The 144179-nt window shown below is 40.3% G+C and overlaps 3 protein-coding genes across 4 annotated transcripts; all 3 read right to left on the bottom strand.

The window, feature by feature from the left end:
* Window positions 1-64424: 64424 nt before the first annotated feature.
* FBXO5 (F-box protein 5) lies at window positions 64425-68577 on the bottom strand (the record flags this gene model as incomplete). The annotated part of the gene is made up of 4 exons (XM_084262309.1): window positions 64425-65051; window positions 66362-66523; window positions 67465-67555; window positions 67856-68577. The coding sequence occupies 4 exons, from the start codon at window positions 68575-68577 to the stop codon at window positions 64800-64802; spliced, it is 1227 nt and encodes a 408-aa protein (XP_084118435.1). The 3' UTR covers window positions 64425-64799.
* Window positions 68578-76072: 7495 nt separating this feature from the next.
* MTRF1L (mitochondrial translation release factor 1 like) lies at window positions 76073-90118 on the bottom strand (the record flags this gene model as incomplete). The annotated part of the gene is made up of 7 exons (XM_084261007.1): window positions 76073-76522; window positions 77014-77150; window positions 78933-79050; window positions 79982-80145; window positions 85750-85933; window positions 87114-87193; window positions 89821-90118. The coding sequence occupies 7 exons, from the start codon at window positions 90116-90118 to the stop codon at window positions 76307-76309; spliced, it is 1197 nt and encodes a 398-aa protein (XP_084117133.1). The 3' UTR covers window positions 76073-76306.
* Window positions 90119-96741: 6623 nt separating this feature from the next.
* Window positions 96742-124889, bottom strand: RGS17 (regulator of G protein signaling 17; the record flags this gene model as incomplete). 2 transcript variants are annotated; one of them, XM_084261928.1, is made up of 4 exons in its annotated part: window positions 96742-96930; window positions 100178-100412; window positions 102077-102166; window positions 124771-124889. In XM_084261928.1, the coding sequence occupies 4 exons, from the start codon at window positions 124887-124889 to the stop codon at window positions 96742-96744; spliced, it is 633 nt and encodes a 210-aa protein (XP_084118054.1). The 2 variants fall into 2 exon arrangements, with proteins under 2 accessions (XP_084118054.1, XP_084118055.1); XM_084261929.1 differs by having other exon boundaries at window positions 102077-102154.
* Between the last annotated feature and the right edge of the window lie 19290 nt (window positions 124890-144179).

The raw sequence follows: 144179 nt of genomic DNA, 5'->3' as shown, positions 1-144179 counted from the left end.
GGCTTCTTAAAAAGAAATAAATCACTTTTGAAGCTTTGTTCTTTTTTCTTTGAGAAAACAGAAAATCCCCAAAACTAACATCTAGATTTGAAGGTACTTGGTTTCTTATTACGTTATACTACCCGTTATATTAATTAATTTGTCATCGCTGATGGACATAAGAGGATAAGAACTCAGAAAAGATGCTGAAAAGTAATTGCTTGCAAATATGCTGCCCATATTGAAGAGTACAGATACCACAGCTGCTTCCCTCACTCTCCTTTTGTGCAATTTCAGAATGAGTTGACTAAAGGACATGAGGTAAATGTAGGATATAAACTGCAACTCATTTTGGTGAAACACAAGGGCTACAATTTGAAATATCAGCTGGTAAGGGAGACCGGCTGTTGGTGAAGAATAATCACCAAGCTCTAACTCTACCTTCTAACTCATTAAGTGACTCAACAGCTATGAATACTAAGTACAGGTTGACGTCTTATAGTAAATCCCTTTAACAACAGTAGGATTTATATCCAAAAATAAGACATCAGTTTATTAGCTTTTCTAAAGTATGTTTTACTATCTGCACAATTTTATACAGGAGGAATTAAGTTGTTTAAGACCAGTATCTTCAAATACACATTAGCATCCAGTTGGTAACAGCCACTGACAGGCACATAGAAGTTGCAATTTTATTTCTCACAAAGGTCTAGATCTGCACTTCCGAACACACTTCTCAGGTGCCTGAGTGGGGATGGTAGCAGCCCCTCTGAGCTCTGTGCTTTGCTGTCTATGTGGGAATGGAGAGAGGCGTCTTCCAGCGCTTCCTCTCACAGATTCTGTTCTGCTTGGCTCTCTAAGGTATATCTTGTTGCACCAGGCTCAGAGTTGCTGTACAGTGAAACACTTTTTAAAGACCAAGGTTACTCTTTCTTCCCAATACCTTGATTCCTCTGGAACACTTACCAGTATTTGCAGTTCAACATATTGTAATTTCCTAGGACACTTGGAAGTTTGTTGTGGGTATTTTTTCACACAATTAATGATGCTTTATCACCAGAATAAACTGATGTATTATATGTGTGACTGCAACAGAATGGGTCTTTACACTCTCTGAACCTGGAACTTCAGGGGTGCATTAAAAGGAGTGTGGCCAGCAGGTCAAAGGAGGTGATCCTTCCCATCTACTCTGCCCTGGTCAGACCCCACCTGGAGTATTGTGTCCAGTTCTGGGCTCCCTGGTATAAAAAAAGACAGAGATCTCCTGGAGAGAGTCCAGAGAAAGGCTACGAAGATGATTAAGGGCCTGGAGCATCTCCCCTACTAGGAACGGCTGAATGAACTGGGGCTGTTCAGCCTTGAGAAAAGAAGACTAAGAGGGGATAACATTAATAACATCTTATTAATGTTTACAATTATCTTAAGAGGGGGGAACAGGGGGAAATGGACAGCCTTTTTTAAGTGTCTGTGGAGACAGGACAAGGAGCAATGGCCACAAGTCGGAGCACAGGATGTTCCACACCAATATGCAGAAGAAGTGAAGGTGACAGAGCACTGGGACAGGCTGCCCAGGGAGGTTGTGGAGTCTCCTTCTCTGGAGATATCCAAGACCTGTCTGGACACCTATCTGTGCAATATGAGCTAGGGAGCTGCTTTGGCAGGGGGGTTGGACCTGATGATCTCTCAAGGTCCCTTCCAACCCCTACAATTCTATGAATCTGTGAACTCTGACAAAGTTTGTGAGACTATAGGCATGCAGATCAAAATGCACCCAATGGGACAATAGTGGTGCTTTTAAAAATATACGTATATATGTGTTTGTGTGCGTGCGTGCATGCACTACTTTATAGATGACTTTTTCAAATGAAAGAATTTGCTATTCACCAGTTTCTTGTTATATCAAATACTAGAAAATAAATAATTTCATTATATTCTTTTCCTTCTGGTATCACATACTTTTTTCAGCCAAACTGAAACTCTTCCTTAGTAATTTCTCCAGCTCAGGGGAGCTAAATATACCAGTGGAGAGGGGATCTGGGACACCTTTGAATTTACCCTCCTCCGTCCTTGGACCTGTGAATCCCAGAGAGCAGAAATCAGCTTACCCAGCCCAAGCCTAAGCCTTAGTGTGTCTGTGGGTAGGACTGCCCCTGCCCACCCTGAACCTGGCTGTATTTCCTTTGTTCCTCAACTAGGATAGCCTATTTTCCCCACAGAGGAGGCAAGAGATAAAATAGGTTTTAAATGCTCCACTTCAAAGATGAAGAGGCAATTTCTTGGAAAGCAGAAAGGTGGCCTGGGCAAGGGATAAGTGGGCTTGGCTGCACTGGACCATGACACTTCCTTTTTTTGGAATTAAAAATTGTCTGACATATGTTATATTTATCTAAAAGTCTGTAACAAATGATGCAGGTAAATCCCTTCAGTTAATTATTTATTTATACAGCTTCTCAATAACTGTTGCGTAAAGTCCTGGGGTAAAAATCTCTAGGTCATCATTTCAGGACCTAAGCATGTGTTTTCCTGAAACAGTAAATCTTAAATATATAAGTAGGGAATTTCCCCAGGTGAAGATGGTTGTAGATAACATTTTGAATGCTTTTGGGAATCAGTGATAACATGCCTATGAATAAATTTACTTTTAAAATTAAACAGACAAATATATTTTGCTTCTCAGCCTTTTGGCCTTTTGGATCAGTTTACTTTAAAATCTTTCCAGCCCTGGAGGTTTTTGGCCCTGCCTGTGGCAGAGGGGGGTGGAACTCTATGATCCTACAATGAACCCAGACCATTCTATGATTCTATGATTACTAAGTCAATGTCTAGGAACTGTGACTACAGCAGTGATTAATGTTTTTTTGCCATTTTGAGGTTATTTAAACAGACAGTTAATACATTGCCCCCAAAATCTTAATGAACTTCTCAGCATTCAGTTTTCATTTCATAATTATTTATGGGTTTTGAGGAAAAGAAAATCCTGAAATATATAAAGATGTATCTCAGCTGTAAAATCATGCTTGCTAGTTCAAGTTATCTCTAGAGAAAATTAAAGATCGTCATGGTGAATTCTTCACGAATACAACACAGCATTTTTGCATTAATTTCCCTTACCCATTCTCCCTGTTGTCTTACTGGCTCAATGTTATTTAGTCTTTGCAAAAAAATAAGTTTCCACAGATAAGAGTGACAAAGATATCAAGCTCTATCATACACCTTAAGCAGATTGAATTATTTTTTATCTGACAGATTGAATTATTTTTAATCTGACATTAACCTTTGTAGTATGCAGTAACTCTACAGCATTATTATTTGGGTAGTTTTGAAATTCATTCTCCTATAGAGGATGCCAGGTAAGTGTCACCCAGCTCCACACATGGAAAGAGTTAGAAGAACCAGCCTGGGTTAAAGGCTGAGTCCGGAAAATGGTGTTCTTTGCAGGGTTTAATTTTCTTTTGACAGTGGCAGGCTGACTTTTGTAGGTTGATCATGTATTGGTCAAAAAATCCTTGCCAGGCAATTTTTTTGCTGATCCAAATATGTACACATAATATTTCTGCCACATGACATGAGCAGCAAAGGCCATGGTTAACCAGTGGAGTTCATGCCCAAAGGCCGAGAAACATTGCCAGCTTCCTTGCACGCTTTCAATAAAGTTCCTTCCCGCCTGCCAGTACTGAGATGCTTTATTACACTTTTTCAGGAACCAGGTGGAAAAACCTGGAGAGAGACCAGTATCTCACAATAATATATTGGAATAAGAGAAATTAGACCTTAGACATCTATTCCAGCCCCATGCTCTGAAGCAGCATCATACCTCCACAGGAGTTTATAACTAACATGGTGTTTCATAACAACTTTGACAGAAGTAGCTAATTCAGAGTGTGTGACAATTAAGTATCCACACATGCCTTGTTGTCCGTGTCAGGATTTCCATTAAATCCTTAGAAAATCTGTGCTGGAAGTTTGTATGGAAAGACCATTTGTATCTTGCCAGAGACTCATCAGTTAACCCACAGGGCTTTTAGGTTTCCCGTTGAATTAATTCAGCTTTGCCACTACCCTGTTTTCATTAGGCATCTGTTTGAGGAACTGCCTGAAAGCTCAAGGTCAGCCATCCACAAGGTCCTAGGTCAGAAACTCCCATGCTGGGGGCTGGCTTCTGTCTCTCGGGGAAATAGTCGATCTACATTGTCTTGAATTGGTGTTTCATTTGGGCGATTTCACAAGTGTAAGAAGAACCTCTCTAGGTAAATGGCTCTTGTATCCAAGCTTGCTCCACAGTGGTTCCTTCCCTTAGTCACCCACAAGCTTTTCCCAGACTACCAGCTAAACAGCACATATACACAGGGAAGGCGAAGCCACTTCACCATGTCTGTCTAATACACCTGAATGCTTAAGATTTATGCAGGTGACATACAGGATATTCAGAAAAAGGTTACGTATTCTTTTTGTACAAAAATAAGAAACCTCTAGGCCTATTCAGAGCATGAAATCTCTATGCTTTCAGAGCATGCAGAGACTTCTGTACACAGAGCAGAACATAATTTATTTCTATAATTTTTGCCCTAACTTCTCCACAGCTCAAACCTTGACTGTTTCCTATATGGTAGCTCCATAGAGGCCACCTTGATAATATCTCTTATTCACCTCTACCTTGACAGGCAGAGAAATACAGATGCAGGCGAAACTATACTCCAGAACAGGTTCTTCAGTTTCTAGCTTCTGCAGTCAGCACACCAGTTTCTCCACAGGTATCATGAAGAAATCAAAGCTAAATGCAAGTAATAAGAGTTTGAAAAAAATCAATTAAGTTTGTTTCCTTTACGCGCAATAAATGTTAGCTTACGATCTTTTTTTTTCCTGTCATCACCCCAATGCTTTCCAACCCAGTCCTTGAGTTTCACTTGATTGTTCATTCTTTGCAGCCTTTTTCCAAGACTGTAGGTGCAGAGGTAGAACACTGCAAGACAAATGTAGTGGTAGAATGTTGGTCTGTGGGAAATAGGTTGTGAGCAAGGTAGGGCTCTGAAATGCTACAGAAAAAATATCAGGGAAATGTATGTAATCACACAGTACATATGATTTATAAAATCAATGAATAGAATTAGCAGCTGAAAGGGACAATTAAAATCAACATTGCAGTCAATTTAATTATTTTAGGTCAAGGTTTTAAGCTTTCTTTATCAAATTGCAAATTTGTATAATAAAAAAGGGGTTTTCTTAAGAAGTCACAACTCTCCATCTCCAAACATTTGCAGGCTTTAAATTACCAGTGTTCAAACCTGCCTCCCCAGCTATTTCATAGAAAACAGTACAGAAGAAGGGAAAAAATAGGATGCTTTATTTTTTTTTAAATCAGAAAGAAAAAAAAAAAGCCAGGATGCCAGTAGGTTCAGGAGCCTGTCCCAGGGGAAGAGAGTAGAGGCAGCGCATTATACAACAGTACGCTTGTGCAGCACATGTCCGCAGTGCCTCCCTGCAGAGCACGGAGAAATTATAGACATCGATGCTAATAGACAGGGGGCCTGTGCTTGCGTGAGGTGGCACTTGTTACAGCTGTTACACAGGTTCTTCGACTGCCCACCACCTCCTACCCTCTCGGCACACCGCCTCCAGGAACCAGTTCACATCCCTCTGTGCAGCTCTGCCATCATTAAGTCCAGCATGCTACCGGAGGAGTGAAGTATGCGGCTTAATGTCTGTGGCACTTCAGATGAGGGTGGGTACATAACCTCAACACAAAGACCACAAGCAGAAATTAAGGCAAAAGAAGAGAAATAATAAAATAGCTTCTTTACTCAAGAAAAATCCAATTCTGCCCAGTTCCGAAAAACATACGTTTATGTTTCTAGTGCAATACCTCTTTTAACTTGCTGCTCCAAATAAATGTCTTAACACTATATATAGAAAATTGGCGTACAACTGATCCACAAAAAGTTCTCCTCTTTTCTAACTTCACTGCAGTATTTTTCCTCACACATTCCTTTCACCAAAGATATTCCCTTTTCCAAATATCTGAGTTCACTGACTGTAATTTAAATATCTCCAATCCTCATTAATTTGCAGTGGGGAAATTAGGCCAGATCTGTATTCCTACTAATGTAAAAAAATTGCCTCTAGGAAAATCAAAAGAATTTTAATGACATTTCTTTACGTAAATAAAACAGTCATGCAGTTCTTTTTTTCCTGTTCTATTTTCATTGTGCTGGTTAAGGAGTGGGAATATACCCATATAATCGAGCATGTTTTATATAATATGCTAATTCATAAGTGGTGGCTCATCAGCAGCGATGTGAACTTTGAGAACTCTGCAAAGAGTGCAATGAGGACAGATTTTTTTTTTCCTGTGGGCTTCCAGTGCACTCCCCAAAGAATTGTGTTTCACAAGCTTTTGCAGGGACAAAGTGCTGCCTCAGCCACACAAGGCTGGTCTTCTTGCCTGTGCAGGCAGGAATAGGTCTAATAATCTTGTGGAGCTCTTTTAATTTCACATTTATAGTTCCACAACACATGTATATTTGCTTACAATGTTTTCATAATACCTTCTTTTTTTTCTGGTAAAACCAGAAAAGAGAAAAAATATTTCATTTTTTTAAGGAAAAAGCACACTTTAAACCCAAACTGAATATGAGGGGAAGGGGAGTTTTGTGCTGAAGACTCACCAGTTTAAGCTCAGAACTCAGTAAACTGCAGAATTACTAAGTAGCCCGAAGTCTCAAGTCTTCATTTGTCAAAAGTGTACAGGTGTCATTGTAAGAGAGTATACAATGGCAAATAGCATTTAGGCAACTGCATTCTGCCCCAGTCATTCAGTTCAAAGGAGAGGAGATATGATGCATCTCACACTAAGCTGGATGGATGGTGGCCTGCTGGATCTCTCTACACTCCGCCAACTACAGTTGCTGGGTTTGCATAGAATATAAGAGGAATTTGGGCACATACAGACGTCATCTTGTATAAAACTTTGATTGATGTACCTTGATTCTGAGGTTTTCCAGCTCTTTTTGATGTGCTAAATCAGACAACGTGGCTCCTTCTGCTCCGTTTTCCCTATCTATTTATGAAGACAGTAAGGACTACTGCAAAACAGTGTTGTAGTGTTCAATTATTATTTGAACTTCTCTCTGGCAAGTAATTTGGGTAAAACTCATTTTACCCTCTGCAAAATCATTATTCACTGGAGGAATTCCCCTCAATCTCCTACCCTCTAAATTAATGTCTCAGTTGATGAGGAAAGGATGGGATCTCCTTTCTGGGAACTAAGCATACCACTTTCCCCATGGTGTCCACACTTCCCTATACAAAGATTTTAAATTTAGTGAAATATTTTTTTTTTTTCTATTCAGCTTTTAAATATCTTTACTACTGCAATGGGATTCTTTTTTTTTTGTACTGAAATACTTCAACTTCCCTTTCGCAATTTTGTTTTAAAATGATTTTCACATCTTTTCTGTTTCACTGAATTCCTAATAATGAGAACCTTTTCATCTTCACAAACATTAGCCTTCCCTAGTTGCTTATCAATACAAATAATAGGAGGGAAAATTTATGGTTGTATGAGTTATCCTAGAAAGAAATATGCCCTAGGATTTATGACCAAGACAGAAAAACATCATAATACTGTGTTGCCTGTGTCGGTATCTTGCTAGAAAATTAATATGCCACAGTTGAGGTAATTACAGCATCTGTGTGTGATCTATCAAGACACAGTGATTATAAAAAGCTGCTGTCTGGAAAATTCCCATCTTCTTATTCCTCCTCCGGTTTGATTCCTAGTAGAAAGCTAAATAATTTAAACAACTGAAAATAACTTTTTTTTTTCTTCTTTTCAGCAAAGTACTATGTCAAGCTAGATGATAGGTAGTCATCCCTCCAGATTAATCAAATTGCAGTGATCTCCAGGATGCCAGGATTTCATTTTCTTTGACTGGTGGATTCCAACTATCAAGAGATTCACCACTGCAGACTATGCACTTGCAAACAAAACAAAAAAGGATGAAAGCTAAAAATAATTCAAAATATCTGTTCCTAAACAGATGTTTGAAAATCTAAAACCTTTAAACCCTGCTTTTACATCATGCTGTCCACGTTTTTTATAGTGTCATAGCCAGACTCTGACATGTCGGCTTGCTGTAATGTTTGTTTAGCATGTACTGTATTCTGGCCAAAGCACAGCAGTTTGACTCTGCTGGGGAGAAATATCCAAACACAATACTTCAGCACACTCTAAAAGTTTATGCTGGCCACATGGAACACTCTCCTCTTGTTAAAGCTGGACTATTGTGTCAGAGACAATCCAACATCAAAAAACATGGGATACCCTCTACTTTGTATAAGTATTGTATAAGGGTGTCTAAAGGTCGTGAAAACCCGTAATTCAAATTTGGGAAACATATTTGTTCACCTTTCTTGCTGTTATTTGCTCTCTGCTTTGAAGCTCTTAGAAGTTAAAGTGTTTCCCAGGGCAATCAATCCTTGCAGTCACTTAAGCTGAACAGCTGGAAAACCCAAGACACCCGTGTCAGTGAGCACCCGCATTCTCATTCTCAAGTGTAATGAGAAAAATCCTGCTGCACACGCACACACACACAGTTTTAATATTCACTCCATCAGCTTAACTTTTGTTCCTCATCTTCAGTTTTAGATTCCAATCTGACACTAATGATAACACAAGTTTATCAAAACTTCAGATGTTGTTGAACTACAGTTTCTGGCTGATGATAAATGGACAAATCTTCAGCCCCATGGCTCACACACGGACATATACACATGGGTGTTTAAGGCTGAACTTTTTAAATCCATTCCCACCTAAACTAATGATAAGATGTGGAAAAATTCTGCACCTAAGGAATTTGAAACAGTTACAAGCAAACAGGAGGAAGAGACTTGCATTACAACAGCAGAAAAAGGCACCTCAACTTTACTCACCGCAGACATCTCAACTGGAGTGAAGCAACAGGCAGTTTATCTTAATATAAAATATGCAAATGTGTAAGGAGTATAAATTTCTTCTTACCATATTATGAAAAGCATCCTACCCCCTCTATTTCTGTATTGAATGCAGTGCTCTTGGGGAGCATCAGGCGATTTGTAAATCCCAAATGGTGTTAGGCATGGAGTAGGTGCCGCAGTGCTCAACTTCAGCAAGACAGCAATGCTTCAAGCAAGAAAGAACAACAGGCTTTTCAGCATTTATATATATTTAGAACTTAAAACTTACGCACTACAGCATGCCCAAGGCCTGAAGTTCTGTTAAGTCTACTATTCTGCACTGTTAACAGCACTAATTATCTCAGCATTTGCTTAAATTCTTTTAATTTATCTCTTTAAAACTGATGTTAGGTGATACAAACAACAGCATATTAATACAAAATTGCATTTGGTGCTTAATCTAGAATCTGGCAACTACAGAAGGGTCGACAATTCCCTTCACTCCCCACCCCCATTTCTTTAAGTAGAATTAACATGTTGAAGTCCTTTATCATCAGTCAGCCATAAATTCATCCTCCATACAGTTTTTCAGACTAAATGGCTGACCTAATTATTGTGCTATGGTCAGAGAGCAACAGAGACACACAAAGCAATGTGTTTAAAAGGTTTTATAGACAAAACAGACCCAATGAGATGGTGATTTTGCATTATAAATACTACGAGGTTGTCTGTGCTGCACATGCATTTGTCTCTCAATTATTTTTCAATGGTCTTGGGAATATGGAGAGGTCCCAGTTAACTGGAAGCTGGCAAACATCCCAATTTTCAAGAAGGGTAAGAGGAAAGACCCTGATCAACTACAGGCCTGCCAGTCTCACCTCAGTACCTGATAAAATTATGGACAAAATCATATTGGGAGCTATTGAAAAAAGAAAGACATTTTACTGGAAGTTACTGTCCTAAAGGACAACACAGTCATTGGTCACAGCCAGCAAAGGTTCAGAAGAGGAAGGTCCTGTCTCTCCAATCTCATTTCCTTTTATGACAAAGTCACCCAGCTGTTTGACCAATGGGGAACAAGTTTGTGTTACTTGTTTGGCTTTCAGTAAGGCTTCAACACTGTGTCTCACAATATCTTACTGTACAAAATTTCCAACAACTAGGCAAAGCTGTAATGTGTTTGGTAGGCAATTGGTTGATGGGTCAGGCCCAGAGCGTGATAATAAACGGGGTTACATCTGGCTGGCAGCCAGTCACTTGTAGGGTTCCCCAGGGTTCCATTTTAGGTCCAGTTATTTTTAACATTTTCACAATGAAGCTGGACTCACAACTAGAGTGTGTCAAGTAAATTTGCAGATGACACCAAAGTGGTAGGAGCTGATGGTGGAGAAACCTTGCAGAGACCTGGACAGATTAGAAAGCTGGGCAAGCAACAGCATGAAGTTTAACAAGGACAAATGCTGGATCCTGGACCTGGGAAGGGACAACCCTGGCTGCACATACAGACTGGGGGATCAGACACTGGAGGCCAGCCATGCTGAGAGGGATTTGGTGGTCTTGGTTGACAGCAAGTTAAACATGAGCCAGCAGTCTGCCCAGGCAGCCAGGAGGGCCAACTGCATCCTGGGGTGCATCAAGCTCAGCATTGCCAGCTGGTCCACGGAGGGGATTGTCCCACTCTGCACTGCACTGGCGCAGCCTCACCTTGAGTTCTGTGTGCAGTTTTGGGTGCCACAGTACAAGAGGGAAGTGTCCAATGGAGGGCAATGAGGAAGGTGAAGTGTCTGGAGCGGAAGACTTATGAGGAGAGGCTGAAGTCCCTTGGTTTGTTCAGCGTGGAGAAAAGGATGCTGAGGGCAGATGTCATCATGGTCTTGTGGCTTCTTTATGAGGGGGAGCAAAGGGACAAGCGCTGATCACCTCTCTTTAGTGACCAGTGATAGAATCCGTGGGAACAGCATGAAGCTGAGACATAGGAGGTTTAGGTTGGCTATTAGGAAAAAGTTCTTTACTGAGGGGGTTATCAGGCACTAGAGCAGGCTCCCCAAGGAAGTGGTCACAGCACTCAGCTTGACTCAGTTCAAGAAGCATCTGGATGATGCACTGAGTCACATGCTCTGACCTGGCTGTAGAGCCAGGAGTTGGATTTGATGATCCTTGTGGGCCCGTCCCAACTCAGGATATTGTATGATTCTGTGATTCTATGCTGAGAGGAAAAAAAATCTGGGGGCTTCTTTGATGGTTGGACATCAAAGTCAAACTGAGTATAGGGAAGAAAATAACATCTACCTAAGGCAACTCATGATGGTAAGCCATGAAGCAAACATTATGTGCAGTTCTCTGTATCAGCCCACTCAAAAATATGAGCAAAGTTGCTTACTGAGTTGCAAAATAATATGTAGACTCACTATTACTATTCACTGTGCAAAATTACGTGTATTTTGTCTCATAACTTTTTCTATACAACAGAAAACTTCAGAAGTATTTATTATACAGGTGTGGGCTAGATGCCTTGTTTATCAATAAATATTACAAATATTTAAAAATAAGGACTGTAGTCCTTAGAGCAAAGTTGTGTAGTTATTTGAAGACAGTGTTGTACCTACAATTTTCACAAGGTGCAAAACCTACTTTTTAAAATAAATTTTGATGTGAACGAAAGGAAATAACCACATGATGGCAGCAGAATACACGACATGAGGAAGGGCCTAGTGCCCCTTCTCATGACCTATTAGGAGAATTTGGGGTAAGCCAGGGTGTTACCTTCAACCATAGTTTGTAGAGAGTGTTCTCTCCTTGCTTAGTTTGAAACAGGAGCAGCACCAAGAGGAAACCTGTAACCATGAGTGCACATTAAGAAAACACATTATTTGGTGTAGTAGTTCATCAATGATGTAGTCGTAGTTCATCAAGGACCAACAGATGCGAGAAGCAGTTTACAAGCAAGAAATATGATCTTCTAAACACTTTGGTACACATCTGGTTGTAAAGGCTAATGAACCAAATGTTGTTTTGTTGTGAAAGGCATGAGAGCCACATCTCAGTGTTCCCAACTTCTTATTGGTCCATCAAATAACAAATTCACATCATATGGTGTTGCATAACTAGGGTTACATACATTACTAATGCGTACCCAAAGACTGCTAAAACAATGACTCTGAAAAAGACAGGGTTTTTTAATTAAGGGATAGAAGAGACATTTAGATTTCTGGCTTCTTCCAGATGGGCATTTGGAAAGAAATATCTCAAATGCTATCATAAATGGATACATCTTATTCTATCATTGTTTGTTGTTATATCTTTTGTCTTCTGTATATTCTCAGTAGTCTTAACTTTATTCCTTGTCCATCTCCCACTATATTAGCCAGCATGTTTAATTTCTCCAGTATTTCACTTCTGCAGACCCATCCTTTTGGTGATAAGGAATGATAGTTGGATAATTCATACCTGTTATCCTCATAACAAGATGTATCAGTCTGCCAACACACATTTGGATGTTAACAAACTCTTTTCCTGGATAGGGATAGACTCAGTGAGATATGGGGTATCTGAAGTGTTTTCTCTCTGTCCTTGCCAGTATTCTCATCCTGTGCCCTCTGCACTCCCTTACCTCCAGCTGACCTCACCTCTCATCTAACCTTGGGTGGCCAGGAGCTTTTCTCCAGTAACTTAAGTCATTGGCGGAGGCTACCACACCAGGTGGCACTGGGATTCTTATTTTCTTCCCACTTCATATCTCCAAGATCTGAGCAACTCTGACATCTAATAATCTTATCTGATATCACCTCCAAATATAAATTGCAGCACCCCTTCATGTTATTCACCAGCCTCTTTGGGAGTTGCACAAGTTGTACGTTATCATTCAGTTCTCAAGATGGACTTGGGACATGGCAATTCCAAACAACCAGAAAGAGAGAATTCTTTATACAATGAGCAAGCAAGGTGGCAAACTCTTTCCCATGAAATGCTTCAGAGTCTAAAAGCTTGTACAGGTTAAATATACAACTGGCCAAATTGGTGGACTACAACAACTACCAAGACTATGAAATGTGAAGGCATCCCCTGAATTGCAGGTCACTAGAGAGGAGACAGTCTGAAGAATAATCACTGTATGGTTACCCTGGTCTTATGATGAAGTTCTTATTAGCCAGTATTGGAAAAAGGATAGTGGACTATGTGGACCTTTGGTTTAACTTTTCATGGGCATTCTTATTTTCTTATAGTCATATAATACTAAGGGATTATTTTTCCTTGGAAACCCAACTTTTGAAACTTCTGTTTGTTTGTTTCTTTAACTTAAATTGTGATGATTGGGAAAAAAACCTTTTAAAGGAGTCAGAAACCTAGAGGAGATGAGAAAATGTAAAATTTAGTGGGTTTTGTCTCTGGTTTTTTAGTAAATCTCATAATTGGCAGTGAAATTTTGAAATGAGAATCACTGGTATAGGACTGAGGCTTAAGTGAGGAAGCAGGACAAAAGAATTAAAACCAGTCTAAAATTGGTTAAATTTTTATGTTTAAAAAGATATGAATCAACACACCAGCTTTAATCTCTTATTTGAAAACATAATGGCAAAGGGCATAAACAACACCCTGGTCTTATCTCATACACATATTGCTTTTTCATGCAGGATCATGTGACTAAAAGTCCCACCTACCTCACCAGCTTTGAATGTCCTCCTCCCTATCAAAATGTGTTTTAAGGATTATCTTTGGAGACATGGGATTTCAGACAAAGAATGTAGTGTGTGTTCAGGCAGGAGGGCACAGGGGTTAAAGAATCGTGTAAGACAATGTAAAAAACAATTGTTGACATAATACCTTCCGTACAGAATAAATCTGAAATAATTTCCTAAGGTACTAATCCAGTGAGGGATTTAGGCAGCTCATTCCCACCCATCTACTCACTTCCTTCACCTGTTAGGATGGAGTGGAACAATTGGAAGAGAGAACATGAGAAAACTCATGAGTTGAGACAAAGACAGTTTAATAAGTAAAGCAAAAACCGTGCACACAAGCACAGAAAAACCAGGAATTGACTCCCTACTGCCCACGGGCAGGCAGGTGTTCAGCCATCCCCAGAGGAGCAGGGCTCGATCACACATAATGGTGACTTGGGAAGACAAATGCCATCAGTTCAAACTTCCACCTTCACCGCCTCCTTCTTACCCCAGCTTATATGCTGAGCATGACGTCATATGGCATGGAATATGTCTTTGGTCACTTGGGGTCAGCTGCCCTGGCCGTGTACCCTCCCATGTTGTTGTGCACACCCAGCCTCCTCACTGCTGGGGTGTAGTGAGAAGCAGAAAAGCCCTTGGCTCTGTGTAAGCACTGCTCAGCAGTAATTAAAACATCCCTGTGTTAGCAACACTGCTTTGGTCACAAATCCAAAGCATAGCCCCATCCTAGCTGCTGTGGAGAAATATAATTCTATCCAAATCTAACCCAGTACAGGGGGAAATCCCTGTCATTCTTAAGAGTGGTGTTTTTTTCTCTTTTTCTTTTATTCTGTAGAGATAGGTTTTCAGCAGTATGGTGTTCATAAGATGGAGCTGGTGTTTTGTTTTGTCTGATCGTTTTGTCTCTTCTTCCTCTAAAGTAAGTATATGGATGTTTCAGGAGTTTTATTAACTGGCTACAACAGTTCCAACAGAGTGAAAGCCCCATAGATTCAAATGCTTCTTGGGTCTCCTGAATTGCACTGAAAATGTTCCAAAATGTTACATCAAGTCTGGATGATATAGAGATGACTTATTGATATAGCATAACCCAATGTCTAAGAAACTATCTAAGGTGAAAACACTAGGCTAATATCTATTTTATATATATACATACATAAATAGATATATATAAAAGTGTTATATATGATATAAATTTTGCTGCTAGGTAGAGCAGTCAATTAATTTCTTCATGGAAGACAAATAAATTTGTAACATCAATATATGCAAGCAACACGCACATAGATTTCCATTAGAAAAATAAGTTAGCTATTAAGTTCAACTCTAGTCTGTTTTGAATACAGCGGATATTGTCTCAATACCTGAATATTTTCTTTTAATGAGGGACATTTTTGTTAAGAGGAAGATTATGAATATATCCAATGCAGTAGAGTTCAGCTTGCTAATGCTTACAGTTTTCAAATGGTCTGTTCATATGTCTAAGTAGATAATTAATAAAAGATGAATAGCACAGTATCAAAAGACATCTGTGTTAGCTGCAGAAATATAATGAAGGCAATTTAGTAAGTTTCAGAACAAAACCCACAAATATTTTCTCAGTTCAAAAGACCCAACTGAATCTTCAATAAGAATCTTCTTAGCTCACTGCAGTTGTTTGCACATATGGTACTTTCCACCCACAAACTTCTTAAAATGCTCCTTAGGGACATGGATTGTACTACAGGTGTATTTTTAAATGTCGTCTTAAAAATAGGATAACTAACTCATCAGTCAGCTAGAACAGTGAACAAAAGGGTCTTTAGTTCATGGAATGATCTAATCTTTAAGTGTCCTATTTGGCAAGGGCAAGTAGAACTCTATGGTTGTGAAAACATGCAAGTACTTTATAAAGTCAAGGAAAAGTGATCAGTAGCAGGGGTTGTCTGTGGTCATGGTGCTGCAAACTAGCAATGGACAATTTTGACAAGAGGCCCATTTATGTTTCTGTAAAACTCAGTGGAAGAAAAATCATCTCTTATCATACAATTGCCTGGGTCAAGCCTAGTGTTTGACTAGAGATCCATTGATTTCAGATTTTTATTAAGTCTCTGATCTTTACCTGTTTTTTCAGCACTTGAAAAACTTGCAGCAGCAACATGTCTGTACAGAACAGCCTACCGGCTATATTGCAACTTTTGTCTTCAAATCAGTTCAGAAAATTGAAAAAGAGAGGAAAAGTTTCAAACAAAATAATTTTAGGTAGCAATCAGCACTTGAAGACTGTATTAATTAGCTTAAAATATTTGTGTAAGAGTATAAGATAGTGTGTGTTGTAAAGAATGTCTTTTGGGAATTAGTTCATGCTGAATCATAACAAAAAAAGCATAGAACTACACTATGAAATTAAGAGGTAGAATATTCAAACCCTATAATAGTGAATACTTTCTCAAGATACCAATAATTGGACTGCACGACTTATTGCCAAAGGAAGCACTGAAGGAAAAAAATAATAGGGAGAAGGAAAAAAGAAATTGTACATTTACACAGAGGGGAAAAATTCCAGAGTTATAAATGTTATTGCTAAAAATATATTCTGGAAGAGATATTAAAACATGCTTCAGGGCTCTAACCAATGTCTCACTAATAAATAACATGATGTTAACTTAATGTATGTGGGCTGCTTATTCTTCAAAAATATCTAGAATAGCCCCGTATTAAAAACTATAGATTAAGAGGACTTTAAGTTTTAATAAGCAAGACAGTTGTCAAATAACCAAATGTAAGAACTGTTTGGAAACTGGTTCATTGTTTCATAGTGACAGTTTTCCATAGGTGACATTTTGATATAGATTTCTTCTAGCGACAAGGAGAGGAGAGGAATATAACAATCTGTGGGAGATAGTCCAAGGTTAATCAAATTCTGGCTTTATTTATACATTTGGGGGTGGGGGTCTTGGGACTGGGTGGATGCCTTTTATAGCAATAGCTTGAGAGGGTCTGACTCACGTTGTTGTTATGAGTCACAATAACACTGGCAAGGACTACTAATTAGTTAACTATATTAATTTCATACAAAAGCAATAGAAAAATGATCAAATACATTCATGAAAATAGCATAAGCATACAAATAATACTTTAATGCAAATGTGTTAGCCTATACAATCAAATAGCATAAACTGGTTTCAAACAATTAGTCTCAGGCTGCTGTTCGCAATGAACTCAATCTGCTTGATGGGTCCTGATTTGGAGCTATTTAAGATGGTAAATTTCCTTTTGGGTGTGAGTAGTTCAGTGGTTTTCTGCAAATGCTTCTGAAATAAAATAGTTTGCTTTTCCAAGTACTTTTCTGTCATTGTTTTGCCTTTTCATTTAAAAAATAACATAAAAATTTAACTATTTGCTCTGATTTTGTGAATAATTCAGAGAACTAGATATAACAGGGAGTCCAGTATAAGTTTTAATAAGATGTAACATGATGAATACATTTTCATTAGCTGGAGGTGAATTTAGAAACTCCTTAAAGAACATGCAGTTACGCAAAAGTATCTGCAGTGCCAGCAAATTATTCCTGCATAATCAGAGAAAGTTGGAATCATACTCAACCCACCTGCTTTCAGTCTTCAGGACTGCTAAAATGGCACCACAATCCCCAGCTCCCTGAGCTTATAATTTACTTTCTCATAAGTTTGTAGCTCAGTAGTCTTTAAAACAGTGGCTAGAACATGATATTTAAACAGGTTTTATTATATGAAGACAAATATATATTACAGAAAGAAAGCTGGAACAATCTTGGATTCAGATTCCCATTTTACTGACTATTAAAGAGCAAATAATATTAATTTAATCTTCGTTCATGTTAACTACTTTTCAGCCTCGTGGAAGTTCTATTCAAATCAGTGGAATACCTAGCTGATCACAAAAAAAAAAATCAATGTTAATTGCACAGATAATGCTTAAAATATGGTTGGAAAGAACCTTAGAATAGTGAGCGAGGCACTTATGAAGTAAATGAGGAATTAACAAAGGTAATAAATATACTTTATTTTCCAATATAGCGATAAAAGGATTGTCAAGCAGAATTTCTTAATTAGACTCGTATTAGCCCTCCAGGCCAAAATATTTGAAACTGGAGGTGGGCTGAGAAGGCATCTAACTAGATCACCTCTATAGCCTCAGGTTAATATGTTTGGCTTTAATTTATCCACTTATTTAAAATAAAAAGTTGATCTTTCCTGACATGAGAAAAAAAAAAGTAGCACAATGAAAATATTTAAAGTGTCTCTTTCTTTCAAAATGAAAAGTCTTCTACTATCATCTATGCAATTAAATTCTCAAAATTACCTTCAATTCAATTCAATTTCTGCTATTTTGAGCCTTTTGAAATTCCCTGCAGAGGGGAATGTCTGCAGAGACCTCAAAATATATTTAACAAAAGAGGTCCTTTCTGGTCCAAAACAAGCAAGTTGTTTGGTAGCTTCCAATAGCTAGCTACCGCATTTAGTCAGCTAGATGGCTGGTCTATACAGTAGAGCCTATATTAGATCATGCCATGACACTATACATTATGCACACATCTACATGGAGATACTAGCAGGTAGACATAATCAACCATCTGGAGAAAGGAAGGGGTGGCAAGGTAAGGAAAGGGAAGGCAAAGGAAAACAGTCAACTGATAGTTATGTATTTGAAATACAAATATAAAAATTTTATGAAGTTTTCAGAATAAGGATAGAATGTCAAATTGTTTGAACCAAAGTTATAAAATTACAGTATTTTAATGTGATAATTTGGATTAGAAATGTGCAAACTCAGAACTTTGTAACAACACCATAATTTCTATCCTTACTGTATCATGAATATCAATGATTGTGGAAGCAGAACCTCAGAGTTGATTTGCAGAAGCTCAGAAAGGTTTCCTACACAAGACTATCAATATTTTGTGAGAACACATGCAGACAAAATGCTTCATCTCCAGCTTTTTTTCCTTTATATTATTTTCAGTCATCAAAAGACTAAGTAGAAATTGTATCATATTGCTAGGTTAATCAACCACAGAATCATAGAATAATCTGGGTTGGAGGTAACCTCAAAGCCTATCTGGTTCCAGCCCCCTGCTGTAGGCAGTGACACTCTCCACCAGACCAGGTTGCCCGAAGCCCCATCCAGCGTGGCCTTGAACACTGACAGGGAGGGGGAAGCCACAGCTTCTCGGGGCAGCCTGTGCCAGGGCCTGACCACCCTCATGGGGAAGAATTTCTTCCTAACATGTGATCTAAATCTGTACTCACTCAGTTTAAACCCATCACCCCTTGTCTTATCACTACACTCCCTGATAAAGAGGCCCTCTCCAGCTTCCCTGTAGGCTCCCTTTAGGTACTGAAAGGCTGTAGTAGTGTCTCACTAGACCCTTTCCTTCTCCAGACTGAACAGCCCCAACTCTCGCAGCCTGTCTTCATAGGAGATGTGCTTCAGCCATCTGATCATCTCTGTGGAAACACTCTGATCTATAGAAAGTGACATAGAATTCCACTAAAGATGCAAGTAACTTTTGTGATGTACCTTCTTGGAGCTGTTTCAAAACTTTTACACTGCAGTTAACAAACCTGAGTGTTCTTTTTTTTTTTTCGTAAGCTGCAGTGCCAGTAAAGCCATTAAACTGGGAATCTAGGTTCCTCCCCTAGTCTTTACTTTCTTCCTTCACTCCAATATCCTGTTATCTTACTTCAACTGGAATAAAGGATATTACCCTTAAGTCTCTACAGTGTTCTTAGAGTTCCTCTACCTGTTCATGCTCTATCTTTGCCTTTTTACAGACAGGCTCAATTTTCTGTGCCCTAGCATTTTTCAGCTGCAACCCTCCCTGAAACTTTTCCCCTTTTCATCCATGGCCTTCCTGAACTACCCGCTCCCTCCTGAGTTCTCCATCCATACTTGGTCTGCCAAAAGGGCAGCAGAAAAGATTGCTGTGGTGGGGGTGACTGGCTGTCTCATGTGAGTTTCTGTTTGGCTTTAGATCCCCTTTTTCTCTACAGCTAGACAGTCAGACAGAAGGGATGAACTTGAGTTACAGCAATCTCCTTTCACAAAAGTAAAAATAATTGAATGGCTTTGAGATACCTAGACATTGTCAACTATCACTGAAATGACCAAAAATGTATTTAAAAGTTACTGAGGAAAGAGAGGGGCTGATTGCCAATGAAACAATGCGTTCACAGAAAGCTGATTTCCTTAGGAAGCCAGGCCAGAAATGGTGAGTAAATGAGAACAGTATCTGGCCATCTGAATTCAGGACGTTCCACCACTGACTAATTCAAAGCTGTGGGAAGAGATTTGAAGGGTTACTGATCCCCAGGCTATAGATTTGCTGCTTTCTGCAAGGCAATTAGAACAGCTACCAGGAAGAGTAAAACTTTCATGCTCAGACATGAAACAGAGATTTGCTAAAAATTGAGTAATGCCATATCCTTTTAGTATTAGAGACAGATGACAAGCTTCTGGCTTCACTGCTTAAAATCTTGCCAAAGAACATGCTTGCTGTCTACAGAACTGGTACATTTTGTGCACAATTTAAAAAGAAACAACAAACAAAATCCTTTTTACATCTGCCCCATGGGCTAATATGCCAGACATCCACAAAATCATTCATATGACTACATATCTGTTGGACATTGTACACTGTTTTGCCGCAGTCTCAGCACACGGCAGTGCTGTGATGCAGATCCGCTTTCGCTCTTCTCAGCTGGAGGCAGGACTACCATTCACTCTGTCCAGCAACTTATTGAGCACCCAACATAGTGTCTTCCAAGATTTATAGCAGAAAAAGACAAATATACAAGGGTTGCCAAGTGAATGAAATAGATAAAAAAATAGGAAAAATATAAGAGAGAAAATCACAAGTGAGGAAAAAACATTACTATTTCCTGTAAAAACATTTAATCCAATGCAAAGTTTTGACAAATGGTTTAGCAATCTGCTGCTAGCAAAAGTAGCATGACATGCAGATGTGACTTTCTGAAATGAGAAAACTGGATTTTTCAATGAAACAGACACCTCATATCTAAATGATTACAATTTTACATTTAGACCTACTCCTTAAAAAGCATCTCAGGAAGGATTGAGCAGCCCAAGGATGAGGACTGGATTAGCTAAACCATTGTTGCAGCTCCTTACTGACAACAACAGCAGAGAAGTTTTTCAGTGCACACTAGTGCACTGTGTGTTGCTATGGAAAAGTAGTGCCTGGAGAAACCAGAACTGAAAGTTCAAACCAGCACTTCATGTGTTGAACTATCACTACGGTCGCAGCTTATTTTATGTAAATTATTTTATGTAATTATTGCCAACCAATTTTCAACAGCCACAAGACTCAAGGAAGGGGACCCATTTTAGGAAGAATCATAAAGGTTTTTCTACAAATTAAATTATGTCAGGATGTAGCTAGTTAAAATAAAAGATTCACTCTTGTTATGTCCCGTAAAAAAGATGCAATAAATCTTGATAATTTTTTTTTTCCATGTAAGAACAGTATGTGTTTCCATATTTAGACATATCATATCAAAAACCTGTGAACCAGCCTGCTGACATGAACACTCTCAATGCAGTTATGGTCATACAGACTAACAGGGGTTGTACTTTTGAGGTCACCCTGAAACCACTGGTGATAAAAAGTGATGCTATTTCTGAACTTAGTAGTAATTAACATACACATATGCACACACATTAAAAAACAAAACAAAACAAAACAAAAAAAACAAACCGAAACCCCCTCCATATGTTCTATACATATGTTTTTTCATGGATATAGATTGTGAAGGTTTTGGTGTATTTTATGATAGGATACATTGTGGAAGAACCCACCCAGCATCCACAAGCAGCAGGGAAATTTTGGTCCATCAGTTAAACACCATCCATTAAGGTTCCAAATACTGGAATAAACGTCTCTTTCTTTATCAAATATTTTAGGATCCCTGGAAAACCATAGCTTTGATGGTGAGGATGATATCCCAAAGTCTGGGGCATAAAAGATTTTTGGACACCTTAAAATTGTCTCACCTCGTGACTTCTCCAAATTCAAACAGAAGTGAGGCCTTTGTACACCCTAAGCAGCAAGATACTTGCTCCCATTGAGAAACAGAACTAATTTTAATTTAGCCCTTGTTTTGCCCAAGTTAACATTCTTATTTAAATAAGATTCTTTCCATGGAAAATCTTGTTTCATGTATCTGCCTCTGTTTAATGATAGGAGATATGCTGTGTATTCAGCTAACAAAATGAAGTATTGTGCAAATTAACATCAAGGAAGTTCTCAAGTGAATTAGAGGGTGGACTGCATAATGAGAATCTGAGATCAAGGGCCTGAGCTGTAATGGTTCTCTTCTGAGGGCATATTTATGCTGCATCTGTGCAAAGCAGTACAGAATGTTATGCTAGAATAAATGGCTGTGATGCAGGAGAGAATCCTCACTGAGGAATCAGAGGACATTTTACCTATAATAGAAGCCTACAGCTGCATGAAATAATGCTCCACGGAGAGACGGAAGAACAGGGCTGGACATGCACCAGAAAATAGGGGCTGCACATAGAAACTGGTCAGCTAGACTTCTCAGGAGAGATCACATTAGGTAACAATCAGATATACAGGAGGTTTTTTAAGTGCCTCTCATTGCAAAGAACAGCTACAAAAAAAAAAAGCTCTGCAGTCGCTGTCCTCTATACACCAATGCAAATACTTCCAAAGAAGAATGTATATAGCAAAGCAGACTGTTGCTTATTTTATCTCCTTTTAGTATGTCAGCATATAAAGTAGGCAGATTAAAAGTTTTCTTATGTCCCATTCTGAGATTCTGCCACAAGCGTAACTATTTCCGTGGGTTAGACAGCTCTCCTCAGCTACCACCGCAGCAGATTAACATTTCTGCAGGGGCAGCACAGATTTACCAACCTCCACAGGTAGCTCAAGGGTTTCACTCTCATTTCTTATGATGTATTCGCTTTAGTTTTTGTGACCTCAAATTTTAACACTAAGGCAGCTTCCCGGGTGCCCATACCAACATCCAGTTTTTGTCAATGAACTCATTATGATCCTTTTTCTTTTGCAAAAATATAGTTTTATTTGGACTTGTGTGCATGAACAATCAAACTTCGAATAGAAAAACTCAATGATATCAAAAGAAAGCATTTTCTGTGAGCTGAAAGGACATCTTTCAAGAAGCATCCCATTGGCAGGTTACGCTTGTTTGTTTGTTAAAGGGCTTTTTATCATTTGCAAAGAAGATAATTTGCCAAGTCTGTGGCAGCTCTCCTCACTAAGGTCAGCAAAACCCATTCTTCTGCAACTTTATCAGGACCTGAAACCTCAAAAAGCTATTTCTAAGAAACTACAAGAAGGTGAGAATCAGCAGGTGAAAACTCATACCAGAGAGGAAAGCAAGTCCATCAAGAACACACCTGAACAGAATAGTAGCACTTGGCCATGAGTTGAGTGGCACAGCAGGCACCAGAGTTGAGACTGGAAGGTGCAGATGGAACAGACCCTGAGGTGACAGGGACCAGGACCTGGGACACATTAGGGCATGAGGTGAGGGGAGGACAACAGAGAGGAACCAGCCTCATGGCAGCTGGCTGAGACCCACTTTGGCTGTAACAGGGCACAAGGAAGCCAGCTTCTCTGCTTATTGCTCATCTCATTACACCCCTGGGAGGCATATTTTCCCACATCCATGTCTTACTAGTTTATGGACATCCTTCTGCTTTCTACTTTGTAATAAAAGTGTCACAGAACATTTATGAAATAGAGACTCTCGTTGTTTACAGACCTTGAGCACAGAGCTTCTCACATGCGTAAACGTATTCATTCCTATCCTCTTCCTCAACAAGAAACAGGCGCTGAATCATTCTCATCCAAATGTCACTGAACTTCTCCTGGTCTAGGCTGCTGGCAGTTCAGGTCTCAGAGCCAGTGTCTAGGGACACACAGCGCTAATAAATTTGATAGAAATAACATTGCCACATGATTGACGCAGGCAGTGACAGCAGGTATCAGATTTATGGTCCATATGACTGCTTAGCACAAGCTCAAATCCTCAAAAGCTAAATACTGTCAGATTAAAGAATGAAATCCTATGCTTTCCACTGTTTTTATTGTCATTTCTGTTAAGTGTGTATTTTCTTTTTTAAAACAATTTATTGGTGGGCCTAAATAACACATACAATGTCCTGCTGAGAGATTCTATCTGCCTACCTCCACTGATAAAGTGGAGAAAACCATGGGAGATGTGGACATTTCCGTTGTAGCTGCAATACGTTGCCAATTTTATTTTGGGTATAATGGTGGAGACTTAAACTTTGGTGACCAACAAACTGTCAGGGCTTCTGGGTACTACACAACACAATGAGTCCTGGGACTCTATATAAAGATAAAGACTTCTCTAAGCTGCAGAAAATTCCTTTGATATGGTGTTAGAATAAACCTGTCTGTTGGGAGCCAGCAGTGGCTGTCACATTTTTTCTACAACGCCCTTAATCAGAAAATGGCTGAAACATTATTGATCAACCCAAACCAGCCCGGTTACATGTAGTGTGAAGCTGAAGACTTCCAGTACTTTACCAGTTATTCTTACTAATTCATGTTTTCAGGTTTGTCAGTTTACACACCCATCGTCTTCTATAAACCACTGTAAGTTACCCGAAAATCCCAATAATGGCCAGGAAGATCGTTCATATCATTCACTAGACTGTTGAATGCCTGATTAGTATTTAAGGATGAACCTGTGAAAAGTCTGTCTTTAGCATCCCTACTTGTCATAATAACCCATAGTGTATGAAAGCACCATTAGGTTTTAGGGGAGGGCAACTGAACTAATTCCATAGATCAGAGCAAAACCTGAAAATATTGTGAATAAAATCTCAGCTGTGCATGTTTAAGCAGCCTGGTCTGGTGCTCCTCATGATAGTACTTGGACAGGCTTTTTAAGGAATGTTGTCCAAGCCAGCATCCAGGATGACACTTGCATAACTTCAAGGGAATGAACAATCCCAGTGATTACTAGGCAGCCAACCACAAGCTCTATGTAAGAGAAGTCCGAAGTGCTTTGATAAATTGGGCCAAACTTCAGAGGTTTAACAGCAGCATCTGTAGGGTTTGACATGCTGCGTTGACCAAATATTGCTTTGAACATCTGCTGTTAAAATATTTTTTTTTTTCTGGATTGTAAGATACAACCTTCTGGGGATACAACCTTCTGTTAGTTCTGCATTCAAACGGTGGTGGGGAGTAGGCAATGCGGGGCTAGCTGACTAGTGCGAGTAGCTGGTGATGGTCCCTCCTTGTCCCTGGTAAATCTACATCTAGGACTTCCTATTCTGTAACTGGCTTTGAATCCTGCGCAGTAATAACATATTCAAATAAAGAGGATACTTCCCATATTGTTTAAGAGAAATCTATCCATTTGATATATTTTATTTCTCTACAGTATGACATTTCTACATGACATTTACCTACAGTATATATTTGTTTATCTATAGTATGGACGTCTATACTTGAGCTTCTATCCTGGGCTTCTTTGACAATCATTGGAAAAATCCATGCATTTTGCAGGTATCTTAAGCAGATTTTTTTAGAACAAATAGGTTCCCTGAAAAGGTATTGCTTCCCAATGACTGTAAAGGGATATTCAAGTGAATATGTCAGACACAGATGTCTGCATTTTGGATATCTAATGTTAAGGCAAAAGACCACTTGGTATGCATCAGATTCTTGTCTGCAAAATTGCTGCTTCACATATTACAACATATTTTTAACTGTTTGATCTTTTAAGCTTAGTGTTCTGCATTTCTCTTTACTGAATTGCATCCAATTTCTTTAAATTATTTCCCTAATTTGTCAAGGTCCTCTTAAGTCTGTCCTCATATATGTTTACAGACCCTCACAGCTTGATGTCATTGGAAATTTAATAAGCACACTACCCTATTTAATCTTTGACTACCTACTCTATGATTCAAGTCACTAATGAGAACATTGACGAGAACCGGCCACAAAACTGATGTCTGCAGAACACTACTCAGTATGTAATGCTAACCAACAAAGAACCATTAATAGCTACTAAACATGGTTTCCTAACCATTTGCGTATCTGCCTGATAATAATTTCATGAAGACCTCACTTCCCCATTTTGTTATGAAAATGTCACACGAAACAGTTAAAAAACAGTAGTGAGATAAAGTTAAAACAACAATGCTATTCTCCATACTCAGTACTTCTTAGCAACAGAGAAGTAAATTCAGAGGGTGTGATACATTCTTCACAAAGTTATGTTGTTATTCATCCTCTTGCTGTTTTTTGGGTATTTACAAAAATATGTTTATTATTGCAGAAACTGAAGTTAAGATAACCGGTCCATAATTTCCAGTGTCTCCCCTTCTCCTCTTAAAAGATAAACTTTATATTTACCCTCTTTCCCTTGGGGGCTTGCTCTGGACTGAGCAGCACTAGCTGCCTGAGTAGCTTTTCCAGGCCTCTTTCTTATGGAAATAGACACTGAGGAGATAAAGAGAAAATAAATTTCTGTCTATCTGCCCTGATGTGGTGTTATACAGCATGAAAATAAGAAGTAATAATGTCAGCTCTGCCTAAAGATTACTAGATGGGAGGATATCCTCCTAGATTGGAGCATAGTTTTTATTAGCTCTGGAAAATTTAAAGAAATTCATTTACTCCTGTAGTCTCTACCTGGTTCTCTTTTGCTCTCCGAGTTCTTTCCACTTTAACAACAGTCTCAGTTTTACTGCACAAAACCACATATTGGTTATGTAAAGGCATGTTTTCCATTTTATAATGCCTATTAAGCTCCTGGTCATCAGTCGTTTAAAAGAAATGTATTTATTTATACAATGGGATTGATTTGAATTCATCCTGGAAAGGCAGCATAAACTCAATGAAAATTCACACTAAGTAACTGTACAGAAAGGTATAAAAAGTCCACAGTGACTATTTATCAACCAAAATAAACTGAACTGAGGCAATTATCTTTACAAATGAAACAAGTTTTGTAATTTAGGGTATTTATAATACAGTTATCTCTTTACTAATCTGGGAATAGTGGTATCTTATCAACTGCAATGGAAAGATTTCTACTCTACTCTCTGAAGAATCCTTTATAATACTGGATGTTATTTGCAAAAATTCTGTATGTGATAAATACTTATAAAGTAATCTGAAATAGCTGCTTATAGAATGTTTTCCAAAAGTTTTCAGAAAGTATCAGACACCATGAGGGTAGGGGTGTGCTCAAATACTGGAACTGCTCAGGGAGGCTGTGGGTTCTCTGTCTTTAGAGAAGTCCAGACTGGACATACAGGAGTCTAGACTGGACCCAGCTGAACAAAGCCGTGAGCAACCTGCTCTCACTGGAACTGATTTGAGCTACTCAAAGTCAGTTGAGAAATAAAGACCATATTTTAAGCTGTGAGATTGACTAGCCTAAATTAGATTTGCTGCCATCTCTTGATTTCTGAATAGTATTGCAAAGGTATGACTTTTGTCAAGAAAGGACTGACCTCCATAAACAAAACCGAATAACATTCTAAGGATTATTTTGTTTTGCAGATTTTTTCCCATTAATTTCCTTTTATCTCATAGTAAAAATAGCATTGTGTTCTGAAATAATTGTCTTATACTTTTGATTTCTGATTTTTTATAATCAATTGAAAGTATTTTCCATTTACTTTTCTGTTTACTTTTCCATATGAATTGTTATTGAACATTGTAATTTCTAGAAGTATTGTCACTACCCTTTGCAAGAAACATTGCATGAATGTTGAATCATATTTCCTGAACATAATGAAAAAACAAGCTATCATTTAAGTAATATTACATTTGAAGAAGAGAGGAAATTGTACAGGAATAACAGGAAATTCTGCACTGAATTTTTAAACCTCCAAATAATTTCCCGTACCACTTGGAATCTACCTCATAATAAATGAAGTCACATCTTATTACTCATCACTAAAAACTCTACAGGGCTACTTTTGCTTCTTTTCATGACAGTCTACTTTTTCCCTTTTTTTTCCCCCACTTTTTTCCTTTGGTAACACTATTTGTACTCGTGGGAAAAATATTTTGACATTCATGTCAAAAAATGAATATGGAACACTCTGACAGATCTCTCTAGGAAGATCAGAGAAGCTCCATTACACAAAGAAAACAGAGATAAGACAAAGACCACAGTTTCTGAGTGGAGGGAAAGAGAAGATAGGTGCTAATTACTCTGCAATTTCCTATGCTACACTTCATTTTGTATCTGAAAAGTAAAGATATGTACTGATCCACATAATTTCTTAAATCAATTGGAAGTTTTTTTCAAGATCTCATTACTTTAATGAGCATGCAATTTCATTCACAGCCCCGTCTACCTAATAAAGGGCAAGAGGATGATTAATTATCTTCTGTCTAGAAGATAGATCATATTAAGTGACAAAATTCTGTGATTTTTTACCTTTCATGTAGGAGTTCACATGTGAGGGATGATTTGCCTTGTCAGGTCAGCTTACAGGATTCTCCTTTACTAACTGCTGTTTCGACCTTGCTGGCAACTAATTTTGTTCTTTTTTATGTGCCTGTGCCCATTAAATTTTGAAAGCAGCTATTGCCTCACCTGGCACAAGCAGTGTCTGGATTAGAGAAAGCTATTCCATAAAGTTTGGGGAAATCAGGTAGTACCTGCAGTGACTCACAAAGCTGCATAGGAAGTAAATTGGTTCATCTTGTGTTATTTATATTGTGGAGTTTATTATGCTTTATGACATCCTGCTCAGTCTTCAGGATATAGTCAAGATACTGACCAGGGTATGTAGAAACTAAAGAGTCACAGAACAGTTTGGGTTGGAAGGGACCTCAAAGCCCATCTAATTCCAACCCCACCCTGCCATGGGCAGGGACACCTTCCACTCGACCAGTTTTCCTAAAGCCTTATCCAACCTGGCCTTGAACACTTCCACCATCAACAATAAGTGTCAGAATAGGCACTGCAGACGTTCGGTAGCTGGGAAACCCGACTGAGATCAGCTGTTCACATGGGCCGTTTTTCTGCCTCGGTTCTGAAAGGCAGACAGGCAGACCACACACAGGAGGGTTTCCAAGAGAACAGCGTGGAGGTACACGCACAGCAGATGTGACTCAACGTGTCTGTTGCCAGAGAGGTGCCGTTTAGTTCTGACTATGAAATCAATTCCTTCTATTAGCAGCCTTGCCAGAATGCTGGCTGCCCTCTCATGAAGATAAATGCTTCCACCAGTTCGGCTGTTCCTGTAGGCAGCATGAAATGACCGTGTACATGGGAGTATCAAAGACAACAAGCAGAAAAGTGCTGGCCAGTTTCAGTGTGACCAGCATTGCCTTGGTTATGGCCAAATAAACAGAACGAAAGAGACAGTTGGGTGTAACAAAGTACAGTTTGTCTGTGTGTCTTGCCAGAGGCAATTCCCAAATGCCCATCTGCAAGAAAGATTCAAGCAACTTCTACCAGCTCTTTTCAAAGCACTTCTAACCAAGATGGGGCTCTGTCATGGAGCAAATATCCATTTATAATAGTCAGAAACCAAACACTCAGTTGCTAAGATCATTTTGCCCTGACCAGCAACATCTGTTTTAACAAGCAAATTTTCCTTTTAAAATATGAAAAAAGGAATGCAAGTATCTGGTCTTTGAAAATGCAATACTGTCTTTCAAAATCAGTCATTAGAGGAAGTATTAACTGAATAATCTAACTCACTAACATATTTAAATTTTTTTTATATAGATCCATTTGTAGTAAAAAGATTAAAAATATAATTGATTAGATAAATTAGATTTGCAGGTTTGGCTCAGAGAATGAGTTCTGTGAAAATATAACAGGCATTTAGTATTTAGTTACCTCAGATAGACTGTGGACATACACAGAGAAAGTATTTCTGTCATGTGACATTGGATATCACTGCTTGCTGAATATCCAGTTGCTGTTCAAGATTGACCCGGAACAGACAGCTGATACAGCTGACTGATTTCCCCACTCAAATTAAGTGTTGCAGATTCATGACGGAGCCACATGAGATCTGCACATGGAAATAAAAGTCAATTCAACAAATTTGCACAGTAAGTTTCTCTTTTGCAATAGAAGATATTTTAGCATCCTTTGTTGCTGCGCAATGGAAATTTTATGTAGATTTACAGTCTGGGCTTGTCCAGGTTCTGCTCTGAACAGGACCTTATATCACATATGTCAATTCATTTTTTCAATTGATTCTTTTTCATGCAGAATTGCAAAATCATAGCAATTATCTACCTCAATTTCTCTGTCATCCGTGTGGAACAGCTTGGTAGTACTAATAAAAGATCTGGAAAACAGAGTGGAAATGACTGCTGAGAGGTTTCCTCCTCTGTTTCCTGTTTCAGGAAAGGATAAACAACAACTAAAGCAAGAGTTTATTTCCTGTGGTGGGCCAAAACAAGGGAAAAAAAGGAAACAACTACAATGACAGAACCAAACAAACATTGCCCTAGCCAAATTAATGTAATTCATAATAAATTAGTTTAATATAGCTTGATTTTAAATGTATCATTTCCCACTGACTAATTAAAGTGTGGTCCAGCTGGTGGCCTGCAGTTTGGATCCATTCTGTGAATTTTTTTCCGCCAAACTCAGGAAAACAAATTTTAGGAGCATATAGCGTGCAAACAACATGAGCTGCTATTACAACCACTTCCTTTTAGAAAGCAGAAAATGAGTGTACAAACACCACCGTGCCAGCACAACAATGGCCAGCATGGAGTAGAAGCTGTCAGCAAAACAAGATCAGGTTCTAGTGGTTACCAAAGTTGAACTATTTGGAGATACAGGATTACTGTGTGAGGTACCATTCAGAAAGGTGGATCAGATGAGTGCTTTATATTTTATTTCAAGCCAGTAGTAAAGTTGGTATGCTCCATAACAGGTATCATGTCTGGTAAAATCCTTCTCTGAGGTTTTTGGAAATAAAATATGAAAAAGGAGTATCCATAGAATCATAGAATGGTCTGTGCTGGAATGGTCTGGGTATATCAGATCCATATAACCTGGTTTCAGCTGGCATTGAGTTAATTTTCTTCCTAGCAGCTGGTACAGAGCTGTGGTTTGGATTTAAGATGAGAATCATGTTGATAGCACACTGACATTGCAGTTGCTGCCAAGCAGTGTTTACAATTAAGTAAGCCAAGGACATTTCAGCTTCCCAGCCCCTGGCAGCAAGGAGGCTTGAGCCTTCTGCAGAGGTGCACAAGAGGCTGGGAGGGGGCACAGACAGGGCAACAGGGATATTCCGTACCTTATGATGTCATGGTCAGGATGTGAGCTGAGGGGAGTTGGCTGGGGAGGGCTGTGGCTGAGGTCTGTGGGTGATGAGCAATTGTGCTGTGCATTGCTTGTTTTCTTGTTCTTTTATTATTATTATTGTTATTGTTATTGTTATTCTCTTCCTTTCTGTCCTAGTAAACTGTTTTTATCTTAACCCACAAGTTTTACTTTTTCTTCAATTTTGTCCCCCATCCCACTGCAAGGGATTGAGGGGGGAGAGAGCAAACAGCTGTGAGGTTGTTTTAGCTATCTGCTGGGTTAAACCACACCACCACTGTTAAAATTTCTGATTCTTAACCTTCCATTTTTGGCACCAGTAGAAGAGTTCTATGCTTGCCCAGAACACATAGTATATGCAAAGTCCTTAGTAGTAACGTTTATACTTGCTTGGTACAGGAATATATATGAATATGTACTTGTACCCTTGTGTTAATGTCCAGAGTCTCTGATTTACTCGTATCGACTTCAACACAACCATGCATGCAAAAAAAGGCTTGACAGGTGAAGATCTCCATACGCATGACTGGAGAGTGAGGACAACCTGCCATATACTGTTCCATGTGGAAAAACAACCCAAGGCAGACACAGTATTATTTCATCCCTAACAAGCTTTAAATCCAATTGTACTTTAAAGTCTTAACCAGTCAATAATCTGCTAGTCTGGCTCCACAAACCTTAACTTCAGAGCCTGGTGCTGAACATGAACCTTAAGTTCTTCAACACTCCATGTTTACTGTCTGTCTTCATATTTGATTTCTGTAGTGCAGAAAAATCTGAAAGACTTCAAACATTGCAGAGACAATGCTAAAATGTGCACAGAAATAGATGAGGGTAACTGGGCTTCACAATTAACGTTCCACCAGAGAGAATTAAAGTGAACATTCAGGACACGTCAATTCTAAATGCAATTCCATGAGAACTTCTGTGGTTTGTTGTCTGAATTTTTTTGAATCTGTCACTTGGTAGAAGTTGCAAGCATCAAATAAAGTCAATTAACTTAAAGACCCCTGTAATAAGGCACAATGAAAAATTTCTGAGAAGCACCTGCTGAAGCTGAAGAAATAAAAATAAATAATAATAAATAATAATAAATAAGCCTTTGTCAGAAGCATGTGAAAAGAAGAGCTGATCAGGGTCAGTAATCAAAATGCAAAAGGAAGACTACGAGGACAACAGCAGAAAAGCTGTATGGATCTTTGGGTGGTGGTCAGTGGCTCTATGTCCAGGTGGAGGCCAGGAACCAGCAGTGTCCCCCAGTGGTCTGTCTCGGGACTGGTGGTGCTCTTTAACATCTTTACCAGTGACATTGATGGTGGAATTGATTACAGTCTCAGCAAGTTTGTGGACACCACCAACCTGCGTGGTATGGTTGACACAATAGAAGGAAAGGAAGCCATCCTTGACAGGCTTGAAATGTGGGCCCAAGAGAACCTAAGGAAGTTCAACACTGCAAAGTGTAAGGACTTGCACTTGAGATGGAGGTATCCCAGACATACACAAAGACTAGAAGAGCTCCTTGAGAGCAGCCCTGCTGAGAAGGACCTAGGGGTATAAGTGACTGTGCTTGAGCAGGGGTTTGGACTGGACAGTCTACAGAGGTCCCTTCTCACTACATTCATCCTGTGATTCTTTGTAAAAGAAGACAATTAATAAGCAAAGCTCATTTCAAAGAAAATTATTATGGAAACTGTTATGATCTCTGGCAATTTAAGTGTTTAATGAGACAACAGTATTTGACAATTGTGTGAAAATGTCAGAGCAAAGATGAAAGGTTAGTGTGTGGAAGACACAAGCCTCAATTAATAGCTAAAATCCTGAGATTTTTTTAGTCAAGCTGTAATACCCTAGAGGGCAAATCCAGACCTGTATATAAAAAACAAATCACTACAAGCCATACCCAGCATTTAACACTTTGGTGGGGCAGAATCTGTGCCTGATGGGCTGCTAGTAGACTGGGAGAAAGGAAAATGGAGAACTAGCTGATCTACTACAAAGTAGTTTAAAAAGACATTTTATATGATCAGCCTGAATAGAAAAGGCACAGCTTTTTAATGAGCTATTATTTTAAAATCCATTTTATAGAAGACAGAAACCATTATGCCTGATATCTCACATGCTCAAAAATCAGTTTCAAACAGCGGGCCTCTGTTTCACATCTTATAATTACTAAGACTCCGGCTCACGCTTTTGGCATTTTCTTCCAACAGTCAACACTACCATACAACAGGACCCCAAGCTCAGAAAAAGGTTGATAAAGAAGCATTCCCTGCAGCAAGATCTGGCACTGATATCCCTCCTTCCTTACATGTGGTCCTTCTGCAAATACCCTGCCCTATGGGATCTAATGTATTGAGGTGCTGAAAACCAGCAATTCTATGAGAGCAATTAAACCTCAGTAAAAATTCATCTCCACCGTCACACACCATATTCTCCATTGGAGAAACTCAGATCTTCTGACCTGATCCTTGTCTGAGGAACTACCGTTTGCTGACAGCAGTAACTGATGTACCTGTGTGGGCTGCAGAAACTTCTTCCTGCCAAGAAGCTAATAGTGGGTGGAAGACAAAAGTGAAAACAAGCTACAGCTATTCATAATTCTTAACACAGGAATTTCAAAATCAGCGATATCTATAAAGGATTCTGTATTTATTTAGTATGTCAGAAATCTATACTTACCAACCTTGCCTTTTACATATGAAATGTTTGGGTTTGGGTTTTTGGGTTTTTTTTAGACAATAAATATGCTTTTTTTAATAGTTTACTCTTTGCCTGAGACCTCAAAATCTTCCTTCTTCTCCTCTCCTCTCATACCTACTGTCTCTACTAAAATAGTCATTACCACTGGCCGTGTGCTGATAGTTCTGCAGTCCGGGAGCAGCATTTCCATTGGTTGTGCACCTGTTACTCCATTTTCTTCACTTGGTTTGTTAAATTGTCACTTAATTACAGTGGAATTCAAAACAAACACAGGCTGGAGCTAACTCTTGTGCATTCCCGGTCTGGCACACCACCTCTGAAGAGCAAATTGGCGAGTTAAAGTGATGTCAGTCAGTGAGGATGGTAGGTAAGACATCAAGATATTACCAAGACGATGGCTGAAAAAACTGATACAACAACATTTTGTTCTTATGCAGCTGTTCTGCCCAGCAGATCTCAAGAAATTTGAAATGACTGATTTTCTTTTGAAAAGACTAAACCAAAGCACGGAAAAGGACAACAGCTTGCATAAGGGCTGGGTGCAGGGGAGGGATAAGAATCCTGGTATTACTGCTACTGTCTCAGAAAAATAAACTTTTTATTTTTTCTTAGCTCAGAGGTACAAAAATAACTATACAGCTCCAGAAGAATAAGCAACAGAGCTATTCCTTAGTAGACTCACCTTCAGCTTGATAAAAAGTATGTTTTAGTCTCTCCACAACATATATGTACCTTCTCTGATTCAAAAATCACGTGTCTTCTTAAGAGAACATTCTGGTTTTCTGTATCAACAGAAGAGAGTCGATTAAAGCCTGTGTCTACAACATAAACAATGTACAGTAAATCATCTTAAAGCTAAATGATATTAAAATGGATTGATCCAATGAAGGACGACTGAATGTAGACAAAAAATGATGAAATTTAGAGAATAGGATTTGATTGTTATGTTGCAAAGAGGATTGGGTTCACAGGCCAAATAGAAAAGATCACTCTTGTCTGAATAATAAGGTGGGATTTGAGGAGAGACAGGGACTGATTTGAAAACCACCAGTTACATACAACAGAGGTCAACTGTGAATGATGACTGAAAATTCATGTAGATCATTGCAGCTTGTTGGCCGTTTTGATTTGAAGCCTCAGAGGCAAGAAGAAACAGAGGGAACGGGACAAAGACTAAGTGTATTTGAATTGCTTTAACATAAATGGAAGATTAAAAACAGAAAAAATTTAAACAAATGGGAAGAAACATCATTGTAATTTAACTAATCCATTATATGTAATAGAAGATAAGACAAATGTAAATTATTCATAGGGAGCCACATCCATTGGCTTAGATTTCTTTTTCCCAAAAAATATTAATGAATACATCTTTTACATATTTAAAATGTTTATTTAATGAAAACGAACCATGTGACACATTAGCAAATGATTATTCAAATATAGCAGCACTTTATGATGCAGGAAAAAGGCGGAATCTTAATAGCTGCTTTCATTTATATTTTATGTGCAAAAACCTCAGCATAAAAAAAATTGTAAGAACCCGATTTTAACTAAATCAAAGTTATTCAAAGAAATGCTGCTTTCTCATTATTTGAAAACTTACTCTTTTATGCTAAGAAAGGATTTTCTCTAGGTGAGAGCAAATCAGAACACACAGCTGCCCTGTCACGTTATTCTGGGTTCGCTCTTTGGCATTGGGAGGGTTTTTTCTGGCAATTTCACCTCAGCTTCTGTTGATTATTAGCAAAACTGCATGAGATTTCTTCCTGTGAAAATCCAAACTTCTCTCCTGGTATTTGTCTAAATACAGAGCTTCTGCTCCCACTGTGACTCACAGATGGGCACAGCCCCAGACCTTTACAGTGCAACCTTTTCACAGCGCCCTACAGGGACTTGCACAGAGAAGAGCCAGGTGAGCCAAAGTGTGGCCTTAAAAAAAAAGTGTGGTCTAAAAAAAAAAAAAAGGAAAATGTGTGAAGAAAGTTAGCCCATAACTTCTCCAACCAGAACTGACATCATTACTGAAACTCTTTCCGCTCCTTATGCCACAACTCAAAGCTGTTCTAGCTCATGAAAAGTTTCCGATTCTGACCCCAAATGAAATAATTATGAAGGAAGATCAGTGAAAGAGAGCCCTCCTTCCTGGTTTTGCCTGTCTCTAATGAAATTATTTATTTTATATAATTTTTTAATGAAATAAATACATTAGTAAATACATGTAGATGAAAGAATTGTAGAGGGAAAGTTTACTATACTACGACTGCTCATGCATTTAGACCGCAATGTCCTCGTGATGCAGAGATTGTGTACTTTGAATGGCACATTGCAGGTTACTATGGACACTTATAGGGTTTAAAACAGAATAGTGACCCTCACTGCTTTCACTGGTGTCTTACTAGGTGACAACATTTTTCTAAATTAACAAATATTCATGCAAGATATGTCCTCCCTATTTTGTCTGAAGGATGTTTATGTGAAGAGATAAGCTTAAAACATGGCATGTGATCAGGGTCAGGCCCATACTCTGAAAACAGGAAAGGGGCAGGTGTCTCTCAGACACACACTACACATAACACAACAGCAGACTGGAGGTCTTTTATTTGTTGGTGCTCACGACAAAGCAGCAGAGCTGAATCTATTTCCCATGCACTCACTGGGCTGCATTATCCATGGATCCCATTTAAAGTGGAACTAATAATTTTGAAGTAACTGCGTGTCGAATTCAGTGACATGCACCCAGGGATGTGATTTGCAAGAAGCATCAAAGATACCAGTAGTTCATGGCTCAAAAATAGCTGGTCTTTTTAGACCTTCAATGGCCAAAAATCCTGACGTCACCGAGTGAAAAGAAATAAGGTACGAAAGCAGCTACATATAGAAATAACATTTATGCTTGACTAGAGGCAGTGGGGACGTAATAAAAGTGGTTAGCTGATGAGAGACCCTACAGGAGTTTTGCAGAAAAACAGGAAAACAGCATTAAACTGACATTTATTCAACAAGCCACCAACCAAAAGTGCTTGGGGCACCCCCTACACTGAAGCAAAATGCCAGAGCTGTATAATGATTAGACTTTGATGGATCCCACTGACGTCCCAAAGGATGTTCTGTTTCTATTTTTTATTTCTTTCATCTGATCTTCACCCATAATTTGACAAACTATTTTTAAGTGTCTATTTTCCTTGTGATTTATATATTCCAGGCTCACCAAATTAATTCAATACCTCACCTGATCACTGATCACACTTACCTCTTAACTGTTAAAATGGCACCGTAATCTGAAGCCTGTCCCATTTAGAAGTAGTGACAAAATCTGATCATTTTAAAAGTAGGGACAAACTTACTCCTGCATTTGAGATCCCCCCGATTGTGTCCTCCTAAAGTCAGGTTCTACCACTATTTTCTTCTACTCTCTGCATTAAGATCCAGAGACTGAAATAGGAAGGCATTAAAAGAAGGGAACTGTGAAAGGTTTATGCAGAATTCTTCAGAATTATTTTATGGGCACCAAGAGACAGGCAGTTGGCTGCTGTAAATCAGTAAATGACCCCCTCAGTCAGGAAAGCTCACCCCATTACTCGGAGTGTGATCTAAGCTCTGTCCAGATGAAGCTACAGTATGTTATTGAGACTCACCTATACCAAAGCTCTTGTGTCTCCAACCTCCAGGGAAGCACAAGTAGGAAAGTTTTCTGCAGGACCAGATAAAATGTGGCAGTATTTGACTTTTTAGCTCCTCCTGTTGCCTCTGCTGCCTATTGCTCCCTACAACTACCTGAAAGGAGGTTGTAGCCAAGTGTGCTTTAGCATCTTCTCCCAAGTAACAAGTGATAAGACAAGAAGAAATGACCTCAAGTTACAACAGGGAAGGTTTAGATTGGATATTAGGAAAAATTTCTTCACTGAAATGGTTATCAATGACTGGAACAGGCTGCCCAGGTAAGTAGTTGAGTTGCCATCTCTGGCGGTATTTTAAACACACATAGATGTGGTGCTTAGGTACATGGTTTAGTGGTTGGACTTGACAGTGTTAGGTTAATGCTTGGATTTGATGATCTTAAAGGTCTTTTCCAACCTAAATAATTCTCTTTTTTCTGTGGATGGTGAACAAGTAGCTATTTATTTAATTGGAAGACTATTTTCATTAAATTCCTCACTCGTTGTCTATAGACAGATCAACAACAGAATAGGCAAATTATCTTTTATGTACACTGAAGAGAGCCAGGTTAAACCTAGTAAATTGGGGGTGATCTACTTAGCATTCACACAGGTCTTGTGTTTCAGCCTGCTGCTCCCTGACTGCTCTATGACTTAGAACACTTCCAGAACTAACAGTTTTAAACAAAATATCACTCATTCCCAGTTAAATCATAGCCAAGGCATAGACTCTGACCACAACATTACTACCTAAGGAAAAAGGATGGTCTCTCAGACAACTCAGTCCCAGCACAAGAGAAATTATTGCTGTAAGAAGTTTGAAGGGGACTCAGAAGTTAATCTCAGAGAATATTCCTCAAAAGCAGACAGGCAAAGAGCACGTACGTCAAATGTATATGATCTTTGCTTCAATGCTCTCAAAACCACCACAAAGTTCTTTAGTGGGACAGGGGACTGGATGAGAAAATCTTTTGTGCAGTAAACATTTTTTCTATATCAAAAATGGGACCAGCTGAAGAGAAAAAATAATCTGGAAAATGCCATTTATGAGGAAAGATTTTAAAATATTTACTGTTGGCTAAAATAAATAAAGAAATAAGTTGTTTGGGTGGGGGGGTTTGCTCTTAATAGCATAAATAGTGGGCTTAAATTGTACCAGAAGATATTTAACCTGCTAATAGAACAGGTAGTCTATGGGAACTGCAGCATCTCCATTCATTTCAAGGATTAGAAAACCAAACATCTGTCAGAAGCAGTTTAAATACAGGTGAATCCGTTTTGGGGACATGGAAATAAACAAGGTGAGTTTCTGTAGCCTGATTTTTTTTATGAATTCATGCTGCAAAAAGCCATTGTCCTGAATTCTCAGGAGCAAAATTAGCTTATGGGAACCCTAAGTAAACACAGAGGTATAACCAGTGACTTACACAGGTTTATCAACATTAAAAAGGAGACCAAATCAACAAGTAGGGTTAATCTGTCTGTGCATGCACTCGCAGCAGGATTCAGCTGCTCAGATATACTAACTTAGTGCCTTTTCAGCCACTCCAAGGTACCCCATTTGCTGCAGCACAGCAGCATCTCTGCCGCACATGGCAGTCTCTCCCATGGACCTGCCAGCCCCACATGCGTCTGGGACAAGGACAGGATTTCATGGGGAACACAGAAGCCACCTCTAAGGGAGGTCTGAGCTCTCGTTGCACTCAACAGTGCCCTGGGCAATGCAGTGAGGGTCTGTGGGGGAGAGCCAGCACAGCCCCATGTGGTTACCCCCAGAGAGAAAGGTGGTACCATTTGTCATGGCCCGTTTATGTCCTCTCATTCATCCAGCCACTGCAGGAGAAGGACACAGTACTCCTCAGAGACCCAAGTGAGATGTCTGGGCCTCACAGACTAAACTCATGCTTACATCCAAGCAAATTAATTGAGCTTCCAGCTTGTAATAGAAGACTGAAACTATAAAACGCTGCCCGATACCTCTTGCTGTACAAATCTTTGAAAATCATGTTATTGCAACTTCCTCTGAAACCATGAAATAAATTATACTTCATAAAATGACCGCCTGTGTTTTAAAACAATTTGGATATGATTCTCCCAACTCCTGTGGCACTGCCATCTTAACTTTTTAGCGGCTTTAATTTCCATTCTGATATTTTTGTTTGCACAACAGATCCTTAGGAAATATTTGGTTGAAAAACATGTTTTAAAACTATAAAGTATGCTGGAGCAAACATACAAAGTGCAAAGAAAAAAAAATTAAACTGTGTTTTCTGTAGGAAACTAGATATTGGTATTCAGACTCCTGTCTGCTAGTCAGTCAGGGGGAAAAGGAGGAAAGATGAGAGGGGAATAGTCTGAGACAAATATATGAAAACTTCTCTTTACTCTTTGTTACAATAACATTTGAACATACAGGTCACTACCTACTAAGGTTAACATAGATTTAACCCTCTAACATTAAATATTAAAGTTTTGTCTTACTCTTGCATTTTAAAACACAATTTAAAAATCTATTTGTTCCCAGAAGTTAGCCACAAAGACTGGAATTTTTTTTAAATAAAGTTATTTTTATTAATTAACCAGAAAAATCTTCAATATAATACCTTTTGGATTCCTCTAATTTCTGAATAAGAGCAGAGATAATTCTCACTGAGCTCCCACTGGCCTCTTTAGGAACTTTTTATTATGGTATTACTGATTAACAAGAAAAAACAAAACTATGTTCAGAGGGAGGGGGTGTGATAGTAATCACTTGATCCTGAATGACCAAAAAAAAGTTAAACAAAGAATTAGTTAAATTTTCCATAAAAGAACAAATCTGCAGGTGGAGGTCTGTGTCTATACATATTTTTACTTTTTTATCAGTCAGCAGAAACAACTCCTACATCTCTAAGTGGTATGAAGTGGCAAGTGAAAGTATAAAGTCAAAAAAGAAATTGCAGCTCCTACATTTAGTTTTTCTTATCTCCTTTTTCAAATGTTTCCCAGTATTTCCTGAAACTATCCTGAATACTTGAGAATTTAAAATTTAACGAGGATCCAATCATGAGACTACATAACTAAAGTTATTCCTCTTCTATTCCACAGATTTGTTAGATCTCTGAAAGTTGAAAATATGATGACATCTCCTACAAATATGGGAGAAAGCTTAGACACCTGGAAACAAGGACATGCCACAGAATTATGTGGGTTAGAAGGCACCTCCCCATCTCATCTGTTATAGTATCACAGAATGGTTTGGGTTGGAAGGAATGACCTACAGACCATCAAGTTCCAACCATCCTGCCATGGGCAGGACACCTCTCACTAGACCAGGCTGCTCAAGGTCCCATCCAAACTGACCCTGAACATTTCCAAGGAGGGTGCAGACACCACCTCCCTGGGCAACCTGTGCCGGTGTTTCACCACCCTCATAGTGAAGAATAATGAAGAATCTTCCTAAAATCCAATCTAAATTTAGCCCCTTCTAATTTAAAACCATTCCCCCTCATCCTATCACTACATGTCCTTCCAAAAAGTCCCTTCCCAGCTTTCTTGCAGGACCCCTGCAGGTACTGGAAGGTGGCTATAAGGTCTCACTCAAGCCTTCTCTTCTCCAGACTGAACAAGCCCAACTGTCTCAGCCTGTCTTCATAGGAGAGGTGCTCCAGCCCTCCAATTATCTTTGTGGCTCTGAGGTGCTCCAGCCCTCCAATTATCTTTGTGGCTCTCCTCTGGACCCATTCCAACAGTTCCATGTCCTTCTTATGTTGAGGACTCCAGAAGTGGACACAGCACTTCAGGTAGGATCTCACAAGAGCGAAGTAGAGGGGCAGAATCACCTCCCTTGACCTTCTGGCAATGCTCCTTTTGATGCAGCCCATGATATGATTTGCCTTCTGGGCTGCGAGCACGCGTTGTCAGCTCATATCAAGTTTCTCATCCACCATCATGCCCAAATCCTTCTCTGCAGAGCTGCTCTCTATCACTTCATCTCCCAGCCTGTATTGGTGATGAGGATTACCCTGACCCAGGTGCAGGACCTTGCATCTAGTCCAACTTCTTGCTCAAAGCAGGTCCACTGAAAGCAGGTTCAATCCAACATGTCTGGATAAAGGACATCTATTTGAAAATGTTCAAGACTTACAGTCATTCTACAAAAATATACCTCTTTAGAGTAAAGTGTTTATGAATAGCAAAGCAAGAACATATTTTAAATAGAAAGTAAAAAGTGATTTATTTCTTTCAAGAGATTAATTTTGTGCTGGAATGATCCAATGCACTCTGTACAAGGAACATGAAGGCAACAAGCACAGGAAATAATAATTGAAGATTAAAGCCCTTGTTACCTTGGGCGGGTTAGAATGCACTTGTGCAAGTTCCAGTAATATAATCATAATTACACTGCATAAAGGTGTGAGAGCTGAAGTACCATTATATAGTTCTCATTGTTGTTTCAAATGATGGGTAATAGGCAGTTATCTTGTTTTAGCATCCTGTTCGAAGATTAAAGCTTAGATAATAAGAAATAGCTCTTGGTTTCTTCCTAGCATATGCTGGTGAAACACAATAAAGCTTTAATTACCAGAGAAATGTTCAGAAACTATATTGATGAGCACGGTACAGAGAGATTAATAAACTGGATGATTTGGTAAATTTCAGCTCCCAAACCTCAGCAAAGTGTAGGCATGAAGGAACAAAGATGAATTTTCTAAGGGGAGTTCACAGTATCATAACATAATTCATGAATAATGAATTATGTAACAATATATTAGTGAATAATACACCCATCAGAGAATAGAATTTACACCTCAGTATAGCATTAGAGAGTTGCATTGTTGTGGAGTCAGTGTTGACTTCTACAATAGAAAGCAAGACATTTAACGGGGGTTTCTCCTGCCTTTCTCTCTCTCTCTTTTTTTTTTTTTTTTTTTTTCTTTTTTTACAATAGCCCATTTCTTATCTGTAACTGTAGATGATGCTCAGATTTGGAGATTTGGGTATGCATATTCCATAGTCTTAGTAGTTGGTTACCAAGGGGCTGTTAGCATAATAAGGTCCATAAGAACCACATAAAGTTCAACAAGACCAAGTGCAAGGTCCTGCACATGGGTGGGTGACAATCCCAAGCACAACTACTGGCTGGGCACAGAATGGATTGACAGCAGCCCTGAGGAGAAGGATTTGAGAGTGTTGCAAAGCTCAGCTTGACCCGGCAGTGCACGCTTGCAGCCCAGAAGCCAACTGTGTCCTGGGCTGCATCAATAGCAGTGTGACCAGCAGGTCCACTGAGGCAATTCTGCCACTCTACTTTGCTTTTGTGAGACCACACTTGGAACACTGTGGCCAGCTCTGGCGTCCACGGTGCAATACAGACATAGAACTGTTAGAGCAAGTCCAGAGGAGTGTCCCAAAGTTGATCAGAGGGCTCGAGCACCTCTCCTATGAAAACAGGCTACAAGAGTTGGGCTTGTTCAGCCTGGAGAAAGCTCTGAGGAGACCATTCTGCAGCCTTTGAGTACCTAAAAAAGGCCTACAGGAAAGCTGAAGAGGGAGTGTTTGTCAGGAAGTATAGTGATAGGACAAGAGGTGATGGGTTTAAGCTGAAGGCTTCAAAGGAGGGTAGATTTAGATTCAATATTAGGAAGAAATTTTCCCCTGTGAGGGCAGTAAGGCACTGGCATAGGTTGCCTAGAGAAGCTGTGGCTGCTCCCTCTCTGGCAGTGCTCAAGGCCAGGTTGGATAGGGCTTTGACAGGTCTAGTGACAGGTGTCCCTACCCTGTCAAGGAACTTGGAACTAGATGGTATTTGAAGTCTCTTCCAACCCAACCGAGTCTGTGATTCTATAATGCTACAATTCCATTTTGGGCTCCACAGTACAACAAAGACATCAGCAAGCTGAAGAGGGTTTAGTGGTGGGCCATCAGGATGGTCAGGGACTGGAGTACTCATCCTGTGATGAGGACCCATTAACAGCTCTTCAGCACCTCTGGGAACATCAGTAAGGAGATGGAACCAGGCTCTTCACTGCAGGGCATACCAGAAGGATGAGATACAATGGGCAGAGATAAGCTTGAGCACACACACCTCTCAGTATCCCCTTCCAGGCTTATTTATCCTGTGATCCTACATGATTCCAGAAAAGGAGCCAGAGTAAAAAGGTCACAGTTTACAGGAGTTAATAACCTTTTGCTGTTGCCAAAGCAGCAAAATCATCCTGGGATGTATAAAGTGAAGCTGCAGCCTTGGAAGACTCTTGCAAAAAAGAAGGGAATAATCTGCCCTTTGCTTCAGTCCTGAGTAGGAATGGTCTTAAATTGTAGCAATACATTCAACTGCCATGTGTTCCTCCTTTCAAATAATATTTCTTAGCTATTCTCTATTCTGGATTACATATAAGGCCTCATTTACAGACTTCTGTCTCTTTATTTGTGCTGTCTTTCCATTATTTTCTGTCCTGTTTGTTTCTCCAAACTTTTGAGCTAATAAACCCAACAATACTAAAAGCTTTTATTTTACTCTAAAACACTGGAGGTGTAATAAGTGGTGGGTGAAGAGAAAAAGGAGTCTGAAACAGAGGGGAATTCAAGCTTCGATTTTTCATGGCAAGGAAAATTGTGCTGTTGTACCTTGGCACTGACAGAATATGCTTTAAATAATTTTTTAAAATGCTTGGAAAATTAGTTATGTCAAGATAGATATTTCTGTTACATTTAAAATAATATCCAAAAATGGGGAGGAAGAAAATTACCTGTGGATTGTCAGAAGAACTGTTCTCTCTTGCAAAGTCAAGCATAAGCACTGAAGGTCCAAGCTGAGGATTACAGCCACTGAAGTAAATAATGCACTTCAACAGGTTTAATCTCAGAAATGCTGATTTTATCATGTCTGGTATAAAGTCAGTCTTTATTGGATTCTAGAAGAGCAGAGACATTTAGTAGGTGCTTTTACTAGCCTAATTAACTTTCAAGATCATTCTCAAGCCAGATCTGTATTTCCAGATAGCAGAAGAGCCAGAATGCCCGTAGAGAAAAGCCTACTTTTACTAAATGGGCACTCTATGGAAATGAGGGAGGTTTGTCCTTTTATATTGCTTACCCTTCACTTCAAAATTTGCTGGGCACCACTCTTAGAGATACTTTTCTGTTCTTGACAAAATTCTTAAAATGGTTATCAACCGCTTTGCAACCTTTAGTTAAAACTAAAAGGTGACTGAAGCTTGAGAGTATAATTAATCAATGTCTTTTTTTCAGTCATCTGAAAGAAAAAAGGAAGAGAGTTAAGTGATTTTTCAGCAATGAAAGTTTGTGAAGACATTCCAACAAGTATCTCTACAAAGACTTCTTCAAAATTAGGAATCCATATTTACTATAACTCTGATCAGTAACAGTGAGGAACAGTGTGGATAATCTTATAAATTTCTGTTTTTTCTAAGGTTAGAATGCAGAAAGATTCAGCTGTAAATGCAGCAAAAATATTCATTGAACCTTGGATATCTAACACTTTCGGCAGAGGTGCAGAGATAATGTCATCTGAGTTGTGTATTAGCCTTAGAGAGGAAAAAATGTAAACCAGCAACAAAAGCCTCTGGAAATATTTGTACAGTTGCATATGAAACTGGGACCAAGAAAGACAAAGTACATGTGCATTTCATAAGGCAGAAGGGATAGAAAAACTAAAATAATTTTCAACAATTACTCTTTTGAATCTATCACTATAATGTCTTTTTAAAACCATTTTCTACATGGAGTCCCTGTTCTGCAAAAATTATGTATATATTTCTATATGTCAAGTATATGTAGACTCCATATAATTCCACTAACATTCTTCAGAAAAAGAATCATCATTTTTTAGTGAAGGACACACTGTATCAAGAGAGAAAAAATGATGTACCTTTTAATGGGATCAGTATTTTAGTCCTTATAGAGAAAAATCTGACTAAAGTCAGATTCCTTCTCCTTCATGATAAAAAAAGATTTTAAAAACCCAAAACAAAACAATTCTCTGTCACATGTGCAAGAATGGAAATCTTTCAGGTAAGCCTCAAGTCAAACCCTCAGCAGCCAGTCAGGTTTAATTCAGCCTTTATTTAGACAGGCACACCATGCCTGCGTGTCTAAAACCAGAATAAACCCCCAGATTTCTGTGCAACACAGAATCTTCTGTATCAGGTCTGCCCAGGATGGAAATCAGAGTCAGATGGAAAACAGACCCATTTCTTTCAGATATCCCCCACCCGAGTATTACCTGAAGAGAAATTATTCACTTGTGCCTTACGAGACTTTTTCCTTCCTTTCTTCACCCAGACCTGCCAGTTCCCACCACTCTGCCCGCATCAGGAAGGGGATGTGACTCTGCTCAGGATTGAGGGAAACTGCTCCCAGTCCTTTTCTGACTCCTTTGAATGTCCCAAGCTTTACTGGTCAATATCACAGCCCATTCCAGCTGTTCCCCTGGAAGCATGACCACACGCTCTCCTAAAGAAAATCTGAAGGCAGAGCTGGTGGGCAGAGGAAAGGCATCGCTGAGGTCCCAGCTAGGTGAGCCATTGGTAAACCAAGGCTGGTACCGCCACCGATATCACAGAGAAAACTAGCTTCCTCCTGCAGGGAGGCAGATACCATGCAGTAGAGGAAGCCCTCACACCATGAGGAGAGTCTCTTCATTATTCATTTGTATTTTCTGCTAGGTAGTTAAGCAACAGTTAATCACTATCTGACAAATGCTCACAGGGTCAGCTTTAACAGCTAATTTCTGTGTGTTTCTGGCTGTTGTATTTGCTGGTGTCAACAGGAAGAAAGCAAAGATTCTTACCAGGTTTAGGTACCTACTCTAGTGTAGATGAATTTGAGACTCTAAAAGCTTTTGGGTTTTGCTTCTTAACTCTGAGATTTTGTTGAGTTTCTGTCTAATCTTCTGCCCCGCAAATCAGAATACTTATATTTTCAAAGGGCCAAGAATGTCACCATAGATACCATGAGCTGTTATTTAAAAAAATACCAGTTCAGATGGAAAAAAAAAATATTGGTGTATGCTATATGATGCAAGTCCTAAATTCCCATTCACTTCTTCTTAAGGAATAGAAGAAAAATAGAATTTCTGGGGTTTTTTCTAATTGTTCTAAGTTGTGGTGAATAAAAATCACACAACGGCATCTGAATATTTTCTTTAATTCTAATTCGTAATTAATCCCTTTATGCTTCCTACATTGTCATCTGTCTCAACAACATTAAATTCTAATTTGTTGACATCTGGTCCAGTTCAAATCAAATCAAAGACGTTTGACATTGCAGAGCTGTACTCAACAAGCTTTCAGACAAACAGCAGAGGCTGGATGGCATTTTTCAAGCACTGCAGTAGAACACCCTCAACCTCAGTATGTATATATATGCACACTGAGAAATATTGTGAGAATCATCAGAAGAGAAAGAATCAAGAAATAAAAAGGGATGTCTGGTTCTTTCCACTTTTAGGCAACTGTAAACTAGAATAATTCCACTGAAGACAGCAGAATCGTGCTGGATAGAAAAACAGAGAAAATAGGTTTTCTTACTTTGAACAGAAGTTGATTGGTTTAAAATATTTGGATGAGTGTTCATTATTATTCACACACACATCATTCTAGTTCCCTGGTAATACTGTTATAAATAAGCTTTCCCTAAACTTCATCTTCTTCTACACAAAATCTATCTACCTGAAATCTTGGCCTGTGTAATAGATTAAACCTTCCTCAGGAAATCTGAAGCAGAATCAGTAAAGCAATGCAAAACCAGGAAGATAGGAAGTAGGAAACGATCTCATTCTTGCAGACTGTCTGCTTCTATTTTCTTATTAAAAATCTAAAATAGGTTGATTGAGTAATTTTTAAGACTTTCAGACATTAAAATGATTTTGCTAGAGCTGGTGGGCATGGAGAAAAACCCTTCTCCACAATCAGAAGTTAGTTTGTCCAATGCATATTGATGGAAGCTTTGCATGTAAATCTACAGAGCCTTTATGTAATAATGTTTTAGGCCCCAGAAGGGCAAGACAAACATGAAGGAAATGGATGTATAATGACCAAAGACAAGGGTAGGACTTCAGCATTCCTGTGTTACAATTCTTGGCTCTGAAAACAATTCAAAGTGAGTTGTTGGCTAGTTATAAATTCTTGCTTCTGATTCTTCACTTATGAAATGTAAACAGACTATAAGTTTGTGAGAGTTAGCTCACAGTGCTTCAAAACTCCAACAGTTAATACAAACTCAGGGTGTATGCATCAAAGAATGTAACAAGAAAGGTAATTACACAGGCAAGGTCTGGAACTGCAAGATTTAGGTGACATCAATGATTTCATTCCTTCCAGCATGGAGCTCCTGAGGAAAAATGTCTGTTGTGATTTTGGTAATGCAACCATCCCCTCATGAGTCTTCAGTCCCTTTTAGGCTATTTATGTCTATGTCAACCAGAACACCATCCAGAATAACTGGTCCCTTGTTGTATTCCCTGCGCTAGGTCTTGCAAGGGAGTCAAGCACTGCAAGCTTTCTCCATAAAAATATGGAGGTGTAATAGGGAACATCCAATGCTGTGGTTAAACCCATTCTCTCAGATAATACTGTCTTCATAAAATAGAATTTCACATGAAGTTTGAGCTGAACTGTCTTCATCCCCAAACTTATCAGCAGTCCACTCTGAGAGATCCTTTTCATTTTAGGAGTTTTTGCCAGTCCACAACACACAAAATGTTTGTTTGGTGGGGGGAAGTGTTTGGTTTCTTTTTAATTGAAGAATCCTGTGCCAAATTATTAGCTCAGGAAATGTAAAGATCTCCCTGAGATGGAACAATGATAACACATCTGTCTAGTGTTAAATACCATCAACAGAAATACTCGGATCCTCACAAAAGCCAGCACTGCTTATCAACATGCTGTAGAAAGTATGAACACAGACCATCTTAAGTTGGACATGACTGGGTGATTGAAACCAAACCATCGGTCCTTTCAGCAATATGTGTTTCACCATCAAAAAACAACTCAGAACGTTAATGATTTTCCTCCAGAACTCCAAAATGTGTTGTATGCTTCAGAAAGACCCAGCTTCAGCCCAAAGGATCACACAATCTAAGCAGTGCTTGGTCTAACCAGTGACCAACACCTGCAGCAGCAGCAAAGCCAGGGGTCAGGGTAGGTAAGGAGGATGGGGACAGAAATGAGATGATGGGTACCTACAACAGAAAGTTAGCAATGTTAGGTGTAACATTGAGTTGACACATAACTACTCCAGAAAAAAAAACAACCAAACCAACTAAGGATGGAAAATTTGATCAAACCAAAAAGATTTGGGAAGAGTGGATAAGAGCACTGCACAAGAGCCACTGTTGTTCCAAGGTGCCGTGCGCTCAAGCCGTACTGCAGCCCTGTATATCCCAGGCTTGCTAAAGTGCAGCTGATACGCACTGGCCTTGCTTTCTAAAACCAAAATCAACAAATAAAAAGTGGTAACACATATGTACCAAGCAAGAAGCACTTTGTGTGAATGCCCTGATGATGGCAAGCCATGCAAGATGGTTTCACAGGCGCTGAGCAACCACAAGCACCCATTGGCAGAAGGTCTGTGTCAGGAACAGGGCCTCTCTTCAGTCTATTTTTCGCTATAAAAGAGTGTAGATATGATTCAATATCATGCACCTCCCCACTCGCTACCTGTCGGAGAAAGGAGATCATACGGTACTCCCCCACCTTCCTCTCCACCTCCAAGTGTTTTCAAAGAGTTGCCTGTCATGTTTTAAAGCAGACCTCACCTTATGGGGAATAACAGCATCTAATAAAATGCTACAGCACCAAATCTTACTGCTGGCTACTGAGACCTCTGCTGTTTGCCTGTGGTGGAGAGGTGAGCAACTTGTCCAACTCACCAGCTGCTGGGCCGTGGGTAAAGGGATAGCAGCCATTTCCTACAAATGCTCCAGGCAAGACCCTGGTACTGAAGGTGGTGTCCTATAGAAATGCCCCCACTGCCTCTGCTCCTCTAGTCACCAGCTGGAGTTACTGCCATGAGAAGAAAAGAGGAATTAAATAAGTAGGCAGTCCGGACAGCCTGTGTTTTTTCCCCGGTCTCCATGCTTCTATTTTGGGTAGAATGGGCAAATCCGCTGCTTCTCCAGCTGTGCAGCTCCCTGGAACAGTGAGGAAGAAGATGGCAGGAAGCACAGCAGCCAGCTGCAGCCTCCTGAGAAATCCTCTCTGAGTCACCACACCATCACACTACATCATTATCATCATTTAGCATGCATGATGACCAACACCTTCCACAAACAGCTAACAAATGGCTATTACTTCTATTTTAGCCTTTCCCTCTTCTTTTTATTGGGTTTGATTTCTCCTGCCAGCACTTCACAAGCACCTTGAAGAGCAGCATTCAAAGTCTCTTCTCCCAGGCTCTCAGTTACAGATATTAAATGGAATTTAATTTCAGACAGTAGCCTGAAATTCATCGGCACCAGCCCCATACTCAAGCTGAGGGATGTCTTTCTGGTCTGGCTTGCTCCAGAAACAAGTCTACACGGTGGAGTACATGGATGTGCAGGACAACCTTTGTCCCTCCTTCCTATTTGCTCTCCCATGGTGACCCAGTGACAGAGGCTTGGTGTGCAGGGGGCACTGCTGGGTAGATTGCTAGGACTAGGTGCATTTCTTGAATAACCGCTCCTTCAAGGAGAGGCGGGAGAGCCAGGCAGGAGTATCCTGGAGTCGAAATTCATTTTACAGGTCACCAGCATGGCTGTGCTGCTCTAGAAAATTTGTTCTCCTTGTAGAAGCAGACATGCCAGCTGTTAACAGCACAATGGTTGCAAAAAATACTCTGCAGGGGAACACCAACTCTAAATACAGTGTTATTAAGGGAGCAACTCATAAAAACCTTCCCCTGATATGATGACAATTCCTTGTTGAATTATTCACAAAGCAATAACATCTCAGTGTATTTTAAGAATATTACATGTGTCCACCTACCTCTCTTCTCTGCTTGAAAAAGGCCTGCCATTTTCAATAATATTCTCAGTATTTTAGCATCATCAATTAAATGAAATAATCAGTGGTTTTCTCTGAAAGAGAATTTAAAAGACAGAATCTAAGTATAATTTATTGTCATGTAGCCACAATTCTATTGTATGATTAACACTACGATGGACTCAATTTAACGTGACTATAATGGACCTAAATATACACCTGCTGGGTTTTAAAGTTGACAGCCATATCAAGAAACATAACGTGACCTGGCATTTACATCTTTGCAGTGCACACATTGGAGCTAATTCACCTCTCACTCAATGATGAAATACTGCTATGTTCACTGCAGTTATTCCAAAATTATGCTGGTATAAATCACTGGAAAAACAGCCTGCAAAATCCTTCCATGTAATAGAAATTAACTAGACAAAATTTGAACTGGATTCTCGTCTGCCATGAATCATGTAGATGTTTTGATTTACCACAGCTGAAAAATCTATACCACCAAACAAATTGCTGGCTTCATCTGAGAGGTAAATCCTGGGGAAGCCTCAGCTCAATCTATCTGCTGCTTTCACACACAGGGTCTGTGTATTACCAGGCAAAATCTGTAGTTGCTTAGTACTGCAATTTATGCTGGGGCATTGGTAATGCATGGAGAGACATACTTTCAGCTCTTAGCCCTTTCTTCTCCCTCCTTGCAGCAAGGATTGCAGATAAGATTTCTTTCCACTTTCTTGACATCTCTAACCACTTCTAGAATGTCATTGTTTCAATAAAGATAATGCTCTAAAAGCTCAACTGATGGTCATACAGCAGCGTATCTGGTCCACTCTGGCTGACCCTATACAAGGACATTACAAGTTACCTGAGAAGGGTCCTGGACACTGGGACAGTTTGTCTTGTAGCGTTAGAGCCATGCCATTAGGCTGTACCAACTAACTTATTCCCAGACAGTTCCTGGCTACTATTCAAAAATCATCACAGGATTGAGATTATCACCAGTTGGTCATGTGCATATAGACAGCCTCTTTTGGAGTCTCAGGGGGTTTATCAGCACAGACAGGACCTGTTCCATAATCAGAATTCAACTCCTCAACAGTTCAATCACTATAAATTTTGCAAGATGCTTTTATTTCACCATCTTAAACACAACTTATAACTCTGTGTAAGCTCTTAGTGCATTCTATTGCAAAGCAGAAGAATTTACACTAAACTCCACTGACTGGGTGAGCTTTAAGCTGAGGCGCATCGTTTGCAGGAAAACCAGGACTAAGACTGATTCCAGGACTGGTGCCATACTCAGCAGATGCCAAATATCTTCTTAAATCTCTGTAACATACTCATACATTTGACTTTAAAAGCCAAACTGCATTATGAATACCTTGTAGCATAATATATAGAATCATAGAATGGCATGGGTTAGAAGGGACCCCAAGGATCATAGAGTTCCAACCACCCTGAAACAGGCAGGGCCACCAACCTCCAGGCTTGGATCTACACAAGGTTGCCCAGGGCCCCATCCAACCTGGCCTTGAACACCTCCAGGGACGAGGGGATCCACCACCCCTCTGGGCAGCCTGTTCCAGCACCTCACCACTCTCTCTGTAAAAATCTTCTCAATAATATCCAATTTAAACCTTCCTTCCTTTAGTTTTAATCCATTCCCCCTTGTCCTGCCATTGTCTGCCCTTTTAAAAAGTTGAATCCTCTCCTGTTTGTATGCTCCCTTCAGGGACTGGAAGGCTGCAATGAGGTCCCCCCGCAGCCTTCTTTTCTCCAGGATGAACAAGCCCAGCCCCCCAGTCTGTCTTCGTAGGGGAGCTGCTCCAGCCCCCTAATCATCTTTGTGGCTCCTCTGAACCCTCTCCAACAGTTCTACATCTTTCTTGTATTGGGGGCCCCAGATTTGGACACAGTACTCCCGATGGGGCCTCACGAGGGCAGAGTAGAGAGGGACAATCACCTCCCTGTCCCTGCTGGCCACCCCTCTCCTCATGGAGCCCAGGATACCATTGGCCTTGCGAGCTGCAAGAGCACACTGCTGGCTCATGTTATGTTTCTCATCCACCAAAATCCCCACATCCTTCTCAGCAGGTCTACTCTCAAGGAGCTCTTCTCCCAGCTTGCATCTATGTCTGGGATTCTTCCGGCCCAAGTGCAACACCTTACACTTGGCAGTGTTGAATCTCATTAGGTTCACCCGGGCCCACCTTTCCAGCCTGTCAAGATCCCTCTGGATGGGAATATATATGTGTGTGTGTGTGTGTATATGTGTATATATATATATATATATGTATCTGTTATGATGACTGTTATTTCATGACAAATTAAGCACATACTCAGTTAATAGTTAAGAGCATGGCTGTGTTACAAAAAGCTTGAAAAGTATCTATTTTTTAGGTAAAGGGATAAGTATGCACATGTAGTCTGTGTCTGCAATTAATAACATAGCAATGCCATCATGGACAACCACATCAATAGATTAAACCACCCCCAAACTCATTGTAATTCAACACTGTAGGAGGAGAAGGTCATGGCTATATTCAGGGGTTAAAATTAAGGGGAAGATTCATTAACTTTGAATCCAGCTCATCATGCCTGCAAGACTACACACTGGGCAATGGTTTTACATTCTTATTAAGGCAGGAAGCACAAGAAACTGCAATATTTTTGAAAATAACTTCAGTGCAGTAATATTGAAAACTAAATAGTATTGGCTATAAAGCAAGGTATTAATTCAAGACATTAATATATATTTTAAAAGCACTCATATATACATCAATAAATAGAAAAATTCAATTCTATTTTCTTGTATCTCAACTGTGATATCTTTCTCAAGTGACTTTTGTAAATTAATTGTAATCAACAATGTGGAAGCACTCTGATGGAATTTAGTTGAAATCTCTCTATATAGCAAATATCTAATGGCAAGTAAAATTCTTTGGTACTTACTGTATTTCATGATCTTTTTTTCTCTTTCCTCTGCAGAGGAACCTCTAGATGCGGTATTGGTATTGTTGTTGGCATCAGAAAAAGAGTCAGGGTTACTGAGATTAGATCTGATTTTGTATGCACTTACAGAAGTGCAAAGAAAAGAACATAGAATTAAAGGTAACTGAAAGTTGGATGGCTAAATCAATGATAACAAATTTGAAATCAGGCCAAGTTTAGAGCTGAAGATGTGGGATGGCACTGATGACATGAACTCTAACGCTTTTTACAGCAAACCTGTAAAAGGAAAGTAAAAGCTGTAGCATCACTGAGATAGTTTAAAAGTTTCTGTAAGGCTGTATCAGTGAGAGTTTCTACAAGGAGGATCTACAGAGGCATCCAAGCTCGCCTTGAGCACTGCCAGGCATGGCTTCCCCGGGCAACCTGTTCCAGGGCCTCACTGCCCTCACAAGGAAGAATTTCTTCCTAATATCTAATTAAATCTACCCTCCTTCAGCCTAAACCCATCACCTCTTGTCCTATCACTACGGGCCCTGATAAAAAAGTCCTATCCGGCTTCCCTGTAGGCCCTCTTCAGGTATTGGAAGGTAGCAATAAGGTCTCCCTGGAACCTTCTCATCTCCAAGCAGAACAAGCCCAATTCTTTCAGTGTGTCTTCATAGGAGAGGTGCTCCAGCCCTCTGATCAACTTTGGGACACTCCCCTGGACTTGCTCCAACAGCTCCATGTCTGTTTTGTGCTGGGGACCCCAGAACTGCCACAGTATTCCAGGTGGGGTCTCAACAGAGCAGAGTAGGGTGGCAGAATCACCTCCCTCGACCTACTGGTCATACTGCTATTGATGAAGCCCGTGATATGATTGGCCTTCTGGGCTGCAAGTGCGCACTGCTGGCTCATGCTGAGCTCTACACCAATGAATACTCCCAAGTCCTTCTCTTCAGGGCTGCTCTCAATCCAGTCTGTGCCTGGCCTGTAGTTGTGCTTGGGATTGCCTCCCACCCATGTGCAGGACCTTGCACTTGGCCTTGCTGAACTTCATGTGGTTCTCACGGGTCCACCTCTCCAGCTTGTCAGGGTCCCTCTTGATGGCATCCTTTCCCTCCAGTGTGTCAACCCCACCACACAGCTTGGTATGTAATTTTTTCTCCATTTCATCATCTTTTCTGCACTATCTGGGGTGCAGAAAGATTTGCTAAAACTTTTCTGTGCTCTTGAAAAGTAGTCTTTTTTCTTTGTAGCTGTTCCCCAGTGGTCATTGAGTAAGAGGACCTTCTGAGAGGTCGAGTGTGCTGACTCAGAGTCTTAGCTTGAAAGGAAGTGAAATATTCTTGAAACTATTTAAATCTGTCATCAGTATCGCAGGAATAAGGTGATGGAAATCAAAAATTATTAAGCAGAAGACTTCATTAAAATTGCACAATATTATAAATCAACAAATTTTAAATTACACAGAGCACATAAAGGAGAAAAGGAAGTCTAATTAAAAGCATGTTCCCCACTCCCTGAACTGAAATCTGTGGTTTCTCAGATCTACCAAATGATATATTTTATGGTCCTTTCACTTTGCTTCAATTTTAACATAAAAAAATATAAAGCTACAGACTACTTCTCCTCTGAACTCAAAAGGAACTGATGTTAACTTAAGTTTAAAGCAAAAATGATGGTGATGTTTTTTTCGTCTTCATCAGAGTTAACATTTGTTACCTGCAAAACGCCCCCAGACTAGAAGAACATTGAAAATAAAATCAGAGAAGTGCATTTCTTTGCAGCAGCTGCTATGGCAATAGAGCAGCAACTCTAAACCAAATTCACAGGCAGGACATACAGTGTCGCTGAGCGTGCTGCGTTTGCCAGCAGATGAAATCCATTTTTCAGTAACACAAATGCTAGCTTAATTTACAAGGATTTATGGATCCATTTCTTGCCCATAGGCTGTGTATCACAGCCCTGTATTGAGCTCCTTTCATGCCCTTGAGGGAAAACTTCAGGAGAAGCCTTTTGGATCGTGTTTCCTGTGGTGTGAATTTTTAAAATGATGGGCTGGCTTTGAACAAGCCTTGAGAACTGTAACCAGAACACATGCTGGCTTCCTTTATTTTCTAGTCCTGTAAACTTTTACTGCCAGGTAAACTGCTTACTACCAGCAAGCTGAGGTATTTGTGGTGGCCTAAAAGGAAACCCTCAGCTTTCACTGATACACCATTTTAAAATATGAATATTCTAAGCAGCTACTTTTTGTCTTACTGAACCAAACATTTCCCCAATTATTGCAAGCTACATAATAAATAATAACTCCATATTTCACCAGTAGCACTAGAAACTCAGGTTACCAATCTGAAAGCCAAGTCAGATTATTTCAGTTTGTAGGCTTTTTACTAGAAACAAAGACATGATGTTGATATTTCATTTTTCATTCTTTCACCATTTTCTGGCCACTAGCTTATCCAGACATGCTTTCAGCATAGCTTCTGTTCAACTCTAAACAAAATGGAAGACGGATTGAACACAAAGCTGGCATAATGTTTCCCCTCTCCCTTTCTCCGAAGGGGTCTGAGGTAAAGTGAAAAGCAAGAAAAAAGGCTAAAATCGCTTTCACAAATGAAACTTATCAAATAAAACCTTATATTTGTAGCTATTCCTCATGTTTCTCATGCATTTTAAAAGTTAGCAACACGCATGTTTTTGAACATTATGTTAATAAGGTTATAGATTAAAAATATGTTTTAATAAATTATCTTAAAATATTGGAAACAAAGCAAACCCGAGTCTGTACAAATTCCTATGACAATAGTTTACATAGAGTAAAAAATCTAATAGTTTAGTTCTAATATATTTTGTATTAAAATTGACTATATTATCTGTGGATAAGTACAATGGTTGCACATACATAAAATCCTAGGATAAAGTCTTTAATCTTACTCCCTGAAAAAAAATTTAGCTGGTTTATAATGAAAAATTTCTGTGAATATGGCAATGAAAATATCTAGAAATGTTTTTCAACTTTACAACTTTATTTAATAATGAGTTGATTTCTCTGGAAAAAAATAAATCTGTTAGTTTCAAATCAAAGAAACAGAAATAAAGTAATATTGCTGATGCCTTTTTCTTCCCAGTTTATAATACTTGTAAACTAATACTAAATTTTATATTTACTTTATTAAGGCATGTAGAAAAGGAAAATCTGTAGTTACGCTCAAGTATCGTCTCCACAATTAACATTTTTTACCCTTTGGAAGCCCAACCCACAGGTCAAGTCACAGGTGTTACTTCCATTGATTTTCTTTTTGTCACTTTGAGTGATAACCATTTCTGCCATTAACCATCAGCTGTGCTACAATTTTATCCTGGTTTTGTACAGAAGCCTAAACTTATTTTTTCATCAGCTACATAAAGAATGATTATGGGATGTAGACTTAGGAGGGCTGTACAAATGTACACTGCTCACCCGTAGTAAGAAGTTGCTTCAAAGAAAGAAAAAACCAACAGTCAAACAGGGTATTTGCTGCCTCTGGTCTTCACTTGGTCATACTCACCTGAAGCGTTTGCTGAGACTGGTTTTATCATTTCAGACATATATATATACATGTTTATTTAAAGAGAAAAATCAATGTAAGTAACCAGATTAAACCAGTAATCTTTAAGTAGACAAGCTCTCACATTCCTAAAATATTCATTGCTTATTTAAGCACCAACTATCATAAAATACAAAGCGTTTCTTTATTTACCACTTCATTTGCTGTGAGAAGCAATGCAAATAGAAGGCATAGTCCCAGAATTTGGAGTAGCAAAGACCAGGCTGTATTTGCAACTGAACCACTGCATAACTATGGATCAAGCATTTCATATCCCTGTTGCTGTTCCTTTAAAATAGAGTAACAGCATTCGTCTCACTTGTGATGTTCTTCACAACTTGCAGGTAAGAAAATGTCACATGATTTAGGCATTGCCACGTCCTTTTCTATGCCTGGTTTACATTCCAGTAATCCCAGATGATTCTGAAAACAGTTTCCAAAGAATCTTGTGTTGGTCATGGATTTGTTGTGCTTAGTGTGAGCACTCAGGAGGAAAATGTTTCATGAAGATGCAACTATCACCTTCAAGAAATGATCATCAAGTCTCCCAATACTCTTTTTCTCATGACATGCATTGGCAAAAGTCTGCAGGTCAAAGAGCTACATCTCTGGGAAATCAAGTTGCTCTTAGTGCAGGAGTTGCCATTAGCTTGCCCTACAAGTGGCTGCTTTTTGGTAATGTTATTGTTGCTTAGTACATTGCAACAGTTTCTTTTTCTTTTACTATTTCCAGAGGGAGAAGCACATGTGCTCTGATGTCTTAAAACATGCTCAGCTGGTATTGGTCTGATTTTGGTCATCAGAATTTAAGAACTTGATAGAGGGAAAAATAATTACAGGTATTTAATTTGTTTCTGTGTCAATATGTATGGACAAGAAATCTGAAAACATTTAAATCATATTCAGGATTTTCATGTAAACATAAAACAACATACCAGCTTACTGTCTACTCCAGAAACTTTGTGAAAACTTTTTATAGTGAGAATACAGCTGTTCTGTATAAACAGTTACGGTCCTGTTCTTGACTGAAACTCCACAGGAAGAGAACCTTTCCTCTGTTGTGCGGTGCAAGAAAAAAGCCTTCATCTTGTCAAGCAAGCCACCTTCCAGGGTATAATCTGTTTACAAGAGTTCTGGGAACACTGAAGAATGTTATGAGTACTGACAAGAAAATCAGTGCTGTGGGTATTAACTCACTGGGTGTATAAATAGAAATACTGAAAAGCGCACTCCTGGTCTACCTCAGGGTTAGCTCACAGTAGAGCGGTGGGACTGCGCCAGTGGCCTAGGCCACTAAGACATCTCGGTTTATGTATGTTGCCTTTGTATATTGTGTGCAAACACGGAGCATATAAGTGCTATTTAATAGCGGTGAGGAGGTCAGAACAAATTCAAACTGCTTCTGAGGAAAACTCTTTCGGAAATGTAGAGAGTGAGACTGGAAGCCCTGCAGTATTCTGGCTGATTTACTCACGTATGACACCCTACATGGTTTTTTTTACCCTGCTTCAGTGGGCTTTTCCTATTATAATTTAACTTCACGATGCACCTTAATGACTGACAGGCACATGGGACAGCACACAAACTCTCTGGATTTCTTACTGGCACACATTTTTTTACCAAGGAGTTCATAAGTAAGTGCTTTGCAGAGAGTAAATGTATTATTGTGCTGCCTGTTGCGAGTGTTTTAAGGCAACACAGAGCTTTTTAATTTAAAAACATTATGTGTATTTTTACAAGCAGCTGGTGTTTAAAGTATGTTTGTAAGCAAATTGCAATTGATGTTTTCTCTACTAATTTGGTATCCAGGGAGAATCTTGAAAATTAGATCTACATATGACTAATGAAAATCTGCGGTACGATGTAATTAACTGAGCCGAGGTAGACCCTCATAAAACGACACTAAACGTAAGAGGTGAGTCTCAGAGGTCCTGTGTCACCGTGTTCGCAGGATGACTCATGCATGAGCCAGCCGCCAGTGAAGCCCCTGGAAGGAGCCTGCACCGTTTTCGAAAGGGTCGCTGCGCTCTCTGGTGGGCGCACGGGCAGAAAACAGGACTGTGGGGAGCGGGCCACCCGTGAGAGGCCACCATAGATGTGCCTGCCCTAAGTGCCCCGTGAGAAGCTGTAGCTCCCATGCATTAGCCCTGGAAGAGCTATACCTCCTCTAGAAACATGTGGGAGCATCTTCTGCGCCCGGTCCTCCTGCTGAGGACCGCCTGAACTTTGTATGCCCACAGCAAATACTTTCTGTCAGATCCAACTCAGACCTTCACAATGCTCTTGGTGTGGTCTGAGGAAGCCAGAGTAACTAGGTCATTTAAAGCAACACCAGCATTCACCCTTGCTATCCTGCTTTGGCTATAGAGTATCATCAAATGTCCAAAACGCCTTTGCTTTTCAGCAAACACGCTTGCAACATTCCATGTTAGCTACTGAAAGGCCTTTGATTGCCCCCCCTGTCTTCCCCCTCCCCAGCCTTACTGCCACCCCACAGTCCTTCCTCTGTTCCCCACCATGCCCCAGCTCCAGCATCAGTCATCCTGCTCCCACTTGTGGACACAGCTGCACCAGCTGCAGCAGCATTTCTGCCACCTCCCAAAAGTTAGCCCAGCATTTAGGAGATGAAAAATAGGGCAGAGGAGGGGCAGGGTTCTCCCCCAGCAGCAAACCAAAATCTACAGAGCAGTCAGTCAACATGGGGAATTGCCTTCTTTTGCCCCTTAATTTCTGAAAATAACTCCTAAACCCTTGGCTTTTTTGAATGCTGCACTGAGGTACCATGAGGACAGTTCTGAATGCAAAAGAACAATTCTTAAAGAACAAACCCTCAGCTGCTGAACCATCTCAGTGACCACTACAAGAATGTTCATTCCTTCATTTGAACCTTGCAACCATTTGCACATGTCGCAGCAGGCTCAAGTGTATCCTTCCTGCTTTCAATTTGTGCTAGGAATATCAGGACTATGTTTTTCCCTCTCTCCCTGGACTCACCTGGACTCCGTCAGAAGAGAAACCACTCCAATAAGGTAAAAGTAAAAAGGAGTGGACCTGATAGAAAACATTGCACATCCTCAGGTAGACTCATATTCCAGCAGTTGTCCACTTCCATATCTTGACATCCTCTATTCCAAAGTTTAAATGCATTTGAAGGTGAATCTTTTCTATCACAGCAAGCGTGCTCCAAAGTCAAGCATCCATCACAGTACTTAACTGGTCCATCCTTGCACTCAGGTAATAGCACTTCAGCTCAAGACTCCAGCTCTTCCTGATGACAGACACCGTATGAGAAGTTATCTTACATATTCATGCCTTGCATTTTAAGTGCTATGCAAGTTGACACCATTACCTTCTGCTGGAAGACACGTCCAGGTCACGCCACAGCCATCGCACAGCTGAGATGTTCGCTGAACCTCAGTCAGTCAGGAACACGACGCCCAATCCCATCTGTTCACTGTTTGCTCCAGTCCCACGCTGAGGGCTTGATGGGCTTGCACCCAGTGCTTTGGAGTGGTGCCTTTGCTGTCCCCTTGTCACTGCAGGAGCACAAGACGAGCAAAATAAATGTTACATTTTTAGGGCACCTAATGTCTCCTTGAAGAAGGTATGTGCTTTCAGCAGCAGGAAAAAGTTTTATGAAAAGTACCTGTATTTTTTTTTAATCTTTAAATTTAGCAAATACCTATGTATCCTACAAAAATGTGTTTGAAACAAATGTTAAAATCGGTAACCAAATTCAAGGTTTGGGTTTTGTTCTTTCAGTCGCAGCTTTAATGTGATTATCTGTGACTGTAGTAACTTGATGGATAGCTACAGTCAGCAGAGTTGGAGGAAATACACTCTCGGTGAAGGAAGCAAGAAGAAACTCAATGAGTCCAGCTTCATGCAGTGTTTCAAGAGCACCATCTTGTGGTTTTCCTTTTCCAGGACAAATTTTATTTTTAAATCTCTACACTACACTATAATTTCCTTAAAAGGGTTGTCAGCCCTCAGCCTTGGGAGTAGGTATTTTGGGAAGTGGGAAGGAAATTCTTGTTACAGTCTTAAACCAGATCCCTTTCTTTAAAAAAAACTCGGAGTCGGGGCGGGCTCTGTCTTTTTACCATAAAGTATTCTGAGCTTGTTTCACAGTGATCGCTGCAAGAACTTTGACTTTTAAACTTTTTTTTGCCACACAAAACATTCAAAATGCTAAAAAGTTGCTTCTTTGTGGTGGAGCCTTTGGCTTGAGACAGCAGAGCTGACACATACCACATCTTTGCCACGCATTAGAAAGCAGCCTGTGAGGTGAACAGCCAGGCTGTGTGCTGTTCTAAGGCACCAGCAGTTGCAGAGTTGAAGAAGGGTCTTTTTACTTTTTTGGTTTTTCCATGTGCCACAGTCCTCAAAGCACAAAGGCTGCTAGTGGAGGATAAATTACACTGCTAAGTGCATACACACTCATCCTTGTTTTTACAGGTGATTATATCATCAAATTAATCATTACCTGACACTTATCTCCAGCTTCTTTGGTTGCTGTGATGGGACAGCTGAGCTTGCCTTTAATGCTTTGTAGAAAGATGTAAGCATCCTCAGCAGCTCCTTGTGTTTTTCGGGACAGCATCATACAGGCAAGAGAGTAGAGCTGCAAAATATGGATATTTAGGATTTATTTCTGAAAGTCCTAAACCCAGCCTGCCTCTCAGCTAGGGTCTGGATGAAGGCAAGGAAAATTCTGGCTCCAGAGCTCTTCAGGCCTGGGGACACAGCTGCTGGCCACAGCAATTTACAGAGCAGAGAACATCCCGCCCTTCCTCAACTTGCAGAGCCATGCCCAGAGATAAGCAACTGCCTGAGAATCTGCACTCTGTTACACCAGCCAGGCAGAGAGTCTCTCAGCCTGCGGGTATTTATCACCCTCCATAGATCTGACAGGCATCTGTGATGTGGGTAAGAAGCTTATCACATTCCTGCAATGCTACTGGGGCTGCCGGTTGTTGAGTCTGAAAGTGGTTTTGACAGCACAGCCGCAGTAGTTGGGGGTTACTCGCCTCCACATGGCAAGTGCTATGCTCTTGCTCTGAGTACGGCGCTCACACTGCTTACACATCAAAGGCAGGTTCACGATAGGCTCAGCACAGACGTGAACAGCAACCTGCACCTACTACCTTGCTCCCACCTCTGGCACACAAAGTTGCTCTCCCCAGCATGGGTTGGGCACCTGCCTGTACTAACATACAAATGCTTTGTGCTCTCTCAGGAGCTGCTTTCTCACTCAGTGGTAGATGCCAGCACTGGCTGGGTAGGGGGGATTCATTGCCCACTGTTTTTCCCTGCAGCACATCATTCAGTGGAGTAATTGCTCGGGACACCAACAGTCATGAGGCTTTCAGTAAGATCCACAGTTCTTGTACAGGTTTGGGTGCCCAGCACTGTCAGCCAAGGTTTCAACTGTTGGGCAAGATTACCGTAAAGGGAGAAATAGTTGTGTGGCCACCACAGATCCCTGTGCCTCTCTCTAGAAATTTTGCAGAAGAAAACTGCAAACATTGGTAACAGGTCAAGGTCCTTAAGGAGCTGTCACCCACCTGGTGAAGACTGCAATCTCAAACATCTATTCTGATTGTTAACACCCACCAAAGCTGGTAGGCAAGGGTCTAAGGATCAGGGTAAGACAGGAAGGGTTGGGCAAGAGGATAGGAACAGGAACGACATTTTGTAGTAGGCTCATTGCAGCTCAGCCAAAGGGTCATTGCAAGTCAAGAAATCTGACCTTTCCAACATGGTTTCAGGCAGAAGGTAGATGCCACTTATCACTCAGCAGTTAAAGAAAAATGTCTTTCTTTTTATTTGCTGGTCTCCAATTGCAACTGAAGCCACACAGTCCTATTTTTCCTCTTTATCTGGAAGTAACAATGAACTTTCCTCAAAATTCTATGTAAGTAAGCAATGTGCTTAAACAGATGAATTTTCACAGGCTAGAAAAGCTATTCTTCACTCATTCTGTGCAGATTGTTAGGCCTACTAGATAGTGGATACAGGTCTCCTTAGTAAGCTCAAAACTTGAGAAGATATATCTGTTAAATTCATAACATCCACATTCAGCTCCAAGAGACACAAAAATTTGAATCCAGGATGTATCATACTCTGCAACACCATCCTGTGGGTGGATGCTTGTGCCACACTTCACAATGTGTATGAAAGGACCATTCTGTCTGGGTGACATGAACATATCCATGCTCTTTAGGAATTTCAGTAAGCCAATGAAAATTTGATTAAAAACTTTTGCTTGTATTTCTTACCTATCTGTGGCTCGACCTACAGCCTACTGACAGTCTCACTGTGGTTGCACGCATATCCCGCTCCTGATCATTGCCTTTTCCACATCTCTCACAAACAATACCGGAGACACCAACATGCAGTAGTCCAGGGCTGTTACATGCTACACAAACACCATTCTTCTGGAATGCAGTACAGGACTGGTTGGTGATATGGTCTAAATACCAGAATGGGGCAGAATGGGATGGAAGACTTCAACCTTTCAGTCTCAGATCTCAACCATACCAATCAGTGGACTTAAATAGACAGAAGATTGATGGAATCAAAGGTCTGGATATAACACAATCAGCCTTTTGTTTTAAATCTCTGGTTTAGGTTAGAGTAAGCTTGCCACACAAAAAACAGAACACTGAGGATCCTGCTCTTCTCTTCAGAAATGGAGAATTAACAAGTGCAGGGAAAGTTGACACACAGCATGCAACTGCTGCATCAGTTCAAGGAACAGGACTTGCAACACCACCTTCCCTGCCTGGAAACCACTTTCTAACAGGAAAAAATCCCACCCAAACCCCAGACTTATCCAGGAAATGATCAATGCTTTTCTTGAGAGCTTGCCTTTCTCTGCTGTGGAATCACAAAGACTTTACTGATAAGCAAGCCAGTTCTGCTACAGCAGCATAAATTCAGCCAATAAGGGTTTTTTCTATCTAATGCCTGATTCAGAAATTGTCAGCAACTACCTTGAAGAGCCTTTAGGTAAGTGTCAGGAATGCAGCATGAGAATGGATTCAGTACGTCTTACACAAAGCCAGATTTGCATCTTGTTAGATCAACATTTTTACATAGCACATACTAAAAAACACATGAAATTACCATGAATAGCAATCTTTTCAGTTAAATAAGTCCAGATTTTCAAACCAAGTTGATGAGAACAGTAATTTATTTTCACATTTACAAGACAAACAAGAATAATATTTAAAGTATTATTTACAAATATATACAGGTATAAAAAAATATCTTATTTAGAAAAAACTGGCAGTCAAAGTTCTTTTTAGCAGTACAGCCAAGATACAGTACTCTTTTTTTAAGATGGAAAAGGTGTTACCTTAGTTCAAGGAAATTTCTTCATTCAGAAACAAAGTTTAAGAGAAGAGTAATAATTTAAGATTCAATCTAAGGTAAACCACCAGAGAAAATGGCATGATGAGCTTTCACATTTTAAAATTAAGGCAAAGCCCTGAAAAAAATCATAAAATCTAGACTCACTCATGATTTTATGTTAAAAAGGACTTCACTCACTTCATCTGACAATCTCACTACAAACGCTTTTAAAAGACTTTTGAATGAGAGTATATATTTAAATAAAGCAGTTTAGACTTCCCCTCCTGGCATCCAAGAATTGCTAGGCTTACACATGGAAGTATACTTGCCAAAGGATCTTCTTTTGTTCAGTATTATCATGGGGTGTTTTGAAGACCGGAACACAATGGACAAATTGTCAGGACAATACTTAAAAGTGTTGCAAGAAACCACATTCAGATTTTTTTTAATATCTAGATTAGTAAGACTCTTCAAAATAGATATTCATGATGATTCCTATGAATTTCAACATAACCAAATAGCACCAAGGAGTAATAAGACCCCTTTGTTTTAAATACAGAAGAGCAGAAACCATTTTCTTGTTTGATCTTCAAAGATGACTTCATACCCTAAAATAACTTCTGTGGGGCATCTAAAAATCTGTATTGGGATGGATGGATCACAATCGCCGTAGATTCTGTTTGCTTTTCTTAGTCCCAGGAAGCGGCCCCACCTTACAGCTGGGCTTCACTGGTTTGCTACTCAGGCAGTCACTGGAGCTGTGGTAGGTGCACATGCACTTGGTGCAAAAGTCAAAGCCACAGCTGTCACGACTGCACACCGCTCTCTGCAGGTAGGAGTCGTACTTTGCAGGGTAACTGCAGCGATGGCAGACTTTAAGGCTTTCAGTGTTTTTCAAGGTCTTGGCAGCCTGTTGGAAAAAGCATATAAGGAAACTCTTGAGTGGAGGGTAAATACACACCCCAAACATTCCCTGATGTTATCCAAGTGCATGCCACAAAACATCTTGTAGCTTCTCCTACTCTAGAAAAATAAACTGCAAATCTAGCTTAAAACTGGATGCATCTAATTTGAATGGGGAGCAAACAGGATTGGAACAGAGGTAGCCGATTTAAAATTCTTTAAGCTTGAAATTTAAAGGACAGACTAAATGCAAAGCAGTGAAAGAAACAACCCTCCTGAATCCTCCAAAACTCATCCAAGGATGGTGACTTAGTTAACTTTAATTAAAAAAAGCTAACTGAATTCCATTTAAAACACTAATATTTTCTACAAGTGAGCAATGTGTCCAGAAATCTCAGCTGTGGGGCGCTTGGTTTGAGACAGCAAAGGGAGACAATTTCATCTTGTTTCCAATCAATTCATTTTTAAACCCAAACCAGACCGATCATTTTAAATCATTAAGCATTAATAAATTATAGATGTATATAACACCTTATATATCACTCCATTGTGACGTGTTTTTAAAATCTAGATGTGTGTGTATATATAGATAAGACTTTTGAGCTTGAGTATACAAACTTTTTCTACTCAGCAAAATCTATTGCTGATTAAAAAGATCCCTGCAATGTAGACTTGCACAGATATGCAGAAAAACAGAAGTTAAAAAAGCAAACAGACTGGTAGCAGTTGTTAATAACCCCAAATGTGTGGCACACTACAAATATGTAGTTAGCAAAATCCATTTCTATGTCAGATAATTAGTTGAAAAAAAGCACAGAATGAACAGGACAAGTATCAATTTGGTTCTGTTTTTTAAAAGAATAAGGATTACCTAAGTCTTTGTCTTTAAAAAAAGCACCTTTTGGTGTGGAAGCAAAAATTGATAGTTTTTGTGGGGATGCTCACGTGGAAAACATGAGATTCGTTATAAGCCCCCAGAAGCTAAGAAGAAATTACCGAACACTTTCATGTCTCATCTGAGCCAAAATTTAAGCCAAAAGAGCACCATTAAACCATTTTGATGATACCTAGACACCTGGGGGCAGGGAGACATGGGACAACACGACAGATGTAGAACATATAGGTGTATCAGTACTTTCCACTTAATTTCTGACCTTGTTTTAAACTAAACTCAAAGAGCGAAATCTGGGAGCCATACTGATAAGGGTTACAAGCACTTCAAGCTGGGGGATACTACCTTTAGAAATATTCTTTGCAATCAGACTGTGAGCCACATAACATGCGAGAAACTAAAGATGAACAGAAATCACCAGTTACCTCAGAAAACTCCATGTGCCTGCTGTGACTCTTTGATGCTTTCAATCTCGCACCTTTTTTACCCAAGATTTTTAGTGGGGTTGCTTTCTGAATGGACGATAAAGCTGCTCTGCAGAGAGCATACTCCCTTGTTGCAGCATGTTCTGATGCCTGTGTGCTGTTCTAAAGAAAAGAAAAGCAAGAATAAGATTCGAGAAGGGATTTAGCTGATACAGACTTTTGTCTACTATATAACACAACTTACTTTCATATTAACACATCATAGTTACATAGGCAGAGCACGTATCCTAGCCACGACAATGTTTTAAAGCAGGAGGCAGCATATCTAATTCTTTACGGCCAACAAGGATGCCTGACATTTTCTTTCTGAGAAGCAAACTCCTCCCACCAATTTTCTACATTTGCAGTTCAGGTTAAAAAAGCATACGATGGCAGGGAGGAAATCAAACTCTATACGGTATCAATGTTCATTGGTGTCCCAACTGTTTCATCCCAACGGGCTAGCAACATAAAATAGTACATAAAATTCAAGCTAGCCGAGTACCTTATTTTCTGTGGCAGATCCTAAACCTTGTTTCATTGTCTCTGAAGAAAAAAAAACCACTTCTGCTGCCGTTGGTAAAGTGCAGTGCTAGTGTGGTTGGATCTTGCAGTAGTGCAAAAAGGTTTTCAGCTCTGTAGCCAAGGTGTTGCACTTCAGATTATGGCCAGAAAGTATCAGCAGAGAACCAGACTTGCCTCTTAGCTGAGTGGTTTCTCTCAGACTCTCTCCCTTCTGCACTGCTGAGAGCCAGCCTAGAGAAGACCCTCTCCTTCCTGCCCTCCTCTGACACAGGACACAAGGAAGCCTTTAAAAACATCTGCATCTCTCCTTGGTAACTTCCTGTCAACCTCCCTCAGGCACCACACAGTCTATGCACTAACAGCAAAGTGATCAACAACACTCAAGATGTCTTAACAGGACAAACTGAGACACTCCTGGTGACAATGTTTCCAATCAAAGTAACTCTTCTGAGGTCTCTTAGGGCTGGGAGGAGCCCTGAAATAGCAGATAAGACAGTACTGGTTCAGGCTTGAAATACCAAAGATGCGTGGAAACTTACGGAAAGGTTTTTCACAGCTTTACTGTATATTTGGAAAATCCGTTTATCTTCTTGTAGAATCTTCTGCCACGTTGTGCTGACTTTGACAAAACTGCAACAACAATAGAAGCACATGAGTTACCTTTTATTTAATAGTAGGAATAATAACATAGTCTTTTTCTTTCCTATAGAAGATTGGGTATGTTCGGAACTGTAGTCTTTAGTTTGCCTTCTAGGAAAAGACACATCATCCATATATATCATGGCTAACATCAACAGTTCGCATTTCAATACACTAATATGTAACACTAACCATTGTCACCATCACAAGCCCCACATCTAAAACATTCTTAAGCCATCTGATTAGGTTGCTTACTGTACCAATTAAACACAATGAGATCAAAAGACTTACTTCATTAAATCCATTTCACTGAGATGCCTTAAGATAATTGCCAATATGTGCTTCAAGTTCTTTTGGAAGAGTTCGGCAAGAATATCTAGTCTATCTAATCCCATTTTCTTTCCAATTAGGTTAGAAAGTTCGACCTTGCCCCTGTAAACAATTTTGTCCATCGCAGCCCAAGACCTGAGATTTCTTTTACCACTTTTTTTCAAAGTTGAGCAAATCATTTCTTCATAATGGATTACTGGCAACAAAGTCTTCTTTGAAAACTGTGCTTGGTTTTGGTTCTTCATGAGACAATGCTCTGGTGTGCCACTGAGATTTCCAGCCAAAGGTATACTATCCTCATGTTCAAGTGCATCAGCATATTGATTACTTAACATAGAGGAATAGCCACTGTCCTCATTAAATTTACTGTTTTCTAGTGCCTCCATTTCATAGATACCTTCATCAAGTCTCTGGGTTACTTGTTTGTTTTCTTTGTTATGTACAGGTCTCTCTTCATCTTCAAGATCAAGATTCCTGGCAGCTGAATGGCATGTGTCACTAAGAAGTATCTTCTGATGCTCTTCAGCACAGCTTTTACAAAAGCCTTCCTCATAATTCAAGGGACAGGATTGTCCCAGTCTTGTTTTCTGCATAGCAGACTTCAATGGTGCAAACCCAACATGAGGAGACGAACAATCAAAATTGCATTTCATTTTGAAGGAGTGATTAAGATTTGTTTTCATTACTTGATTTGTATCCTGCAAGAAACAAGAAGGACAGTATTAGAACTCAGCGTAAACTACATCACAGATTCTTTTCCTTATAAGAACCAACCACACCTTCATTCTGCCTTGTGAATTTCAAGAGCTTATCTAACTCACCTTCTAGTGTCTAAAATACAGACAAGTTGGCAGAACTAAGGATTTGATCAGCAGCACACTAAATCTATGTGAGATCTTCTCAGAATTAGTTCTTTATGCTGCACGTAACTGGGGTGAGAAAACTGACTGGGTGATTTACTTAGCCACCATTCCACCAGAATCGATTACTTTTAGATACACCAATGCCCCCCACTCCCTACCCTAAATGCAGCAATACACTCAGGATGCTCACAGTCCTTGTTAGGGACACCAGTGGCAGAGGGTCCACGAGTGACAGCAGAAGGGTGCAGGGGTATAGTCAGGCAAGAGCAGCCTGAAGTTTCCATCCAAGGCCAGAGGCAAGGTTGGTGATGCAGCCAGGTATGTGGCATTTTTAAAAGAAGAGGCAGCTGGATGGCATGGGAAAAGCATGAATGCCCACATGCATGTGCAAATTCCAACGGAAAGCACCGGCCCTTAAACAATGGTCAACTCGAAATAAAGGTTACTTATGAGCAGGATTTTAAGAGGATGAGAGGTCAATAGACATTATAGGGAAGTTGAACGCTTTTGCCCTTTTTCCTTCCCCTCCCCCGCAAGAAGTGTGGTGCTATCTATATTAACAATTGTGGGGGATGGGCAAGGGCTGAAGGAAGCCATCTCTGAAGTGTTAAATCTAAGGTGAAAATATGCTTTCATTAAGCTTTGCAACCCCTACGAAAAATAAACTCCCTCATTTGACCAGGTATTTTAAGGGATTTAAGCACTTCTAGCAGTTTTAGAAAAATTTTTCTAAGAAATGTATTTCGTGAAGGGTTTAAAGAAGGCCCTTCTTAGTAGCTACGTTTGGTGGAAGAAAGGAGCAAATGCGCTTATGGCTTTGTACAGTGTGAGTTGGGGGAAAGATAGAAGCCCTCCCGCTGAGCCTCCCCCTCCCCTGCCCCCCTCGCTTGAGCGCCTCGAGGGACCAGGGGAGATTTTGGGCTGAAACCCTGCAGCAGTGGGAAATGCTCCCCCCCGGTATTCCGGGGTGCTAGGGCCAGTCCCGACCACCCAGCAGAGCGGGCTCAGTCCCGAACCCCCAAGGCACTGTCAGACTGCTCCCGCCCAGCGCTCAAGATGGCCCGGGTCGGCGGCAGGTAGACCGGCTCCCGGCCCCGCTGCGCCTCATGACCCCCGGGAACCGTACCCTGCCCATTCAGGGGTCTCCCCTTTTCTCTGCGGTGGTGGATTCCCCCAAAAAATGGTGGTAAAGGGGGAAACAGGAGCGCGCCAGGGAGATGGCCCCCTCCGGCGGCGTGGCCCGGCGAGCGGGAGAGCGCGGCACCTCCCCGTCCGCTGCTGCCCGCCGGCGGGAGTTGCGCTCCTGATCGCGAACGGGACCCGGCCCTACTAACGCGGGGCGGGCAGCGGCACCCACCCCACACGCGACTCGGCGGCAGCATCGGGGCGCTACGCGGCCGCCCAAATGCTTCCATCCCACTCCATCCCATCCCGCCTCTCCCGTCCGACCCCATCCCATCCCGTCCCGTCCCGCCGGCGGGATAACTGCGGGGTAAGGCTAGGCAAGGCGGCGGGACCGGGCATCCCGCCTCCGGTCCGCTTGCTGCCCCCAGCAGCACAGCCAGCACTGGTAGCCCCATCCCCACCCCAGCTTCTACCACCACGTACGGAGACAGACCTCACCATCCCAGCCACGGAGCCCTCACCGCGGAGTCCCACTGCCCCTAACGGGCTCTGCCAGAGCCCTCACCTAGGCAGCCCTAAGCACCTTTGCCACAGAGCCCGCGCCGCGGCGGCCGCCCGCGCTCACCTGCAGGGTGCTCTGCCGCAGCCCGCGGGCAGTAAATGCGCGGCTGCCTTTGCCGGGTACTTTTAAAAACTTTGAATTTGGTATCCAAAACCGCGCCGGCCAATCAGGAGCCGCCGGAGGGGGTGGCGTGGCCAATGAGAGGAGGGCAGAGGGCGGGGGCCAATCGGAGGCGCGGCGGGCGGAGCAGGTACGACTCACATTTTCCCTCCTCGCCAGCGAGGAGCAAGGCGAGTGGTGGGGCGGTGGCGCGCGCGGGGCAGCGGGAGGGGCGCGGGAGCCACGGCGCAGGGCTGGCTCGGCAGCGACTCCCGCCCGTCCGCCCCCTCCTCCCGACCTCCTCTTCCTCCGGCACCCCGACAGCCTCACGATGGTCTCCCTAACCGAACAAGAGACCGCGGCGGTAGGAGGCTGATGCGCGCTGCACGGCGCCCGCCTCCATCCGCCTTTGCTTTTGTGAGTGGATCTTCCCACCGTCCCTGCGCGGAGCACCCGCTCTGGGCGCGCAAAGCTCCTGCACTGGGGAAGGACTCGTTAAGCACCGTGGAGGACCTTACACCCGAGGTCCTCCCCTGGAAAGAATGTATTTCTAGTAGATGGCAGAGTGAGGAGGGGTGCAGGGACCCCACTGCCCCCGAAAACCAGCGTCTCACAGCTCCGCAGTGAGCTGACAGACCTTGTGTCGACATGAACGTGGAGCAAAGAAGGGACTAAAGGTCTTTATGCAGTAAAGTTTGCAAGGGCAAGTCAAGGCGGTACTGCTCCTGGAGTGAAGTCCACTTTGTATGATGGTGCCAGCCTCCTGCCAGAACCGTGTGGCACCTGGCTTTTCTTGCAAGGCTGCAACACACGTGGTGATGTTCAGGAGGCAGACAACAGGGGGGTGCAGCAAGTGCCAGGCAGGATCTGGCCTGCCAGGCCACCACTGGAGCGTCAGGGAAAGTCTAGGACAAAGCCCTGAATGCTTAACATAGGTTTCAGGCAGGAAACCAGTGTTTAGACCTGGCTGATGGCCCTTGGATGTTTGGAGGAATATGAAGGTGAAGTTAAGGGAGAAGGAATTGCAAACCCCATCCACTGCTCAGTATAAGAGAGCCTGGCTGTCACAAGTTCACTGAGGGCTTCTTACAGTACTGGCCTGGCAGGAATAAAGGCTTCAGTCCTAGTTTCTGCTCCAATCAATACCAAATTATTTTATAGACAAAATGCGTCTATGTTTATTTTTATTTTCTGGGAGTTGTAAATCTGGTAGTAAATCCAGGCCTAAGCCTCTCACCAACAGGAAACATGTGCCTCACCTTATGCATATGGACAACTCCTGCATCAGAAGTTAATGTATGCATCTTTAATTAAAGATCTGGAACTTAAGTTTAGTTATCATGCAATATTTCCTAGCAAACCAAGCTGATAAAAATATTAAATGATTCTATGTGGTTTTTTTACATGCCCGGGGTTCAAACCGCAGTCTCAAGTGTAATAAAAGTTGATACACTTACAATAATCAGTCGATTTTTACATAAGCTACTTAAATAAAGCATGTTTGTTCAAGTGGTTGGAAGAAAATGATAAAAATATGTTATGCTTATGTTGTTATGTGCATGCTTACAGATGCAAATAAGATATCTATAGTGAACTATGTTCGCATGATAATTTCTTACAACAGTTTCAATTAGAAGTCTGAAAGTAAATACCCCTGTGTTTATGGTAACATTTTTCCTTTAGGTTCCAACTTCTTATTTACGGGTATTTATATTTCTAATGCATTATGTGTGTGTACACACACATACATAGATACAGTGGGAGCTTTAAACTAGTTAGGAAGGGGGAAGGGGATATTAAGAAGGCTGCTGGGGTTAGGCTTCGGGAGTCACAACGGGAGTTGATGGTGGAAAAAGGTAAATACCAACAGCACAGTGGTGGACTTGGGGACGTTTTTCCATGTGAGAGTAGGGAAAATTCTGTGGATTGCCCTGAGTACTCCTCAGTGGAGCCACTTTTGCCAGTCCCCTGTCAGAAATCTCGCTGTGGGCTGTTGAGGGTACCTACATCTGCTGCCCCACTAAAATGCCTTTACACGAATGCACGTAGCATGGGGAACAAACAAGAAGAACTAGAGATCTTGGTGCGGTCGCAGGGCCACGATCTCATTGCAATCACAGAGACGTGGTGGGACAACCTGGACAACTGGCACGCTGTCATGGATGGCTACGTGCTTTTTAGGAAAGACAGGCTAGGGAGGCGAGGTGGAGGAGTTGCTCTTTATGTGAGAGAGCACCTAGAATGTACTGAGCTCCACTTGGGGAAGGATGAACCATCCGTCGAGTGCTTGTGGGTTAAAATCAAGGGGCAAACTGGTATGGGTGACATTGTTGTGGGAGTGTGCTATAGGCCCCCTGATCAAGAGGAGCAGGCTGATAGCGCGTACTATAAGCAGTTAGAAGTAGCCTCAAGATCCCAGGCACTGATCCTTATGGGGGACTTCAACTATCCAGATATCTGTTGGGCAAGCAACACGGCCAGTCGTATGCAGTCCAGACAATTTCTGCATAATGCTGAAGACAATTTCTTGCTACAGATGGTGCAGGAGCCTACAAGGGGAGGGCGGGTGCTGGACCTTGTTTTCACTAACAAGGACGGGCTCGTTAGGGAAGTGAAGGTCGGGGACAGCTTAGGACAAAGCGACCATGAAATGGTTGAGTTCAAGATCCTGGGTGGAAGAAGCAAGCCAAAAAGTAGGATAGCTACCCTGAATTTTGGAAGAGCTAACTTTGATCTCCTCCGCTACTTAACAGGGGCTATCCCGTGGGCCACGCTGTTTGAAGGAATGGGAGCCTGTGAGAGCTGGCTAATATTCAAACAGTGCTTCTTCCAAGCACAGGAACGATGCATCCCTTTGAGCAAGAAATCGGGAAAGAGAGGCAGAAGACCTGTGTGGATGAACACAGAGCTATTGAGTAAACTCAAAGAGAAGCAGAAGATGTATGAATTATGGAAAAAGGGTCTGAGCACCTGGGGAGAATACGGGAATGTGGTCAGGGCCTGTAGGGATGCAACTAGGATGGCTAAAGCCCTCTTGGAAATGAAGCTGGCAAGGGACATAAAGGATAATAAAAAGGGGGTTTTTAGATACGTGAATAGTAAGAGGATGACCAGGGATAATGTAGGTCCCTTGCTGAATGAGGAGGGTGTCCTGGTAACGGGGGATGCTGAGAAGGCGGAGATACTGAATGCCACCTTTGCTTTGGTCTTCACTTCAAAGGCCCCCCAGGACCCACAGACACTGGGTGAAAGTAGGAGTGTTTGGGAAATGAAGAATTTCCCTCTGGTTGAGGTAGAGGAGGTCCAGGAGATTAATGCACACAAATCCATGGGCCCTGATGGGTTTCATCCACGTGTGCTGAGGGAGCTGGCAGAGGTGATTGCTGAGCCGCTCTCAACAGGTCTTGGAGGACAGAAGTGCCTGAAGACTGGAGGATAGCCAATGTCACTCCAGTCTTTGAAAAGGGCAAGAAGGAGGAACCTAGTAACTATAGCCCAGTCAGCCTCACCTCTGTCCCAGGAAAGGTAATGGAACAGCTTGTTCTGGACGCCATCTCCAAGCAATTGGAAGAGAAGAAGGTCTTGAGGAGTAGTCAGCATGGATTCACCAAGGGGAAATCGTGCTTGACCAATCTCATAGCCTTCTACGATCTCATGACAGGCTGGGTAGATGGAGGGAGAGCAGTGGATGTCATCCACCTTGACTTCAGCAAGGTCTTTGATACTGTCTCCCATGACACCCTGATAGCAAAGCTGAGAAAGCATGGGATAGATGAGTGGACAGTGAGGTGTGTTGAGAATTGGCTGTCGGACCGAGCCCAGAGGGTTGTGATTTGTGGAGCAGAATCTGACTGGAGGCCTGTTACTAGCGGTGTTCCCCAGGGCTCGGTGTTGGGTCCAGTCCTGTTTAATATCTTCACTGACGACCTTGATGAGGGAATAGCATCCACCCTCAGCAAGTATCCGATGATACAAAGCTGGGAGGAGTGGCTGACACGCAGGAACACTGCTCTGCCATCCAGAGAGACCGGGACAGGCTGGAGAGCTGGGCAGTAAGAAACCGGATGAAGTTAAGTGTAAAGTCTTGCACCTGGGAGGGAACAACCGTTTCTAGGACAGGCTGGGGGATGCCCTGCTGGAGAAGAGCTCAGTGGAGAAGGACCTGGGGGTCCTGGTTGATGACAGGTTGACCATGAGCCAGCAGTGTGCCTCAGTGGCTAAGAGAGCCAATGGGATCCTGGGGTGCATCCAGAGGAGTGTAGCCAGCAGGTCAAAGGAGGTGATCCTCCATCTCTACTCTGCCCTGGTCAGGCCCCACCTGGAGTATTGTGTCCAGTTCTGGGCTCCTTGGTATAAACAGGACAGGGATCTCCTGGAGACAGTCCAAGGAAGGGCTACGAAGAGGATTAAGGGCCTGGAGCATCTCCCCTGTGAGGAAAGGCTGAGTAAGTTGGGACTGTTCAGTCTTGAGAAGAGAAGACTAAGGGGGGACCTAATTAAAGTTTATAATTATCTGAAGCAGGGGATGCAGGGGGAATCCGCCAGCCCCTTTTCAGTGGTCTATGGAGACAGGACAAGGGGCAATGGCTGCAAGTTGGAGCACAGGAAGTTCCGCACCAACATGCGGAAGAACTTTTTCACAGTGAGGGTGACAGAGCCCTGGGACAGGCTGCCCAGGGAGGTGGTGGAGTCTCCATCTCTGGAGATATTCAAAACCTGTCTGGATGCCTATCTGAGTGATATGTCCTAGGGAGCTGCTTTGGCAGGGGGGTCGGACCTGATGATCTCTCGAGGTCCCTTCCAGCCCCTACAATTCTATGACTCTATGATTCTACGATAATGTGGCATGGAAGCTGCAGGTTTTTATACGTATTTGGGATTGTAAAATCTAGTCTACAGTAAAGGTTAACGTGCACATATATCAGCAGGTTAGAAAGGCAGAAGTTTTAATTTGCTTTTGCAGAACAAATGTTTTAAGATGGTGGTAAATAAAGAAAGCCATAAGATGCTGTTTATACTGTGTAACCTTTAGAAAAATCAATAACCTGGAGAGCCAATTAAAAAAATAAAGGAGAAACTGAAGTGAAATGGAGACCGAAATATCAAACAATAGTGTAATGATTCCTTTTGCTTTTGACTCGAGAAATATTCTTTTCAGAAACAACTCACGTAATTTGTCACTTGGCTTCCTTAGCTTTTTTCCATTTTTAACAAGGGATATTCTTAAACAATTATTAAGGGCCATGAAAGCACAAAAGAGATACTCTTTGACTCCTTCTCCCATGCCATGTGAAATTGATATGCAGATTAGTACTGGGGTCATTTTTTTATCACTTTCTTCCTATCACTCAAAAAACCCAGGAATTTTTTCTCTCAAATAAACTACTGGACACTGTACTGACATTTAAACTATTGTTCAAATGAAAACTGGAACTAGAAATAGCTCATTGTTTTAAAGCATACCTTTTGAGAGTGGTGTATTGGTATCTTCTCAGTGGAGAGAGTTACAAACTGCAGTTACTTCTTGGCCAGTCAAATTTACTTTTTAAGCGGACTGCTGCAGCAATAGTGTCTCAGAGGAAGGTAATACTGTCTTTTACTCAGCAAGTAAGAAAACTATTTATCAGTCATGAGGAAACAAGTTGTGGTGTCTTTCATGATCTGAAAAGCAGTTGCATTTTCTGGGTCATGCTCCCAAGAGCTCCTTTGCAGAAAAATGTCTGCAAATGTCATCTGTTGTAACGAAGTGACAAAGAGCAATGTTCAAGATAGATTCCTTTTTTCATTTTCTGAAATAATTTCCATTAAAGATTCATAATCAGCATATTCTCTTAGAGTCTGTATCATTTCATCTAGCATTTCTTCCCCTAACATGAAACACTCAATGTGATGCACTGATCTGCTTATCCTGTGATCAGTAATCCGGTCCTGTGGAAAGTTGTATGTTCTGATCTTCTCTGATCTTCCTTTAGTCCCAATCTATCAAAGAAGTAGAATCAGTTTATTATCATCACCTTTTTATAAAAAGGATGAAATATTGATTAAGCATCTAAAGCTAAAGCTTTCTCTTCCTCCCACAATTATCCAAAATACTTATATTATTTTATAATATATTTATACTTATGTTATATAGAATCATAGAATATGTATATAGTGAATACGTGTTCAGTAGTTGCAGTAATTGTTCCCATACATACAGAAGAACAATTTTACTCTGTCTTTTTCTAACAGTGTTCTGGTTATTCATGCTCTAATCCTGTTTAGATCTCTAGAATTTACATATTACTGACATTTTAAGCCTGACTAATATATGACCTTTGCTTAAGTAGCATGGAATATTTTTGCCTTGTGTAATTCCTCCCTGCACTCCTGTTCCCCTGTATTTCCATTTACTATTTGCATATCACTACAGGAGTTACCCCAGGAGCGTGTGCTCGTAGAGAATTATGTCTTTTCTGAGCGAAACTTACTTGAATTTTTCGAACGCTGTTTCTCTTTTTGGTTTCTTCTTCCAGTTTGGCTTCGTACAGTTTAGCACACAGCATTTGCATAGCCTTCTCTTTGTTTCTAATTTGAGATCTTTCTTGCTGACATTCAGACACAATCCCTGCCAAAAATACCATGACATTTAACACTTATCAGTAGCATACTAGAAGGGTTTTGCAATTTCTAGGTTTTCATTATGTTACAATAAGACATATCTTTATTCAATAGATATTTTGGACTGGGGATATAAAAGCCCAGGCTTATTAGCATCTAATCCTATGTTTTGGGAGAGAAGAGCAGGCTGAGCTGTGCAAGTGTACAAGACAAGAAATTTAATTTGCTATGTTGGACAACAGGTAGATAATGAAATAAAAGACACATAATGTGAACCGACATAACAGAAAACACCTTTAATGCTTTTGGCTGCAGTTCCGTGAAATTTAGGATTTAAGATGCAGTAAAATACATGACAGAATATATAAAATATGATCAGGATACACAAAAGTGGGCACTGATTTCTTTTTATTAAAAAAGGTGTGGTTTCTATCCCCAAACCATACAATTCAAGAGGAAAAGTGAACAGCCTAAGAAAGGAATAGGGAGAAGAAATACCAGAAGACAACAGCACAAGCTGTTATTTGGATTTATTTTAAATAACTGATACGATGACAGTATGTTTTTATAAGGTTACATAGTATTACTTTATAAAAGACTTGTTTGCTAACAACTTTTTGTGTCACAATGAAGGTTTATAAACAGAGATATGAGAGAAATAGAAGTAACAGGACAACTGCTAAGGAAGAGACATCAAGAGGAATGAAGGAGGGAAAGGTGGAATAGGAAAAAGTCAGGTGATGAGATACCCTATGAACCACCTCTAGTGCAAAACCACAAAAAACTGCAATACATTTTCAGGTTTCTATAATGTACACTAATAACTGCTGTCAGCAAAAACTAACGAAATTTACTGAATTTAATTTGTGGTTGGGTTTTTTTTTTTCCCCAAGCACGCAGGCACTCCAGAACTTTTTGAATCCAGAGTACCTTCTTGTCACCACATCTTGCACAGAATTCTATCCTCTCCACTGTTTACCTTCTGCTTTACTGAGGTGATGCAACAAATGTGGAACGGATTAATGGGTTCAATAAATATGAAGAAATGGGTGGCAAAAAATCTGGATACGTGAAGATAAAGAGCATTCAGGATTACCCTGAGGCTGTAAAGCCTGATTAATGCCTGTGGTGGTGAAGAGGAAAAGCTAAAAAGCAATGAAAGTCAAAGCAGCTGTTGGGGATTGCTCAAAGGGAAATAAAAAGCTTAGGAATGGCAATAAAAAAGCCGTATGATAGCTAAAATCAGGTAGCATTTGAGGGTGTATCTTACCCCTCCTACGCTTCCTAATCTGATCCCTAGGGTCTGGCCTCCTAATTACACGTGTAATCTAGGGAAAAGGAGCCCGCAGACAAACAGCAGCTGGCTTCCTGAGAACACTCAGCAATTAAAAGCAGCATTTGAGAATGGAAATAGCGCAAACACTCTTTCAGAGACTAGTCAAGAAAAGGCAAATCATCAGATTTTAGCCTACTCTGTTTTAAAGTTTATTTTTCATTATTTGAAAGCTTAAATAGAACTTTTTGATGGAAACTGACTGGGATGCTTTTAACCATTGTGTCATGGTTAATGGCAGAATGGATGGCTTACCTACTGAAGCTACCAGTCTTCCCTGTTACACACTGGAGGGGGCACAAAATGGTGCATGTAGAGCACTCTAAACACACAAGAATACTGTAAGAAAACTCTGGTCTACTGTTGTCCAGGTTTGAAAACAAATCCCTCATTTCAAAAGAAACTCTGACAGCAGTTTTGCACTGTAGATCTAATACAAAGGAAAAGATGAAGCACCTGTTGGAATATGAACTATCCGTACAGCACTGTCTGTTGTATTGACATGCTGGCCCCCAGCTCCACTAGCTCGCTTCGTTTCTATCCGTAGATCTTTTGGATTAATTTGCAGCCTCATCTGTCATGGGAGACAGAAAAAAGAAAAAAAGAGAACATATTTCTGTTGATCCTCTCTAGATAGATGTCAAATACGTGCAGTTGGTTTATTTTAGAAGGCACATTCAGGCAAGATCAAACTTTTTAAGATTTATGAGTGGTAGCCCTCAACCCCTCTGCAAACGCATTAACAAATCCTCATAGCCAGATTGGAACGTGACACGATGGAAGCCAAGAAATCAAAGAAAAATTAGCTTACAGCATAACCATCCCTTAGCACTAATCATTCCCCTCCTCTCAAAGCTCCAAACCCTCTTCCAGCAGTGTCAAGTGTCAGCCAATATCTTAACTTTATCAAATGGCTTTTAGATAAAATGGAATGTATTCCCATGGCTGGCTCTGTCATGGGGCAATGGTCTCTGGGAGAAAGGGGCAGCATCTTTGAAAATCTGCCAGGTCAACATGAAACAAAGATTAAAATAAAGCTTTAATTCTTAGCCAGTTGTTTTTAACCAAGTAAACCTGGTGAGAATGAATTGTCACCTGTACACTTTGGAAGGGGAAAATGAAGACACTACGAAAATGCTGGATGGGAGGCGCTAGAAGAAATCTCTATGAACTCTGTAAACTAATTCAGTCTTTTGTTACTTTGTATAAAAAAGTACAGGTTTCCACAAAACATGCAAGATACAGCCACAGTGAATTTTCAAATTACAGTGAAGTAAACTGCCAGTCACTTTCCTACAATGAGGATTATGAGAAAATCCAGAAATTCTTTATTTTGCCCCTACAGACAAAAAGTAAAATAAACCAACACGTATGAGTTTAACTAAGTTAAAAAAAAAAATCATTAAAAGAATAATAAGAGAGACAGGAAACACTTGGGTATCAGCAATACAGCATGTAAAAACACTGTTTATGGTAAAGTTTTTCCACTAAAAGACAAACATTACCTCAGTGGGTTGGGGTAATATTGCAACAGTCATTGTGCTGGTGTGGATGCGTCCTTGTTTTTCTGTCTTTGGCACCCGCTGAACACGATGCACTCCTCCTTCAAATTTCATGTACTTGTAAGCCTCAAAACCTGCTATACTGGCAACTGCATGTCTTAGGCCACCTTAAAAACAGGAGAGGAACAGTTGTAAAGGTGTAAGAAAAGCTCTTGGTACTACCTTTTTATATTTCAGACTGTGTAGTTAGACATCACTGTAATCTGTTTTTTTAAAATTATGAATTTACCATGTAAATACTTTGGCAGAACTATATGAAAAACGCAAGAAAAGTCTTAACCAAAGCCAGGCATACACACTCACATGTTATTTCAAGGAACGGACCATCAAATTCCTAGAGTCCATTTTTTTTATATATATAAAAAGATTGTGTGAGTACATGGTTCATAGATAATCATAAGCCACAGCAGTACTCCAACAGCAGTAGTAAGTTTATATAAAGATCACATTTTGAAAGCTGCCTTCAGAAACTATATTGATTTTTTTTATCATTAGTTAGGTTATCATTCAATGGGGAAAAAAAAAAAACAACGAAACAACCCAACTGCTTAGCAATGTGCTAAAAACTAGTGTTGTACTAAAAAAAGAAATCACTGAACAGCCTGGAACTTGGGAATAAACTCCAGTACAATCACGGTTTTGTGACAGGAAGAGCTTGCTGCAATATGGAACACTAGTTTGTGGCATGCTTGCCCTTCCTTGTTTGCTTTGTGTGCAAACCCTTCAGTTGTGGCTGTATGATGGTTTGAAGGATCAGAGAAGTGGTGGCACTATAAATTCATGTAATTTTTCACTTGTTTTGGTTTTTAATCCATCTCAGTTCCCAGGTCCCATTCATTGCACAGTGGATGGCTTGTCAAGGGAATGATTATAGGCAGCCTCAAAAGAGTATTGCTGTTGAAGTCTTGCAACATGAAAACACAGCTGATGAAGAGGCACATGTACTTCTCAGTTTTTATTTTGTTTTAGACTACCTTTAGACTAAAGAAATCAACCATAGGGACAAGATAACAGCTTTTTAAAAGAAGCAAAACAAAACCAATGTAGAATCTGAAAATACCCTTCATCACAGGAAAAAAAAAATACCAGCCAGAACACAGGCCAGGATTTTCACCTCCATGGAGAAGGTTTGCAAATGTTTTTTTTTAATCTACAGAAATTTAACATTCCCTCATTACTTTACTAACATGCATTTCCTTTTACTGTCACGTTTGTGGACAGCAGCCTGAACTGCCTCTTCCTTTCTCTTTCATCTCATTTTTGTCCTTCTGACTTCTAAAATATTTCTCCTACTTGTAGAAATAAATCTGTATCACTCTGTCTTAAATGTGCTGCTCAACAAACCTAGCGCTTCACTGCCATTTTTTATAGCCATTATCTATCAATTCTGTAAGATAAATCTGTCATGCTGAGAACAAATCTGACCATAAAGCACGCAGTTTAACAAGAGTATCTGTCAAAATCTTTAGTTTAGGTCAGTAAGTTTCATTCTAACAAGTAGTGTGAAATCTTTCTACTGACATGCAAACACTATTCATATGAACAAAAGATTTTCCTTTACTCTGGAAGAATCTTATATAACTATGGTAATTATTTTAGTTTGAGTAATAAAACTTACTTACTCCTTTACAAATAAAAGCAAGTACCAACAAATAAGTCATAAGCAACCTCTGCACAGGAAGAAGCCATGCTACATCAGGAGTAAGAATAATGTGAATGTCCACAAGGCTACAGCACTACTGGCAAGTATTAATTATGTGATAAGCAGCACATTTCAAAAGCTAATGTTCTGTCTTGTTTCCCCCCACTTCTGCTGGCATTAATGTATACCCCACAGGTACAGCCTATCTGAGCTGCAGCCACAGCTGCGCGACGTTCAGGAGAGTTTAAGTCTGTAGTGGTAACTGTGTCTTTGGCACTGTGGGGCTTAGCGTGAGCCTATCAAGAGGCTGGTTCAAAAGACAGGTTATTTATTCATACTACTTCAACTATCACCAACACAGCTTTAATAAAAATGCAGCAAAATCAAATGAAATTTCAAAAAGCTTTTTACCCTGGCAGACGTGCCGCAGACCTGTGAAACACAGCTAGCTCTTACTAACTAGTCCCTTTCAATTCACATGTCCCTCTCTATCCTGAAAGCCAACATGTGTGGAACAAGGCACTTGTTTTCTGCATGAGTTGGCACTTGGTTTTTACCTGGCATCTTATACCCAGACTGAGAAAAAGCCCTGTACCTGTGTCTCCACCTGCCGCTACAGGGCAAGCACCAGCAGATTAATAATGACATGTGGGTTTGTGCTTTAACATGCACACTAAATCTTGAACCTACTATTTTTGGACAGGGGCATCCTTTGGGGTAGGTCAATAAAAGTCAGTTAAGAGCGGACTGAAACCAACTGTTAACTGCAGCTTTGTTTAACATTCACCTTGTTCACACATGCTCACAGACAGATTTCAGCCAAGTCCAGGAGCTCTCTGAAATGAGGGAGTGCGATGTTTTAATGTAGGACCTTGCAGTCCTTAGGAATGGAGTGTGGATGGGATGCAAGAGGCTAGCAGCACCAGCAAGCATCCTTAACTCCATGCTCACTCTGCACAGTAACCCAATGGATTCCAACATGTCTTTCAGTGACATCTCCAGAGCCTGCACCTCTTAATGTATTTCTAGCTCCTCAGTTTTGATAATATTTAATCACACACATAAGATCAGAAAATACATTGCAAGAGGCTGACAAAGGCTAGGGCTCTCTTCAGTTTCCCTAATTTTACATCCTACCTTCCTAAACATTCATTTCAGGGCACAGGCAAGCCCTCAGAAAGACAATGGGTTTAAAGTGAGTATATATCCATTAAAACCTAGTAGCTTTAAAGAGAAAATATGGCTAGCTGTATACCACATTAACCTATTGCTTCAATCTGACATTCAAGGCATTAAAGAGAATGCCTCTGAGGGCGTGGGCTCCTTGTCCGAGGACTGAGCTTTCAACAGAAGTGTTGCTGAGCCCTTCCAATCACAGGACTGTGAGTCAGACCCTACTTACAACTACTCAACAACAGAGTTTTTAAGGCAAATCAGTGGATTGATCCAATTAAGACCATGGCCTCAAAATGTGCTGGAGCGAAGAAACACGGGGCTGGCTGGAAGGTGGGGCAGCCCTTGTTTAAGCTGACTGTGAAACTGTGCTCTGAAGGTGAAGCTGTATATGACTGCTGGGGCTCACTCCACAGTGAACTCACAGCGAGTCAATGGGAAGGTCACCCTCCTCTCCCCCAGGTATATGAACTACAGAAGAGCCAAACTCTTCCCCATTTAGTTCACACCTATCAAACCTCTACCATGTTTCCTCTTTTTTTTTTTTTAATGTTAATAGATTTCTGTTGGTTTTGAAGGCTGAAGTGGCTCAGCTCCTGGCAAAGCGTGGGGGACTATCTGCTTTCAGCAACAAGCTGCATTGTAACATGAAGATACTTCTTGTCTCCCTGCCTTCATCATTTAACTGTGCAGTTTCTCAAATGTCCTCTTGACTATTAAAAAAAGAGGAGACTTTGATGCTGTGAAAACCTGAGTTCACCTTCATCAACTTAAAGTGACACCCATTAAAACCTCTAGAGAAAGATTTTTTGACGTTTTACAAACATAAGTTTTTTGAATCAAATTCTATTAAAGATTCTAAGGACCTAGAAGTGTAAGTGAAATCCATAGTAAGTTGAATTGTATCTGCCTATCTGAGAGGTGAAGAAGCGTGAATACAGACAAGAAGTCAAAATTATACCTAGAATTTCAAGTTCCCAGTTTGTGATGTCCATCTGTATTTCTTCCATGGAGTCTAATTTTCGAACCTTCTTTTAATCCCTCAATATTTATCAGTGAATCAAAAACTGTACTTATACAAGAACAGCCTTAGGGGACAGAAAGCCCTCCATTGAAAGGGGAAAGTAGCTCACTGACATGAGAAGCTTAATTGTGGATACTTATTTTTTTCTGCATATCTACATGACTGAAACAGAAAGGGATCAAGGTACTTGAAACCATCATGAAGTCCAAAGTATCACTAAAAAAAAAAAAGAGAAAAAAACCCCACTGATGACAGTATGAATACAGGTAAAGCTTCACAACCAATCCCAGCTAGAAGCAGCAAGCTGCACATTGCCCATCTACATTTCCGTACCCACTGTGATGTATACATTACCTCCACAGCAACACGTAAGCAGGCAAAATGGGCTAGCTTTACTCACAACAGCATGGGTAACAGGAAGCCTGCAGATCTGTTAACAGAAACAGACTTGGCAGACCTGGCCTGCTGAGAAACGTGGCTAGCAACCTGTCAATCAAAACCCTGCCACTGGTTGGGCATGTTTCGGATTGCAGTTTCACACTTGGCTTAAGTTGACTGAACTTGTGGCTGCCAAGAGGTCCTGGGTTTCTCACTGCCACTACCAGTAACCACACACTTCTGCCTTCACTAGCATTTCTTCTCTTGTTTTGCATTGGATTATCTGAAAAATGTGTTGGGTTGCTTTCCTTCAGTGCTATTTTTCAGTTGGATTGACTTTGTTATCAGGGTCTGTGAAGATGCCTTATGACAAATACCAATGTAAAAAAGTCAGCAGCAGCATGGAGACAGCAGCCTGATCTTCCTGAAACAACTTTACAGTTAACTGGATTAAGCTAAAATTAACCAAGATGCGTCAGGGCCTCAGTTTGTTGTGTAAACCTACCAATACCCATCTTCGCAAAGACACTGTTCTATGTGATGCAGTGAAGTGAGTTCACAGCTCATCATCACCAGAAGACCCAGGTTTTACACCTCTTTGCATTCTGCCCCATATTGCTGCTTATCTTATGCTAGCTCTAAGGCTCATCTGAACCGACTTAACACACTAACTAGGTAAAAATCCTGTTCCAGTCCTAAAAAGTGGTCTTTGCAGGTTTAAGTGAAAGGACATCAAAACAGGCAAAAGACAAAGAAAGGAAGGTAGGGCTGTTCAGGCAGAGGGAAGATAGGAGAAATATCTCCTTTTACTGGCATCAAGCTGTTCAACGAAAACCCTACAGGCAATCAGTTGAAGACTTCCATAAATAATTAGATCTCTCAAGTTTCCTCTCAAATCTCCCCCACCTTGCTCATCCATTAGCTGTTACAGATGAGCTATATCCAAAGAGCCCATTTCCTTACATAAATCCTTGGATGACCTTATTTCAGATAAATTCAAGATGTTTTAGATTAAACTTCAAAGAATAGTTTTAATTATACCAATCCCTCTCTGCCAAGGGATGCAAAATAATAACCAGACTTCCAACCTGTCACCAAACTGATCTACAAACACCAGAAACACTAAGTAACTAAGCAGAACAGCATAACCTCACATAAAAGTACGTAATCTGTATCGGTAAAAAATAAAGGTAAAGCCACATATCTATCTGCTTCACTTTCTGAATTTTCTTCTGCTGGGCTTAGTTTCATTTCTACTTTCTGAAACTACTAAAAGATAAGGGTGGTTTTTTTAGCACTTCAGTATTTTAATAGTACTTCTGAGATGGAATTTCAATCTCAAATACAGAAGCTGAAGAAAAGAGTACTCAGTCACTCAAATAATCTTCCATTTCTAAAATTAAGTTAGTAAAAATTAGCTTCCTGTAGTCAGGAAATTCAAATGTTTAAATTTAAATTAAAAAGTTACAAAGATAAAATATTTTTATTACTGACCTATTTCACTGGGAAAGTATTCTAATATTTCAAATTTCCACTTTTTATAGGCAGCATATCGTTGATACATATCAAACATCTCCGAGGTGAATAGCATGGCTTCCTGCCCTCCAACTCCAGCAGTTACTTCCATGACAAGATCACTCTCATCTGTTTCTTCTGAAGGAATCAAAAGCAACACTATCTGTGAATACAAAAACACCCAGCTAAGACTTTCCTCTGACACTGAGATAGTATAAAATGCCGGACACAAAAAACGTGGATCTAGGCTGTCTTCCCCACACTAACTCACTGACTGCCCAGAGGAGAGGCTTCTTGTGCCTCTCGCAGAGAGGAGGCACCAGTGAGGATGAGGTTGGGGTCAGGGTGGGGGGTGCTGCGTTGCCAGAAGGCTCCCTGTGTCTGTTCAGTAATAGTAGGCACACAGGTCTCTCTTGGGACCTAGAAAACTTCACAGAAGTTTTCATCCATCATGAGCACAACTTTTGGACACCATAGGGGACACTCCAGTTTCCAGACAACTGGGCGTCTCCCTCCCCACCAGATGCCCTTTTAGCATCGTCTCAAACTGCAGAGCTAGGAAGGCACGGACATTCAGGAGGACAGTCCTTCAACAACATCTTAGCTGTATTATTCGTTTATTTACTTAAAAAGCCTTATATTGATCTGTAGGAGACACACACACTAGAACCAAAAAACTGTATTACAATTTTTCGGCATCATCTTCCTTTACTAGCATTAGGTGATGTTTGTTTCCACAGACAAACAACTTCTTTTGGCAAAATCACAAGTATTTCCAGAAATATTTATAAAGTGATTGTTGTACTGCTGTTCAAGGAATGAATGTGACCATACCAGTTTCTACTTCACCGGTAACATTAAGAATATGTAACAGTTTATTTACGTAAAGATGGTTATTTCTAGGTTAAACAACAGATACTATGTAGAACCTATATAAAGTAGCAGCCTAGAGCAGGTACATGGTACTAATTTTATTTTCCTCCCCCAAAACCACTAGTGTGTGTGATCCTACACAAATACAATGTTTCAAATAGACAAAAAAAAAAAAAAAAGCTGGACATACATATAGGTACACTCAACCAAGACAAAGTACAGGGTCTACTTATAAAGATGTATCCATGCAAACAACTTCAGATACAAGCAGGCATACACTTACAGGCTGTCTCTATACCACCTGCCTTTTTCATTCTCCTTAGACAACAGACACTAGCTGAGGAGTATGGTTGGCAGGGAGGGGAGAAGGAGAACAGCATATTGGATACATCTTACTTTGATGAGAGGACAATTTGGCCTGGTTAATTCAAGAATAGCAAGGAAACAGAGGCTTTAAAAGGCGATCTAACCTGGTGTTTCAGTTCAGCTATCTCCTCTTCACAGGAGGCGATTTCCCCTTCTGCAAGCTTCTGGAAATCTTCACTCTTATCTGGAATATTTGAGTATGGTTAATCTTCAGACTTATATCAGTGTCACTCTCAGAAAACCCTCAAAATAACACCAACCACATCACGAACTTACTCTAAAAAAACCCCAAACAAACAAAACCCACCACAAAGCCACCAAAAGCAAACCAGCCCACAACAATCACCATGCAAAAAACCCCAATGCACTAACCCTGTCAGAAAAGGAGATTAATAATATCATAGGTAATGAAGATACACAAATAAAGAGGGGTTTATTCCTATGTTGTTCAGGTGTGACATGGGAAAATCTGAAATAAAAACAGTTCTACTTAAACACTAAAAGAACCCTCCCGAAAAAAATACCCCAACACAACACCAACAAAACCCCAACCAACTGTGCTGTGCTGGTGGTCAACACCATCTCAGGTTGCCCAGAGAGGTTGTGGAGCATCCATCCCTCAAGATACTCAAACCCCAACTGAACAGAACCCTGAGTGACCCTTTGTAGATGACCCTGCAGGGGGTTGGACTGGATGATCTCCAGAGGTCCCTTCTCATTCTGCAATTCTAAGAAATTACTTTCTTTATTTCAATATGACAGGAACATCAAGGATTTGAAGAGCATGCGAGCCCCACAATTGGCATTCTTCATCAAAAGGACTATTACCCCTACCATTGCATGCAAAACTTCCAAGTCAGTAGAATGGTAACTTCAGGTGTTTTATCCACGTCAGTTTATTCCAGAATAGCTGCACATCTTCTAACTCATCACTAAAAAAAAAAGGCATGGAGGCACTCTTGCATAGTAAGAGGAAATTGTAATTTTAAAATTTTACTTGACTGATCAACACCAATGCTTTACAATTAAGTCTTTTTTTTAATGCATCAAAACTGTAGTACAGAAAATGTTCCTTTTTTTTTCCCTGATCAATATCAAACTGTACAGAGAAAAAAAAAAGTAAAAATACCCCAGTAGCCTCTGACCCACACCAATTCACCTCACTCATACAGAAGGAAAAAAATATTACTGCAAAAAAGGAAAAAAATAGTACACACAATGAAAGAAAAGGAACTGGGGCAGGCACAGGGATGCATAACTGCACAGTCCATAGCAAGAGAAGAAAAGAAAAGAAAAAAGAAGATGCTAGACTCTTTTTCTGTGTATTGCAAGCTTTTAAATGCATTGAGCTGAAGTGGAAGGTGCATGCTTACAATAAAGTCATATCTTTTCATCACTGTAACTGCTTTTAGTCACCAGAACAATTTTAAATGAAAGATTTTTACTCTACAATTAATATTGGCAAATTAACATCCCATCTCATCACCTCCGTAAGGAGAAAATTAAAAGATAACAATGCATAAATTGGTTTAAACAAGGATGCTTTACCCACAGCAGGCTAAGAGCATGCCAGGTTGACTGTCTGATTTAAACATGTAAACTCAGTCATCTCCACATTTCTTTACGGTAACTACTGACTGATCAAGGGCTAGTCATTACAGTCAACGGAAGGAAGGATAAGAACTAAGGAGTTACAAATCTAATTCAAACCACCAATGCAATTAAGAAATAATCTAAAACAACAATTAAAAGTGGCTGCATACTTTTAAGATGCAATCACAAAATCATAGAATCATAGAATGGTCTGGGTTGGAAGGGACCCCAAGGATCATAGAGCTCCAACCACCCTGCCACAGACAGGGCCACCAACCTCCAGGCTTGGATCTACACAAGGTTGCCAGGGCCCCATCCAACCTGGCCTTGAACACCTCCAGGGACGAGGGGATCCACCACCCCTCTGGGCAGCCTGTTCCAGCACCTCACCACTCTCTCTGTAAAAATCTTCCCAATAATATCCAATTTAAAACTTCCTTCCTTTAGCTTTAATCCATTCCCCCTTGTCCTGCCATTGTCTGCCTTTTTAAAAAGTTGATTCCCCTCCTGTTTGTATGTTCCCTTCAGGGACTGGAAGGCTGCAATGAGGTCCCCCCGCAGCCTTCTCTTCTCCAGGCTGAACAAGCCCAGTTCCCTCAGCCTCTCTTTGTAGGGCAGGTGCTCCAGCCCTCTAATCATCTTTGTGGCTCCTCTGAACCCTCTTCAACAATTCTACATCTTTCTCTGGACACAGGACTCCCGATAGGGCCTCACGAGGGCAGAGTAGAGAGGGACCATCACCTCCCTGTCCCTGCTGGCCACTCCTCTCCTGATGGAGCCCAGGATACCATTGGCCCTATTTGCTGCAAGAGCACACTGCTGGCTCGTGTTAAGTTTCTCATCCACCACAATCCCCACGTCCTTCTCAGCAGGGCTACTCTCAAGGAGCTCTTCTCCCAGTCTGTAAATATGTTTGAGATCGAGGCCCCTTCCACCCGCGGCAGAGGCACCCTCCAACCAGACCAGGGCGCCCAAAGCCCCATCCAGCCTGGTCCTGAGCACCGCCTTGACCTCTGCTCAGGACGCGCTTGCTTCCGCCAGGAGGAGACCGCCCCAGCCGACAGCTCCTCCCCCGCCTCCCCCCGCGCTCCCGTCACCGCCCCCTCGCGGCGCTCACCCAATCGCGTCGGCATATGCAAATCGCTCCCCACCCCGCTTCGTTCCGGCGGCGCCACGGGCGCGTCGCCCCCGCCCCTCAGGGCCCGCGCCACCCTGCACCTTGCCGCGCCAGCTCCCGCGTGTCGCGCAGCTCCTGCTCCTTGTCGCGCAGCCTCTGGATCCGCGCCGCCAGCTCCGTTCCCGCCCCTTGCCCGCCCCGTGCCTCCAGCAGGCGCCGAAAGGAGCAGGCGGCGAACAGCTCGTCTAAGCCGGGCCGGGCGCTCAGGCCGCGGCGCGGCTGCGGCGGGCACGTCCCCGCCGCCCTGTCCGCGGCCGGCGCTGCGCGGAGGCGCTGGGAGGGCAGCACGGCGGGCCGGCAGCGCCGCGCCGCGCGGAGAGCTCGCGCGAGCAGCCGCATCCTCGGCTGCCGGGGGCGCCCGAACGCGCTCAGCCGCCTCTCTTCCGTGTTTCCGGAAGCTGCCGCAGAAAACTGACGTTGATTCCGGGAGCAGCCGGAAATTTTCCGGGCTCCTTTGGCGGAAACGGACGAAGGGGTTCGGCTCCCTTCGTTTCGCGCAGACGCGCTGTGATTGGCTGTCAGGGCGGGCCGAGGGGCGGGGTTCAACAGTGAGGCGAGGAGGAGGAGGAGGCGGTGCTGGCGTACTGGGGCGGGGCTGCTCCTCGTAGCAGCGGGGGGCGGTTGGGTGGGGTGGGGTGTGGTGGGTTTTTTTAATTCATTCTGACTGAAAAACGTCCAAGACCTGGACAGATCCTCAAGTTTAAAGCAGGGCAGCTGAGGCGAGCGGCCGCCGGGGTGCTGAGGCTGTCCCAGGGGCGGTTCATGCCCAGGTCCTGCGGGGCGGTCGGCAGCGAGGCTGCTCCTGTCGAAGGGGACGGGGAGTTCCCGGTTGGGATTTGGGTGCGCGAGTTACGCTCACAAGCCTCTCCCTCTCACCCCAGAAGAAATTCTCAGTGCTAAGACACCCCGAGGAGGAGGGAGCTGCATGCCGTTGTGGAAGGACTCCTCCACAGGAACAGCCGGTGCAAAATGAAGCATTTAGGGGGAAAGAAGCACGTTGTGAGAAGACGGGAGAAACGGGCAATTGAAAGAGCCTTTATGTCAGCGTTCAGCAGTGAGGCTGACAAACTATCAGAGATCGGAGTACGGTGTCTTACATTGAAGTTTTAAACTGTAAAGCAGTGAAGATGCAGTCACTGAACAAATGGGATGTGATGGGTGGTGTGGGGTGGTCTTGGCAAGTCCCCTCTGGTGTCCTGGGAGGGTGGCGTAGTGATCTTGTTTTAGATAACATCATTAATGACATTACTGGCTAAACTCGAAATGGTTTGAAGAATGTATTTTATTACAAAACTGTGCAACTATCCATAAGACTTTATTAGGCAGTATTTTGTACTACAGTCATTAGAGGAGTCAGTCGAGTCTTTTGCTGTTCTTCTGTCCTTGTTGATATCTTAACAGAACTAGGTAATCATACCTTAAAAGTACATGACACAGGTGGATTATCAGTAGCTTCCATATCATACATTTGTAAATCGTTATTTTCATGAAAATAATATCAAAAGCAAGAGTGATGCTTGCATGCCTGCCTAAGTAGTTTTGGTATTCAGAAATGAGAACTTGGAAGTTTTGTTGCATTCTGGAAATCCAGAGGTCATATGGGTAACATGAGAATTTGTTACTTGGAATATTAAGCATTAAAATGAATGGTTCAATAAAACTTTTCCCTGTGATTGTAGATGCATGGCTTTGAATACAAATGGCAAAATATACTGTAACAGTAATTTATCAATAAAATAGCACTCAGGAACCTGTGCAGATGGTTTGGCGCTGATAAACAGCCCAGGATGTTACTTCTCATATCTCACCCACCAAAAGCTTCCCTCGCACTCACTGCTGCCTGCCCATGAAACTCCCTGAAGCCTTAGTTCAAAGGGGTAAAGAAAAAATAATCAAATTTGTGCCCTTAATAGACGAAGTATTTTGGTATTCTATAACAATGAAAGAAATTACAGGTGTCTTAATGCCTGTGTGAACCTCCTTGTGAGTGAAGTAAACGGAACTCAGGAAATTTAGAGTAAGGTGGCTTTAATGTAAAGATTTTGAGAAGGGAAAAAGGTAGCATGAGTCAATGAATGAGGATCAGCCTTTGAATCACCTGAAATATATATTCCTCTTCTACATTGGAAGTGTGCATTGTCACAGAAAGAGTTTATGGATAAAGGAAAGGGCAAACCCCGGCTTTTGGTGTAACTGTTCTCTTAAATTACCATGCTAAAGTAATATGTGGACGATGCTTATGTCGGGTTATTTTTCCAGCTCTTTTTGGCATCATTATTGCTTTGTTCTTTTGTCCCACTTCTACAGCTGTCAGAAGTATTCAGGACCTATGTGAGTGGGGCTGCTGTTTTGTCACTGCAAACATGCTCAGCCTACAGGCGAACAAGACTGGACCTTTGTCACTGATGCAGGATGTGCTGTAGTGCTACTTTTGGGTCTCTCCAAAAATGAAAGCCTTATGGGCTGAGAAAACCCCTTTGTTAATGTTGGTAGTTAGACATAGTTCAGATCAACTCGGAGCAGATATTGTTGCTCTCTGTCTATGTGCAAACTTTGTTTTTTGCTTTGTAGGATTTGATAAGGACTCAGGCTGGGTCCTTAACTCAGCTGCTGGGAGCAAGCTCACAGACATTGTAGAAGTATGATCTTTAATCCTTGTGGTGTAGAGAGTCGTTGAAGGTAAGAAACTGATTGCTTTTGAATTGGCATGTGGAATACTTATGCTGAGTGGCTTTGACAAGCACTTACTGCATACAGAAGCTGCCAGTTCCTGAGCGAGCGCATTGGGTGGTCAGTCCAACAAGCTGCTCTCACCAGAAGAGGCCCGCAGCTTTTTTAGATACTGGTTCCACAGGCAGATGCTTCTTCTGATGGAATTCACTGCCTAGGGGAGTGAGGTTGGCATCAGGTGACCGCTTCAACCCTGCCTGTTAAAAGGTAGAATGTAGGTCTCCTCTATTTGCTTGGCTAAGACCACAGCCCAGCAGATACCTTCGCAGGCTTTCAATTTAAAACAGAGCTATTAATAGCTTATATCTGATTTGCGCCCATTCTTTGCTGTCTGCAAAAGGATAATGTGGACTCCACAGGTGCTCAAGCAAACTGTGGATGGACTGTGGACCTGGAAGCACTGTGGCTGCATTTTCACTGAACCGTGCTGCCTGGACTCAGCCGGTTAACATGTAGCCCATCCACCTGCATCACTGACCTATCTTTTCTCCATCACTCCTTTAGTCTCCTTCACAGTATATGTGCCTTTGGTCTGATTTAAATAATTTTGATATGATATGCAAGGTTGTTTGGTTTTGTTTTTTTTTTTTATCCTGGGGGTCCCAAACTGCGTTCAGTTCACCTGTGTGAAGGTCGACTCTAAACAGCTAAGTTGAACACATGCATAATACAATATATATTCAGTTTCTTTGAAACCTAAAGGTTGGGAGAGTACACAAGCGCTTTGCTTGTTTGTGGCTATTTGGCATTAGGCTCTATTTGACAGAAAAGAGAAACACTGGGCAAAAGTGACAAAAAACATAACTCAGTTTCTGTGGTGCACTTGCTGTATACATTCTCATGAAAAACTGAAATACAAGTTAAATACATACTTATTTTATTCCAGGCTATAGGATAAGTGTATTTAGGCAGTTTTTCAAAGTGTACTGTACACTGCATGCACAATAAATCAGTTTAATAGTTGATTGTTTTACAATTTGTGTTCAAAGAACTGTATGGTAGGCAATGAGATCATGTTATGGCACAACTTGTTGCCTATTTGGACATATCGATTTTTTAAATAAAAAATCTGGGAAACTCAAATTGATAAATAAAATATATATTAAGCATTTTAATGTGAGCATTTGCTCCAAGAAAGAAACTTCACATGTTATGTTCAATTATTAAATCCCTCCAAATAGAGGATTTAAGACAACAACTTTTGAACGTGATTTCATTGCAGTATTACACTGAAGACTGGTGTAATATTTTTCAAAATGATGTAACAGTTTCCAAATACAGATTTGGGAATCTTATGCTAGAAATGAAGATAATATTTTAGGGCCCACGCATTTAGCTTTAAAACTGTCCTTGAAAAGATGACTTGTCTATCTTGACAAGAACTTCTACCTGTGTGAAATATCTTATAAAGATAGCTTATGACTAGCAGGTCACCATCAAATAGTAACATTAAGGATATTCAGGTCTACATATGTAAAGACTTATGCATGCAGTTTTGTCTCTTACACATTGTTTAGATGTGTGGACTAAATGTCTTGTGCCTCAAACACCAACAAACTTGAAATTACGCTATGTAAATATATACACATATATGATGCTGTATATGTTTAGTACCACAGTAATTAGAACTGTAATCAAATGATACTAGACATATGTAGGACCATAGTTATATTCCAATTAAGAAAAAAAGCCAGAAAAAAATCATTTTTCCTATCAGTATTTCACAGTAGAAGGAGGCAGACCTTTCTCACTGAATTTCCCCCCTCAGGATTTGTAAACATCATAGCTATTGTTATATCAGTATAATAATTGAATATTTTATTCATAATGGTAAGTAGCTAACCAACATGAATAAACTTGTCATAACACAATAACACTTTCAGACAAAACAGGTATTTATTAAAAGAAACATTTATAAATATTTTGTCTTGCATTTTAAACTACATTTTCATAAATAACAATATTTAAAAGTGCTGAATATGGTAGGATAGTCAGCAACGCCACTGTAAACAGATTTGTTTTCCACTTTGCAGACTTTTTTTTAGATCCCATTTTGTCAAACACTACAACAGTTAAAATATTTGCATAGGGAATAGAGAATAGCCCTTTTAATCATCTCCTGAATTCTATATAAATTACAAAACCAAATGAGTTTAAGAAACAGTTCGTTAAATTGTTCGTATATATATCCAAAAAAAGCACGCAGGTTTCAAGTAAAAAGAATGATTAAAAAATTCCCCAGACTTGCTATTTGAAGCATGTTCAATAAATTAAAAAAATGAGAGGTAGTAAAACAAAGGAAGAAAAAAATAAAACACCTAACAAAGCCCCAGAAGATAAACTAAGACCTGCATCCTGCCAGTTACTGGATAGCGGCAGACCCGCCTTGGTCGGCACCAGCGAGAACCAGCACCGGAGGCTGTCTGCAAGGAGTAACTGGGAGCTCGGAGCCAAGTGTGTTGGGGCTAGATTCCACTCAAGGACACCACTGCCAGACCTTCCAGTCCCATCGAAAGAAACGGGCTTACGCCATGCGTAGTCCTCTTGTGTGTGAGAAGAACCTCGCCTCTTAAGTCTTAGTGTAAGACCAGAGTTGTCAGTATTAAATATATATATATATACACACATACATACATACATATATATATTTAACAAGTATTCAAAGCCATTCCTTGGTACATCTTTCGCAGTTTGTGAGGGATGCTAACACTTGCTTTGCTTGTACATCGTTGGTGTGAAGATGGGGTTTTTTAAATTTCTGAGTCGCTGTCTCTTTAAACATCAAAATGCATCCTAAAATTGAACTTTTTTTTCTTTTTTTTTTTTTTTTTGATAAAAAGGCCAAGCAAACACCTATTAAAAACACCATGGCAGCCAAGTGATAGGAGTACCATGATGCCTTAGCTCTGGTTAAGGGCTCAGTACAGGACTCTTTACCCAGGAAAGACACCCGGTGCATTTCCGTAGGCATTTTGCTTGGGTAAGGACTGTAGGTTTAGGAGCCCTTGAAGTTTGGTTTAATATTACTCTCCAAACCCCTCGTTTTCAAGGAGTTACTCAAAATCAATGAGGCTAGAAGCTAACATAAGTCTTCTTTAACCCACCACCTCATAAAACATTACTTTGTTTAAAAACATTTTTTACTGGATTTAGTTTTCAAAAAAAAATATCTTACAGGACAGATGCAATTCATCAAAATGTTCTAAAATGCTCTAAAATGCTACATGTAGGCAATCTTTTATTAAATTTCTTTATTCAAAAAACTAAATTATCAAGCTTTTTGTGGTTTTGTTTGTTTTTTTTTGTTTTTTTGTTTGGTTTTTTTTTGCTGAAGTACATAACATTATACAACAGTGTTAGAACTGGATAGCCAGTCTTTAATAAATGAGTTACAGTATCTGACATCTGAAATTTACATTGAAAATCTTTGTTCTTTTAACAATTAAACAATATCAGCGCGTAGTTTCTGTCACCCAGATACAGATCCCTTTAAGTAGTTTTGTGCTTTTTTTTCCTTCTTTTTTTTTCTTTTTTTTTTTTGACACTGCAAACTCTGTAATGAAAATGCCACAGTTTTGGCAGTGAACAACCAGAGAAATCCTCCGCTTGATTTATTTTAAATAAACAGTGATAAATAGCTCTTTTTTCTTTTCTGTACAGAAATATTGGCTTCAAAAAGTCAGTGTATTGTACTCAGTAGAGCATGTTGAGTAATGCTACACCTTAAAAATTGGCTTTTTTCATTTAGTGATGTTAAAAAATGCAAGCCTCTTTCTGGTTTGCTGCAGTTGTTTCTATGTACCATAAGACTGTATTGCACAAAAAAAGTTCTTAAATACAGATATAATTTATGTTATTGGATTAAATATTGCAACAACTAAGTGGTAAGTGAAGCAGTTTTACCTTGCACATGCAGTGTGAGGATACACAAGGAGACTGTTCATAAAACTACAAATACATCATTGCAATCTTGACTGCAGTAGGGTGAAAGGAGTGTGAAACAAATGTATTTTGGCAAATCCATTGTTCCCCTCCCACGCCATCTTGAGCAAGGAGGACCTTGGTAAAAATGTAGACAGAGACCATAATATGTATTTGTTTTCTTCACAGTAGCCTGAGTAGTACTAAACTGTAGTTCTCCAGGAACTCAGCTCCAGATGTTATTAAACTACTTTTCTTCCATCCCGTCCACCAAAAAAAAAAAATCAAGGTATTTTGTTTGAAAATGGAAACTAAGTTTCAGAAGTAGAGCCTGTAATACTTTCAACAAGAGACTTATAAATCTGAGAGTTCAAAAACCTTGGAAAAGAGTCTCTGTGCATTAAGGTGTATATCTGGAGTTGGGCGTCTTCATACATGTGAGGGCTGGGATCCAACAGGTTTCTGTTGATCACTTCTCTCACCCGGGAATCAAGACTAACCTGAAGAAGATGAGAACAGATCAGTGTTAAACAATAATATCGGACAGACTGCTGTGTGTATCTTTATCTCATGAGGCTTCGCAGAACAGGCCGAACGTATCAGTTTATTCAAGTGATGCTCCGCGCTTCTTTCAGAGCCACCACACAGCTACAGATCGACTCCATCAGCTCTTTTTCAGTTTTGGCTTGGTCTTTGCATCCATCTTAAGATCTGTAAGATTAAGTGCAGTTGCATAATGGCACAAATACAATGCAAATAAATAAAGCTCAGCGGTAACCTGTATTTTCCAAATTACGCTGTTTTACCTTAAGAAAGTACTTTTACTTACTTCAAATAATTTTTTTTTCAAATCAATGTTGAGTTACTTTTATTCAGAGATGTGAAACGTGGGGTTTTTATGACCATTTGTGGTTAAATTTTTAGCAGCTTTCTATTCAGCATTCTCATCTAGCTGTCCAACAGATTTTTCCCCAATTATTTTCAGCAACTACACTTGCTACTCGCGAACTACCCAGAGTTTTTTGTCATTTTAATTGCATTAATCTCCCCATTAACATTAACTATTTCAGATTTGTTCTTCTTTCCAAGGCCCTTTAACAGCTGGTGATTTTCAGGATATCATATGTCTGTATTGAAGTTGTTAGCAAGTTTCAATTTTAGCTTCTCATTTGCTTTCTGTTTGCAAAGAACTCCTGTGCCCAGGCAGAAAAGGGCACATTATGCTTAGGATGAACGCACAGATGATTTTAGAATATCATTTAGAAGTTTGAGTGAACGTACAGCTTATCCACAAAATGGTCTAAAAATAGTAAAATAAATGCCTTCTGGATTAAATGAAATGGCAGGAGCAGGGAAGCCCACTGAGGCCTGCAAGAGTTTACTCAGCAAAGGATAAAAAGGCTAAAAACACTGAGTAGAGAAATACCAAGTGTAGATCAGTTAAGCTGTTGTGATTTACACCAGGTTGCCGTCTGACCCCACAACTCTGCAACCATATGAACAGATACTCATATTGTCTGAAGGACTGAGTTCAACCTTGGAGAGCTCCATGTACTGAGGTATCTCGGTGTGGGAAGGGTGCTAACAGACGTGAAAACTCAGAACACGTGTGGATGCCTGTGTGTTTGTATACGTGGTGCAACAAAGTCTTTGAAACACAGTGGTATGCATGGTATGGTCTAGTGCAGTAGTGAGGAGTAAATATATGTTCTCATTCAATTTTCAGTACCAATTACAGGATCTGGCATTTTTGGTTTGTTGGCATGCTGGAGTATGTTATTACTGTGGCAGACAAGCTCATTCTCCTCCAAGATTGTTACTTGATTATCAGTCACAAGACAGAACTATGATGCAGCCTAACTGGGCAAACTGCTGCCTGTTCATGAGAGGAAAGCATAACTGTTGCTCGGCTAAGCTATCTCTGCAGAACATCCACAATGCCTGCAGAATGCACGCTCTCCTCCTGAATGCTTATGGCTACCCCGGTGGGGCTGCTCGGCCAAAAGAGTGTGCAGTGTTACGGAAGGTTTGAGAAACGGTGTTGCAGCCACGTTTCTTTGGAGTTTATCTGAATAGATTTAAATATTAGACCACTGCACTTCTGTAGCATAGAAATGACATGCTGATGATGTAGGCAGTTCTTCCCCTGCCACATGTGCACGTGCACACACAGGCACATATTTTAGCAAAACCAGTTTATGCAGCTAGCTAATTGATTCTTCATTATAAAATATAATGGCTGGATACAAAGCTCAAATTTAGTAGGATGGTGGGGGGGGGTTCTGGCCACTGGATATAGTAAGAGTTAATTGCAGTTATGGAATTAAAAAAATTAATTGTGATTCTGTTCATTCACATTCTTTTTTTTCAGCAACTCACCAAAACCAGATGGCAAAAGTAGTTGGAATTACTAGGGGTATTTCCTTGTTAAACAGATGTGTACAAGGTATTTTTTAGAGCACAACAGCCTTCTGCCTCAATAGCTCTCTCACTGAACAAGACATGCTAAATATTTCAGCACCTATGCCAAAGGTAACATCTGGAATGGGATGCTGGGAGGAACAACTTTACAGCTCTCATTCTGATCTAAAGCCTTGCAGACAGTCCTTGTTTGCTTCAGGATTTCCAGCAAGGGCAGGAGCAACTGGAGTGATGTCATCCGCACATGTCCAGTCCATCAAGTTTGTGAGCAGTTTTGTTACACCCTAAGTTCAACAACACTTCATTAGTGCTTGAATTTTAACTGCTGGCATGTGTTGGCTTAGAAAGCCAGTTGCACACTCAGTACATACATGTGTACTAGAGATAAATATATACTGTAAGGAATACATATTATTAGCTTGTTGTACTGGCAAGCTAATAATCTCACTCTGAAGCAAAAGCACACACTGTGGCACAAGAGATGATAATGGAATTAAAATTGCTGCTGGCTTTATTCCTATGAATGAAGTTTCAAATTGCTACTGAAAGCTGTGCAGAAGTAAACCTGTAGCAAGCAGGGTCCACAGTAAGCATAAGTTGGCATAATGCCATTGAGTAGAAAGTCAGCTGCAATGCACAGAGACAGGTCAAAGGAGTGAAAGGTACATGACATGGCCTAAGAAAGACTCTTCTGCAGTGTTTCTTATACCTTTATATATATATATATATACATATATTCCAAAACATGGTTTCATAGGTGAAGATAATTTCAGGATTTTTCTATTTCAGCTGGATGATTGAAGAGACTTTTATATAATTTCCTAGATATTACCATACCTTTCATTAGAGAAAATATGCCATATCCATTTCTGGACTAATTGATCTCACATAGGAATAACCAGTGCAAATTTGGATTTTTCTCCCAGCCAGCTGTTGAAGCAGATAAATCTATAATGATTCGCATTTAAATGCCTCAAATTTGGTGCCTTTTCTCCAGAAGTCCATTTGCATTGCTTACTTCCTCTCTGTAGCAGGCATGTGGCACTGCTAAAGGATCACACCCACTTCTCACTCTTCTGCTTCTGGAGTTCCTCTTTTACTCCCTTTTTACAAAGATCTTTGAGGTGGTGTGGGCAGTGATGTTCAGTGGCCCAGCACCTGTGTCTCTATTTAAGTTTTCCTCTCCCTTCCTTTCCTGGTTTAACGTCCATGCTGAGTTGCATCTGACAGATCAGACAGACTTTCAAACCCCTATCTGGCAATTCAGGGTATACCGTTTCTGCTCTGGAATAAGTGTAAATACAAATGTAGCATTTATGGCTTTACCTCTTTTGGTGATAGTATAGAAATGTAATCTTCATATATAAGTCTTGCTTTTTCTTCAATAACTTTCTTGTTCTGTTCCTTCTTTAGATCTTCACAGGCAAGCCAGAAAAGCAGGTTCTCCTCACTGTACTCTGTTCGAAGAAACTCTCTGAAAAGGTTCCTCCCAGCTGGTGTTTTCATCATCTTGTCAAAATTCTGAGCCCAAGACAAAATTTCATCTGCAGTAGGGTTTTGGCTGCAAAAGCAAAGTATCATTACAAATATGCTTCTATTTTTGTAACAGTGTTTTCATACATTTGTCCAAAAATTCTCCGTTCAACTGCACTTTAATCCAGGGTGAAAACTGGAAGCAATGAGGCTTCAGCTGTGACAGGGGAATTTCATTCACTCTCTGCTTGTGCATTCATTATCTCAATAGCCCACTAGATGTGTTTAATGTTACAAGACATGCACTTGGCTTTCTGCAAGTTTTCTACTGGTGTTGTTAGCCATTGGACTCAAACACAAAATCACACAATGGCACTGAATTCCTGCCTCTGCAGTTAAAGGAGGTGTGATTTTAGGGAGCTGGCAGTCGATTGTCTTTCGTGAGAGGTTTAGATGACACCTGATGTCCCTGCCTGCTTCTGATGGTGTTTGACCAATCACTGGCTGCCACATGATTTGGTTCAGGAAGGACAAGAAAAGCAAAAGGCTCTTGGCAGCCAAGAGCATACTAATGAAGCCCAACAAAATAGTAATTCAGAGGGCTTTTAAATTAGCATATTTCTCTGTGCTTGTACTTAAGGGTTGCTAAGCTTCCCTCCGTTCACTGCTATTGACCTGAATGATGATCTATTGCCATGAGATGTGATGGATGTTGCTGGCAAAACTGGACAGAGAAGGAATGGGAAAAAGTCCTTATTCCTATTTTCTGAAGGAAACTATTCATGGCTAGTAACAGTGGACGCACTGAGTAAATGACCAGAAAACTAACTTGGGAAGGTAATACTCCAGGCTACTTAACAATTCCATATGGTTTCAAACTTAATTCTAACCACCGACTCTTCCTGATAGGACCCAAGACAAGACCTTTACTAGCTGTTGTTAACAGCTGTTAACAGTCTGTTGTAATCATCTGGCACAATAAGTGACATTTGTCTGTATGATTTCTCTTCAGGTCCATTTAACAACTCCTCTGTGTGTAAGGCAGACTGGATGGTGGGAAGCTATCTGTGATAGCCTTTTTGGCAGTCCAAAAGATCTATTAAATAAGAAAGTGTTTCAGATTTAACTGTAATCTGAACCAAAAAGTATTACGATACAGAGTTGAAGGTGAAAAGTCCTCTCTCTGAGTAGAGTGAAAAGAATTATCTGAGGTGGATGGAGCTGACAAGCAACCTACACTCCCTCATTGCCTGTTGGGAAGCTCTCTTCACTATGGTATTTTGTGGAAATTTCCAACATTGTCCTCTCATAAATGACTCCAACTAGCAATGAAGACAATGAGTTGTTTGGGTTGCTTTTACCATCAGTCATGTCTTCTAGAGTTAAGTTTCAATTTACTTTTTATGGGATTAGAGAACTCAAGACCACTCAAGTTAGAATTTTTTCTAACATGATAAATATGGGCCCAAGCTTTAGACTGTGTTTCCTTTGTAAAATTGGGTGAAACCATATGCATCTCTCATTCTTCTGCATGGTTCTTCCTCCATAAATAAGAAACCTTAAGTAAACCACACTTACGAATGTCTCTGTTGGCATTTCTTTGCCAGGACAGATTGTGTTTCCTATTGCATAGAAATTTTTTGAGGAAAAGCAATTAAAAGGACATTCCCAAGGTATAAAACCCAAGACAAATCGTGGTATTATTACAGGAAAATTAAAAATATTTACTGGACAACAGTTTGACCAACTTACCATTCTTCTATGACTTGAATACTCTCCATTTTGGTCGTATGTGTTGGTCTTCCTGCATTATCTCCTCTATCTTCATTCCTAACAGTGAGGCTGCAATGTAGTACAACACTTTATTTTGTCTAGAGAAAGTTAACTTAAAACAATGACTATAGTAAAGCAATGACTATTACAAGTTGTAAACCTATGTAAAGCATCATTTTTCATTCTTGTCCCTAAAATTTAAACACAAAGTTTGGAGATAAATTTTTTATGATGACTTGTTCCCTTAATTCTGATGAATGCTAATTAACAGTTGCTACTGGCATGTGTGATTTTTTTACAATGTCATAGTTAATACACTGGAAGACAGACATAAACTTAGAGGTCCCTTTTGGAGTGATTTCACTTGATAAACTAAGAATACTAATAGCAACAGCAACAATAAGGGTCGGAGAGGTTAAGAATATCTGAATTGGACATTGATGAGGTGTTGGTGCCCCATCAGCTCTGGGTACTTGTTCATTATTTATGAACATTCCCACTTTTCTCCCCAGGATATGGTGATGGTAGATGGCTCGGGTACAGAACTTAGTGTGTGGCAGCAACTTATGACTTCCTTCTCTGACCCAAATTTGGTTTTCATTCCAAAAAGTAGACCTTACTGGCCTCTCAACAGAAAGGCATCCATTACCCTCAAATTACCAGAAGTGAGAAAAAGAAAGGCTTCCTTTATGTAAGTATGATTTTATTTTATTTTTTTTTCCTTCTGTTTTTATCTGGCAACTAGCATCATGTATTTTTCTCTTAATATCTTTTAATTTGGTTTTGCTTTAGTGGTAGCGACTTCCTCTGTGCATGCTCTCTTGTGAATGTTCTGGAACATGGCATTGCCACTGAAAACACAATTCCTGATAACTACTGAAATAAAGCAAATTTTAAATAACATTAAGATTCTTATAGGAAACCTAGTTCAAATAATTGGGCTTAATATGTAGAATGGAGTAAGGAGATGGAGATGTCCCTTCATCAGGTGTTCCCTGCATGTCCAATTGAGAGAAAACAAGCAACGAAGTAGAAAATCCCTCCTCCCAACCCCAGCAGAGCTCATATTTTGAATATTGAGTATTCACCATACAACAATGCTCTCAGTCATCCTAAGTGGTGATAGACAAAAATACATCAGTAGCATACAGCTTCTCTCTCCCCACTACTCTGAGTAACTTCTGCTCGGCTCTAAGAGGAAATCCCAGCTTTGAGACCTTTCTAGCCCTTCTGCATTTATGAGTTCTATCAACACAATTTGCAAGCATTTGGCAAAGTTAATAGGTGATCTCAAATACTCTTCTGAAAAGTGGAAGTTTAAGCTCCCAGGGAAAGCAGAGCACATATTAAGACTTAAACATTACAAAGACGTACACTTTCAAACAAAGCTGTTTGATACTGGTTGCTCCTTCACTTACCTGCCAAGACCTTAGTTCAGGCCCATGGTCCTGCTTCCCCTGTTACAGCGTAGGAATGCAGCTCCAGTGCTGCTAAGGTGTTAGGGTGTCATCAACTGCTGCAGGAGAAACAACACATCCTGAACTCTGGGGTTGGCAGGTAAAAAGCCTTTCCATCTCCTCTGACCTGCTGCTTGTCAGTCTATAGAGGGAGCACCCAGGAAAGCCAATGGGAGTTCCGTATATAGGAGGAGAAAAAAAAGGGACCATCCGCTTTCTGTCTTGTAATCTTTAAGTCCACACATGTAACTGCTTAGGTCACCTTGCATCTGTCCCAAGCACAAAGTTGGGGTGAGGGAGAAGCAGGGAAGGCACAAGGCTTCTCTCTCTTCCTTCCCTCCCTCCTCCTTTGCAGTCCATAGGTAGAGCAGTATTTGTCTTCTCTGCTGGGTACAGAGAAGTGAGTGTCCTTTGGTTCCCTGAAACAGTAAGACCATGGAAGGAGGAAACAGCTTGTGTAGGTTGGGAATGTAACAGGGTGTTCACCCAAGTCTGACCAAAAGAGAATGAAGCTGCCTGTTTTCTTTGCTCCATCACATGAGCAGCAGCTAAGTTGTGCTGAGGTAATTTACTTGTCAGGCAGCAGGCTTAATCCAAGGTTTGGATGCAGAGTCTTGCTGGAAGTAGAAGGTGACTCATTTGAGGGTAGTTAATCAACACTGCTAATTTAATTTCATGTCTAGGGTCAAATCCTGTTGTTTTGCTCATGCAAAATCTCTGCTAAACTTATGAGAACCAACACTGGTTTATGAAGGGGGAATACAAATAGGGAGTGATGAGTAAGAAAGAGAAATAGGACAACAGACAGAAAACCCATGATGACTTCATCGCATGTTTATATCAAAGGAAAACTGGATAGGCCCTATGCATTCTGATTTTCTACAAGACTACATCTCAGTAAAATGTTCAGAAGGTGGGCCTAGCGTGCTATTTTCTGGTATCCATACCAGGGTGAGAATGTGAGGTACACATTTGGCCCTAGTTCCTTCATCTCACCATGGACAGCTGGATTTTGATGGCTGAAGTTAGTCAGTGTTACAAAACAGGGAAGATTCTCAAGGAAGAAGCGCTACACTTGCTCGGAACAATTTCTCAAGTTTGGGTATTGTATTTAAAGCTGTGCTAAATTTATAATACATCTTGGCCTAAATTCTTCATTATGTTTCCGGTGACAAACACTAGCACTACATTTCAACTTTTATTTATCTACATCTGTCAAGGCCAGAGTTCCATCGGATACATTATTTTTGATATGTTTTTCCTGTGAAAGAAACCATCATTTTTATACAGAAGTACATTCAATTCAGACATGTTCTGTTTTCACTCAAGGAACTGGTTTGTGTTCGCTTAGAAAAAAAATTAAATATTTACACATTTGTGGCAGCAAAGCTACTTTGAAAGCACCCTTTAAATAATTCTGATCACAGTAACACCTTGCTACTTTTTTACCTCAAAATGAAAACACTGCATTGCTATTTGCTATGTTGCTATCTTCTGTGGAAAATACCCTATCTGCTCACATTTCTCTATGGAATGTAAGCAGTCTTCAGCTGCAAAGGCACCCTGCATACCTTGAGTTGGTGTCCTTGATACATTAATCCATCATGGAAGCTAGCTGATTATGTCAGAAGAAATATGTTCTGTAGTGTAAAACTAAACAGAGTAAAATAACAGGATAAAGATTAATCAAATGATCTTACTTAGTTAAGGCTTTAAGAAGAGGAAACTGCTGATATGCCTTCTCAAAACATAGTTAAATAAAAGGGGTGTCCTAGAGAGACATCCGGTGCAAGTTAACATATATGGTGTCAGTATTATTTATTAGTTGGAGTTTATCTAACAAGTATCTTTAAGATTTAGAGATGTAAATTGCCCACGATAAGAGAACAGCAAAACTAACACCACCTTAAAAAGGAAGAGTTGGTGTGCCTAAAGGTAGAACTTAAGCGGAAAGCACAAGCACTGGTTTGTTTTCTGTTCCTGTGTAAAGTTTTTCTGTTCATTTTTATGCTGATGTTATTGCTCTGGAGCGTATGGTAGAAAGTACTTCAGTAAGCCCAAATGGCCTGACCTCAATGTACCTTTCAAATACATCTCAGGATCCTGACTGCTACAAAAACAATAGTTTCTTTAACTGCTTCAACAGTATTATTATGAGTAGTTTCTGTTTGGAGTGAGTGCATTTCTATTTTGCAACTTCACCAGCTTTATAAGAAAAAACGTTAATGATCAAGGACTACTTGAACAAGTAGAGAAATTGACGAAATTGCTACAGACAAGGTCAAACCGGTCCAGGTTCCTAGCTGATGTGTTTTTGGAGGAGCTACTGGGATTCAGCCAACCCAAACGTTATTTATTTATCTACTGTTATTCAGCTGTTAATATTGATTAAATAGCTGTTCAGTTGAGTAATTAATTTACTACATCAGTGTTGCAGGCCACTGGTGCATGGTGAGGTAAAAAAACGTCTAATTGGACGTTTTTTTATCAAGAGAGTTGGACCAATCCAGGAGCAAAAGCCTCACCAACACTTCCTTGAGGTGTTTCCAGTAGTTTTAGCCTTTTTTTCCCCTACTGCTGCACTTACCTTCTACTACCATTAAAAAACTGAAAATCATTTAAAGCTTGGACCTGATCTTTCATTCTCTGTATAGCCAGTACAGAAATAGTCTCTAACTGCTTTCCAGGGTCAGATTCTGACATACCAGTAGCCTAAAACTGGTGAATTGGTGAATTACTGTTACCACTACGGCAAGAAAATCGTGCCGTTGTGACAGGTGCTCAGATTAATATTCTGCACATGCCTAACACCAGTTACTGTTCACTCAAGCATTTTCTCCATTATCATCACAGTATTTTGCTATTATGCTTGGCCTTGAAGACAACATGATGATTAAAGCCTCTTGACTTAGTGGTGTTTTTTGGTGCTGCCATGAAAATTGGGAGCAGAAATCAAACTGGGACACTGTGAAATAGTTGGTGGGCTATGGGATTGCCATTGAGGAGATCTGTGCTCAATTCCTACTTGGATGAAGTTTGTAGATGCTGGGCCCTGCAGATCCTCTGTTACATTTCAAACTGAACCTATGTATGTCACACGGGAGGGCCACAGGCCTTCTAGCCACCTCTGTAACACAAGAACCTTCCTTATCCCAGCCCAGCTGCGCATACATAATCAAAAGGCAAAATTTGGTTTTCAGATGAAAGTCAATATTCAGTTAATACCTTGTGGATAACAGATGTCCTGACATGTTTCTTTCACCAATTTACCATTTGAATGAGCATATCTTTCACTGACACTACTCTTCGCCCTATTCTACTCTGAGGAATTTTTGTTATCATTAGATGGAGAGACAAAATATTTTTAGGTCATAGGTCCAAAAGCCAAGAAGGATTGTTTTGATGCTTGAGTCCAGCTGCCAGTACAAGTGAGCTATATGTAGGACTGCCAGCACTTAAATAACGGTGATTTAGGAGATGTAAATTAAGTGGATGCTGTCTTGAAAAAACGAAAGCCGAAAAACAAAACCACAACCCCATCCCCCCAAAAAGCACATATCATCAAGATTTAGTTGTGATTTTAAAATCACGCTGGTAGACGATGTAAAACAACCATTCACCTAAAATGTTGACAAACACAAGCCAAATAGATTGTTAGGAAATATTTTTATGGGGCTGTCTGAAGGAGGAAAAGCCCTCCATTAAACAAGCTGGTTAGTGCAGTCATTCCTGACTGGAAACACCGTTCCTGTGGGACTGCGGTGGGCTAGGTGTCTTTCAAACTGTTCTGCTGAAGCTATTCCACTTTGGTAAAAATAACAAGAATACTCATTACAGAGGAAAGAAACAAGAGAGTCTGAACTTAATGGCAAAACATTATGTAATGAATACTTAAATGACAAAGTGCAATATTTTATACAAAATTGAGGGAACAGCCTGAAACCAGACTGTACGATTAGTGTGTTTTCCTGAAGTCAAGGGAAGGAGGTTTTGAAATCCCTCAAAGTAAATGCCTTCAATCTTCAGCACAAAGTGGTTGTGCCCCTGCTTGTCTCCAAGCTTTTTGATTCCTTCAATTTTATTATATGTACCTGGTGGTTTATTATATGAGCATGATGGGCAAACAAAAACATACTTTTGCTGGTTTTAGTTTGGATACAGTATCTTTTCCATTTTTGATTGTGGTTCAGTCTGATCAGAGTGTCTCCAGAATCACAGAATCGCAAGGTTGGAAAAGACCTTTAAGATCACAAAGTCCAACTGTTCCCGTCCTATGCTAAACCATATCCCTAAGTACCTGATCTACCCTTTTTTTAAACACATCCAGGGAAGGTGACTCAATCACCTCCCTGGGCAGCCTGTTCCAGGCCCCAACAAATCTCTCAATAAAAAAAAATAAAAATTCTAATATCTAATCTGAACCTGCCCTGGCACAGCTTTGTCCTATCTCCTGTTACTCGGCTGAAGAGACCATCCCTGACTCTGTGATCCCTCCAATACTGTGGTTCAACAGTCAGTCATTGAAAAAATCCATTGTTTGCGCAGGTCTGTTCACAGGTTCACTCCTACATGCTGAGGCAGGCTCTGGTGGGAGCCAGAGATGGATGTGGTCCCCTTATGCTGCATAGCAATGCAACTGACCACTACAGAGGCATTCTTCAATTTCTTTTACGAAATGGAAGATAAAGTTATTTTCTGACACCTTGTTTTTCTGACAGATGGAAGATTTAGGCCTGATGGCAGTAAAAACTGGGCAGGGCTGTGTTTGTTTATGAGCAGAGGAGCATGATGATTTTGCTGTATTGTACAAAGTGATAATAATAAAAAATAACTGCAATATTATCATGATCCATTCATAAAGAACAATACAGCTATGTTAATCTCAATATCACTTAGAGTCTAGTCAGAAATGCTATATTCCATCTCCCCTTTAATGGGGCAAAAACAGTCATCCAAGAGAATGAAATTTTACAGGAACAGTATTATCTTTTTTTTTTTTTCTTAGACAAGTAACAAATGAAAAAAATGCTATCAAAGTTTGGAGAAGGGCTCACTTTTTGTAACATTAAATGAACAACACAGAATAATTGTTCTGAGAAAAACTAGAGCTAGAGTTGTGATTTTTATGAAGGAGAGATGCCTTGCACTAGGTATTTTCCTAGGCTTGGTAAACATGGATTATATCCTTCATGTCCCTGGCTTTAGTAGAAAAAAAAGGGGATGCATCACCCATCAAAGCCACGCATTGAGGTGTCTTATCTCTGGCCTCAGAGAATTTATCTCCTTATAAGGATAGCTAGACAGACTGAAGCACTTAGACTGGTGTAGTAATACCAGTATATGCAAAGCCAGCTTGGACCCAATTAGTGGCACTAAATGAATTCTAGAGTGGAGACTTGCATGGACCCTTGGAGATCTGTGAGGCTGGCATAAGTGATGTGCACTTCATCCACAGAAAGAGAGAAATGGTAAAAATTGCAAACTTGGTATTTCCATATGTCTGCAGGTGTTCTCTCCATGAAACTTTGGAGGGCAATGGTGGTCAGAAGCCTGTGGAATCATTTTTTTAAATTGATCAGAATCTGGCTTTAGCTGAGTCAGCAGAACATGGTAATTTTTCTTCCAAAGAAGAAACAGATCCAAAAAATGAAAAGGATTTTTTTTCAATTAGTGTCCATCCTTGTCCTTTAATGAAATAAAATTCACTGACTTCAGTAACAAAATGTAGGACATAAAATTTTATATTGAATACAAATTAGAATTTTAGTGAAAAACAGCTACATCCTTCTCTGAAGAAATTAATTGTCTGATGCTTAGAACTGAATGATGGGGATTGTGTTGAATAGAGTGACAGAGGAAAGAAGCCTGTTGGGGAGAAGCCAACAATTACCATAAGGCTATAATCAGCCTACTTGGCAGTGTCCACTGAAGCTATAAACTCCTTTCAAAAAGTCCAGGTACCTGTGGTGCTGAGTTTCCTGAGTGCCAAAGTTACATTTGCCTTAGGTGAAAAGATGGTGCAAGAGACATGTATAATCCAAATTGTTTTTAAAAGAACCAACCAAAAATAGACTCTACCTTGGACTCATCTGTTTTAGAGTGCAAAAAAAACCCCAACAACTGTTTGCAAGAAGAATTCATAAACTGGACCTTTGATTCTGCGAGCTTTACCTCATGTAAGAAAAAAAGAACAAAACAATAAAATATCTTGGGTTGGTTTTTTGTTTTTAAATAATGCAAGTACATTATTTACATCCTGAAAATTTTGTATTACAGCTGCACACCCTCCAATATTTCAAAGCTTCAGATGGGGGAAGGTATGTATAGTCACAATCCCCCCCACCTCACCCCACCCCATCTCTTTCTTCAACTTACATTGCGGTTCCATCATTTTAACCTGTACTCATAAAGGCTGCAGTGATAACTGGCCTTTTTATTTTTCTTCTCACAGGCTGCAAAATGTAAAATAAAAATGAAACAAATGATAAAACCATTTAGCTGCTTTGTCTTTCCCAATGGCTAGAAAACATTCAATTTCTTCCTTTCCCATTTTCCATGGTGGTATTTCCCCCTCGATCCAGACTGCTGTATTGTAGTGTGGCGTGCTTCAGGCTTTCCCCCTTTTTTCTCATCTCTTTGTTTGAAGAGCGTACCACTGAGAAGCAGCCTGCAACAGCCGGTGTGTGCCATGAATGTGCTCTCAACTGAAAAGCTAAGTGTCTGCTCAGGATCCCATAATAGTAAATGCAGGCAGACTTCTGGCTCCCACATGCACCTTTCTGCGGACTGTAAATCCTGTGGGCCAAGGGGAAGCTCAAGGTGGAAATGTGCTGGTTTGATTTGTACCCAGGATGGGTGCAGAAGCTGTTTCACAGGGGACCCTCAATTGGGCTTTTACAGAGAATGAGGCTGACTCAAACTGAGGTTGTGTTCCACACAAATTTAACAGCTAATTTACTTCTGAACTGGAATTTTTGACAAAATATGGCTTCTGGAAAAGTTTAAGACAAATGAAATTTTGTAATTCATTTTGACGGTTTTAAAAATAATTATCGTTATGTTTTAAAATGAATTAATTGGTTGTCTTGGCTTCACTCATCATTAGTAACTGTAATTCTAACTATTCCTTCTTAGGTAATTCTAGTTAATGTAATCAAATAACGGATTTAATTGAAATATTGTGCTTAACTTTAAAAAGCTCTTTAGAAAAATCACACTTGTTCATTGCAGACATTTTTCCTGGTAAGCTTTCCAATTACAAGAAAAGAGATTTTCTAATAAGAACACAGTTCATCGGGAAATCCAACAGCTATAACTCTTCACAATAGCTGGAGTTTATTAGAACCTCATCTTTCAGAGTCCTGCAAACAGCTATCAGCACCACCTTTTGCTCAGAATCACATTTGTACCAAGAATAATGGAGAGAAGCTTCAACAGCACTAACTTACAGCATCAAAATCCTGAAGCAAAGCAAAACCTGCATTTGTTTTTTGGACTATTTTGAACTATTCTCACTTCCCTAAAAAAAGTCTTGAAGTTTCCAGAAGAGCAGCATTGACACTATGGCTGTGGAGATTGTGGACATAGGAATGATGAGGTGTGGTCAACCCACCCTGTTGGCATCTTGGCCTGTTCATTGCCCTGTGTCTGATACCTATGCTGTAGCAGCAATCCAGGGAATCACGGACAATTCTCCTGTCTTTGTTCTGTGGTTCTGCTCTTGCAGTGTTATGTAGACTTTTCTGTGGGAAGCTTTTAGTCTTGTGAGATATTTAAGAGTTTAGAGGGAAATGCACTTAAAAATGCTATGGATGCAGAGGGTCCTGCCTTTCTTCCTAGTGAAAAACTGGGCTAAGGTCCATGAATGCTTTTGTTGAAAGGCTTATTGTAACATCATTTTTAAGAATTATGAACTTCTCCATGAATAATGAGACAGTTGTACATTTATCTGAGCTTGTCTGGTTTTGCCATATTTCGAAGGTGGGGAAGAGGAGGCTGAATTTCTTTCTGCTTTTCAATAACAGTGCTTCCTTAATACTCTGCTGGATTCAGAGTAATTGGTCAAAGTCATTGCAGATTCAACTATAAACCATAAAAGGAAAAGGAGATTGGTAGAAATTAAGGTTTAATACATCTGCAGCATCTGAGGTTATTAAGGTCTACTCAGTTAAGACATTTAGCTCTGTCCTGATAGTCTTATGTTGTGCTACTCCTCAGCTCGAGTAAAAGCAGAATTGAACCCAAGTGATCTAGTGCTTAAGAGTATAATCATCTCGTTGTTAATGGAAAGTCTTGGCCAAGATTTCGGAGTTTATGTAAGATCATTATATAAGGTTATTAAATTGCATCCCACATGCCACTGTGAAGGTAGATCATCCCTACTGAAATACGAATGTTATGCTAAACCAAGTCATAGAGGGATGCGCTCAGTAAAGCAAGTATCTAAAAAGGTTTTAGCAAATCTACAGTGTTCCACTCTATTCCTTTCCTGTATATTTAATGATTTAAAATGAAGTAGATCTAAAAAACTATAACTTTTTATGTTCATAAGGGACAGTCAGACTACCAGTCTCTATTTAAAGCTGTGAGTTATGTTCTCCTTTTATTTTCCATAAAAGTTGAATTCAGCATACATTTCACAGGCAAACTTTCAAGTATGTCCAAACTCTGCATTTTTGTTTTGGACCCTATGAAGAATTTTAAAGCAAAGCCTTGTAGAATCAAAAAACCCTGTGTCAATTTACTTTCTGTCACAGGCTGCTATTTTCAATGTGATCTTTGATGTGATTTTTCTACCTATTCCTTTGTTTTTTAGAATGTGTTCGGAAGAGGATTGGTAGTGGAAAAACTAACCTGTTGGAATCTCCCTGAAAACAAGAACTCACAAATATATCCAGAAACGTTTTACAAACAGAAAATCTGAGTTTAGTCAAACACGGAATCACAGTGTTTGACCTTTTTGCCAGGTCAAACATGGAATCACAGAGAGCTTGGAAGAGACAGAACTCTGAAAGTCATCTTGTCCACTCTCCTTGCTCAAGCAGACCCAGCTAAAGCAGGCTGCCTAGGACCATGTCCAGATGGCTTCTGAATGTCTCCAAGGATGGAAACTCAACACCCTTTCTGGCCAATCTGTGCCAGCACTCAGTCATCCTCACATTACAGAAGTATTTCCTAATGTTCAGAGGGAACCTCCTGTGTTCCAGTTTGTGCCCACTGACCCTTGTCCTCACACTGTCAACTACTGAAAAGAGCCTGGCGTCATCCTCTTTGCACCCTCCCTTCAGTTATTTAAACACCTTGATAAGATCTCCCTGAGCCTGCTCTAGGTGGAACAGTCCTGGCTCTCTTGGCCTTTCTGCATAGGAGACATGCTCTAGGCCCTTCATCATCTTTATAGTCCTTTGATGAGCTCTTTCCAATAAGTCCATGTCTCTTGCAATGAAGAGCCCAGAACTGGTGACTGCACTCCAGATGTGGCCACCAGTGCCACAACCTACATTGTGTGCTCAAATCATATTTAAGAAAAAGACTTTGAAAAAAGACTATGATTGAAGAAGATTTTTTTGGAGCCTGCTTAAAAAAATATGTAGCATTTTTACACTTGAGGATGATTTCAGGGTGAAGGAAGGAAATGCTGTCAAGATGAATGCAGGCTAAAGGGTACATGAAAGGAGACCAGCCTTTTTAGTGAACAGTCTTGCTGAATTTTCTTTCTTCCTCTGTTCTTGTGTAAGTGATTTAAACTCCCTACCAACTGATATTGCAGCTCAGCAGGCATCCAAAGGCAGATGGAAACTACCAGTGTGCACTGTACTCAAATGTCTGAAATAAAGGATGGTATCTCCCTCCAAATTAGGCTAGCACTGAGCAAAAGTTGTAACTGGGCAAGAGAGGGTAGAACTAGTGATTTAAAGCAATCTGACTGTCATAAATCCTCTTTTTTTTATTTTTTTTTTTGCCAGACATGCTGTGCTTGCCTGTATATCTGTAAGAAGAGACTCTTTCTGCTGGATTCTCCTTTAAAGAGATTATATTGCTTTTACATAAGGATAGCCACACCAGAAGATATAAAGGCTTTTGGAAACTTTCAGTCCCTTCTAGGATAAATTTTTTTCAGATTTTTGTTCTCAGATGTGGAATGTAGTTTCTGTACAGGTAAGGAATCCGTGGCTTGCCAAAGTTGATTTGCCAATGATTCCTATTGGAGTTACTCTAGCTTTGTTTCATTACTCTAGAGCTAGTTTCTGCTTTAGGCAAGATCTAACGCACAAGTGTATTTCTCTTGTCAGGTCACCCACCAGATCACTAGTCTGGCTGTCAGCTTCATTTCTTCCTTCCTTCAGAATAATATTACCCTTCATATTCCATCTTGTACAATAGCTACATCTAATTACTAGACAATCCACGGTGTCCTTACTTCTGGCTGCAGCTATTTTGCAAGCAATTCCTTCATATATTTGAGAGAATTAAAAGTGGCAGTTGTCTAGTGTTCAAAGAAATAAAAATTGCATTGTTTGAAAGGGTAAATGGATGAGTAAAAACCCTCCAATCCACTAGCAAGCAAGTCTAATGGTGTCAATTAATTCTGATAAATGGACTTAGTCTCATTTTCTGTAGTGTTATTTCATTGTTATTCATTTGTAAAGGTGAAAACAGCAGCAAAAGTAAAGAACTAAGCCTTACTGGGGTTATCCCTTTGCTTCCATCGGTTTAGTTGCAGTTTCCAAATGGGAAGAGATGTCTGGGAACATTCCTACTAAATTTGCATTTATTTTTTTATATAAGGTGCTGTAAAGTTATTCAATTAAAGAGGCCTAGATGTGTTTGTAAAGCATGATTCCTCCTATGATGTTTACAAACACTGTATCTTATGAAATTAGCACAGATCAAACTAGCTTATCCTTATCCACATTACAATCAAATAAGATGGGGGATCTTCCACTTAACATCTGTCCAACTAACAAACAAGATTGAGAACCACCATACTGGTCTGTGTTAACTGCTGTTTTCCAGATTTTCTGTTAGGCAAGGCCCTGAACTGGGATGCTCTTTCAACACGGATGTCAACAGGAACCGTTGCTCCACAATGGATGCTCAGTGTCTGCCAGTATCAGGCCCTCAATCAGCTACTTCAGAAGTCAGAGTTGCCACCTAGGCAAATATGTGTGCTATAACATTATTAAGGGTGACTAGACAAGATTCACATCTTCTCTGCCTTTCTCCCTCACATAATGAATATCTGACCCACTTTTCTAGTGAGAGGATCTCCATCTTATAAGTGTTATCTACTAGGAGTGCAGACTCATTTCCATGATGCATTATCTCATTTTTTCTCTTAAAAGCGCTAGACGTTTATTCCTGTTTTAATTGACATTTTAAACCGATTTGGAATGATACATGGTTAAATTATAAACCTTTGTAAGATGGAAATTTTGCTGCTAACAGATTTAAGTAGCCTACTTTAATTTTTTTTTTAATTTCCCTTTTGGCTTGGAACTACAGGCTGCATTTATTCCTGTGGATAAAATAGACCAAGAGGGCTCTGAGGTAGACTGGCACCATGTACCCCAGTCCATAAAGCCCATATCCAAAACAGGGTTTCTGCAACTCTGACAGGTCATTGCCTGAGACCGCAAGCTTAGACGCTGTCAGAACTCTACCAGGGAGTTAACACTTCCTAACAATTTAACTGTACAGCTGATTGCTTGAGCCCATATTAGACCCTGGTCCTGCTTAGTTTACTTGTAGAAACACAGCTAGTATTTTTAACTTGGGAAAGATATTTTTTGTTCTTTTGCATGTCAACTATTAAAGTTTTTATTATAATCCATGATGAATTCAGAGGATTTGCAAGGCCACCTTGGCACTTTGAAAATGACACCATTTATCAGTGTGCCTTTCTTCAGCTTATGTTTTGATCTCAGACCCATTTTGACCTCTCATACCTCCATTTCTGTGTTTTCCCACAGACTCCTGAGTTAATGCACCTTTGTGCAAATACGTAATTGTCCAATTCACAATGAAGAAACAAAAAAGCAGCTCAACCCCTATCAGGGAAGATTTCAAAGGCTCCAAACTCCTAACAGCTGAAAATCACAGCGTAAACTGGACTCAGGCATCCTCAGCACTCTTTTGTTTTTTCTTTTTTCTTTTTCCACAGCAACAGTCAAGCTGTGTGCTGGTGACAGAAAATCTGTCATGACATTATGAATCTTCCTTCAGCCACTGTTCCACACACATCAAGCTGAAGAGCATTTTGGCACAGGCAGTTGGGAAACAGGCATGAGTAGCAAGAGAGAGCCAAGATGCTGATGCTCTGAAGCAATCCATCTCTTAAACAGCCTCTGAGGAGACATCAAGCTGCTTTTCCCTAGTGGAGGTGATTCTGCCATTGCTTTCTCTCCCTCTAGTCTACTCAAGAGCAGCTGTCCCTGAATACACTCTGCGTGATGCACCAGGGCAGAATCAAGATCATTTTCTAAAGTTAACTAGATTTAGTCTGCTATCTCCTTCTCAGGAGCTACTGTCAGCATCTTATACACAGCTGAATTAGAATGAGCCTTGTGTAATCCCAAATCCCCTCTGAGAATGTATTTATTCTTCAATTTAGGAGGATTGCAATTCTGATTTTGTTGTTTGGGTTTCTTCATTCCAATTTTCTTTACAGAATTGTTTGCTTGAAATAGGACTGTTTTCTGCAGTTAGACTGATGAGGGTTTCTTATCTTAGTAGTGTTATATACAGAGAGATCTATGCATTTGGGTTTTGAAGCATCAGAAACATTTATTAAAAAATTGTTAATATAGTATGCTTATGTTCTACCCATTCTCTAACCTGCTTGTGTTATCACAGATGGGTAAAAATATCAGTAAATACATAAACCTCCATCTGTTTCTCAAAATGAAATGAACTTTCAAAGTTTAAAATATTAAGGACAAAATCCTGATAAAAAACCAGAGAGCCCAGGGCTGATTTGATGTTAATGAAGTTTCTACCACTGATTTGGGATGAAAGGTAACAGATTGGCTGCACAAGAAGCAAATTCTCAACTTTTACACATTAACTTTCTTTTTTGTTTGTGTGTGTGTAGGAACAAATTTACCTCATACCTTTGAAAATAAAAACGTTTATCAGTTTACACGGAGTTAGACTCAGTTCATAGTGTTAAGGGACTTTCCAAAGCAGAGTTCTTGCTTGAAAACTAATATGAAATAATTTATATATGCTGAACATCTGCATAGTGTCTTGTGTATCTTTGTGTCACCACCCTAATTTCCTGGTAGGCCATCAGCACTTTAGCAACTAGCCCTTGGCAGATGCTTGCCAAAATAAAAGCAGTGTGCATCTTAGGGCTTTCGCCTAGAGAAGTGCATGATTCCAATTGACTCAGCATGTCCCACAAGGCAATGGCCTGCACCAAAGCTGCTTCTGTGTGGCAAATCACCCGTTGCTGCTGCTGCTGCAGGAGCCAGTGGCTCATGGTTCCCACCCCTACTCCAAGGCTGCACGAAGACCTCATGTTTCCACAAGGCTTTGGAGGTAGATGGCAGGGTGCTGGGAAGAAGAAAGGAGGAAGATAAAAGGTGGATGATCTTGGAAACAGGGATTTCTGGGTTGCTTTTCGATAAGAGGCATTTGATTATTTTGGCTCCACAGTGATGAACGCAGGCTCTCATGAAATTTAGTAGGTTAATTTTACAATACGTTACTGTTTTTCTTATATCTTATCTCTATAAACCTTTTGCTTTCCTGGTAACATTTTGATCTCCTGCATTTTCATCTTATTATTCAGTAGAAGCAGGTGGAGGGAAAATACCAGAGAAGTAGTTTGCTGCAGCTAGTGTACTTGCGACCTCATCTATCATAGCCTTCCACCTTGTGGCATCGTTTATGTGCTCCCCTCTTTCGGAAGGTAACATTTCACACCTGTTTCACCGGGAAGTGGACAAAGCTGCCTTCACTTGTCACCACAGGAGCTCTGGGATACGCCCTTTATTGAGTCACACCTCAGGTAGATTTGTGCATTGGCTCAAGGAGGGAGCAGACTTCCAGGAATTATTAGGCTAATGCTGACAATCTGTCCCAGTGTCGCAGAAGGGCACAAGCCCAGGGGTTGGCAAGCTGGGCTGAGATGCCCTGAGAGAGCTGTGTAAACAAGCGTGCGCAGAGCCACCTGTCCCCAGCCTGCCGAAACATCCCTAGAACTCCAGGAAAATTGCTTCCCGTGCGGGAATTATGAAGCAGAGTGAGCGTATGAAAGATCCTACCTCTTAGGAAGATGTTCTTCTCCCCTCTTAAGGTTTTTTGACTTTAGAGATCATCCCTTTCTTTTGGTTTCAAGGGAAAAGAAATGCTTTACTTGGGTATCATTTAAAAAGCACTGTTAACATGGTTTACAGAAGTATGAAAAAGAAATACTTGACAAGCTATTTATTTTTAGAGTGTCTTCTGCTTGTTTTTCCAAATGCTGAGAATTTGAATTTCTTATTTTAAGTAGCTCAGAGAACCTTGAGAGGCCCATTTCTGAGGACTAAGTATTTAAACCCTTACCCCACGCTCACCCCATGGTGCATTCCAGTGACAACAGGAATGCCAGCCAGGCAGCTTTCTCTCATTGCCTCAGCACTGAGGATACAGAACCTTAGAGACAAGGTGATTTAAGACTGATTTTCTAGAATACTACGTTTGGTAGCATGTGTGACAGTTCATGTAATGGATTTTATCCAGCTTTAAATTTTACCTGTCAGGAGAACTGCTGCTCCTTGCCTAAGAAAGCACCGCTGCTGCCCATTGCGCTATCACCTGAGGCCAAGCAGGTTACACTGTCCCACAGATGCATAAAGCACGAGTTCCTATGCTAGCTAAGCTTATTAGCCCTCAGAATAAATTATTTGCCAGGGAAGAGAGGGGATGTTTTCATTTTTTGACCTCTGTTAAAAATATAAGGAAGTCCTGTGATGTTTTAACGTATAAAAATGCTAAGAACGGAGCACCTTTTTCATTCAGTATTTTTTAAAAATGTCACCTTCTATTTCATTAAAATAAAGTTCAGTAGCCTGCACTCTGTGTTCTGCACTAGAGTAAAATAATTCCTGACATGCTTTTCCATATTTGCTTTTCTTGGGTGCGGTGCTTTGAAAAGGTAAAATGCAGAGTGTTGAGCATGTCTTTCAGATGTGTTGTCCTATGAGTTCAGGGAGGAAAAGAAGAGTTAAAAAATTAGGTTTGTAAAAAAAATAAAGTGGAAAGTCAAAAATATAGAGATTTTCTTTCCTTCCTGAGAGGTTTAACAAAATCGTGGAGCTTGGATGCCTCTTTTTGTACCAGTCCACCTGGTACTCCCAGGACAAACGTTCTGCTGCAGACAGGCATATCAAACAGAAGAATATGGATTTCAGAACATATGACTATAATTTATTCCATTCAATTTTTTTTCTGTTTACATCCTTTATTGGTTTCCCTCTTAATAAAACTTTCTACCATATTTAAATAAGATAAAGCAGCCATGACCCAGGGATTATCTTGTGTAGAGTCATGGAAAACTTAGACACAATTTTTTGCTTCAAACTAACACTGAATATGGAATATACCAGAAAAAAATAATATTAATCTCAGGTAGTAGAGAGGTGAAAAGTACAAAAAAATCATGTTTTCTTTTGTGGCTTTGTGTTTGTTTGTTGGATTGTTTTTTGGGTGGGTTTTGGTTTTTTTTTTTTTGTAATTTAGAGCACCATGCACATTGTCTGTTAGGAATCAGAAAATGATGAACCTCCTAGAGAAAAAAAAATATATATAATCCAAAATTGTGCTTAGAACTGTATCTGTCATCTCATATTCATGGCAGAGAGGACAGAAATATCTTCTTGTAGGCCCAAGTCAACTGCTAAACCCATGCAAGGAAAATGTTCCTTTTAATAAAGAAAAATATTTGTGTAACAGGGTCATCAGGAAGAAGTTTCAGACATAACTCACAGCAGTCATAGACAAGTTATAAGAACTGGAACAGAGAGGTTTCTTGCCAAGAGTAACTCTTGTTTACTGCCAAGCTGGCAAATACCCTATCTTCCTTGGCATCTCTTGGGTGTGGGAAACTAGTCATGGAAGGGTCACAAGAAATCAAATGGTAGGCATAGTTTTTGTGCAGGCCACAGTGCGGAGCTGCTCGACATCTGAGTCCCTTTCTCCCTTCCACAAATCTTCAGCAGTTGTTTGAATGGTTCCCTCTAAGGTAAAGACTTTCCAGCTCGTACGCTTTAATCTTCTACAGAACCAAGTGAAGCTGTGTGATCATCTTCACTTGTCCACAGGAAGCCTTTTCATATCCTCCAGACTCCTGTTCTGCCAAGGTCTCTTGTAGGGCAGACATTAGGCACCTTCTGAGCCTACTGTCTGTAGTAAAAGGAGAAGCATTATCAGGCATCAGAGTGTCCCACAGCTTTAAAATTCACTGAGCACCCTATAAAAGGGACAGAGGGTAAAAAGACATGACTGCCGCTCCAGGTGGGAGACGAACGAGGAAGCAAAACAAAACTGGCAGAATGGCTGGCCTCCCCGTGCCAGTGTCTTGAGATTTTTTGTTTTGAACAATGTCATTTACAAGCATTTGCAAGAGATCAACTGGTTTCATGTCTGCTCAGGAAGCTGTGGTAACAATAAATAAGGTTGGGGAGATGAAATTGCAGGCTTCTACCCCTACCTTGTAAAGCCATGGCACTAAATACTAAATGTGCAGCTCTCTGGAGAAAACGTTTTTGAGTAAATTACAGACTGTCATGTCAGGAGTTTTACTGCGAATTGTGCAACTCTCAGGCTACCAGAATCATTGAAATTACACCTGCTAAGGAAACCTTTTCCTCTGTCCTCTATGGCAGTGGTGCTTTATGGAGACTTAAGAACAGAGTGACATTCAGTCCAGCACCTTCAGTACCTGACTGGTACTTACCTGTTGGATACTTTAGTGAGGTGGTCTTCCTGAAGTAAGCACCTAAGGTCTATATCTGGAGAGAGGAAGGTCCTATAGAAGATCTCTGGAGAGATTTATCATCTGCCCCTGAGGTAAGTGGGCAAGATTTTCTTGTTAGGTACTTGAGAAGCTCTGTATTTTCTCCACTAAAGAATACTGGTTCCTTCCCTGCTGATGCCCAGGCAGCCATTTGGGGCTTAAGGTACTTGAGCAACATCCTGACCATACCTATTACAATAAACTGGCCAACTTCAGGAATCAGTTTATCTCCACTGTTTCCAATCTGAGCACAACGTGATAATCAGCCCTGCTTTGTTATTGTAAACTGAGAAATTTACTGTCCTGACAATTATCAGTGCCAGTAGATGTACCAGGTCTGGCTGGGATGGAGTTAATTTTCTTTGTAGTGGCCCATATGGTGCTGTGTTTTGGATTTGTGACCAAAACAGTGTTGATAACAAACTAGTGTTTTAGCTGTTGCTGAACAGTGCTGGCATGGCACCAAGGATTTCTCTGTTCCTTGTCCCCCAGCAGAATGGGGGTGCAGAAGAAGTTAGGAGGGGACATAACTGGGACAGCTGACCACAGCTGGCCACGGGAGTCTTTCAGACCGTATGACATTGTGCTCAGCAATAAAAGCTGGGGAAGAAGGAAGAAGGGGGAAGGTTCAGAGCTGTAGCCTCTGTCTTTTCTGTTACATGTGATGGAACCCTGCTTTCCTGAGGACAGCTGAACACCTGCCTGCAAATGGGATGCATTGAATGAATTCCTTGTTTTGCTTTCCTTGTGCACTCAGCTTTCCTTTAGCTATTAAACTGTCTTTACTTAAACCCATGAGTTTTCTCACTTTCACCCTTCTGACCTTCTTTCCCTGTCTGGCTGGGCAGGAGTGAGTGAGAGGCTGCGTGGGGCTGAGCTGCCTGTTGGGGTTAACCCACAGCAATGGAGAAGTGCTCTAAATATCTGTTACCTTTAGGAAGGAATTAGAGAAGAAAAAAGAAAAAAAAAAGTTTGCTCTGAGATGTACTGAATAATTTTTGGTTTTAACTTTTTGCTGTTAGCAAGTCTCTATTAGGCAAGGTACTATTTCCCCAAACAAAGGTGTGAATAGTTGCCTGTGCTGTTATGTAAACAGAAGACTTAATGCCTGTTCTGATTTTAACACAGGATGGAACAGAAGAAAACAAACATCACAGGATTCACAAAAGATATTTTTAGAATTCTAATTATTTGTTTGGCTATATGAACAATTGAATTAACCCTTCAAACAGATACAAGTGAAAGCTTCTTACTAAAAGCTGCATGCACACCCACTCCCCCTTTCTGTAAATGGTGAGGAAGTTGGGGCACTAAGAGGTCAGTCATATAAAAGCTGTCCTCTGTCACGCAGGCTGATGGAAAAACAGAAGAAAAACAAACTTAGCATCATTTGCAGACACATAGCTCTTGAGATTTTCACTTTACTGAAAGACCAGTAGAACTAGGGAAAGCATGCAATTGCATTAGGTCCAGAGAACCTGTTACAATTATCAATTAGGCTTTCCTATTACAGAGAACTACCCTAGAACCTACTTAGAATTCCCTATATAATGAGTGACTAGCAAAGTTCATAATATAAGGTAATTTTAATTGTCTTTGCAGGTTTTTTTAGGGTATGCAACTAAGAGAAGAACAGTAGTCTGTGCTCTACCTGGACAGTTCAAAATTACCAAACAAATCTGGCACCAGAACCATTTACTTAATTTTAACCGAGATTCTGAAACACCTCATATTGCATTTTGCAAAGTTTTCTCCCATTGCTCTGCTAATGGAGTTTCCACTATGGAATCACAGAAGATAGATCTGGGAAAGACTTATTACATCATTTGTTCTACCTTTTTTATTTTAGAAAATGGCAGTGATGTCTCTATCCCCTTCAATCAATTCTTTGACAATCCTGAAAACAAGCTTAAACTGACAAGATTTCTACATGCTCAGTCTAATCTACTTACAAAACCCCAAACCAACAAAAACCACCCTCAATACCCAAAATAGAAAAAATAATTACTAAAGCAGCTGAAGTGACATTCTACATTTCAGACCAATAATTTCTCTACTTTAGATTTAATATGCATAAGATGTTCAAATATATAATGGCATTCCATTCTAAGGAGTGGAGGCACTCCAAGGGTCATAAAGCTCACAAAAGCTTCAAAATAGTGTATAGATGTCAAACATGACATCTTAAGCTATAACATGCTTTAAAAATAAAACCAGGTGTCTTTAAGTTTCAGAAATTAGACTGATACTTTTACGGGCATTCATGTTCCAGCATGCAAGGCAAAAGGCAACCCTAGCTGTGCATGAACAATGATGGGCTTTATTTCCATTCAGTAAAGAGACGATGTAGTCATGGTGGGTAATTCTGTGAAAACAGCATCTCAGGGGTAGTTCAAAAGCAAGCAGAGTGCTAGAAATTAATAATAAAAAATCAAGAGCAAACAATACATAGTGCATCCATGTGGACTACTGTAACAGATCTAGTCACACAACTCAGACAGAAGATGGTAGAATACAAAAGGTGCATGGAGAGACATGAGGTAGATGGATAGATGGAAGAGAGATCAGGATAAAACATGGTCTGGGTTGTTTTCTGTATCGCAGAGATTAAAATAGAGAAAACTATGGAAGAAAAGACAGCTGAAAGGGGATATGAGAGTCCTATAAAAACTTGATTATCTTGGGACCAATTATTTACTGCTCTTCACAATCATAAGAACAAGGAGACATCAAATGAAATGAACATCCAGTAGGTTAAAACAAATAAAAAGATGTAGTAGTTCACAGGGTGCGTAGGTCTGCTGCAGAATTTATTGCTACGGGAAATTCTGAATGCCAAAAGTTTAGATGAGTTCAGGAAGTCGCTTCTAGAACATGGCTTGACAAATTAATGAAAGTTCCATCAAGGGCAATAAAACACAGAGAAATAACCTCTGGGCCAGGAAGTCCCTAAGTTGCAGATTGCCAGATGTTGTGAAGAGTTTTGCTGCGGATGGGGTGAGGAGGTACTTGTCCTCTTGTTTTATCCTTTCCTTGTGCCAGGTCACTTCCTGAAATGGGATACTGAGCTAAATGAACCTTTGGTCTGTAACAACATCGCTAGTCTTACATTGTGCCCTTGTCACTGAGCAGAGGTAACAGTGGCAAACATCCTCCCTTTTCTTCCTGTGTAATACCCTTCCACCTCTCTGCTATATGTATAGAACACACTGCAGAGTATCTTTGTGAAAGCACAGGCTCTGGCTCATCCTTGCTCCAAATATCCTCTGCCTCCAGGTAAAATTGGAAGTAACGGCCAAGGCAGGTCCACCCTGGTACTGCCTCCAGGACGTGGCATTGTTTAATCCCTGGTGCATACATTCTGGCACGTATTTATAAATGCATTGGGAGCAAATAGATGATTTTAGATTGGGGCTGGATGGCTGATTCAAGTGAAAGTAACACAGAAACACAGAGGAATTGTCACTTGAAAATGACTGAACTATGCATGTAACAGGATGCACAGGCTCCGAACAGAACTGCGTGTCCATTACTCTATGGTTCAACACTAACTGTGCTCATGAAAATAAAGAACTGATGCATCTCAAGACACAGAGAATTTAAAGCTGTTTCTGAAAGTGGTTTAAATACTTTGACTTTCCAAGTGAACTCTGTTTAGCAAGAGACCATCAGCCACAATTTTCAAGCCTTTTTTCCACTAAAATTACACCACACCGGTTAAAAAGATGAAGTGGAATCTAAAGCTTATGCTTTCAGATTTACAGAATATATATTATTCAATAACTAAGTAGTAAAACAGGTCACCATATATTCACATTTATGACTATCTGCCTTTTTCCATCCCTGAATGAAGACAACTGCAGTATTAAAAGTACAAGCAGTGAAAAAAAAAAGTTTTGAATGCAAAATACGAAAAGTTCAGTCTTGAGACTCTCATTCACACACACTAATTTTAAAGCTGAAATTTCCTATTTTAATTAGAGTTTGAGTAGGGTAAATATAGCTTGAATTTACTATTCTCTCCTCTTCCCCCTCACAAGATGTCCAACCAAATAAGGGAATTGTTTAATCAAATTTTGAAGTGAAATGTTAAATTGTGCCTCTTGGCAGCAATCATCTCCCAGAAGTTTACATGTTCCCAGTGCTTGGCACTTTCCATTCTCAGCGTTTACCTGTTGCAGATACGAAACCAAATATACTACAGGACATACCATGAACAGCTGCAGCAACAGCACCAACAAAAGCAACATGTGTTGTTGGGCCTTTGGTTTCCAGGTGCTTGAGACACAGCTGATGTTCCTTCATTTTGTGACTGCTGCCTCTTTCTCATTTCAGCTACTTCAGTGCCCAAGTGGCTATAAGAACACAGACATAAGAGATGTACAGAATTACTACTACAGACCGTCATAAAGTACATTCACATTTCTACAATCATCTCTGATTCTACAGATTCTTACAGCTCGTGGCAACACAAGCACGTGGCCATCAACTGTGCTGGCCAAGTAATCGTCCTATTGTGTTAAAAGCAGTTTCCAGAAGACCACATTTTAGTGACGCGCTTGCGCTACTGTGCCTTTGAATCATGGCTATTCTTATCGCCTTGGCCAGACAAAAAGGACTGTTTATTACCCTTCTGAACAGCAAGCTACGCAGCTTGTGTAGCACTTGGTAGAGCCTGAGTTGTTCCTTAGCATATGACTATCACAGCTCTTTCCATTGTACTAAAAATACAGCAGGATGGTTATTCACTTTAAACATGAGCTGGAAACTGATCTTTTTTACTTTTTGACTTTTCTGGTCAAAGCCAGAAAATTGATATAGAAGATGTTATATCACAGGCGCTAAGAGCTGTCTGTTAAGAGCCAAGATTATGGTAACTGTCATAACTGGGGAGTTCAGTACTTCAGCGTTATTTTCCATAAATAAAAGGAATAATAAATATGGATTTACAAAATACTTTTCCAACTTTGGGACTATTTTCTGGTCACAGAAGATTTTCTCTTGCTCATTGCCAGTCTTTCCTAGGTTTTATTAGGCCAAGATATTTTTCTTTCCAGTGACTTGCAACAAGCAGCTGGAAGTAATATTCCATGTATTACTCTTAGTTTTCAAAAGAAGTTAAAATATGTTATTTAGGAAGGCTTAGATGTCAAGATCCTTCTAACGGCTCTCATCCTCTTTGTACAACTACTCCACGTTTCCCAAACTAATGACTATTGCAAGCATACGTAAAGTTGAATGACGTTAGTACTTTTGCCTTCAAACACGTTGCTGTGGGGAGGAGTCCAGTTTAAAAAAGAAGCGGGTAGAAGATGGCCTGGTGTGAGCACTGCGGGCTGTGCTCCACACCCCCAGGGCATCCTGCTGAAGCCAGGAGTACTGGGGGGCAGGCAGGATCTGGCTGATTTACCACCAGGATAATGTCATGCACAGAACACCAAGAGTTTTGCTTCTCAAATGCCTACGTGCATTCAGACAGCAGCTGTGAGAGTCTACATCTACATTTACATGGTTACAAAAACTCCTGAAGTTCTCCTTCTGCAGTAGTGTCCTTATGCAGACTTTACACACAACACCATGGAGCAAGGATACTGAGCTTCAGAACTCAAACTTGTGATGCAGAGCTTGAGGTTGGTTGTTATTTCAGCTTCTTGCATAGCTAACTTTTCCATCTACCCTGTCACCAAATGGAATTGAATGATTTCTGCAGTGTTTGGTCCAAAGAAACAATGAAGAACCATGTAACTACTTGTGGAGAGAGCACATCATGCTGCTGATATTACTTCTTTTGGTAGATAGTTGCTGAACTCTTGAAGATCAAAATGGCATATTAAAAAAAACCCAACAAAAAACCCCAACAAAACCCCAGCCCACACCTTTTTTTTTTTTTTAATCAATGTAAAGATGTGTTGCTAACACGGGATACCCTGACATAATTGAAAAAATGCCCATGGTTTTACAATAGATCGGAAGGAAAAGTCTTGAAATATAATATTTAGCTCAGACAGTGAGTGACAGCATGAGATCCCTTTCTTCAAATTACACTTGCTGAACTTGTGCTGACTGCGTGTGATGTGGTTAAATTATTTCATAGATAGCTGTGTCATGCTGGGAATGTTCCTTGCTTCAGCAAATGCAACAGCTATGGTTGAAGAAATTATAGTCAGATACTTTCACAGGGAAGGTTTTTTTTTTTTCTTCTCTTAAGTAAGATAGAGATTCTAGAAACATTCATACAAAATGACAAAATTTATTCATTTCAGAAACTGGTGAAATTACTCATATGTAAATCTTGGGATTCGAAAATATCCCATGCATTCCACCTGTGTAACTAAAACTATGCATTTCTGTCACCATTTCAGATATATATAGGACATGTACTATGGCTTGAATCTGTTGCACTATGATAGAAGGGGGCAGGATGAAGGTTATCCATTCAGACACGACGATGACTGTTGGTGACTGCTGAGTTTTGTAACACCTTTAACACAGAACAAGCTGCCATCCCACCAAAATAAATGTTTCTCTCCCTTCCCACAGGTCACAGTCACTCATTCCCTCACCTGAGCTGTCCCCTTCTCTGTGCTGGCAGAAGGATTTGTACAGGCACTTGGTGAATTGGATAAAAGAGTAGTCATGATTTTAAATTAATCCAGAGGGAAAAAGAAAAAAATAAAATAAAATTAGTCAAAACTCGGTTCAAGTCCCAGTCTTGTTCAACTTGGGAGGTTGTGAGTACTTTGGCCAGAGCAAAGAAGGAAGCAGAATAGTGTAGCACAAACATCAGGCAGGCGAGGGAAGCATGGGGACCACTTCCTTCAGTCCCTGCTCACGCTGGCATGAAACGGATGGGAGTTACTCAGCTGCAGAAAGGCAAAATCTGCAACTGCAATTCCCAACACACAGCATGTGGCATATCTGGGGGGAAAGAGTCCGAAGTATGGCTTCACAGGAATGGTCCATGCGTCAGCCCTGCCCAGCAACTTCTACTACTGAAAATTCTCCAGTATTCATCTTTCCATATGGACTACTACAGTCAACTATTTTCAAGGTTTGCAAGTCTGACAGTACATGGTAGCAATAGGAGTTGTGAGGAAACATGTCTCTCTATTGCAGAGCATTTCAAGAGTTTACTTCCAGGATGCTCAGAGCCCCCAGGCTAGCCAGTCTTCACAGTGGGACTTCCTGCTTTACGATGCTTTGACTCTGCTCTGGAGTACGGGGATGGACATGACCCTTTCCTTATAGTGCGTTATTTGGAGAAGAAAGAGGGCAGTCCTTAATTCCAGGTACAGTTCTGTTAATTAAGGATGTATTTGAGGGGGGAAAAAAATCCCCTCCTCAAATCTTGTACGTTGAACATCCAGGGATACTTTGTATTCTAGACATAATACAGTGTATTTGGCTACTTGAGACTGAGGCATTAATTACAATGCTAGAGTGCTGCAAGGGGTTATAGATTGAAATGTGTTGTTAACACTGATACTGTGTAGTGGGACTGTCCTTAGCTTCCAGTTACAGCAGTCGAAGATCTTACTGGCACAATGGGACAAATCTGTATTTAATCCATTTCAGATTCTGTCCATTCCACAGCTGATGTTGTTGTTCCCTTCGAACCTTGCTGCATCTGACAATGTAAACTATTATTTAGCTTGGTGTGACTGGCACACTGATCAATAAAAGCATGAGGCTGAAAATTCAAGCAGTGAGACAGTTTTCTCAGTGAATCCATGGATGATGTTCACTCATCTGGTTTAACCACTGGCCCTTTCCTTTCACAAGCGTTACATCCTCTTGGGGAGCTTCTAAACTGAAGTCTGTAAGAAATATGAAAAATCCAACCCATGATGCAAAACAATAATGTGTTTACTGAGGATGAAGTAGGATGGGTGGAAACTTTAGTTTCATGTTTATTTTGGTTGCATTTCATGTTTCATGTTGTATTTGCAAATACCAGATGTCATCTACGCACAACTATAATTGATTCCATTAGATTATTTAGGATGCACAAGCAGGAATATCTTAATTCTTGGCTATATTTAGAGATGGACTGTAGACAAGGGTTTATATTTGGTGCCTTGGTCCAAGGCATGAAAAACAAATGTAGAAACTTTAATTCAGTGAGTCAGTCTGATGAGATAAATTATTTTTCTGTAATTAAGTGTGAAAGTTAGTACATAACTGTGAAGTAGTAGAATACTGGGAACTGATATAGAACAGACCTTCTAGGGTAGTGGTACAAACTACATATATTGTCTCCAAGATCTCAGTTTTGCTTTTATCTTTTCAACATTTTCATTCTTCCTGAGAACCTCTTGCTTGACAAAAATACCTTGTGGTGAAGGTGGGCCTTTCTCCAATAGAAATAATATTTTCCCTTGAAATTCTATGATCTCTCATACCGTCACAACACAGTTAGAAGGTTCTTCTGCCGGGTTTGCACCTGGTTCTTTGCCTCCATTTGGTGGCACGGTTTACTAACAGTGTTATGATTTCTGTTTGTGCTGATAGGAAATAGGAATAGTATTCTATTTTGTCCGACTGACTCATTCTCTTGGGGGTGGGTAGGTGTTATGGCCCTCTGAGCAATCCCATAATCACGAAGGATTTCATTTTGCAGAACATCTGCTGTCTCTATGCTGCAGCTGAGGAAAGGACCCCAAGGGTACAGCAACTGTTTATTATACAAGTTATGAGACAGGTAGTTCGTGTAAGATGCAGAGCAAGGAAGTGTGTACAACCCCATGTGCATCTGCACTCCTGCGGTGCTAGAGGAATATGAAAACTAAAAAGCCCTTAAAAATTTTGGAGTAAGGTTTCCTGTCAGTTGTGGAACTGATATTGCTGTGCTTAGACAGTGTAATTACCACTTAATCCGCTGGGTACTCGGGGGTAATTATTACAGAAATCCTCTTGTGCACAGAGCAGTATCTTGGGAAGAGAGCTCAAAAAGGAGTAACTGATGGAAGAATCATTTGGTTTATTACATTTATACCTGGGCAGCCCAACTGAATACTGACTATAGTAATTTCACAGAATGCCTCTAGAAAATGAAAAAAAAGGTAATTTCTCAAAAGTTGCACCTCCCTGACTCTCCACCTCCTGCAGGATTTGTGAGAAGCTTTTAGACTGTTTCCCCCAGAAATTCCTAAGGTTTTGGAGATGGCACAAAGCACAGGCTGTGTCATTTCAGTCATTTCAGTGGCTCGACATCTATCCTCTGATGAAGCAAGAGCAACCTTCTCCCTCACCCCCAGTCCCTGCCCTTTATTTTTTTCCTAGCTTCAAAAGTCTGTCATTACCACCCCACCAATTACCTGAACCTTTGGCACTGTCCCATCCAACACCCTCTGCTCATTTTGGAGCTTCTCTCTGCACATGGCCTTCCTGTAAGCATTTCTGTTCCCCTCTCAGGATTGAAAGGGCATTCCCTGAAGAAGTGCATGAGCTAGGAAGTCCTAGAAACAGCCTGAAACACCATTAGGTATTGAGAAATCCTTATCGTACCTTCTGGAGGCATTCCCTAATGGCTGTTTTGAAAGAGAGATATCTTATAAGGGTGCAGATAGACACACAACCCATCATTTTATGTAGCAGGTAAGTGGCATTATGTCTTGTGTTGCAGGTAGAACATATAATGGCTTTGATTTCAAGATGGAATTGGAGCAGAATCAGCTAGAGCAATCTGTTGAGAAAGATCACCTTGCATCAGAAAGGAGCAGTCAATGACTTAAGGATATCAAGGGTGGTTTAGTCTGCAGGACTTAAGAAACTTAGCCCTTAAAATACTTTTTTTTTCTTTAGGGGTGGTGATCTATCACATAAGCTCTTCTGCATTGCTTTGTTTCCATTAATGTTGCCAATAAAGGACCAAAACCTCGACTGTGTAGTGTACAGAAATTCAGACTTTATACCAGGTTATACCAGCCCCAGGTGTGAGTCTTATCGATCTCTTAACCATACTTCATGTTCTCACTGTCTTAAATGGTGTTCATCTGGCACACAGATTCCTAACAAGAACTGGGTTTAAGTTTAGGGTTGTTGAGCCTTCAAGCCCTAATCATTAAGGTAAAGACTGCCCATTTAAGAACTTGTTGAGGATTCACTGTAAGAAGTAAACGTACACTGAAGAAGGCTTTGTATACTGTGGATTCAAGACTTCCAACTATCATTTTAGATTTTCCACATATTCAGAAAATCTCAACATTTATAAGAACAGTGTTCCATTAACACTTCTTTAACATTTTAACTGTCTGTTTGGGGACAACTAGAGTGATATTTACAGAGTTTTGATTGGTTCCTTGGGTTTTAGTGTCCTCAAACAGTCAGTGGGAGAAGTGACAAAGATATCGCTGAAATGCTTTTTTTTCCCAGAGGAGTTAGGTGCCTTATTGAATTTTTAATAGTTAAGAACATTTTAGATTCCAACACTAAGCAAAACCCCTCAGAGAATGCCATAATCATAGAATCATAGAACAGTCTGGGTTGGAAGGGACCCCCAAGGATCAGAGAGTTCCAAGTCCCCTGCCACAGGCAGGGCCACCAACCTCCAGGCATGATCTAGACAAGGTTGCCCAGGGCCCCATCCAACCTGGCCTTGTACATAATATGTTACTTCTAATGATCTTTGATATCTTTTTTCTTTTTTAATTCATAGATTTTAAGGACAGACTAGCATCTCTCTTACTACCAGAAGAACGGAACGTGGCTTTGATGAACCTACTAGTTCAATAATCTCACAGATGCATGTGCTGCTCTTGCAATGAAAAGACATCCTGAACGCAACACTGATCTTTTATTTTTGCTGTCATCATTCATCTAGAGGAGTATCTTAAGGATACCACAAGCTAAATGAAGACAGACCAAGAGCTTCATTCAGGTGACTGTGAGCTATAGGGATGTCCATATGCCTCTTGTAATGCTGAGTAGTGAAATCAAGACAGCAGATCCATGGGCACCCTTTTAAATGCTGCTGACCACTTACACAAACTTTGTGGAGCAATGGCATTCATATCAGTCACTCTCTCCAAGAGAAACCTTGACACAGGTATATGTGTCAAGGTATATCTCTTTTGCCACTGAGTTCTGAGAGCCATTCAGTATTTCACAGATAAATTCGTGTAAAGTAATAAAGAAGAGTAAGTCTACCAGACTTACTCAGTGTAGTTACCAGGCAACTCAGTGTAGTTGAGTTACCTTGGGGTCCATTTATTTGTATCAATGTATCTGTAGTCGATTACAGAACAATTAGAAGCTATTGGCAACAATGGAAAATTAATTGTGCCTTAATCAGTTTAAAGATAGCCTACATGGAAAATGGCAATTAATTGCAGCAGTATGGAAAGTTTGAAGTGTGTGCATTTTTAAGAAATTGTGTTGTAGAAGGAAAGATCAGTTCAAAGGCCAATTTCTAAATACTGTTCCAGTGAACAGCAGCAATATTAGAATTTGAATTATAACTCCAAATTATAACACATATACTTCTCTAGGTTATTCAAAAACTGTATTTTGCACCATGTCTAAGTTCTAAAAACATGAAGAGTAAGAAGGTCTGAATTAAAGCAGAAGTTGATGCATGTACTTGTAACTAGACCTTCATATTGCACCCATCCCCCATGTTGATGTGACATACAGGCCAGCACACAGATTCTGTGTTCTGCATATTGAGTTCAGCTGATAACAAACATGTCTATGTTATAGCTTTTAATTTTAAATGCCTGGCTGCCAACATCAAGCTGTATGAACCATTGCTCTTAAGTCTGATGGTCCTACTCTGATTACCAAGGTGGCGGAAACATGGAGAGAGTTTATTTCTGTTAAGTAGCTTGAAGTGCCCAAGACACCCATGGCCTCTATTCGGTCATTCTTGTATAAATAGCAGACCACCTTTTCATAGTAACTTTTAAAATTGTGGGGTTTTATTACTTTTTGGCTTGGAGAACGGGTTATTGCACCTAATGATTTTTTCTTTCGAGCCACTGAAGACTAGAGTGTCTACAGTAAACATCTTGTTCTTCTATTAGCTACTGCAACTCAGCAAAGAGTTTTGAAACATGTACACCTCCACCATAGAGACATCTTTCTCCTGACAGGCTGTCTGCTCTGGAGATGTTTGACTCTTTTGTAGTCTTTCGGAGCAAGCCCTAAGGTCATAATGTGGACAGTCTGTCTGTTGATGGAATAGGAAGAAAAAGAAATTGTGTGGACACTTGGCAGAAAGTTTTATTAGGATGGAACACTGCAGAAAGTGCTCAGATGTTTTATTATGACAGAACACTGCTATGTGAATATTCATTTAAATTGAAACCGGGCAATTCAGCTGAACATTATAAAACCCTTGCCTTGTGTACAATAATATTCTTTTTATGACTTTGCCAGACAGCTTCTATGCTCATAAAGGATGTCTGGGATTTCTTTTTTATTATTTTATGGTGAACTTAGTATCCTGAGGAAGCCCTGCTTAAATCTCTGCATCACCAAGTAGATATGCATTTGTACTTTTGAATCAGACATTACTGCTCAGTAACAAAACATTAGGCCTGACAGTAATGCATTATTGAAAAGTTTGAGATGCCTGCATGTGGTTTATAAGGAGCTGTACTAGAATTATGATTAAGAGCACTCTACAGTCTTCAGGAACATTTTATAAAAAGCAAAATGTAAAACTCATCAGGAAACCTTTTAGCTTCTTTAAGCATTTTGTTTTTATTTGTATGTGTTTGAGAAACATCTGAGAATATCATTTTACACTGCATTTACCTCCCTATCCATTGTGGCTAGTATGGCTGCAGCTGACTGACTTACACACATGAAGCCACTAATCTTTAGAAAGCTGGAAAGATACTTTCCTCACAGGGGCCTGGAGGGGGGGCGGAATACAGATCTTGTTATATTGCTTGAAAATTAAAGAAGTGTTTGTTAAAGTCGATGACATTCCCCATAAAGAAGATACGAAGAAGACCCAGGAGAACACAGAGAGCTTGGCTGCATGCATTAGTGCTTCAATATCTAAATAATTTCTAGATAAGTTTCCCTGTGCTCAAAGCCATTTCTCTGTCTAAAAAGCCAGATGTCATTTGGGGGTATGTGAACTGCAAAGATTCTGTATGAATATCAGCAGAAATTTAAGAAAAAATCATAGGGGCAGCACAAGAATTTGTAATTAACATAGCATAGAAAAGATTTATAAGTGCGATTCAAGTATTAAACAAGCTTTAATGTTGGTGAATTACTTTTTCTGCACATAAGACCATTCTGGAAAATTTTCATCTGCAGAAATGGAGGCATTTGATCAAATAAATGCACACAACTTCCGTTTATGGTGCACGTGCTACTACAGGCTGAAAAACAAAGGAAGGGATTAGGAAAATTGTTTTAGTCTGAGAACAGCTTTTCTGAAACCACTTTGGACACGGTTCTTGTTTTTGGAGTGACAGAATCTACATTCTTCACTATAAAATGAAAACTTCATCCTCTGCTTCCAAGGCACTTTTTTATTTTTCAAATTCCTTCTGGAAACGGAAGTCACAAATTTGGACAGAAGCAGCCTCAAAAGGGCTTCCTTAACATAAACTTTTTGAAATAACTGGATATTTTTCTCATCATGCTGATTTTAATTTCACTGACTGACTTCTGAAGTGGCCTCTGTTCCAGCCCTCCTTTCTCCAGCCACTCTCAAAAGGGAAAACACACAAAAGCAGCATAATAAACAAAATCAAGAGATTAGTGAGGCAGGCAGAAGGCATTTGGTTAACATGGCAAAAGTTATAGGAAGAGGAGCAGAAGGTGGCACAAGGTAGGAATAGTTACCTGTGACTGAGTGTGGTCTGACTGGGTGCAAACCCATTGGCAATTAACCTCCACTTCCCTCCCACAAAGCATGTAAAACCTGTTAAACTCCTCTTATTTTTAAGCTCCTTATATTTTTGCTCCTCTCCTTAGCACTAATGCTTGCTGGTCTGAGGAAGGGAGAGGAGACCAGTGTCTACTCTGCATAAGGGACATGCTCTTTCCCACCATGCTGGCATTTGGATTGATAGCAGTTAGTTTAAAGCCTTGACCCTCTCTAGTGCACTGTGCTGATGGCAAGAATTTTGCTTCCATGTTGCTATTTCTCTGTTCCCTTACCTTGCTGCTATCTCCAGACAACACATTTATGTTACCACTTCTGACTTCATTAGCTGTTAACTGATGGTTTCCCCAGGGTTTATAAATCCATGTATGACACGTTCTACTAGCACTCCACAATTGGCTTTGGTTTCCTTTCCTCCACTCTCACTCCAAGTCTGCAGCTGTTTTAAGTGACCTGCAGTCCCTGGCAGCTTGAGGTTTTAGTTTCCTGCTAATGCCATGGGTCCACCTGCATAACAGCTTCAGATTTGTGGCACTTTTATTCCTTAGCATTCCTATAATGTTGTCTGCCTCATGTCAAGCATTTGTCTCTGAGTGTTTTACTCTAATAGGCAGGTCTTTACTTATCAGTTTGTGCAGGGTTATAATTAGCACCTGATAAGGTACAAGGGATGATTCAGCATGGCACACAAGAGATTCCTTTCCATCCATTCCTTATCCTCTGTCAATCTCTTGGTTATCTTTCCACTGACAAGATCTCTCCATTATTCCGTGACTATCAGTAAAGATAATTTGTGCTCACTGGTACCAGGACTGGTGCTCTGCCATTGGTGCCATATTATTGTTGCATGTGGTAAGAGCATAAAGCATTGAGTAGTTTGAAATGAACAAACTTGTACTTTTGTCTAAGTATCTTCCAGATGGCCAACTCAGCTTGGGGATGTGGTTTAACAGTCATTCATATAATTAAAAGCAAAGAGTCTTGTTCTTGACTTCTTCCAGGTTTGTCTGCAATTTCCTTAGTATGTCTTGCTATTTAATTGCTAAGTTTTTATCAGGGCTATACAGATCATTAATTTTCACTTTAGGCAGACATATTAATTACTCCCCAGACGGTTCTTCTGCCATCAGCATTTTAGACTGTAGCTTTAGGATGAAAACTGCTATCCCCACCCAAATCTTTGCTACAAATTGTAATCAAATTTTACCCAAGTTGTGTGTTCTTAAATTACAGAATCTTGAGCAATTTTCAAAATTACCATGGTTCTTGTAAATTGTCATGCCAGTCTTCCTGTTGTGTGAGCCTGTTCCCTATGTGCTCCTAGATGTTAAGTAAAATAAAAGTAAAACATAATAAACCTCCTTCTTTCTTTTCTGTTACTTGGTATACGCTATTTCTGTGTTTCAGGTACTATTCTGGACATCAATATCTTAGTGTCTTTCCATCTCCCCTCTCTCCTCCCAACATTGTAACAGAGTTTTACCTGACTAAATCTTGGGTGAGAACCATTTTCAGTAAAGAAATTAGAGTGGATGTCAGAGAGGTGATAAGCTAAGTGGCATGAAAACCTTCAAAATTTTAATGGGGGGCTTTTTTGAGATGTGGAAGAATAGACCCACAGCTTTCAATTTTTGAGTGCCTTCAATTATATATGTATATGTCAAAAAAGTAAACATTTCAGCAACGTTTATTTTAGTCAAAAATATAAAAGTCCTTACTTAGATCTCGTGGAAAGGCTGAGGTGAGCCCCATGCCTAATATATCTCTGGGCAGTGGAAGCCACTGGTCTAGACCCCAAAGCTGCTTTCTTCTAAGATTCCCTGACAGCAGAAAGAAAGCATCACAGATTTAAAAAAAAAAAAAAAAAAAAAAAAGATGACCCTGCTCTTTGATCTTTGATTTGCATTCACCTGCAACAACCCATCACAGTGGTACAGGATGCACTCAGCTGACAGCAGAGTATGGGAAACGAAAAAGAAATAGGAAAGAAAAATTAAACTTCTAAGTTAAATCTTCTTGCCATTGCAAGAGCTTTCTAGAACTTACTGTCTTTTCAGTGAAAAAAGCAGGTTTTCTTTGCTTGCCCTTGTTTTATCCATTTCTTTGCTGCAGGATCCCCACATAGAATGCTACAGCCTCCTTTGTATACCTCACTGCTTGAGTATCTACCTAAGCTGCGTCTTGTCTGTGATCTTGCCTGGAAGAAGGGGTTTCTCCAGAACTGCTCCAAGGTGGCTTTCTGACTGCCACAGATGTATGTGGCTGTTGGTACTCTGTAACATCAGGTAGTGGACACTTGGAGCACAGACTCTATCCCCTAAACATAGAGGTATGCTGCAAGTGTGCAGCAAAAAAAAGCCATAAATGCCTAAATTATACAAACAATGCCTAGGACTCAAAGTGGTATCTCGAAGTTCACAGGCATTCCCCGAACACCACACTGGGGCAGAGGGCTTCACAGGTTTTGGAACCAGTGTGAGGAGTCCCTAAATCTAGTTATCATTTGTGTGTTGGAAAGCACGTATGGAAGTTTAGAGAAAGAAAACAAAACCAATCATGATTTATTTTCCTCTCCTTTCATCCACCATGGTCATTTTTTAATGTGACAGCTTTAAAGATACAGATTTCCAACCATTCCAATAAATAATTTTTATAGAAAGCTGTGCATGTATTCATTCATATTCACCAACAAGAAAGAATAAATTATGCCTCCCTGTAGAATCTGACAGCTATTGCACTATGGAAAATTTACATATAAAAAAACCCCTCACCAAACAGTTTTCTTTCTTTTTTTCTTTTAAACTCTATCAAGCATGTGAGTTAACTATTTCAGCATTTCTACAAATGCTAAATACAAACTTACATAGAAACAATCCACCATTTTTCCTCCTGGGAAAGGAAATTTTAATTCGGAGGACAGGTACCAATAGTAAGTAATATTCCAGAAGTTACTTTGTTTCCCCTTTTCTTTGTGTGATAGCACACCTGAAGAAGTATGTGCTTAGGAAAGGTTGTGGTGCTATTCCATTTTTTTCAAAGAAGAGCAAAAGAATTGAAAATCATTTGCTGTACAGAAAAAAGCAAAATACATCCAAATGCAGGAAAAAACCTTTTGAAGACTGCTTATAAGTGAATTACAAAAAAAGTCTAAGATAAAAGGACTGTTTTAAACACTTAATTTTTATAAAGTTTAAAGGATGGAGCTTGAAATTACTCTCCCATAATATACACTTAATAATTTTTCATAATCCAAGTCTATTTACTGTACCAATAATAAAAAATCTACCACTGAGACACAAGGGACTGAAAATATTCTGTGAGAACTGGAAACCTTTGAAATTTCTGGAAAATGCAAATTTTGGTATGGAAGTGTCATGTCTAGTCAGATCTGTACACTTACAACTTCTTTGCTCCCATGCTGAGCACTAGCGCAGATCTATAGTCGCCAGCTATGTTACTGCCCAGCAAGGCATTAGTAGCTCTTCCACTTGAGTATGCAGTGGGATAGACTGAACCAATTTAATTTAGGTAAATAGATGCCTGAAGATCAGCAGACGAGACCTCTTGGAACGCTGTCTTCACAGATTACTGAGTGAAGCTTGATGTGAATGTCTGGTCTGCCACCCCTCTTCCTATAAAAGCTCTGCTCTCTGGCAGTGCAGCCTGTCTGATGTCCTTGTTTACTGCCACACAGACTGTAGGCTCCATGAGGGAAGTTCATCAGCATCCTTTTATCCAGACTTTCATAATGCTAAAAAACAAAAGCAGAGAGCTTTGCGTAAAGAGCTGTATTTCCTCCAGCAGCAAAATATACTTGGGTAAATCTCTTGCTGAATTTCAGAAGTAATGTAATGATAAGAGGATCATGTAATATATTAATTTAAAAGAACTGTACAAAAGCTCTGGGCAGCCTGTAGACTGTATGCTAAAGGACAACTTGAAGTGGATTAAAAAGAACTGTGGGCATGGCACAGCTGGCACAGCCAGCCATCTACAGGTCCACCTTCCCCACAATTAACTGTATCATGACTTGGGCATTGACTTCTGTCCCAAACTCTCTTTGAAAGTAGTATCTTGCTGTGACATCTGTGAGAAGATGGGGAACAAGCTTGGGTACAAGGCCAAATTGTTCCGAGTCCTCACATGCTGATTCTCTCTGAGGACCTTCTCAGTGAGCTGTCGCGGCAACTCTTCTGGCAGCAGGGGTTTATACAATGTCTGTGTTGGCCAGTGAAGATTAAGCTCGTAGACTGAATCCTCTCTCCACAAGTGCAGGATCTCTCTCCTTCATGCACTTTTTCTTCCTGTGCACTTGGGTTATTTTTCTGTCTTTGAGATTGTCTTTGAAAGTTTGACCTGTCATTTTATTGAATATATACACGATACACATGAAGTTAGTGGAGAGGGGGACATAGGCAGATATAACAAGGTCTCACAAGCATCATCAGCTTAGGAAACAGAAATAAAAAATCAGAAACCAGATGAATATGAAGAGCTTTGAGCAGTACGGTCTGGAATAGCTCACCACTGAGTAACAAATTCCCATTCATCCAGCCACAGCTGTGATCCAGGAGCTATCTTCAGTAACTGAGGCAAAGGGTGGAGGGTACTGCTGGGGAAGGGTGTTGAAGGAGAACATCAGTGCTCACTACCTATCCCAGCTATACTGAATAAAGCAGAGCAAGACACTACCATGCTTTTATTTTGTGTATGGGGAGCATTTAGAATAGACTGTGCAGCTTCATCACTTGCATTGGGTAGGGTAAGAAAGTTCTGCGATAAAACTAGAATATATGATAGAGGTGAACAAGCTTTGCAGCAGGCTAAGAAGGAAGTTTAATATTAAAACTTTCTTCAGACTCTTTTTTAAACAGGCAACAATCAGGAAGGAGATTTCTTTAGACTTCTTTCTTCTAATTCCATAAGACATACAAATTCAAAATATTCCAGATGAAAGGCCTTCTCCAGCTCCCATTTCAGGACAAAATTTTTATATCCTGTTTTTATTTGCCTCAGTTGATTCTATTGAGGCAAAGAGTAGAGTATGACTCTTACATGTTATTAGAAATAAACACTGAATAATTGCTTTAAAATCTCTATTCTAGCTATTTATAGTATCTTTTATCCTGAAATCCTTTACAATAAGAGAATAATAAAGCCTTTTTGAATGAGTAAGCTGAAAATTAGGGTGTAACGCTAAAAACATCCACTGGTTGTAATATGCTTCCTCCACTGAACAAAGCCTTAAAAACTTCTCTAATCTGAAGCAAAGTATAGATGAAGCTCTCAAGAAGAAGGTGAACATCTCTGAAACATTTCTGCTCTTAAAACTTTCTTAGGTAGAAAAGATTTTGGAAACTGAATCTTAACAAAGTGCATAAATCACGGAAAACTGCATGGAATTACTTTTATTTACTGCAAACCGATCTGTGTTTTAAGTATTGGACATAAAGTTGCTTCATACAGGTGGTTTCTAAGGTTTCACGATGTGGGTCAGAGATTCCTCTGACATTCTAGCTCTTTCATACAGAACAAAGGCCTCAATTACACTTGCTACAGCTAAATAAATCCTTATCCTTTGAGGCAAAAAATGAATATTTAACTGTGCAGCCTCCAAGATCTAATACGTATTTTTCTTTTTTGATACCTGAATGGTGTGCAACTAAGTCTAATGGTAACTAAGAACAGAAGCTTCACAGAGGAACATTGAATGCGACATTTCTCAATAGAAGAGACCACTGCCTGGCTTCAAGAGCTCTCAAACTAAATGATGCTTTCATTTTATGTTTTGCATTTGACTCATGCCTCTTGCGAAGTTCTGGCACATTTCAGTGAATGCACAACCGAAAAAGCAAAACTCAGCATTTCTTCCCAGCACACTTGACACAAGTCAGCATGCCTGATGCCAGCCTGCTAGTCCTTGCTAGTTCTAATAAACATCTCTTGAAACAACTTCATCTGACATTATAACAAGAATAAAAAAAAACCCTAAAACAATAGAGTTACTCAGTTATGCTTGGAGACAACTTGTGGAGAAGAATTGCTCTGCACTACACAGGGGAACAGATGTTGAACAAATGAGACTGATGTGGTACGCACCCACAGAGCATGTGGGAGCAGAGGTCTCCAGAGTACCATTCCACTGGAGGCCACCTAAAGCCTCTTCTGAAGGGAGGAGAGCTTACAGAGAAGAAGAAAAGGTAAAACAGATATAGCCCTAATGGGAATACTTTTCCCAAGTAGCACTGCAGGAATTACCTTTTCTGTTTGTTATTCAGCTGTCCTCTTGTGGGGGAAAAGTCACCTTGAAAACCCTATTCCTGGTTACCTGTTAGTATTATCTGTTGCTTTGCCTTCTGAGGTAGTCAGCACTTTCAGAACTATATTAACTTGTGCATCAGCATTCAGCATTGAATAACTCAGCTTTCCATATCTTTGCATTTAAGATTCCAGTCATTTTTTTTCAATTTTTATTTTTATTCCAGGGCTGTCTGGGACTTTTAGGATGTATTCTTTTGTTCATTGACTTTCCTGAAGTTTGCAGAGTCTTCCGAAAAGTATAGTTCACAACAGTTCCTTTAATTTTTTGACACTGGGCAGCTATACTTGCGCTGTTTGCAGGGTGCTGCCTACGGTGGACATTGAGTTGTGCATGCCGTTCTACTTCAGGTCTAGTTTAAAATGTATTTTATGCTTATCCTCATTTTTCACAGTATCAAAGCATCCTGCTTATCATTCAAAACTTCAGGTGGCACTTCTGTTGCACATTAGTAAACATATTACTAAGAGTTTATCAGACCTTTTAGTAGTCCAAGGGCTTTGCCTCAAATTGCAGTCCTAGACTGGTTTCTATCTGAACTCACCTTCCCCAAATTACCTTTGAAAGCTAGACCAGTCATTAATTCCATTTTTACATGTGTGTAGTATCTTGTTAAAAAACCACTTCATTTCTGGGGCTTCTGTTTGTGCACTGCTTCTATATGGAACACAGTCTGGTGGAGAACTCTCTCTACTCAAGTTAGCAAAATATCAGACAACAGGATTCTTCAGTACCATCTACTTTCAGAAACATGAATGCTTCCACTCATCTTCTGTTTCAGGTAGCACTGAGTCCTGTTAAAATGAAGGAACTCCTCCACTAGTTTTCCACATCTAAGAGTTTCAGCTCTTAGTGAAGGATGAGAGGAAATCGTTTCAAATTGCACCAGGGGAGATTTAGGTTAGGTATCAGGAAGAATTTCTTTACTGAAAGGGTAGTCAAGCATTGGAACAGGCTGCCCAGGGTGGTGGTGGAGTCACCATCCCTGGAGGTATTTAAAAGGTGTGTAGATGTTGTGCTTGAGGACATGGTCTAGAGGTGGACCAGGCAGGGTTAGGCTGAGGTTGGACTCAATCACCTTAAAGGTCTTTTCCAACCTAAGTGATTCTTTTATTCTATGATACTGTGATCTTCTCCTTTCTTCCCCCAAAGCTGGAGTAACAGATTCTATCACTACTTTGTCTGGCTTGAAGCGGTGCCTGGCTGTGGTAGTGTCCCTCACAAGGCCATTGCACAACCTCCCTCCCCCCAAGCTGAATGTGCATCTCCATTGCTGACCCCAGCGATCCTAAGGATGCCATTTTGCAGAGGGAGCCACAGGAATAAGGTGCCCCAATACGGGCTGAGATAACTCCATAAACAATTCCTACCACAGGAGGAGCATGCTGACATGAGGGACATTCATTTATTTCTATTTGTATATAAATACATCTGCCACCCTTCCTCCCATGTAAAGAGAGTGCTTCTAATGACACACAAGCAGGAAGTGGTTAAAGGCATGTTGCCAGGATTTTTTTTCAAGTTGATCAATCATTCCAGATAATCTGAATGTAGTTAATGAAAGTGATGAGAACCTAGCTGTGTACTGCATTGATACTGGGTGCTCTGACACGAAAGCTGAACCAAAAAATGGCTTATCAAAAATTATGCAGGTGATGTAGCTGGCCACTCCTGAACAGGATCTTGTGAAGTCACCAGGTGTCACATTTGTGATTTATTTATCCATAAACCAAACTTCCAAATAACCTGTTCTATCCTGAAACACTTGTGCATTACTCAAGAATATTCACAACCATGACTGCGCATTTGTCCCAGAAAAATGGACTCAAATTAAATGCTGATGATGACAGCGGATAGTAGACAAATATTTTCAGTGATATTTTCAACTTACACAGCTTAAAAACTGCAAGAGATTCTGTAGAAACAAATAGTTGTGTCTTGCTGCAAATTAGTGAATGACATTTAATCTGGTTCTGCCAAGGACTAATCAGAGTTTCCCTGTGACTGCTGGAACATGGCATTTTTGCAACGTTACAGGTTTCCAGGGGTGTGGTAGGAGTGGAAAGATTTTGCTGGTTATGTTCTAAGTTTTTGGTTGGGGAGGGAATCCTCCCTCCTTTCAGATTTGTTCAGTTCAGCATTAGACTTCATCTGCCACTGATGCCATGATTCATCAATTTCCCGAATGCTGAGAACATTTGCTGAATTTATCTCCTATGATGCACTCTTTTCCCCTTGCTACCTAAATCCCATAATGTATCACTGAAGTCCCATTGCTGGAAGTACATCATGGCAGATGCAAAAAAAAATGTGCTATTCTGCAATTAATGCCTGAAATTCTTCGATGGGAGCTGTTCAAATGATGTTTTAGTATTTATAAATCAAAGTTCAGAAGTTTTGCAGAGTTATTTCAGTACCTTGAGACAAACACAAATATTTAAGTTAGACAAATTTCCATTGGATTGATATTCTCCTGTTTGGCCAAATTAATTTCTGTTTAAAGCCAGAAGAGAGGCTAAAAAACTCCACTGGCATTTCTATCAGCTTTGTGGTCTTTTCAAATTCAAATTAATCCAGAAAAACAATTTCGCTTGAGTGGGTCCTTTCCTACTCACATCACTTATTATTTTAATTGTTGATATTGTAACTACTATTTGTATTTATGAATTGCCACTTTAGCAACAAAAGGCCAAATTCTGATCTTGTTTGTTAGTAAATGCGGCTACTCTCTTGACTGTGCTGCTGGTGCTCTTCCTTTGCAGAGCTGTTGGTGAGCCCAGGGTTTTCTTGCACAAATCTGGAATGCCAGCAACTCTGGCATTTCTAAAGAGTCCTTCTCTGTGCCTACCTTCTTCTCATTCAGCAGTTGAAGATCATAACCTCCACTTCAGCCAGCCATTCAGTAGGCTGAAGAAAATCAAGCTGGAGCTGGGTCAAGTAATTTATAGCCACTACACTCCCCGCATTCTTCCTTCCTCTTCCCCACCCCATTCCTGCTGGCAAATGTACAAACAAGATAAAATAAAGAAATATTTTAATCAATGTATGGGTGCTAAAAGGGATTCCTAGAACAGTGATACTCATGCCCTCTTTCTGTCTGTTCTCGAGTCCTCAGGAAAGGAGGACAATAACACCCAGTGTGCTCATTTACCTGTTGAGGCTGAGATGGGGATCTGTTGTCCTCTTGGTGCAGCTAGGGCTTCAGTGTCAGTGAGGGCCATGCAAAGGAGACTACTTTTATTATTATGGTTAAAAGAACTTCTGCCACTGCATTAAAAATATTAGTATCTTCTATCTCCCCTATGAAGAGAGGCTGAAGGAGCTGGGCATGTTCAGCCTGGAGGAGATGGCTGCAGGGGGACCTCATTGCAGCCTTCCAGTTCCTGAAGGGAGCATACAAACAGGAACATACAAACAGGAGGGGATTCAACTTTTTAAAAGGGCAGACA

The sequence above is a fragment of the Gallinula chloropus genome (assembly GCF_964237585.1).
Source record: "Gallinula chloropus genome assembly, chromosome: 3".
Lineage (NCBI taxonomy): Eukaryota > Metazoa > Chordata > Aves > Gruiformes > Rallidae > Gallinula > Gallinula chloropus.
This window is presented reverse-complemented; position numbering and strand designations above follow the sequence as displayed.